Genomic DNA, 144,179 nt, shown 5'->3' with positions numbered 1-144,179 from the left:
GTAACAAAATAGGCTCTTTCCCCCTGGAGATGTTGCAGGTTTTATTTCTTGTGGTTCCCCAGGAGCGAAAGGAGAGAAAAAGGGAAAGAGAGAGAAAGAGGGAAAGAGAGGGAAAAAGAGAGGGAGAAAGAGGGAGAAAGAGAGCGAGGTCAGGGGGAACAGGTCTTTTCTAGGGTCTGAAATGGGGGCAGGAAGAAATTGGATCTCGGCCAGCAAGGTATGGCCAGAGGGGAGAGGCAACAGACCACAGGACATTGCAGGGGTCACAGAATCTACCATTTCCAATACATCTAGGGAGTTGCAAGATCTCCCCGTTTTTTGTTTAACAAAGTTGAAAGAAGGATATTAGGTTCATCTTGATTCAAATTATGATTTTGCCCACCACTTCCAGTTGGTGGGAGAGTTAGATTGTTCTAGGTTTTTCATTTCTATGTGATTGACTACTGAGGTAGAAAGAATGAGACCATTAATAGCTTTGAAAACCTAGTGACATAGGATCCCGAAAGCCATTACTACAAGGAAAAGAATAATAAAAATTAACATAACTGTTTTAACTATAGATGTCCACCACCCTGTGAGTCCCCAGCCTTTGAACAGTTCATTGAACCAATCTTAGGATTCTTGATTCACTCGTCCGATCAAGTTGTTCATGTTTCGGAGGGTAGCATGGATGTTAGGAGCTCTCGAAGTAAGGCCCATACAGCAAAGTCCTTCAAATTCCTGGCACTCATGTCCGTGCAGTAGTAGGAGAAAATCTATAGCAGCATGATTCTGGAGTGTGGCCTGCCTGGTAATTTCCTCGTCTTCTAGGAGGGAGCTGATTGCGGTGGGTGTTAAGTTTGCCTGTTTGGCTACCCAACACTCTAGGTGGCCCAATTCGCCTAGAGCTTTAGCTGCTGCAACCCACGGAAGAAACAGGGACACAGCAATTCTTTTTGACTTGGCCCAATGGAAAATTTCAGAATCACAGTTTGGGTCCAAATTGTCTGCACTTCTCTTTTGGATTTTATTACCTGATTTGTTTTGTCGTTAATTAAGGTTTCGTTGGGTGCCAACAGGGACAACCGACCGAAGGTGCATGGCCCTCCTAAGAGCCGAGAAGTGATCGCTACCAGGCAGGTAGACATAGGGTTTGTTGTTGCTGCAGTGGACAGACATATGTTTTCCTGTTAGAGTGTCTGAGCCAGGGTCACCCAGATGTTCTGACGTGGCTGAGGGACGATCCATGCAGCTGCTAAACTGTTCAGTGTTAACAGGAAGACAACTTGGATGGGATTCATCACGGGACTAAGAGAAGGGAAGCTTTTCTCTAAAAGGAAAGACGAACATTATAAAACCTGTTAAAAGTCTCTATCTGCCGGAATGTCATCCTCTATGAGGATTTCCTTTTTTCTGGCTGCGTCTTCTTTTTGAAGCCACAGCTACCTGCTCCTCGTTTCCCTCAGTTGGAGCAGGATGTTTGGGGACATACGGTTTCACCCACTTTTGGGGAATCCACCGAGGGCCTGAGGGAGTGGATATGCACGCATAGCCACGTCCCCAGGTAACGAGCTCATAGGGACCTTTGATTTCCCAGGTTTCTGGGTCCCTAATCAAGACTGGAGGATGTTGGGATAACTTGAACTGTTTACCACTGTTAAAGTGACGTACCACAGGTGGACTCATGTTCTCAAATGAACAATTCAGGAAATGGATAGTAAACATGGCTTTGCAGAGCTTCTGCTGTGGAGACATCCAGGCAGTCGAACTGCTCTGTTTAGCCAAAACCTGCTTGAGTGTCTGATTGGCTCGCTCTACTACACCTTGGCCTGTGGGGGAGTGGGAGGTGCCAGTTTTATGTTCCACTCCCCACTGCTGGACGTATTCCAGGAACTCCTTGGACTTATACGCTGCGCCCTGATCAGTTTTGATTTCCTTAGGGATCCCCAATACTGAAAAAGCTTGCACTAGGTGTTGTTTGGCGTGCATTGCCCTTTCTCCCATGTGGGCAGAGGCATAGACTGCACCTGAACACGTGTCAATGCTAACATGCACATATTTGAGGCGACCAAAACTAGGAATGTGTGTGATGTCTGTCTGCCATACCTCACAACTGCCAAGACCTCGGGGGTTAACCCCCACGCCCACTGATGGCGTGGTCTGGAGCTGACAGCTGGGACAGGTGGTCACAATGGCTCGAGCCTGACTCCGTGTTAGCTGGAATTGACGCATTAGACATGGTGCATTTTGGTGATACTGCTGGTGGCTCAGCTTTGCCTGTTGGAAGATGTCAGGAAGGCATGCTTGTTCTGCTGGGGTTGCAAGGGAGTCTGCCTGACGGTTCCCTTCTGCAATTTCGCCTGGCAAATCTGTGTGTGACCTCACATGCATCACATAGAACGGGTGTTCTCTATGAGAAATCACATAAATTAGTTTGAAAAGCAACCTGAAAAGCTGCTCATTCTTGATGTCTCTGAGCACTGCCTGCTCCGCCCTGGACACTACCCCCGCTACATAGGCTGAGTCTGTTACCAAATTAATTTGCTCTGAGAACTTCTCAAAGGCTCTTACCACTGCTGCCAGTTCAGGTACCTGGGGTGATCCCTCCACAAACTCAACATCACCTTCCCAATGCTGAGTCTGGGGATTTCTCCAAGTCATCACCAACTTGTGTGAAGCCCCGGATGCATCTGTGAACACTGTGAGAGCTTTGAGTGGTCTCCGACTCCTCATGAAGAATGAGGTGGAATTCCTCATTAAACAGCTTGTGAGATGAGGCATGGACTGATATTTGTCCTCTATAGCTGTCCAGAGATAATTGGAGACTGGCATTGTACTGAAGCAAATGGTCAAACATCTCTTTAGTCAATCTCTCAGGAGAGTTCCTCCCCTCCTCAGACAGTTTAACTGGGAGGTGAATACATGTGAAGTCACAACCAGCTAGTTCATACAGTCTCATCCTTGCTTTCCCAATCAGCTGAGCTATTAACTCTTGTGGCTTAGTGATAGTTTTGGATCTTTGGTGGGAGAGGAAGACCCACTCTATGATTAAGAGTGACTCTCTCTGCCCCTCAACCCATTGGAATATCAACCCATGTAAGTGTGGCAGTTTTCCTAGGACAATGGATTTGAAGGGCAGCTCGGGCTGGTAACGATGAGCTTGTCTCTCTCCTAAAGTCTTTTGTACCTTTTCGATTGCCGTCTTTGCCTCTGGGGTCAGTTTTCTCAGAGAAAGCAGCTCTCTCTCTCCCTTCAATAAATTGAAGAGTGGTTCTAGGTCCTCATTAGTGAGGCCTAGCCAGGGCCTGACACAATTCAATGACCCACACAGGGAATGGACATCTGCTAAGGTTTTTGGATTACAATTAATTTCCAATTTCTGTGGAACAATGGTCCATACAGTAATTTCCAAGCCCAGGTACTTCCAAGGCGGCATCCTTTGGACTTTGTCCTCCTGCAATTCAAATCCAGCAGAGGTTAAAACGTTAACCACTAGGTCAAGTGTGTCTTGGAGTAGAGAGTTATCGGGGGCACACACTAGCACATCATCCATATAATGCAGGATGATGGCCTCCCCTCTCTGGGCACGCACCGGGGACAGCAATGAGGCCACATGCCACTGGAAGATGGAGGGACTACATTTTAATCCTGGGGCAAAACCTTCCAGTGGTAGCGCCTCATTGGGGCTTCTCGATTTATGGTAGGAACCGAGAAGGCAAACCATGGGGCATCCTCTGGGCGTAGGGGAATGTGGAAGAAGCAGTCCTTGATGTCTAGAACAGCCAATTGCCAATCTCTGGGAAGCATCATTGGAGAAGGCATCCCAGGTTGGAGAGACCCCATGTCCTCAATTACTTTGTTTATTTCCCGGAGGTCGTGGTGCAGCCTCCACTTGTCCTTTCCCGGCTTCTTTATCACAAAGACCGGAAAATTCCACGGACTTCTGGTCTCCTCTATGTGGCCTTGAGCCAATTGCTCCTCCACAAGCTCCTCAAGCGCCCTGAGCTTCTCCTTACTCATCGGCCACTGCGCTACCCACTTTGGAATATCATCTAGCCATTTCAATTTTTGGGTAGGGAGCTCTACAGTGGCCGCCTCTAAAAATCCCGAGGAGTCTTAGGAATAATCAATTTTACCCCCCACTGGGACGTGGTGTCTCTCCCCCATAGAGGGCATTTATAGTCTGTAACAAATGGACGGATGCTAGCCAATTTTCCATCCGGCCCCTCAATTTGTACGATGCTTTTAGACATTTTTGCCAATTTTACTCCTCCTACACCTTGGATTCTGCCTGCCACAGGCTGAAGAACCCAATGTGACGGCCACATCCTTTAGGGTATGATAGTCACATCAGCACCTGTGTCCAGTACCCCCTCCACATGGAGGTGATCTGATCCACAGGTTAGGTTGCATGCCAGAGAAGGTTTGTCCTCACCCACCACTTCTGCCCAGTAGACTTCAGGTGATTTTCCATCTACTGGGACCTCCGCTGGAACAGGAATGGCCTGGGCGAGGATTTGTCCCTCAACCAGGTAATATGGTGGTAGAGGAAATCGTGCCAGGAGAATGAGGCCAGTTATGCTTCCCTTGATGGTCATGGGAGGTACCTCAATCTCTAGGGGTGTGTGTGCTGTGTCCCCCACAACAAAGTACTCACTGTCCAGTTTCATGTAGTTTAACGTCACGTCCTGTGTACTGTTAGATAAGTCCACTGTAATGACTGTCCAATCAGGTGACCTGAAATGAAAACCTTTGGTAGTCACGAGCCTAAAACGGCCTAGTGGCTTCCAAACCTTGTTAATTGAACATTTAATAGTTTAATTGCCATGCATCCTCACACCCTCTATCCCATCCTCCCCCTTTTTGTTTTATTAAGAGAGAGTCTTTAGCAAGTGTGGAGCCCACCGTATTTATAGCCGAGCACGCTATTGTGTTAATGGCGGGTACGCGCTGTAAAGCTAGTTGTTTTTTTTTCTTGGTCTTCTGTTTCTGGTTGTGTGGACAGTCTCTGGCGAAGTGTCCTGGCTGCTTGCACTGGAAGCAGATGATGTGCTGCAGCTGCTCTGGTGACATTGGTTGCTTCTTGGCTTCTGGTGTTACAGCTGCCCTGGTCTTTGGGTGTGCCAGTCTTGGATTTCTCTCGTGTCCACTGAGCAGTTCTGCTTTCCTGGTGCAGGCTTCGATCATCTGTGCTAAGCTAGGTGCTGGCTCTAGGGGAAGGCTAAGAAAAACCCTACGGCAGGTATCATTAGCATTCCTCTGAGCCATCTCTTTAATTAATTCAGCTTGTACCACTGGATCAGACACCTGTCTTTCCACTTGCGCACAAAGGCGGTCCACAAAGTGCAAGAAATTCTCAGAAGCAAACTGTTTAATGTTAACATAACTGCCTTTAGTATTTACTGTTGCTAATTGATTAAAAGCCTTTTCTGCAACATTGCATATTTTATCCAGGGCAGACTTGGATAGTACTCTGGTTTGGCTATCGGGGCAATGCCAATCCTTTTCCCCAAATAGGTCTTCATATGTTATGTCATTATTATCAGCATCTTTTCCATCATCTGAGCTGTTTAAAAGCTCTAGTAAAAGCACTTTCAAAGATCTTTTCCACAGGCTTTCCCATAGATCATATTCTGAAGGAGTTAACAGACATCGGAAAAACTCTTTGATATCATATGGAACCAGTTCGTTTGAACTAAAGGTAGCTCTCATCATGCCTTTAAAGATTTCACTATTTCTACCAAATTCTCTCTGTACTTTACAAATTTCCTTTTTATCTTGGTAGGACAAAGGTTGATAACTTCTTCTACCATTTCTCCTACCGAGATAAACTACAGGAGCAACTGATGGTAAATACTCTTTTCCCTGGTGTTGATGTTCAGGGCTGGGCATCCCCCCCCCACCCGGCCCAAGAGGCCACCCACCCCCCCCACCCACCGGCACTGAAATTAGCAGGGACTCCACTGCCCTCCCCCACCCCGCCGCATCTTGGAGGGAAGGAATGTGAAACCGGAGCGGGGGAGGGGTGGTGGGATCCAGGGTTGCAACGCCTGTGGGCGGAGTAGCCGGGTGCCGAGCGGGGTAGTGTCTTGGAGGGGGGAGGGGGCAGTGGAGCCGAGGGCAGGGATGGGTTATGGGAGGGGACAAGGTTAGGGGCAGGAACTGGAGGGTGAAGGGGGTTGCGGGATGAAGGAGGAAACACGTGGCTGCCACCATATGGAACCCCTCCCACTCGGTCTACCGCATGGCCAGAGCTATCTAGGACCTTGTCGCCTTCAGGCGTAGGCACGTGGCCGTGGCCGAGAGGGGAAGGGTACAAGGAAGGAGGGCTGACAATTTTCGAAAAATCATCAGAACCGGGATACCAGGGAGGACCCGAATACTCAGAGCAGCCGTGGCTGTGCTGGGTGCCCTGCACCTCCCTGGGAGGCCCGTGGGTCCCCTCCAGGTCCGGGTTATAGGGTTTTAGGTAAAGGGAAGGTGAGTCTGAACTGTTTTGCTGCTGCTGCCTGTTCTTTTCTGTTTGAATTAAAAGTTTCCAAATTTGTAAGAATATTGAGAGGAATACAGAAGCTGTTTTATCTCCATTTTCCACTTTTAAAGTTAATAAATTTCCTATTTCATCCCAAAATGAAATCGAATTTATATCTTGCAATTCAAGGTCAGATTTTTCAACAGACAGACAGCTGGCAAAAACGGGCTAATCTTTTCTTAGATATTAAAACATTTCCTGAACTTAATATTTCCTTTAGTTGGTATTTTATACTCTTTTGTAAGGCAGATTGCTGTAAGCCCATGATGTTTAACAATTTGCCACTATATCTACCCCACTACAGTTAAAACACAGGAAAGGAGTTAGTTGTTAAAACGTGCCAGGTACACCACGGTTTTCAGGCTTTACTGGCTGCGGTGCTGATGTTAATTTTGCCGTTTTTGTCGGTAAAACCCATGTGGTGCCCGCGCCGCTGTAGGGACCGACCCGAGCCGCAAAAACCCACAAAAACCTCAAAAAAAACCTTCCGTGCCACCGCTTTGAAACCGATCAAAGCTGCCTGCCTGCTGTTTTCTGCGACTGGGGTGACGGCGTCCAGCCCCCCCCCCCAGCCCGTGCGCCGCACCACATGGCCGCGGGCACACCGAGCCTTGCACGCTGCACACATGCCGCCGCCACCTCTCTCCCCGAGAGCAGAGCCACGCCGGCCAAATGCTATGGTGAGACCTCCCCGCAGAGCTCCGGGAAACCACCCGCGGTGAAAGGAGGCTTCCACTCACCTTTTTTTTCTTGCAGGCAGAGGCGTCTGTGTAACTGTACTGGGTCTCCGTCCAGAACCTACCTGCCTGGGCTCCTGACAGGCTCCCGGTTCGTGCTTAAAAGTCTTCGAACTGCACAAAATGCAGCTAAAACAAATTTAAGCTAGTTGATCAGCTCCAAGGCTTCTTGAATCCCAAAAATAGGAGTCACAGCGGGTCGTGGGGTGCTCTGTAGAGACCATCCACGTTGGGGCTCCAACTGAGCGTTTTTCTGGCCCTTAATGGGGTCTTCACGCTTTCTTCCAGTCTAGCTCAGCTGTTAGGGTGAAGCCTCCCGGGCCCTTGCCACATGGACGTAAATAAGATAACAAAAGAGGCTCTTTCCCCTGATGAAGTTGCAGGGTTTATTTCTTGTGGGTAGCGAGGAAAAGAGAGAGAAAAGAGCAAGGGAAAGAGAGCGAGCTCAGAGGCCATAGGTCTTTTCTAGGGTCTGAAAGGGGGGCGGGGATATATTGGATCTCGGCCAGCCAGGTATGGCCAGGAGTGGAGAGGGACCAAGCTACAGGGCATAGCAGGGGTCACGGAATGTACCATTTACAATGCATCTCGGAAATGCAATACCGAACAAGGTTCTTTGCCATCTATTTATTCCCCAAGATCTTACATACAATACATATGCATAACCCCAGCACCTCCCATCCCATATTAAAATGAGCCTATTCGTCCTTCACGCATGCACAGTTCTTCTCTTGAATTGGGTCGGTGGTCTCGAAATGGGTCAGTGGTTTTGAAGGATGAAGTCAGGAGAGTCTTCATCAGGTCTCAGTGACCCTCTGGCACGATCCAAGGCCCCTTGCTTCATGGTTAACAGTTTACTTATTTTATGTTCTTCTGTACGTAAATTTATAATAGCAGATAATTATACCAATTAGCTCTAGCCTAAGCATCTAGTAATTATTAACCTACCATTTACCTACCTAACTTAGATCTTGGCCATGGAAACTACTTCTACTCTTAGCAAAAATTCTAACTTTTAAAAACCATGATTCAAAGCAATTTGCCTTTTGGTGTAGTTATGACCACAACCGGCAGGGGCGCTGGCAGGCTCCTGGTAGGCAAGGCGGGTGCCATGATTCCCCGCGGCTGCAGGGGGCGCTCTGGCATGAGCTCAAGAGACTGCGCAGTTAATGGCAGGTTGGCCAAGATGGGAGATCACGGGGGGCAGCTGGTCACTATTGTACTGTTCAGAGGTGGCCCGTACAGGGACACCCCACACATTTGCTCTGGACCCCCTAAATGGACGAGAAACAAACAAACGAAAAAATAAGCAGACTTGCAGTGCAGGAAAGCGCAGCAGACCAGGATCTCAGAGTCCAACACACAGGAGTAGTCGTGGCAACGCGCCGTGGGCAGAAGGTTCGGCAGGAGCCGGTCCCGATGTTTTGGTGCCATACATGCTAGTTCTGAGCTTCGAGCTCCTAGCAGTGGGGCAGGAGGGATACAGGCAAACAGTTCCTTCTTTCCCGAACCTGAAAACAGGACAAAGCGAACCCCAGCCAAGCCTCTGCTACCCCCCTCACTTTTTCTCGAGGTGTCAACCCACATCCAGCAAGGGCTATTTCAATGGAATGTTGGGACACCCAGCTACATCTTCTGTTTCCTAATTGCTCCATTTGTCTCTCAGGCAATGCCCTGCTCCAGCATTGTCCTTCTTCCAGATAGCAAATGGGAGAAAAATTAACTGAAAAAAAACCAATCCAGAACAGAGCGAATCAAGACCACCCAAGACTCCTGGAAACTCTCAGACCCATTTCCAGAAAGGCCTAGAAAAATGGACTGCACATGATAACTAATTCACATAGAAAGTGAGAAAGTTCTCTCCAAGGCAGGGAAAACTTATCTATAAAAAGGTAGCCCCACAAAGCCTGGGTGCATGCCCCAGGACCCTGGACATCCTATCAGCTGGATCGACACTGGAGACAGGACTGGTGACCTTCCCTTCCTTCCTTCCTTCCTTCCTTCCTTCCTTCCTTCCTTCCTTCCTTCCTTCCTTCCTTCCTTCCTTCCTTCCTTCCTTCCTTCCTTCCGTCCTTCCTTCCTTCCTTCCTTCCTTCCTCCCTCCCTCCCTCCCTCCCTCCCTCCCCTTCCCCTTTCTCCCCCTATTAAATTCATCTATCTAGTTCTCTCTGTCTTCCCTTTCACCCTATCCTTTTATCCTAAACCCACATCCGTGTGCTTATACTAGGAAATTGGGGACTAACAGATCAATTTCCTTGCCAAGTGTGTAATTTACTAATAAAACTTTGCAAGCTTTTGCAAATGCCCTAACTTTTGTCATTCCTTTCAATCACGAGCATCGACAAATCTTGGGTGCACCCTTCTGAATCATGATCTTAAAGAGTTAAGATTTTAGCTAAGAGTTAGAAGCAATTCATATTGATCAGAGTGTAAGTTAGATAAATAAACAATAGGTTAATGATTATTAAATGCTTAAGCTAGAGATAATAGAGATATTGTTTCCCATATATGGGCTTGTTTCAGTTTTGTTTAATAGAAAGAGATGGAGTAAGTGAACTGTTATAAGAACAGATTGAAACCAGTAGAATGGTGACTAGCACCTGGACTTCATACCAATCAATCATGAAGCAGGGGACATTGGATTGTGCCAGAGGGTCACGGAGACCTGATGAAGACATTCCTTACTTCATCCTTCAAGACCACTGACCCAATTCGAGACCACCGACCCAATTAAAGAGAAGGATTGCCCATGCGTAAAGGACTAATAGCCTCATTTTAATACAGAGCGGGGATGGGAGGTGCTGGAGTTATGCATATGTATAGAATGTAAGACTTTGGGAAATAAATAGAGGGCAAGGAACCTTGTACGGGGCTGCCACATCTCTAGGGGACTACCCCTGTGCAGCCAGCAGGCATCTTAATAAACATACCACTTTCTAACTTTAACTAGTTAGAGAGTCTTTGTCTGTGAACATATCAGTTTTAACGATTCACTTCCCCTTAATGATAGTAGATCACAGCAGGCCATATTTTGAAAAGTGTGCAGAAAGTGGCATGCCTTCAGCTGATGCTGCTGAGTCTCCTACGGAGTATGTTGCAGACCTTGAGAGGTTGCATCCCTTAATTAGGGGACTACCTGATGGTTTAAAGCTGTGTGCTGTGCAACTGCAAGACTGGTTATGAGTTCCCCAACCAAGACAAAGAGAAGGTCCCCTCTGATGCAACTTGGGGAGAAGTAATGCAGGAATTGATCAACTATGGCAGATGTATGGGATTTACTAGTCAGGGACAGACAAAATCCAAGAGGGACATTAGAGGGATCAAGGGAAATGGAGGGGCAAAAGAGGTAATTCTGCATAATCCACCACAACCCCACCCACAAGGGAAGATGGCATGCCCCCCCAATAATAGAAGATACACATTATGGATGGAAGAAATTTCAAAAGGAATTCCTGGGGAGGTTATGGATGGCTTGCCCAATACAAATCAATAAAAGCTAATAGCTAGTTGGGGCAAGATAAAAGGGGAATTCCTCCCTGAGTCATCCTCAGCTCCCAAGGCTCAGATGGTGTCTTGGGGATGGGTTTTTATCCCATATTCATTTTTGGTTTTGCTTTGTGTCCAGGGTGGTGACTGCTGCCCCCATGGCTCTGGGAGTATCATGATGGGTGAGACCCAGCCCGGGATCCCTGTGAGAGTTGGGGGCGAGAGGTGGTTGCTTCCTTCCAGTGGGACGATTCACCTCCATGGGCAAGCAGCACAGTGACTCTGACTCAAAATACTCTTTCCTTGTGGTTTTTGCCAGTTTGTTGTTTTTTCTTTTCTTTTCTTTGACACTGTGACTAAGGCTGGCTGGCTTGTGTTACGAAGCAGAGGGATGCAGACTCCCCAGGCAGGTGGAAGAGAGAGCTCCTTTATTGCAAAAACCAGGCCTTTTAAAGCAATTAGGCCTTTATCAGTTACATTCCATTTAAGCACAACAAATGTAATTCAACCAACCACCATAAACCACAATATGAACACGGAATATTTATATTGATGCCTTTAAGTTTTAGCTTTCATATTTTTCAGATTCTGTACTGTCTTAGTGTGTAACTCTGAACTTCATAAAAAGTGTAAGTTCTCTTCACAGCTTAGTTAGACAAAGCAATCCTTTGTCAGCCTGAGAACCAAGGACATCATTGCAGCTTTGGCCCAAAAAGTGTAAACAACGGTGAATTGAAGAGTGCAAACCGGGAGGATGGGACTTCATAACCTGAAGCTGTAATTCGACAATTGAACCCAATATGTAAATGGACCAAAGCTTATAAAAGTGTGAAAACTCTTGACCGGTGGTCCATCTTGCGTCCATCTTGGGTAGAGCCACAGCCAAGCTCTTGTACTGCCCAAGGTGTATCCTTTGAAGGCCTTTTAATAAATACCTACTTTATTCCTTTAATATTGTCTAACCTTTGTTCCAGGTAGCCTCTCACAGGCATCAGTTCAACTTGTTTTTCTACCTCTAATTCAGCTGAGTCACTTTCCCATAGTCCTTTTCTACTTAGCCAAAGTAACAGGCCTGAGCCATGATTTTACAGGGGTAACAAGGCACTTATTTTGTAAGGTTTTACCTATACGCAACAGGCTTGCTTCTCTGCTCCTCTGCTGTTTAGGAGCCCAGAGCTGGTGCTTGCTGTGCCAGGATCCAGGACCTGGGAGCATCCCGTCTCTCACTGAACCACTGCCTTGCCAGTGAGACGTGCAAAGGATCAATCCTCACCCAGCCCCACTGGTATTCTGATGCTGCTTCATGGTCTCTTGCTAGCCTGTCATCCAGCATCCACCAGGACCCCCTGCTATTTCTGCTTCTGCCACCACTTGGGGCTTAGTGCTACACTTTGATTTGCTGGCCTCGGGGGTCTGCTCACCTCTGCCATTCCAGTTTGCTTCTCAGGTTCCTGCTATAGCCCATTTCACCATCCAGAGGGGCATTGAGACCCTCTGCCCTTATGGATTTGTAAAGGAAAGCCCCTTTTTATCTCTCCTGCCACCTTGCCTGCCATTACCACATGGAATGAGGAGGCTGAGCTCAAGACACAGTGCCCCCTGCAGCTACAGGGGAATCATATGACCTGCTCTGCCTAGCCGAGAGCTGAGAGCGTCCCTGCCAGCTATGACAATAACTACACCAAAGGGGAAAGTGCTTGCTAGCTGAGAAGACTGTTGTTGGGTTTCTGGTTTTGTTTCTGGTTGCTGCCATTGTGGTTGTTTGTTTGCCTTGTTATACATATATATATATATACTAATAAGCAACTGTTATTCCTTTTCCCATGACTTTTCCTGAAAGCCCCTTAATTTCAGAGTTATAATAATTTGGAGGGAAGGGGGTCCTATTTTCCATTCCAAGGAAGGTTCCTGCCTTCCTTGGCAGACACCTGTCTTTAAAATCAAGACAGATGGTTATTCCATCTGCTCCTCCTGAAAAATTAATTACCCTGGGGCCAGGAAACCCATTCTGCTGTCTTCAGTAAGTGAACTGGAAGATGGAGAGTGGAAATATTTGAGAAGGCTCACAGGGAATAAGAATGGAGATTTACTGATTACCTTTCCCCTGGGTCCTTTTCGAAAACCTATTACTTCTTTAGTGGATACTGCTGCACAGATGTCAGTTCTGCGGGTAGATGAGGCCGATCACCATGGCATAATCACTGCCAAAATGAATTTGAGTTACAGATGTATTTCGAAATTCCAGAGCTCAGTCAACTGCTCAAGTAAAGCGTTGGCTGCCTGGGGACAAATTCCCAATAGAGGTTTTTGTGATATTGGGGAATTTACCAACAAACATTTTGAGGCTTGATTTGCTTAAAGGACGTGCTTGGGTAGATTTGAAAGGATGAGAGTGGGTGTTTGGTCTACCAACAGTCTTGGTGAGACTGCTACAATCCATGCCAAATTACCTCCCTCTGAGATTGTAAACATTAAGTCCTATTCTCTCCCTGTAAGGGCCAGAGAAGGGATTGCCCCAGTTATTTCAGATCTGAAAGAGAAGGGAATAATTGTCCCTGTGCATTCCTCCTATAATACTTCTGTTTGGCCTGTACACAAGCCAGATGGCAGATGGTGGCTAACAGTTTATTATTGGCATCTAAATGCCAATACGGGTCCCTTAGCTGCTATCCTGAACATAGCATTATTGATTGTGACCATTCAGGAACAAGCCCTCCAGATTTGCCAACCACTGATGTAAAAGGTATGTTCTTTATGTTCCCCTTGCAGGAAACAGAGAGTGTTTTGCTTTTACATGGGAAGGTGTGCAGTACATGTTTACACATCTTCCCCAGGGATACTGTCATTCACCAACTTTCACCCACTACACCTTAGCACAGGAGCTTGCCCAGATTATCCTCAGGGAGAGAGTTAAAGTGTATCAGTATATCAATGATGTGCTGATTGGTGGCTCTGATGTCTCCATGGTGGGACCAACCCAATAGGAAATTAATGTCCATTTGGAAAATTTAGGCCTCCAAATTCCAGCAGAAAAAATGCAGCCCTCATCCTCTGAGGTAAAACTTCTGGGCATCTGTGTGCATTCCCCTTGAAGCCTTAACTACCCTTGAACAGGTGAAAGTGCCCAGGAGCAAGAAGGAACTTCAACAGACCTTAGGTTTATTGGTGTTCTGCAGGAAACACATTCCAGGCTTTTCCATCATAGCTCGACCCCTTTATGATTTAATGAGAAAGAGGGCCTCTTGGGATTGGATCCCTGTCCATGAGGAAGCCCTGAAACTGCTGGTTTTTGAAGCCAATACACCCAACCGATCCCCTTAAGTTTTAGTGGGGCTTTGCCACCCATGGAAATTTAATTCATATGTGGCAGTGCAGGCCTGAGGGTCCCACTCACCCCACTGAATTTTACTCCCATAGTTTTAAAGATACCAAAAAACACTACTCCGCTTGGGAAAAGGGCCTCTTTGTGGTCAATTTGGCCTTGCAGGAGGCTGATAGGATTAAAGCGTACCAATCAATTATTTTGTGAGGGCCTTTCAGGGTCCTAAAATCAGTAACCACTGGCACTCCACCCCCTGCTGGAGTAGCACAAAGGGAGACTCCGAAAAAATGGCATGCATAAATAGATCACTGTTGTCATACCTACCAAATAGAGGAGGAAGCACCTAAGATTTTTCCCACACAGGAACCAGCAGGTGTTGAACCCAATGAGAAACCCCCTTACTCTCCCATTGGACTCTCTCCCCAGTTTGGGCACAATTTAAAAAGCATATGGTACACTGCGGCATCCTCTAAAAGGGAAGGAAAAGTGTAGAAATATAGAGCAGTAGCATTACATGTCAATTCAGGAGACCAAATTGTTACTGAGAAGGAAGGAACCGCATAGATGAGAGCTAATAGAGGTATAGAGTGTGATAAAGAAAGAAGCAGAGAATAAGGATCCATTATACATCTACATGGACTCTTATGCATTGTTTAAAGGGTGTACTGAATGTCTTTGCTTTTGGGAACAGAACCAGTGGGAAGTTAATTGAGTCCCAGCGTGGCAAAAAGAGAAATGGGAAGAGATTATGGACATCCCTAAGCATAAGCCTATCTTGGTGGGATGGGGTGCAGCACACCAGAAGGGAGGCAATCCAGCTCACCTCTTTAATAACCAGGTGGATTCCTTAACTTGCTTGGCATTGATAGAAGCAGCAGGAGAGGAGGAAGAAAAATGAGAACCTTTGCTAGAGTGGTTACATGTTAAACATGGCCACTGAGGAGTTAAAGATCTCTTTACAGAAGCCAGGATAACAAGGGTCTATGGGAGACATGGCAAATGGATTATATAGGTCCTTTCAAGAAACTGTAAAGAAAACAATATATGCTGGTCAGGGTGGAAGTAGTTTCATGTCTCGTTCAGGCTGAAGCAGTAGCACAGGCTACTGGAGAAAGCATGGTAAAAGTGCTGAAGTGATGGTTCAGTTACTTGCCTAAACCCAAGTCTGTCCAATCTGACATCTGTAGTCACTTTACTGCCAGAATGGTCTAAGAATGGGCAAAAGATGAGGAAATTCAATGGACATTTAATATCCCCTACTATCCCGAAGCTAATGGGATAGTAGAAATAACAAATGAGGTATTAAAACCTGTTCTGAAACTACACAATGCAGGATGGCCTGCATCACTTCCAGAGGCTGTGGCAAAGGTCAATAACAGATGGGGAAAGAATGGATGTCCCAAGTTCATTGCCTTCTGCCCTGAACTCCCTTCCTTGTTGTCAGGGAAAGGCAAGGATGTAATCAAGCCCTCTCACTATCTGGGACAGCCCTTGGGAAAGACCACTGTATTCATACTCAGTGGGTAATCCCATCCTTTTAATATTTTTTAAAAATTTATTCTGCATATATGTGTCCTGGTTTAGGGGAAATTTGGGAGGAAACCTCTGAATGGGGTCCCTCTAGGAAACAGACTCAAGTGGCTCGTCCCCCAACTGGTTCGGGAAAAACCCTCCTCCGAGAGAAGTGGAAAAAAACTGTTTATTTAACAGGCAAAGCAACCTTCAGCACAAAAATGAACAACACTAAACAACAAAACCTCTCGCCGCTCCAAAGAGATGACAAATTCAAAAGAGTCTCTTTCATGGGTTGCAGCTCGGCTCACTCAGTCTGTTATCAGTCCCTCCGACACTGGGAAATGCTGCGGCCCAGGCCAGGCACTGGTGGGCCACAGGTATGAGCTCCTGGTGCTCTTCTGGGCTTTTAGTCCAGAGCAGGTTCGAACAATTCCAAGAAAAAGAAAAAAAAACACAGTCCAGGGAACTTCTCTGCCTCAGCTAGCCAAAAACTAACTAAAAGCAAAGGAGAGCTCTCTCCTGCTATCCACTGCAGACAACACAGTCTGTATGAAGGATGCAGGGGAGTAAGTGCAGTCTCCGACAACAAACTCCACACTTCTTCTCTCCCCCCCTTTGCTCTCAGAACCAGTCTTAAAGGTGCAAAACTTATTTCTGGGCTAAACAGACGAATGGGGATATAAACATCACAAAGTCACCCCAGGACACCCCTGATATGTAAATGGACCAAACTTATATCTCTATTATAAACTCGTGACTGTCGTCCATTTTGGGTGTAGCCCCTGGAAGGCTTTTTACTGCCCAAGGTGTACCTATTGAAGGCCTTCAATAAATATCCGTTTTTATCCTCCTAATTTTGTCTAGCCTCTGTTTTAGGTAGCCACTCCAAGGCATCAGTAGTCCATTGTCAGTCTCCTCTCTCCATTGGACTTAGGCACTGGCCATATAGGGCTATTAAAGGGTGAGTGAGTCTTGCTGATCACTTTCTGGCTCTCCAGGTCACAAATCCTCTCATGGATGGGGATCACAGAGGTCTGGTTGGTGCAGTATTGACAATGATGCACTGTTGTGGTGGAGATCAGTACCTGTTGTTATTTGACCCTCAGCAGTCCCACAGCAGAAGGGTCCTCTGAGACCATGCAAGGTGTTCAGCTGTCTAATTATTCCCTCTGTCTCCACAGCAGCTATCCCAAAAGCCCAATGATGCCCTTTTGGGTCCTTTAAATAACCTCTCCTGAAATAATCTTTGCCAAGGATGCACAGGGCCTCTGGGTCAGTCACAATGGGGGGGGAGGTAGGGGGGGGGGTGGATGTTTGCCATTTGTTCCCTGTCAGGCTCACTTCAGCTTCTAGTACAGTCAGCTGTTGGGATCCCCCTGTCACTGCAGAAATAGAGATGGATTCTTCCCCTACATATCTCGATGGCATCAGGGTACATTGTGCACTGGTGTCAACTAAAGCGTTATATTCTTGTGGGTCTGTTGTGCCAGACCATCAGATCCACATGGTCCAATAGATCCAATTGTCCCTTTCCTCCACCTGGCTGGAAGTAGGGCCCCTCTACTCCTGGTCATAGCACTTGTTGCTCACTTCTTGGAAATATGAACTGGACATTTGTGCTAAAGTAAACAGATGTTAAAACAGCTGTAATCCCATAAGTTTGAATAAAAAGGAGAAAAGAAGTTAAAAGAAAAAAAAAGAAGAAAAAAGTTAAAAAGAGAGAAGTGCTCTGAAAATTTTATTCTGAATTTTTTTCCTTCTTGTAGTTTCTAATAATAAAAGTTTTCTTTATACCCTTTAAAAGTCTATTTTGCCTTCCTTCTAATCCTATCTCACAACAGAAAATAAGTAAATAACTCTAATAAGTGCACTGGCGATTTAGCCAATGCTAAATCTGTGACATAAATTAGTTCGTTAACCAAAAAATTTCAAATTGACAAACCAAAACCACCACACAAATTTAGTGTTTCCGCCCAATTTAACTGAAATCCCAACAAGTCCCTTCAAGAGGACTGGAAGTAACATCAGCCCTTCTATTATTTCTGAGGACTTGCCCACTGGAAACTGGAGTGGCATTTATCCTTGAATTTACTGCAGTGGTTGTTCTTTGTCTCAACTCACATACCTATGCTCCTAGGGCAGAGGTGGGTTTTCCATCCCACCTCCTCATGTCCTCTCCATGGTCACACAGGAAAAAACACAGGTGATCTCGTGGAATGTCCCCTCTCTCAAGCAGGGGAGCGCTTGCTCCTAATAGCAAAGATTCTGGTCTGTACTGGTGGGGCATGGGACATTTCCTCTTGAAATTGCTTGAGGCCCTCTTTAAATTTCTGGTGGTCCTTGGACAGTCTTTTCATAGCTGAGATGATGGTCTGTAGGGAGGAAGAGAGATGTCCTTCATATTGCTGAAGTTGGGCAGCCACATCATACACTGTTCTCCTTTCATTGACATCAATGCCAATGACTTGGTGTACCATGATGGTGCACTTTGGACAAACTTCTGCCACATGGATTGTGTACGCTGGACCTCATTTGGATCTACAGGGGACTTCTCATTATTTGAATCCCTATAGATTAGCTCCAGCATAGGTAATTCTCTCAGGTACTGGATACCTTGTTCCGTAGTGTTCCACTTGTCTTGGTGCATTGATAGATTGTCCTTGAAAAGATACCTTTCCCTCACACTTGATAGGAGTCACCTCCAGAAGGTGAGAGTTTCTGTCCTCTTCCCAATCCCCTTGTCAATGCCCACATCCCAGGACAGGGATCCCAGCTGCTATGCTTCACTATCCTCTAGTTCCATATTGTGGGCCGCTGTATCCCAGCATCAGAGCAGCAGCCAGGTCAAAATGGATAGCTGTTGAAATCTTTTTGCATATCTTGCAGCTCACCCTGGAATAGGGATTGGATGATTATCTCTGGTCCCACCTCTTCTTCCTGTTCTGAGGGCCCTGCTTCCTCTTCATCCCTCACTAAGCAAACTGATTTTATCTTGGATTTCTTCTTCTGTATAGGGATGACTGCTACTGGCAAGGGTTGTTCCTCTGGCTCAGCTGCAGTTTGAGTGGCCACAGTGCCTGTTGGTCTCCTTTCCTCCTCCTCCCCCTGAGAGTGCTGTCTAGTGATGAGCAGTGTCCCATAAATAGTAGCCAGGGCCCAACACATTGCACAACTTTGCACTTCTCTGGAACTGTCACAGCATTCTCCTTGGAAATATTCTGTCACTTTATCAGGGACCTGTAGTTGTTCAGGGATGAACTTCCAAACCATTGGAGCAAAATAGTCCTTCAAAGGCTGGCCCGTTTTCTCCCACATTCCATGCCACTCATGACTATCCACCCTCTGGGCAGATCTCTGAATGACCTCCCAATAAATCTCTTTCTTGACTCTTAACATGGTGTAGACCATACTAAGGAGACCTGGCAGACTTAGCAACAAGAACATGCTTTCTTTAACATCCATAGGGAATTCAGAATTCTCAAAAGCTGTTGTAACAAGCCTGAAAAAAAGCAGAGAAAATCATCCTCCCCTATTCCCCCCACAGGCTGGGTGCAATTATTAATGAATTCCCAGAGGTAGTGCCCAAGGCAAGGACAGGAGAACAACGCTGAATACACATCCCAAATGACCCTCATTGCCCTTGATGCTATCATGTCATAAGTTACTATCACACAGTACAGCAACAAAGCAATCTTGATCCCTGCTCTGAAAAAGAGCACTTCGATGGGCATATAGTGCATATACAGGAATATATACAGGGTTAGGGACCACAGAGAAGACAACATTGTGACCACTGGGTCTATACCTAATACATTAAATGCTTATATCCAATTTTTTTCCAACCTGGTCTGGTCAGATCTATTGTTATCTCAACACTTCGAACCTCACTTGGGTGCTGAAGAAGGCTGTCATGGCTTAAGGAATAGTATTCCCCAATTTAGTGTTCCCACTGAAACACTCCAAACCATGCACCGCTTGCTAATTCCCCCTCCCCCTCCTCCTGCAGTGAGACAGAGAGAAGGATTGGAGGCACGAAAGGTAAAGATCACAGGGTGAGATAAGAACAATTTACTAGAAACAGCAATGAAGTAAGAAATGAACCGTAACAACAACAATATTAATAACAGACTACAAAGAGAGGTGAACGATTCACATGCAAGTGCTCATCACGAAAAACCTGGTGCTACCCTGACGGCTCACCCTGCCACCAGCCTGACTGGAAGGGATCCATCCGCCTCTGCCCCCGGAATATGGCATGAGGTGGTATAGAATAACCCCAGGGTCCTGGCCATGGATCTCTGAGCTGCTGCAAAAATTAACCCTGTCCTGGCTAGAACCAGGACATAGGCTGACCTTGGCTAGCTTCCAGGTACACACCAACCTTTTAAAACTTTCTGGCAAAAGTATCAGAATAGGTAGGATAAGTAGAAGCTGAACTTTCAAGAATCAAGAGTAATTACACTGGATAATTTCTTTGAGAAGTTGATGGATTTTCAGAACACTGGCTCTCCGAAAAACTGTTTGGGTTTTTTAATACATGTGCTTGAATTCAGGTTCTGTGAGAAAGTCTGAAAGCTGTGGGTGTCATTGGTTAAGATGGATTGAGCTGAGGGTATTTTCTGAGTTTAGACTCTGAGAACCTGTTACCAGATTGTCCTGGTTTAGGGCAAATTTTGGGGGAAAACCTCTGGAAGGAGCCCCCAGAAAGCAAACCCCATGACTCCTCCCCCCACCACCGGGTTCGGGAAGAATTTCCTCAGAGAGGAGTGGAAAAAAAACTGTTTATTTAACAAGCGAAACCACTCCCCAGCACAAAAAAACAACACCAGCTGACAAAAAACTCTTTAACCATTCTGAATAGATGACAAACTCAGAAAGTCTCTCCGGCGAGTGGTCGCCCAGTTATCAGTCTCCAGCGCTGGGAGATGACTGCTGCAGGTCACAGAATGCAGACTCCCAGTGTTTCTAGGTGTTTCCCAGGTCCCCGTCCGGAACAGGTTCAGATGGTATTCAGTTTCAAGCAAAGCAAAGCGAGCAAAACAAGCAAAGCTAAGCGAGCAGCAATCAAAGCTAAGCTAGCAGCAAGCAAAGCTAAGCCTCTCCTAAACACAGACCACGGGGGAGGTGAGCTGGCTGATAACAAGACTAAACAAACCTTCACTTTCAGATTCAGTCCTGAAAGCACAGAACATAATACCAAGCATAAACAAAACACACGATTGGAGATACAAGCACCATAATGTCACATTAGAGCATTCCACCCCTTATCTCCATATAGTGAACATACTACTAAATACCATGTAAAAACTTCATCAAGTAAAAACTTCCATCTTTCACTTACTCAAACACATTTCCTTCTATCTCACTTGCTCAGACCTTTGACACTTACACATTTCCTTCTGTCTCGTGTCTGTGTGACCTAATGTACAGACAACAGTAGTAACATCCAGCAAACAATGATATTTGCATATGAGCCTCACCCCACAATCAGATCTCCCTGAGGTACACATCGTGTTGTTCCATCTCTCTGCATTATCCACCATGTACAACCTGGTCCTTGAGCAAAGACAATCCCACGAATGGGTTTGTCTGTACTCAAGGCAGAATTGATCCACAGTCTTCCCTAACAAACCTCTGACATGTGCTGCTGGGACGTTGTCTCCATCTACTATATTCAGGGACTCAGACTGGGCAGGACCTGCTCGATTGGTGGAACCTCGGGTGTTAACTAAGCAGGTGGCCTTTGCTAAATGCTGCTCCCAGTTTTTGAAAGATCCCCCACCCAATGCTTTCAAGGTGGTTTTTAACAGTCCATTGTACCTCTCCACTTTCCCGGCAGCTGGTGCATGGTAGGGGATAGGGTACACCCACTCAATGCTGTGTTCCCTAGCCCAGGTGTTTATAAGGGTGTTCTTGAAATGAGTCCCATTGTCTGACTCAATCCTCTCAGAGGTACCATGCCTCCAAAGGACCTGCTTTTCAAGGGCCAGGATGGTGTTCCGAGCAGTGGCATGAGACACAGGGGAAGTTTCCAACCATCCCGTGGTGGCTTCTACCATGGTGAGCACGTAGTTCTCGCCTTGGCGTGTCTGGAGCAGTGTGATGTGATCAATCTGCCAGGCCTCCCCATACTTGTACTTGGACCACCGCCCACCATACCATAGGGGCTTCACCCACTTGGCCTGCTTGATGGCAGCGCACGTCTCACAGTCATGGATAACTTGAGAAATACTGTCCATGGTTAGATCCACCCCTCAGTCTCGTGCCCACTTATAGGTGGCATCTCTACCCTGGTGGCCTGAGGCATCATGGGCCCATCGTGCTAGGAACAACTCTCCCTTGTGTTCCCAATCAAGGTCTATCTTCGACACCCCTATCTTTGCAGCCTGATCTACCTGCTGATTGTTTTGTTGCTCTTCATTAACTCTGCTTCTGGGAACATGGGCATCTACATGGCAAACCTTCACAGGTAGTTTCTCTAACCGGGTAGTGATGTCTTTCCACTCATGAGCAGCCCAAATTGGTTTTCCCCTATGGTGCCAGTTAGCCTCTTTCCATCTCTCCAGCCATCCCCACAAAGCATTGGCTACCATCCATGAAACAGTGTAGAGATAAATCTTTGGCGACTTCTCTCTTTCTGCAATGTCTAGGGCCAGTTGAACCGATTTGAGTTCAGCAAGTTGACTGGATCCACCCTCTCCTTCAGTGGCCTCTGCGACCTGTCGTGTGGGGCTCCATACAGCTGCTTTCCACCTCAGATTCATCCCTAGGATGCGACAGGAACTGTCGGAGAATAGAGCGTAACGTGTCTCCTCGGCAGGCCGTTGGTTGTATGGCGGAGCTTCTTCAGCCTGTGTCACTGGTTCTTGTTCCTCATCTGTGATACCAAAACTTTCACCTTGGGGCCAATTTTTAATTACTTCCAAAATCCCAGAGTGATTCAGTTTTCCAGTCCGGGCACAATGTGTGATGAGGGCAATCCACTTGCTCCATGTAGCACTGGCGGCATGGTGGGTGGAGGGAACCTTTCCTCTGAACATCCACCCCAGCACTGGTAGCCTGGGTGCCAGGGGGAGTTGTGCTTCTGTGCCAATCACCTCTGAGGCGGCTTGGACTCCTTCGTAGGCGGCCAAGATCTCCTTCTCTGTTGGGGTGTAGTTAGCTTCAGACCCTCTGTAGATCCGACTCCAAAATCCTAATGGTCGGCCTCGAGTCTCATCAGGCACCTTCTGCCACAGGCTCCAGGACAAACCATGGCTCCCGGCTGCAGCGTAGAGCACGTTCTTCACATCTGGTCCTGTCCTGACTGGGCCAAGGGCTACTGCATGAGCAATTTCTTGCTTTATCTGGGCAAAAGCTTGTTGCTGCTCAGGGCCCCAATGGAAATCATTCTTCTTGTGGGTATCCAGGTAAAGAGGGCTTACGATTTGACTGTACTCAGGAATGTGCATTCTCCAAAAACCTATGGCGCCTAAGAAAGCTTGGGTCTCCTTCTTGTTGGTTGGTGGGGACATAGCTGTGATTTTGTTGATGACATCAGTAGGAATCTGACGCTGTCCATCTTGCCACTTCACTCCCAGGAACTGGATCTCTCGAGCAGGTCCCTTAACTTTAATCTTGATAGCGAAGCCGGCTTCCAGGAGGATTCGGATGATTCTCTCTCCTTTCTCAAACACTTCTGCTGCTGTGTTCCCCCACACAATGATATCATCAATATATTGTAAATGTTCTGGAGCCTCACCCTTTGCTAGTGTAGTCTGGATCAGTCCATAGCAGATGGTAGTACTGTGCTTCCACCCCTGGGGCAGTCGATTCCAGGTGTACTGCACTCCCCTCCAGGTGAAAACAAACTGAGGCCTGCATTCTGCTGCCAGAGGAATGGAGAAAAATGCATTGGCGATATCGATAGTGGCGTACCACTTGGCTGCCTTGGACTCCAGCTCGTACTGCAGTTCCAGCATGTCCAGCACAGCAGCACTCAGTGGTGGAGTCACTTCATTCAATGCCCGATAATCCACTGTTAATCTCCATTCTCCTTCAGATTTGCGCACAGGCCAGTTGGGGTGTTGAAGGGTGAGTGGGTTTTGCTGACCACCCCTTGGCTCTCCAGCTCTCGAATCATCTTATGGATGGGAACCACAGCATCTCGAGTTGTTCTGTATTGTCGGCGATGCACTGTGGAAGTGGCAATTGGTACCTTTTGCTCTTCTCCCTTCAGAAGTCCTACTGCACTTGGATTCTCGGACAGTCCAGGCAAGGTGTTCAATTGCTGGATGCCCTCTGTCACCACAGCTGCTATCCCAAATGCCCACTTGAATCCTTTTGGGTCTTTAAAATACCCCCTTTGGAGGTAATCTATGCCCAAAATGCAAGGGGCCTCTGGGCCAGTCACAATAGGATGTTTTTTCCATTCATGTCCAGTCAAGCTCTCATCAGCTTCCACCAAGGTAAGGTCCTGTGATCCACCTGTCACACCAGCAACAGAGACAGATTCTGCCCCCACATATCTTGATGGGAGTAATGAGCATTGTGCACCAGTATCAACCAAAGCTTTATACTTTTGTGGTTCAGATGTGCCAGGCCAACTAATCCACACAGTCCAGAAAACAGGATTTTCCCTCACCTCTCCCTGGCTAGAGGCAGGGCCCCTCTAAGCATGTTTATCCTTCTTTCCTTGGGCATATGTCTTAGAGGTTCCTTCAAGGGGATCATACATATCATCATCATCATCATCATCATCATCATCATCATACTTGGCAGCTTGGCTACGGGCAACTGGAGCTGCTCTCCTTTTGGTGGAACTTCCTCTTTGACTCTTGCCTACCTTCAATTCACGCACCCGTTGGGCCAGAGCAGCAGTAGATTTTCCATCCCATCTCCTCATGTTTTCTCCGCAATCACGTAGGAAGAACCACAGCTCAGCTCGTGGGGTGTACCTCCTCTCCCCATCTGGGGAACATCTGCGTTGGATACCAGGGCCTCTAATTTGTACTGCTGAGATTTGGAGGTGGTCCTCTTTAATCTCCTCCCTGAGTCTTTTATGATTCTCCTCTATCTTGTCTTCTAATTTCTGCAGACGTGTTTCCACAGCTGCAATTCTGGCATGTGTTGGGCCATGCACGGCATCTGCATATGCTCGGAGCTTCTTCACCATATGGAGCACGGTCTCCTCCCTGTCATCCCACTTCATTATTGCTAAAGCAGAAGCATATTCATGGGGCCCAAGCCATACAAGTTTTTCGCCACATCACAGATGTACACGGTACCAAGTCCAGATTCCTAGTTGTTATGTCATCTGAGAAGATAATCTCTGCCACTGCCATTTCTCTCAGGTGTTGAATCCTTTGTTTTATAGTCTTCCACTGGGTCTGCTGCATATAAAGATCGTCTGCACACAGGTATCTTTGTGCTACACTGTCCAGGACCCGTGCCCAGAGGCTGTGAGGGTTAGGCCCTCTCATCATTCCTTGGTCAATGACAGGATCATGTGACAGGGATCCCAAATGCCTGGCTTCAGTGCCGTCCAGAATTGTAGCCTCGCCTGCAGCATCCCAAAGATGGACCAACCAACTAATTATAGACTCATCAGGTTGTCAGGTGTAATCCTTTCTTAGGCCACGGAGGTCCTTTAGGGAAAAGGACTCAATATTGGCCTCTGATCTTGTACCAGTTGCTTTGACTCCTGGTTTTATGTCAGGAGGCGTTGAGGGTCCTTCTCCTGCATCATCATCATCATCATCATCGTCGTCCGCTGGTCGATCGGTCTAGTCTGTGCACTTTCCACTTCTCATGCTAGTAGCAACAGCCATTGGTTGAGGCTTACTGACTGGTTTAGCTGCTGGCTTAGGCTCACTGTCTCGTTTAGCTGCTGGCCTCGAGCCTGGGGTGTTGGCTGCAGCCTGAGTGACTGGGATAGTGGCTGATTTATCTCCCTGTCCCCCTTCCTCTGTCTGCTGCCCTACAGTATCTAGCAGGGTACGATAAGCATATGCCAGGGCCCAGCTCACTGCAATGATCTTTTTCTCCCTAGAATTATCATGGCACTTCTCTTTCAGGTACTTTGCCACCTCAGCTGGGTTCTGAATTTGTTCACATGGAAAATCCCAGGATGTAGAGTCAGAAAATTCCCTTAAGATTTGGCCCATATCCTCCCATTTCCCACACCACTCAGGATTTCTCACGCCTGGCTCTACTCTGGGGTCAGGGGTCTCAGCCCCTCTAGAAATCTCAGCTCTTATTCTAGAGAAACTGCAAGCTGTCTAGAGAAAGCTTACCATATTAAACACCAGAAAGATGGTCTCTTTAACATTCAGGGGAAACTGAACATTCTCTAATAAGGATGTAACAGATTCAGAGGAGAAGAAGGAATACAAAGGCTGGAAAGCCTCATCCCCTGCTTCTCCTCTAACAAACTGGGTGCATAACCATAACCATGAACCATACATTCCTGGAACAGACTCCAGCACTTTTATAAACCTCCTGCAAGCCATTACAACCAAGCACAGCCAGAGGAGACTCCACCTTTGTATCTTGGGACAGCCAATATGCTGTATCCATCTCCTCCTCCATAGGGATGCTTATTGGGTAAGCTTTATTCCACAGTAATGCTATTGCCTATGCTTTCTGATACCAGTGTATTTATCAATGGCAGTTTGTGAACCTTATTCTGTCACAACAATCAATAAATTGCACTATTTGTGATCTGAAATCTTATTGAATGCACCCAGACTTAGAGTGTAAACCATACCATTTGTGAATCTGTGATCATGAAAGTTATAATGCAACCAGACTTATAGCGTCAAATTGCTTACCCTAAAATTTTATCTGTTAATCTCTCTTGTGACTCACAGACAAATATCCTGACTAAGAAGGGGAAGATCTAGATGCCCTCAGGCACACTGTCTGCAGATCACCTGGAAGGCAAGGGAGTCTCCCTTTCCTAAATTTTTACATGGCATAAGCCAATTGTATTTCCTTGGTATTTTGTTTGCGATCCTCTTAATTTTTAAATCAAAGTCTCCTGGATCATGTTTGTTTTCTCTTTAAAGTGGAATTAATAAGAAGAATTTAAAAATTAACTGGTTAAGTATTTCTGCCTTCTTACAGCAGCAACATTAGAAGTTGACATCTTTTGCAAAATATTCAGTACTTCCTTGTTCTATATAAATCATATGGTATGTTTTATTGTCCAGTATACTGCATTGCTTAAGGGCTTAATACTGCACCTGTTCATAAGAAAAAAACCCCTATCTATTCTGTAGTTATTGGTTATTGTGTGGAGACTTGTTTTTCAGCACTTCCTTTAATACTTTTTTAATGTGGTATGTCTTTGACTTCAAAGTTCTCTTATTTTACAATATTTTATTGGGTTTACACAGCAATATTTTGGCAGCTGAGGGCTGCAGGGATGGCTTATAGAATCATAGAATGTTAAGGGTTGGAAGGGACCTTAAAGATCATCTAGTCCCAACCTCCCCTAGCAGTGGCAGACACCTTCCACTAGACCAGGTTTCTCAGGGCCCCATCCAACCTGGTCTTCAACACTGCCAGGGTTGGGGCAACCACAACTTCTCTGGGCTACCTGTTCCAGTATCTCACCACCCTCACAGTAAAGAATTTCTTCCAAATATCTCACCTAAATGTCCCCTCCTTCAATTTGTACCCATTATTCCTTGTCTTGAGACTACAGTTCCTGATGAAGAGTCCCTCTCCAGCTTCCCTGTAGTCTCCTTCAGATACTGGAAAGCTTCTGTGAGAAGAAACTAGATGTCTCCATATCAGACAGAGCCAATTTCAGCCAGCTCCAAGACAGATTCAACACAGGCCCAAGCTGAGATAACCAGCAATGTTGGTAGCACCTCTGTGATAACATATTGAAGAAAGGGTAAAAACTGCTGTGCAGTAGCAGCTGGGAGAGAGGAGTGAGAAAAACAACTCTGCAGATACCAAGGTCAGTGAAAAAAGGAGCAGGTGCTCCAGGTGCCAGAGCAGAGATTCCCCTGCAGCCCATGGTAAAACCCATGATGACACAGGTTGTCCCCCTTCAGCCCATGGAGTGCAGATATCCACTCTGCAGCCTGTGAAGAAGCCCATGACAGAGCAGGGAGATGTGCCTGAAGAAAGACTTGTGACCCTGTGGAGAACTTGTGCTGGAGTAGGCTCCTGGCAGAAACTATGGCCCATGGAGAAGAGCCCATACCAGAGCACATTTGTTGGCAGGACCTGTGGCCCCATAGGGGACCCATGCTGGAGCAGTGTTCCTGAAGGACTGTACCCCATGGAAAGGACTCAAGCTGGAGCAGTTTGTGAAGAATTGCATCCTCTGAGAATGACCCACATTGGAGAAGTTTGTGAAGGACTGCCTCCCATGGGAGGGATCCCACACTGGAGCAGGGGAAGAGCATGAAGAGGAAGGAGCAGCTGAGACAAAGCATTATGTACTGACCGCAACCTGCATTCCTCATCCCCCTGGGCCCCTTGAGGAAGGAGCTAGAACAGTAGGGAGTAAAGTTGACCCTGAGAAGAAGGGAGGGATGTGGGGAAGCAGTTTTTTTATTTGCTCTTATTTCTCATTATCCTACTCTGATTTTATTGGTTATAAATTAAATTAATTTCCCCCAGTCGAGTCTGTTTTGTCCATGATGGTATTTCCTGAGTGAGCTCCCTGTCCTTATCTTAACCCACAAGCCTTTTCTTGTATTTTCTCCCCGTCTAGTTGAGGAATGGGAGTGATAGAGCAGCTTGGTGGGCACCTGGTGGCCAGCCAAGGTCAACTCACCACACCTATCCATTCACCTTCTTTTATAAAAGCTAGGAGAAGAAGGAGGATGGGGGTGAGAGGAATGTCGGATTTGTCTTTACAAACAAGCTGTGGATCTGCTGGTAGATAAGACTGGCACTGAGATAAAAGAAACAATGGGATGGATTCCACTGATTGATGAATGGAAAAAGATATTTGCCTTTACAAACAAACTGTAAGGCTGCTGATAAATGAAATTGGATATTGAAAGATGAAAGAAGCAATGGGGAAAACCTATGAATTCTATAAGAACTAAAAATTAAAAGGGAGAGTTATACATTAGAGGGGAATCTTAGGTATCAGGTGTTCCAGGAAGTCTGTGCCTCTCAAGTACCTCAGCCAATGGGGAAAGAGAGAGGGAAATGCGGCCGGGAAATCAGGACAAAAAGGGACAAAAATTTGACAGATTCCAGGGAAATGTCCCATGGCCTCTCCCTTTATTCGAATAAAGCAAAAAGGACTCCTCTGTCTCCTTTTTGGACATAAACCTCTGGTGTTTGTGGATTAATTTTCCTGACAGGGGGGACATTTGGAGTTATGGTATTTGTCTTCTCAAGTAAATGTTACATTTGATGAAGCCCTGGTTTCCTGGATATGGCTAACCATCTGACTGCTGATGGAAAATAGTGAATGAATTCCTGAATTTACTTTGCTTGGACATGAAGTTTTTGCTTTACCTACTAAACTGTCTTGATCTCAATCCATGTGTTTTCTCACTTTTACTCTTTCAATTCTCTCCCCCATCCTACTGTGGGGAGAGTGAGCACATGGCTTGTGTGGGGCTTAGCTGCCTACTGGGGTTAAACCACAATATTTCTGGCCTACAGAATTGTAACATATACCTTCTGCATACTTTTATTTTCTTATGTTTAATTTAAAAATAAAAAGGTGTTAAATTTAGTTTTTGCTCCATATGAATGTTACCTCATGCAATGCAACAATTTAAAATTTTCTCTATTTGCTTTTTTTGTGTCTTAGAATAGCCTGGCATCTGTCTCAAGTAATAGCAGGAGTTGGCAAGGAATGTCTACAATTCCTTAGTACCTCAGCTTTATCTCTAGTTTTAGTCTTGCTGTGACTTTCTCCCTCTTTTCCTTCTGTACAAGCATGGTATCCATCTGTATGTGACTATTCTAGGGGACCTTCAAGAGCATAGTGAAGTAACATTTTTTAAAGACCCTTCAGCTTACAAAATTTCCATATGGTTACAAACAACCATGTAGAAAATGGAGTGGGTAAATCTGGGTGCAAGTCGGTGGGAGACAACTCACCACTGTGTTTGTAATCTGGGGTTGGCAGTGCATACAGCAAGATCACCAGCTTGCACTAGAAGAGTCTGTTAGCTGCAGAGGCTAAAGTCTACAGGCTAATTGCCCCGCTCTAGATAGTGTACTGTGACAACTTTGTAGATACCCTTACATAGCTCAGTTTAAACCTGACTTTTCCCTTTCAACTAAATATTTTTTGTTGTATATTTGAAATAAATATTTCCCAAAACCTTTGCTCTATAAGTACATAACTTCGACAGCATGTTTTCATAACAGCAAAAGAAAATGGAATTTCCAAGTATAAATAATATATGTATGCGTGTAGCACAGGGACAAGTTTTAGCCAAGATAAGAAGTGACAAGTGCCCCACCCCCAGCTTCTGGTAAAATAACTGCCCCTGCAGATACCCAGTTGTACCATTTGCTCCGGATGTCATGCCCCTCTTTCGGTCACGTGGTCTGTTGTGATTGGCTGGAAACGTCCATTACCCCACGGTCTGCAAGCGTAGGGGAAGGGGGTTTATTTTCATCCTTTAGCTTCAGTGAGCGTAATAGACTGCACCATAGTCAGAGCCTTGTCTTTCCTCGCTGTGTTGGAGTTCCGCCGCACTGGACCGCAGGCAGGAGGTGGGAGTCGTGTATGTTCGCTGGGCCGTCGAAGTTGCAGTTCAGGCTCCGTGGCGGGCCCTGCTTGTGCCTGCTGGAGTGCGGGGAGGCCCTCCCCTGCCTGGGGAGGAGCCGTGGGAAACCGGGCAGACTTTAGCGCACCGTGCGCCTGGCCAAGGTGCTACAGAGGCCGGCGAAGGGCTGGTAGGAGAGATGCTGTGCGATGGAGACGAAGGGTGGTGGGCGGTGTTGTGGAGTGGTGGCAGCGGGGCGACCTGTATTTTTCGCGAAGGTCGTGTGAAGGCTCTGTTCCCCATGGGCCCCGCTGTAGCCGTATGATTAAATAACAGATGTGCCGCTCGGAGTTTGTAAGTTTGTGTGGGTGCGGCCTTGGCCTTAACTGCGGCTTATCTTATCGTGTCAGAATACTGAGTGCAGGGAGCTAGCGATCCGGTTAGTGCAGCGTTACGATTCCGCGTGCGGAGGCAGTAGAGGTGGGGTATGATCGCGCTTGGCGCTTCAGTGGGAGCCGGTAACGCAGCTGCCCGCTTTAATGCATCTGAGTTCCACGGCAGGGCTGGCAGCTTCTGCCAGCTACTCTCTGTCTTTAAAGTCACTTCTCGAGTAGACCTCAATCGTTCTGTGGTCGCGCCGTGAGACCAGGCAGTAGCAGACAAGAGGTGCCTGTAATACGGTTATGTGGGGCAGAGGGTGTAGGGTAGGTAGCAAACACATTATTTATATGGCTGAGCAGCCATCCTCTCATAGCTGCATGGTACTTCTCGAGCCTTTGCCAGCACCCGGTGCTCTTAGGTAGACAGAATTTTCCCCTGCAGCACAGAGATCCTGATATATGTTTTCACTTTCCTTTTCGCTGAGTTCCTATCTCTGTACTAACTCTTGTAGTGTCGTCAGCAAGGCAGGAATGAATATGTGCAAGTCTTTTCCTGCCACAGTGGTAGGGTCTGCAGGCCTATTTTGCCCTGTTTTCTCTCTCAGACCCAAATTTTCTTATCCTATAAATGCTTTACAATATAATGGAAATAAGAATTATACGATGAAGAGCAGAGCAGTTAAACTACTCTGGCAAATTATGGAGGAAAACAAGGTATTAATTCTGATGCCTTTGTGTACAAATCTTGGGAATTTTAATGTAAATCCTTAAGCTTGTAGTTAGATTGAGCAAGTGTATTTTTTCACCAAGTATCATTAAGAGTCTAAACTGGTTCGAAAGCCAGAATTAACATGTATTAACACCTCTATCTGTTCATAACTGCTTAATTCTTTGAAGTTGCAACTTACAGCCAACAGCTGTCCCAATTATACCATTCTTAATTCTTGTACAAGTGCTAAACCTGACTATAACCTTTATATTCAGTCTAACAGTAACAAAGTATACTAGTGCCTAGCTTTCAGCTTTCTATGAATAATTTTATATTGCATTGTAATAAAAGGTGGTGGTCTTTGATGATGTGGGGGTTTTTTAGGGTGAGGGAGTGTTGTTAGTTTGGTTTTTGTCTTGTTTTTTTTTTGTTTTGTTTTGGTTCTTACCACTTTGTTCTTTATCTTGTTATTTTGAACTTTGCTCCTAGTATTCATCAATACCCACATATTCTCAGAACTTCCTCTGATTGGCAGCATATAAAAACATATAGTAGATGGAATATTTGCACACTCATTTTCTATATATTTTAATAGATATTTATATGTAATTGCACTATCTTAATATGCTTATGTCTGAATATGTATATATACAATTATAAAAATATAGAAATTATATCTGTAAAAGTATAGGTATAAAATGTCTAAAAATTCTTAAATAATAGCTAATGGCATGAGTAATTCAAGTTTCCATGTGAATAGAAAGTAAATAAACAAAGGTAAAAGGCAGGTTTGGGGTCCCCCACTTTAAAAGGCTACAGAACAAGCCCTAACATGTCTGGGGTAGGGACTTCGTGAAGGTGGAGGGTTGCCAAAAAGATGGAGGCAACATGGACAAGTCTGGATATGCTCAAGGCCTACAAACCCCTCCTAGGAGACCCATCAAGGGACCCTCTGTGAGAACCCTGTTGTATGCAAAGAAGACACCAATCCTTTGAGCTGGATTGAGAGGCCTCTGCATCAGAGCTCAGCCTAACAGGATGATTATGCAGTGTTACTGGACCAAACTTTAGGCTTTGTGTGTTCCTGTAAGGCACAAGCATTGTTCGTTGAAATAGCTAGCCAGAACAAAATGTGCACTTTAGAGGAACACGTGCATGGGGACAGTAAGGAAAAGAGCGTAAACGATTCGTTAAAAAGACCATGTGAACCAGAAGAACTAAATAGAGGAGTACTGGTTATGTTTTGTGGGTGATAAGAAGTTTGATTTCTGAGATCCTCTCTCAGCTCCTTTAGTGGTTAAAGGCTCTATTTGTGATCAATCTCTGTTTTGTTTTTAGGAGAATAGCACATTGCTTAAAATGGACATAAATGGAAAGTCCAGAACTACCATATCTACCCTCTCTGTACCTCTTGCAGAGATCAGTTCTGCAAGCAAAACAGAAGCAGAGAAACCACGATGCTCCAGCACCCCCTGTTCACCAATGCGACAGACATTTTCAGGCTATCAGATCCTTTGTATGGATTCTAACTACCTAGTTGGATTCACAACTGGAGAGGAGCTGCTAAAATTAGCTCAAAAGTATACAGGAAATGAAGATAATAAAGGGAAATCTGGGCTTAACTTGCACTCTAACCAGATTGATTTAGGACTTGCATGTTCTTCCCGTTTTTATAAAACTAAAAGTAGGTGCTATCAGCCATATGAGATCCCAGCAGTAAATGGAAGGAGGAGGAGACGTATGCCCAGCTCAGGGGATAAATGCACTAAGGCTTTACCATATGAACTTTACAAGGCACTTCATGGTCCCCTGCCTCTTTGCCTTTTAAAGGGCAAAAAGGCTCATTCTAAATCCCTGGACTACCTCAATTTAGACAAAATGAGCACTCAGGAACCTGCTGACACAGATATGTTACAATACCAGCTCCAACACCTTACCCTTAGAGGGGACCGTATGTTTTCAAGAAATAATACATGAACCATGAAGTATATAATCAAGAATTTAGAACCAGTTTCTGGTTATTTCTCTGCTGCAAAAATCTGCTGTCATTCTGTACATGACTGTCCATATTGTATGTGGTATAAGCAAAATGTTATCAGAAAGTAATTTATTTGAATAGAATTTTGACAATGTATTGTGTTACAAATGCAGGGAAAAAATTTTCCACAGCAAGTAGCTTCTAATGCAAATTTGACTGTAGCTGGTAGATATTTCTTTGAATATCTTTTAACAAAGAAAATACTTTTGGTTTTTGGATTTGGGTTTGGGGTGTTAGGGGTTTTTTGTAGTTATCTAGCATTTATGGCAATTTAATACTGAGATTGATGGTCTACTTGGTTGTTGCTAATTTTGGGTTGATGTTAGAAATTGCTCTTGGATAAGTACTCAAGTTATCTTTTTGTTTCTTGATGTATTCTACAATAAAATGTATGTATGATTTTTTACATCATGGGAAAGAATGTGAGCATGGCTAAATTGGATCACCTGTTATTTTAAACCATCCTATTCAAACATTTTATAACTGGGTTTGCACTGGTGGTGACAAGGAAATTCACTCATAAAATAAACATTTGTTAGTTTTCTACTTCAAGCGTATTACATATTTTTGTTTCTGTACAGAAGTAATTGTTTTACCTCCTTTATTTTTTAATAAAACTAGTTTGGAATAAGTATTTAGAATATCAGTAGATTGAATACCCTGGCTTAATTTGTTGCTGAAGAAATTTTTTGTCCAAATATGACATCAAATGCAGTTTTCACAACTGTATTCTTAGATATATTTAAAACATGTTAGTAACTTATGTATAAAATGTAAATTTTTTAATACATTTTTAGGTGCGCTCTAATACTGAAGCAGTTTGCAACTTCATTTTAGTTTACATATTTAGAAATTAAAATTAAGATCATATTTGGAAACATTTTATTTGATCAGTTGTTTCTAGTACCGTTTAGGGATTTTTTTGATTCTTCAGGATGAGTAGCAAGCGCTACTCAGTACATGTGTTATGGAAAAGGAAGAGTTGTTTTCATTCTGTCACTTACTGCACAATTGTAACTGAAGGCAGTGAAGAGGAGCCCAGTAGATGGTTTTGCTGGTTTGGTTAATGTTTTCTGGCTTATTAGAATATGTACAACTGATGTGTATTTCAAAGAGTTAACTGCACCTCTGTAAATTTAATTTATTGAACAATGATCTCTTGAATGAACTTTTCCTGTATAGTCTTTAGTTTCAAAAATTGAATATGGTCACATGCCAAAGAGAGGTTTTGTCTAAGGAATAAACACCACTATTTATTGAAATGTTCTATGAAAATGTATTTCTGGCTGAAAAATAAAAAGAGTGATAGCAATACCTATTTTTGTGGACTCTCTTGCTGTGTAGAATGAGGACATTTAAAAATACAACTTTAGACCTGGGATCATTAAAATCTGAAAGCAAGAATCTTATACTTCTGTGAAAGATTAGATATAAGGAAGAAATTCTTTAGGGTGGTGAGACAGTAGAACAGGTTCCCTGAAGAAGCTGAGGATGCCTCTCATGGTTTAACTGGGCAGGTAGCTAAACACCACACAGCTACTTGCTCACTCTCTCCTCCTCAGTGGGAGAGTGGAGGAAAAAAAGGAAAATTCACAGGTTGGGATAAAAACAATATAATAGGACAAAATAGTAGGTGAGAAATGGAAAAGAAAATAATAAAACAATGAGAGTATATGGAACAAGTGATGCACAATGCAATTGCTCACCTCCTGTTTAGTGATGCCCAGCCAGTTCTTGAGCAGTGGTCCCTGCCCAGCTTTACCCCTAGTTTATATGCAGAGTAGGATGTCATATGGTATGGAATATCCCTTTGGCCACTTTGGGTCAGCTGTCCTGGCTGTGTCTCTTTCCATCTTCTTGTGCCTCCTGTGGGAATGTTTTTAGAGGAAGATGGACATGTAGTGAACGAGCCAGGAAAGAGATATGAATGCTTTTATGAGCCTGAGATAGGCCTGTAGCTTTGCCCTTGAAGTCACCTTGAAAGAGAGATAAGAAGGACAGCTGTTGCTTAACAAGAAAACAAGGGGTGAGACAAGAAGAGCTGAAAGTGATAGGTGAATGCCAAGAAACTGAAGCCAATGAAAAATAGAAAAACCTGCATGTTTGCCTCATGCAAGAAGGCTTTTACCAACGATAAGTTGCGTGATTGTGTGTAGGGGTAGAGAAATTGTATATTAGGGTTAGAAGAGAGCAATAAAGCGGCATTTGCTTGATTCATATTGAAATGTGCAGCATCCAGTTCTTTATCTTCTCAGCCTCCCAGCCTACTTGCTGGTGGGGTGGTGCAAGAAGCTGAAAGGTTTTTGACTTAGTGCAAACACTGCTTAGCGACAACTACAACATCAGTGTTACCAATATTATTCTCATATGAAATCCAAAATAAAGCACTATACCAACTACTAGGAAGAAAATTAACTCTATCCTTGTGGAGGTGCATCCTTTCTCCACCAGACTGCATTAAGATTTGAGAAATGCTTTTTTGTTGAGAAAGGCTTCTGCCTTGTTGAACAGCCCCTGAGCTGAGCTCCTCTTGAGCTTATCAGAAATAATGTCTGTTCCCAGGAACTAATGCTGGCTAACAAGCTCCTGCTTTGCTTTTTTTTTTGTTTTTTTTTTTTTTAACAGCCTTGGAAATGTTTTTTGCCTGAATGGCATAACAGTCTTGTTCTCACACTTTCAAAGAAAGTTGCCAATCTGAAGTGTGTCCAGGATGAAACATTGTTATGACTAAAGCCCACTCTCTTGTGACCCTACAAGCAGTGGTCCAAAATTAGATCCTTTGATCTCTCCTGGTCCACAGCAGCTGCAACCAGTTAACTTCTTCTGAGTGGGGCCTCTCAGAGCCAGAGAACTCTCAAGTTTGCTATACTTGGAGGATTGCCAAATGATGATGGATCCTGGCCTGATACCTCCATTTCTTGAGGCTCAACCCTTCACCCATTGAGAAGATGCAAAGGCATCTGACATATTTCACTGCCTCAAGGGGAATTTTTCACAGGTACACTGTAGAGTCTCTTTGTGTCTGTGTGCATGCAAGTGTGAATACGCTATAGAAAATGTGGGAGAAATGCTGCTCTCCTGGATTCTTAACTACTTTAGATTTGTAAATAAGCTAGACCTGTAAGTTACTGTTGCGATATATTAAATCCTATATGAATCCTTTGCTAAAGTGTTAAGTTATAAGTTAAATGTTGTTAAGTGCTATTGAGCCTTTAAGCCGTATTCCTTTTTATCCTTACCCTTTCTATCCTTTTGTCACACACACCTAAACACACACACACACATACACACACACACACACATAGATAGATAGATAGTTTTGTGGTTTATTTCAGTTTAGATTGATTGGATTTTTGTTTGTTGCTTTTCCTCTGTGTGCCTTAACCATCTAGTAAGTAGTAGAGTGAACCTTGCCAATGACCTTTGTCATGCTATCACTTTTATATTAAATCTGTTTTTACTGATAACATTGCTGGTGATTCTGTAAGCGATCTCAAAACACTGGTTCATAATAGTCCTAGCTGAAACCAGGACAATTCCCCATCCCATCAGTGAGGTGGCAGCAGCGGTGACTGAGTTAAGTCTGGAGGTGAGGGTTAGATCAGGCTGTACAGGGAAGTTCCCCAGCTCAGGGACACAAGAGCAACAGCCCTGAGCCTCGTGTAGACCTGTAAGCCCCTGGCAGTCAATCAGATGAGGAGGGGACGTTGCCAGAAGCATCTGAGGGAGATTAAAATGGCTCAAGGGAGCGCAACAAACAGGAGTGGGCAAACAGGATGTGGCATGGCAGTTTGTGCATGAAGGGTGTGTAAGAGGGCACAGCCACCCTCCCAGCTCCTGCGGTGAGCTCACCTGGTGGGTTTGCCTGCCCAGCTAGAACAGACCTAGCAATGGTTTCCACACAGTCAAAAGCCATTGCTAGCAGGAGCATGGCAACCCAGACAGAGCTCCCTCAGAAACACACAGCTGTCCAGGTCTCTGGCTGCAGGGAGTGTTTGAGCCTGGCATCAGTACTGGAGGGTGGCAGAGATGACACCTGTGTGTGGTGTGACTAGCTGAATGATCTGCTCTGCCTGGTGGCAGAGCTTAAACTGGAGAGGCTGAGGACTATCAGGGAGTGTGAGAGTAGACTGGTGGAGTCACACTCTTCCATCCCTGAGAGAAATGCAGCAGATGGAAGCTCGGCAAGAGTCAGAGGAGCCCTGACCCTCATGCCATCAGGCAGAAGGAGGAAACCTGAAAGACAGGGGGAATGGAAACAGGTCCATGCTTGGGGAGGTAGGAGAATCCCCTCCTGGCCTCCCTCACATTCCCAAGTGCCCTTACAGAATAGGTACAAGGCTCTGGAACTTGAGGGTCAGGCAGATGACAGTGGAGAAGAAGGTCTATCTGGGGGGGGGATCTCCCAGATCAGCACAGTCAACTAGACAGATCACAACTACATGTATTAGGAAAGAAAGAAGGGTAATTATAGTGGGCAACTCCCTCTTGAGGGGAAACAAGGGCCCTATATGCCAATGGGACCCACTCCACAGGAAAGTCTGCTGCCTCCCTGTGGCCTGGGTAAGACATATTACTAGGAGACTTCCTGGACTAATTTGTCTCTCTGATTATTAGCCACTTCTGGTTGTCTGGGTCAGCAGCAACAAGATTGAGAAGTCTTAGAGCAATCAAAAAGGATTTCAGAACACTGAGTCAACTGGTTGAAGGGACAGGAGCACAGGTGGCGTTCTCCTCAATCCCTTTGGTAGCAGGGAAGAATGCCAAAAGGAACAGGACAACCCACATGATTGTGTGGCTTAAAGACTGATGCCCTCAGTGGAAATTTGGCGTTTTTGATCATGAGGCGGTTTATACAGCACCAGGTGTGCTGGAGACATGGGGTTTGCCTATCTCAAAGGAGGAAGGGATTCCAGCCTGTGAGTTGGTAGGGCTGATTAAGAGGACTTTAAACTAGGCTTGAAGGAGGAAAAGGATAAGACCAGACTCACTAGAGATGAGCCTGGGGGCAGCAGGCCAGTGTTGGGGGTTAAATGGATAGCCCAGTTGAAGTGCATCTACACTAATGCAGCAGTGTGGGTAACAAACAGGAGGAGATAGGAGATCTTAAAGGTTCAAGAGGAGGCTGTCTCTGTGCTGAAAGACAAGCTGGCAGGGCATAAGACTGGCCTGGCTGAACAGGGAACTTTCACTGGAACTCAGGGGAAAAAAAGAGGGTTCATGAACTTTGGAAGAAGGGGGAGGACACTCAGGAAGAGTACAAGTATTTTTTTTTTAGAAAAACATCAACAACAAAAGGAGGGCCAAGGAAAATCTCCATCCTTTATCAGATGCAGGGGGGGACAGTCACCAAGGATGATGAAAAGGCTGAGGTACTTAATATCTTCTTTGCCTCAGTCTTCAACAGAAAGACCGGTTATCCTCAGGGCAACCAGCCCCCTGAGCTGGTAGACAAGGACAGGGAGCACAATAAACCCCCTGCAATTCAAGAGGAGATAGTTAAGTGACCTGTTGAGACACTCAGACAATCACAAGTCTATGGAACCAGGTGGGATTCATCCTAGAGTGATGAGGGAGCTGGTGGAAGAGCTCACTAAGCCACTTTCCATCATTTATCATCAGTCCTTGTCATCATTGTTATTATTTCAGTGGTAAGTTACATTTGACTCCTAATCTATACTATTTCTTTTGCTAGCTTTAATAAAGGTACCTTGATATCATACACTGTTTTATATAATCTACTAGTAGTTCTTTTAGTTTTATAGTGTGTAGTAACTCTGATTAAGCTCTTTTGTCTGTTATTTCCTGTCTGTTCAATAAATAATAAATATTAAATAAAGAATTCGTTTTACATAGACCTCCTCTGCCATCCTTAGAACTTGTGGGCCAGAGTGATTTCCTAAATTTAGGCTGTTGCCAAAAATCTGAGGCTAAGGCAGGGCTTGTCTGAAGCTCTCACTCGTCTCGTGACAGTCCTGGCTAACTGGGGAGGACCCAGATGACTGGGGATTGGCCAGTGTGATGCCCATCCACAAGAAGGGTGGAAAGGAGGATCTGGAGAACTATAGGCCTGTTAGTCTGAACTCAGTGCCCAGCAAGGTTATTAAAAAAATTATCTTGAGTGCAATCACATGGCACATACAGGACAACCAAGGGCTCAAGCCCAGCCGGCAGGGTTTAGGAAAGGCAAGTCCTGCCTGAGCAACCCGACCTCCTTCTACGACCAGGTGACTGTCACAATCCGCCAACACAGGCGGGGGTTGTGATGGTTTGTTTGATCTTAGGGGTGCAAAAGATACAGCAGGGGACAAAATCAGTTTATTCACAGCAATGCATTTTTATGGAATGCTAACAATTTGTAAGAGTCGGTCCGGAGTTTCCCTCATATGCCTCACGACCATCGTGAGGATAGAGGCTACCCCGAGGACCCCCATCTGCTTCTGGACAGGAGTTCTGGCCTGGTCGAGGTGGATGCTGGCCAAGTGACTGCTGGTGTGCTGTGCTCGCTGTGCTGTCCACGGTACAATGCCTTCGAACAGGTACTACGCCTACATCTGGTTCTCGGAGCACCACTGCATGTTCTGTCTCGGAGCACCTTATAATGGCCCATAAATCTTCCCACCTCTTGGCTGGACGCCACTCGTTTTGGAAAAGGACTATAAAAGGTGACTCTCTGAAGAAGATTTTGAGATCTCCCCACAGAAGACACATCTATTGGCTGGGACCACAAGGATGCCAGAGTCTATTGGCTAGACCACGAGGACGACCATCTCGTCTGTTGGTAGCTATTCCCCATTTCCCCCCTATTTCTCTCTCTCTCTCTCTTTACTTTGTTTCCTTTAACTCTCCCTGTATCGTAAAACTGAGTTGTTGGCACTCAATAAAGTGCATTTTGCTGTGAGCAAACTGATTTGTCCCCTGTTGTGTCTTTTGCACCACTGAGATCAAATGAACCATCACGACTCCCGCCTGTATTAACAGCAGATCGTGACACAACTCAGTTGCAATAGAGGGAAAGATAAAGAAAAACAAAGTAAAGAGAGAGAGAAAGAGGGGGTGGGGGAATAGGTACCAATGGATGAGATGAGTCCTCGTGGTCCTCTGCCAATAGACGGGTCTTCCATCCATGGGGAGATCTCAAAGGCTTCTCCAGAGAGTCACAATTTTATATACCTTTTCCAAAGCGAGTGGCTTCTGGCCAAGAGGTGGGGAGATTTATGGACTATTGTGAGGTTGTCACGATCTGCTGCTAATACAGAGCGGGGATCGTGATGGTTCGTTTGATCTCAGAGGTGCAAACAGGCAAATAGCGGGGGACAAATCAGTTTATTCAACAATAGCAATGCATTTTTATTAAATGCCAACAACTCAGTTGCGATAGAGGGGAGAGATATAGGAAACAAAGTATATAGAGAAAAAGAGGGGGATGGGAAAATAGCTACCAATGAGACGAGACGGACGTCGTCATGGGCCAGCCGATAGACGAGTCTTCATCCATGGGGAGATCTCAAGGGTCTTCTCCAGAGGGTCACTCTTTTATAGTCCTTCTCCAAAGCAAGTGGCTTCTGGCCAAAAAGTGGGAAGATTTATGGACCATTGTGAGGTGCTCCAGGAGACAAGTGTGGTCGTGCAGTACATGCAGTCTCCAGTTGGTGCAGCACAATCTCCGGTTAGTGCCATAACAGCACAGTCCAGTGAACACAACACACCTGCACACAGTCACTTGGCAGGCATCCATCTTGGCCAGTCCAGAAAACCATTGTTCGTAGTCAACCTGAGCGGGGGTCCTTGAGGTCTTCTTGCAACGGTCGGGAGGCAAAGACGAGGGAAACTTCGGACCGACCCTTACACCACCCCGTGACTCACGATCATTGTCAAGAGCGCTCCTTTGTAGAGTTGTTGCAAAGTCTTCAGGACTCGTCTCGGTAGCTTATCCTGGAAAATAGAGACAGAATCAGACAGAATAGAAAAGTAGGAAAAAGATAAGGGAAAGGAAAAGGAAAAGGAGAGAGAATAATAAAACAAAACAAGTAATCAATTCTCAATTAAAATACACATTCAATTTTGATTACAAAGAAATAAGCAATTTTTTCAATTTTTTTATTACAAAAGAATAAATAAATTTTCAAATTTTTTTTTACACAAAAAAAAATTATTTTAATTCCAAAAAATACCACACAATTAAAAATAAGCAATTTCAGCCAATACCACAGTTTATCCTATCTTTAAATACCTGGGTAATTCATCTTGTGTCAATAACCGTAGGGATGTTATCAGTGACCAATTTGGGTACGTCTATTACAGATGCCAATTTTGTTAACCATTTCATCATTTTCCAATTCATAATGTATAGGATTGCTGATAGAACAAAACAAATCAAAACCAAAATCAAGAGAACAATGATGGGATGACACAATTTGTTCAGGACTCCTGTAGCAGTAGGTGACCATCCAAAGAGAGTATCCCACCACCTGTGTTCGGCATCTTTCTTTTCTCTTTCCAAAACACGATGTATGTCTTTCACATTGTGATGAAGAGTTATTAAGGTTTTTTTATTCATTTTTCTTAATCCATTCCAACATTTCAATTAGATCTTGGTGAAGCAACAATTGCTTTAACAGAGAGAGGTTCATTCCAATGGGAGAGGTCAATAGATGGTGGATCAGTGTGTAATTGGACTTCAAAAGGTGATAAGTAACTGGAGCTACATAGGAAAAATCACACCCTGCAATTCTGGTAAAGTTACAAACACAAAAATTTGAATGATTTTTAGTATCCACTACCAAATTTTCTATAAAATCATTATCACAAGCAGTTCTAAAGCATGCACATCCATTGCCTATATATACCAGTACAGTTTCAGGGATCTCGTTTGGATGAATTTCAAAGTTACAAACATTCTGTTCTGTGTCTGAACAAATATCTTGAGCTCTAATCGCATTACTTTCACAAATAAACCCTTGTTGTTCCCGGACAATACAGGCTTCCAAATTGACAGGTTGCCATTTCTCACCAATTTGACGGGCCCATTCCCTATGCTCGAAAGGATAGAGAATAGCTCCGTCATGATTCAACCCTAATGCAATGATGGGGAATATTGGATGCACTGAAGCATTGCATATCGTCAGTACAAAGGCTGTGGCTGTGTTTGTGCTGGGGTTATAGGTAAAATTTACTAAGTACCACCAGGAATGGAATTCTCTTTCAAAATCGGTGGCACTGTCCCAAATTATTTTCCAAATTTCAGTGGGAAAAGTGCCTTCCTCACCTTCTCTTATAATTGAAGCAGCAACACACTGCATCCACACCTGGGCCTGGTTACAGCTGAGAGCCAGAGAGGTGTTATTTTGTGTAGCACCAAGTGCATCGATTATCAATTTGTGGTCATTTGCATTTACCTTTTCCCAATTTGGCAATATGTTTGATAACAACCACTGTTGGGTTCCCAAAGCTGTTAAGGATGATTGCAGGGGCTGTTGTAATTTGGTTACATCTCCAGCTGTGATAGCCAATTTATTCATTAGTACTTCTGAATCGATGCTATTCAAAATTCCCAATCCTGTTCCCACAACACCGGTTATGTCTCTTGTCATTCGTTTCTTAGAAGGATTCTGCTTTCACAACCAGGTTGTCCACCCCTCAAAAAAAGTTTACAAAAAAGATGAACAAGCTGGCTGAGCTTCTGAGACATTATTTTGCATTGATAATTTGACTTGTTTAAGAGACCATGCCGGGTTAAACAATATTTGTTTTTGGCCAGTTTTCCTGATTACATATGGTCCAATTTCCAAAATTTTCAGGCTCAGCATGACTGGTGGTTGGGTGGTAGGTGTTACAACATTACATCAAGTTCCCCCTAGTATTTTGTATTGTTTTTACTACACATGATTTTCTAGGAAAATTGTACAGCAGTTAAATTTAGCCAACAATTCTAATTTTGAATTTCACAATATAAAACACGGTTCGATGAGGGATTCAGCAATTAATTCACATGTTATCGTGACATCTTCATCTTGTGTTACCATGAAGGGAGGGAAATCCTTGTTTTTGTCTTCCAACACTAAGGGAGTGCTTCTTCATGTCCCTCGTCGTTCTTCTGTGAAAAGTAAACACAACAGAGTCTGCCTCCAGGAGACAGGAGATTAAAATGATGGAACCATCCAGTGTGTAGCGTGGACTGGAATTCTGTTAACTTCCCAATCATTTTGCTGCCGAAAAGGAAGCCACTCTGTACCGCCTTTAAACAGCATAAGAGTGTAGATTTAAACAAGAGAAGTATTCTGTACCTCAAGTTGGAAAAAACTCCAAACAACTCCAAACAACAAAAGCTCCCCAACTGCCCTGTATTTCCCCACTTTTCCCTCTCGTTTGGCAGAAACATCAGTGAACCAAGAATTTGGTGATTGTTGAGGGGAGAAAGGAGGGGCTACTTTAATTACCAAGGCAGGTTTGTCATGGCTATTAGCCAAGCTCTCAGTTTCTATGAGAGCCAGATTTTTTACAGCTCCTTGTGTTACTGAGAAAGTGTTACAGTAATGGTCAATCTGGGCATACCACTTCCTAACTGGATCTTTGGGCCACCCTGTGAGGTGGAGGGGTCTCAATAGTGACTGTGATGTGTTTTCTCCAGAAGACTAATAGTCCTGGAGCTTGTTGGATATCTTTCCTGGATTCGGGCATTTTAATCTAATCTAAAGAGGTTAGGGTACCTCCCACTACTTTTATTTCGTCTCCTCCCACCATGATATCATTAATATATTGACAAACAGCAACATTGTCAGGTTTGGGTATCTTTTCTAATTCCTGGGCTAAAACGTGGTGGGCCAAAGTGGGGGAGTGTTTATACCCTTGGGAAAGCCTAGTGCAGGTGCACTGCTTAGGCTCAACTTCCAGAGCCTGTGGAGGAGATTGCTTTGGTACATTGTTCAGAACTTGCGGAGAAGTTTGCTCTGGTACACTGCCCAGAACCTGTGGAGAAGGTTGCTCAGGGGGTGCATCACTGATATAATCATATTCTATTTTAATCACAGGTTTCAAGTTGGGGCAGCAGTATTCCCCACAATTTTTTGACGCGGCCCGCCTTCTCCACCCTGCACCGACTCACCCAGCTAGCTCCTGAAGGCAAGAGCAGCGCCGAGAGTGGCCCACTTCCAGGATTCAGGGGAACCCGGAATGTGGGTAGGGCTCTGAACCCTAACGGCCGTACACGCGTCCAGGAAGGAGCAAAGGATCGAGAGAGAGTCCTTCTGAGGTTCCGGAGTGTCACGATCCGCTATTAATGCAGAGCGGGGGTCATGATGGTTCTTTTGATCTCAAAGGTGCAAACAGGCAAAATGCAGGGGACAAAATCAGTTTATTCAACAACAGAAAATCAGTTTAATCAACAACAGCAATGCATTTCATCAAATGCCAACAATTCAGTTACGGTAAAGGGGAGAGGTATAGGATAGGGAAAGGGAAAGGAAAGGAAGGGATGGGAGAATAGCTACCAACAGACGAGACAGGCGTCCTCGCGGGTCATCCGATAGACGAGTCCTCATCCATGGGGAGATCTCAGGGGTCTTCATCAGTGGAGAGCTCTCAAAGGGTTCTTTCCAGAGGGTCGCTCTTTTATAGTCCTTCTCCAAAGCGAGTGGCCTCTAGCCAAAAGGTGGGAAGATTTATGGACCATTGTGTGGTGCTGCAGGAGACAGGTGCGGACAAGCAGTCCTCAGTTGGTGGTACAACACAAACTCTGGTTTGTGCCATGACAGCACAGTCCAGTGAACACAATACACCAGCACACAGTCACGAGCATCCAACTTGGCCGGGCCAGGAAACCATTGTTCAGAGTCAGCCTGGGTGGGGGTCCTCGAGGTCTCCTTGCGATGGTCGGAAGGCAAAATCGAGGGGAACTTCGGACCGACCCTTACACGGGGAAGCAGGAATTATTGAGGGAGGAAGGACAACTAGGATCAAGGGATGGGGACCACAAAAGGCAGGGAACACAGGTGTGCAGCAACTTAAATAGGGGCCCTCCCCCAAGGGAGGGTACAATACAGCAACCAATCGCTACAGTTTGGGGGTGTAACATAAGGCGGGGCTGATTATACATACAACCAATAGGGGAAAACAGAGGCGGGGAAATACATGTAACATCAAATCATATGCTAAGAAGGGGATGACTGATACAGAAGATACTAGAAGGATAGGAGGGGCTAGGAGGGATTGACAATCTCCGGGGCAGGGACTAGAGTGAGGGACAGGGAAGGTTCTGGAAGGTGGGTTGGGACTTGGGTTGATTGATCAAGGGAAGGCTGGAATTAGGGCAACTGAATTATAACGGGGGGGAGGGTACAAACAATAGAACAAACCATCTAATAACAATAAAATAACGCAATACAACAATTTTTCATCAAAGTTAGGTCTTTTTGAGGGTATATTTGATTAATGTGAACAGCTTCCTTCTCCTGTGTTTCTTTTGGTGAGTCAGCATGCTTTGAATTTTTGGCCCGTTCTTCTCTTAGGGCAGCTCGTAACAAATGGTTCTCATTCCTTTCTTCATCTAATTGTTTTTGCAAAATTTCGACTAAGTTTTGTAAAAAATCTCTAATTTTGCTTTCCTCACTTCCGTGCTTAAAGCGAGCTTCTATAGCTGCTGCTGTAAAACAAGCTCCCAAAACTGAGCAGAGTAGTTTTATTTTTGCCCAGTTTGAATTTTGTTTCATGTTGCAAAAAACATATTCTATCAATCACATTTTCTAAATTAAACCAGTTATTGTTCACTCATTCCTCCCCTCCTTGGGAAGGTCTGGCGCTATACTTAGCTAATAGAGCATAAAATTCAGCTTTATCTGTTACACTGGAATTCTCAGTCATTTTATGAAGGGATAAGTGAAAAACACTACAGGGAGATATATTACTTAAGTTACATACACAAACAGCTTTTGCTGTGCCCCCCTTCACTTCCCTGTGTGGTTGAAGAGACCAAAGCTGCTTGGGAGGTACACCTTCAGTATAAATCTCGGGTTGTCTCTTCGCTACACCAAGCAGTCAAAATTCACACAAACAAAACACAAAAAACAACACAGTCCCACCCTTTGCACCAAGAGATCTTTTGAGAACAAGAAACATGTTCATGTGAAACAATTATGACACCATGTTTTTTCAAAAACACTGGAAGAACTGAAGCTCTGTTAAACAGCATGTTAATTCTTAAAACTAAAAGCTTCCCTTTTTGGTCTTGAGTGCTCAAGACAACTGACTACAATAGAGAATATTAGAGGAAAATATATCATGCTGGACACAACAGCCTGAGAGAGGCAAGGCTGCTGCCACTCCATGTCCCTAGGTTCAAACATGCTCAGAGCACTCAGGAAGAGAGACAGCACCAAAAGCCTCATTCTACTGATATGCGGAAAAGACTCTATAACTCGTGAGAAATGAGAGTTATAAAGTAGGTATGCATTTATTCAGCGCTGAGGTGCACGGGGATAATTCTTCCCAAAGCATTCACACCGAAACTTCAAACTACTGTTCTATTTATTCCCTAAAAGTCTAGGATTACACAATACGCCTAATACATATTCATGTACTAGCCCCGCCTACCCTCGCTTCGTATTAAAATTAACTAAAAGTCCTCTTGCACCTGCGTCTCCCCAATTCAGGGGTCGTCGGGGGTCTCTGATGAAGGCTTCCAAACTCTTCATCGCACTTGAACTTTTCAACTTTGTCTCTGGAGCATGCGTCTTAGCCCTTTAGGCACATTCCAGACCTTGAGATTAGTTCTTGCTGGTTTAGGGTTTTGGATTTATAACTTATCACTGGTAGCCTTGCACCCCTCACCCTGTTTGCAAGTTCTGGCTCCGTTTATCACAAAGCAGTCTGCCTCTCCTCCCGATTTTTGCAAGCATAGTAAATGTCAGGCATTCCTCATTGTCTTGGTTTCTGATGAACTATTCCTTACTCCTCAATTCCCTGTCTCACTACTCATAGCTGGCCCCTGGATCCCAGTCTCCCCAGACGCTGTTGAATCATGGTTTTAAAAAGTTAAGATTTTTGCTAAGAGTAGAAGTAGTTTCCATGACCAAGATGTAAGTTAGGTAGGTAAATGGTAGGTTGATAATTACTAGATGCTTAGGCTAGAGCTAATTGGTATAATTATCTACTATTATTAATTTACATACAGAAGAACGTAAAATAAGTAAACCGTTAATCATGAAGCACGGGGCCTTGGATCGTGCCAGAGGGTCACAGAGACCTGATGAAGACTCTCCTGACTTCATCCTTCGAGACCACTGACCCATTTCGACACCACCGACCCAAATTCAAGAGAAGAACTGCGCACGCATGAAGGACTAATGGGCTCATTTTAATATGGGATGGGGATGGGAGGTGCTGGGGTTATGCATATGTATTGTATGTAAGATCTTGGGGAATAAATAGATGGCAAAGAACCTTGTTCAGGGCGGTCACGCCTTTCGGAGGTGACTCCCGTGCCGCCTGCCAGTGAATAAACATACCACTTTCTAACTTTAATTAGTTAGAGGGTCTTTGTCCGTGATTATACCGGGTTTTTTTTAACGATTCACTGTCACCTGGATATATGAACCCCCGAGGCCCCAGCCCTGCTCCAATTGCTGGTACAGACCATTGTGTGCATGTGCACACACACACACACACACATAACTGGCCAGGACTTACCAGGTCCCTGTAGCTGACCCCTCCCAATGCTCTCACCCTGAGGGATACACAGGCACCCCTGCACCCAGACCTGGACCTTAGGGACTCGCTCACCCACTTGCTCTCAGTCCACTTCACCTACTCTCTCATCTAGTCCAACTTGATCTTCACTAGTGATCACATTCACTCACACACCTACCTGCACTTGTTCCACTTGCTGGCACCATGGATACACAGGCCTTCCGACTCACGGTCTGATTCCAGTTGCTGCACTCAGCCCCCCATGCACACACATACAGAGAATAGAGAGCCCTCTGCCAGAAAAGAGTTAGAAAGGAATTTAATAAGAAGATAGACTGTACTGATCAGGCACAGGGCATAGCCAGACAAGTGTACTGACCAGCAAACTATTTACACGCGACTGGCCCTTTTTATCCCCTTACCTTTGTATTTGTCCATACTTGTTCCTCCCCAAATCACCTAAACCACTCCCTTGTCCTGCCTTTGGTTCCTCCCCTAAACATGCCATAGTAAGTTCTGTGTAATCCCATCCCAAACTGCTTTTCCCCTGTATCTCATAAAAAGTCCCACTCCTAGGCAGCAACCTCCCTTAAGTCTGGTGATATCTGGTGATTTGGAGAGCCGCTCCCAATGACTCATATTTCTCGGTGCTTCTTCTAAAATAATCTATGGTGTATAAACATACTCAGAGATGTTAATATTTTGGTCACTCAGAATAATCTACCTATATTTTAGAACCATGATGGTTACTACATTAGTGAGGGTTATTGGACTGCATATGTTCAATATGTGCTTGCTCTAAAAGGGACACTTTGGTTAAAAATTAACTAAATTAAATTTTCTAGCAGAGCATATTAAAAAACTTTGCTATTCACAGTACTTCATCCAAATTGCTTAAAATGCAAGCCATTCAAGTATGCAGACTTTCAAAGGAAACTGAACTAACTGCTATGCAAGTTCCAGAAATTATACAGATGTAGGTTTTTATCCTAGAAAGGCCTAGCAATTTTTTCTTCAATATCTGAAAGAAGTTAAAGTTGTAAAGAGACTTTCCATGCTATTAAAGTGCAATATTAGATCTGAATTTTCAATCTGCACAGACAGTGCCTCCTGACTGAAAAAAAACCCTTCTCTTATAATCTCAGATAGTTAACAAGAATGACATAGCTATAAAGTGAATAACTTTTTTTCAAAGCTCTTTCCTTAAGGAATCTTTCCATAAATAAATGCAGAAAAAAGACTTTATCTGGTTTGGACATTGCTCTAAGGGAGTTGCCATAATGAATTATTCAGTGACAATTTGAGAAAGAAAGGAAGGCGAAGACACAAAATGGTAGCAGGGTGACAAACAAAGATTGCTGTAGAACGGAGTTTCAGGAAAATGGATCCAGACAAAAACTCAATTACATAATGAAAACGATCTTGTTTCACTGTTAAAGCTTCTGATAACCCATTAGAGTAAGTCCCTAACCTATAAATCACCTTGTATTGCATTCTCAGGTGATGACCTAAAACCCTATGAAACTTTCAGTGACTAGTTTCTTCCTTTTTTTTATCTAAGGAGTGACCAAAAGAAATCATCCCCTTTGTTATAGGTCTGAAAAAATATCGGAAATTATTATATGTAACCAAATACCTCGGTGGCCTCCGAGCGATTAGCTAATTGCTGCCACCGCGGGCCCTGCGGGCCCTGGAAGCCAGTGGACCCTGGGCTCTCCCAAATTTCAGGAGAGGAGAGATCTATGACCTCTCTGATGGCCTGTGGGCACGGCCTGAGGCCGCACTCCGGCCCAGCTCTTCTCCGTCCTGGCTATCGGCCGCGCCAGACCCCGAGAACTGCCTCCTTCCGGGGGCCGCGGCGAGGGCCTCGGAGTGAGGACACTGCTGTTTTGCACGTCTCCGGAAAGCGACGAGGCGTCGCTGGACAGCTCCGGAGCGCAGAGTAGTGCCTACGTTCTAAAGACGGCGCGGATGTGTGCGGCCGCGGCGGGGCCAGGGAGTCCCGCCGCGACTGCCTTTCCTCCTAGAGGGCGATCCCGGAAGCGAGCTCAGCGAGCGCTCTCCCCGCCCACCTCGGGATCCCTCGACTTTCTGTGGCGTGGGACACACTGGCGGCAGGGCGGGGAGTGAGGGTAACCCTTACCTGCGGGAGGGGTAGCAGACGGGATCACCGCGCGGGAGGGGGAAGGGCGGATGGGGGAATCTGTCTGCCGTCTCACGCCGCAGCCGATCTCCCCCGACGAGATGCACCTTGTTTTGGTTCGTCCGACCAATCGGCTGAATTCTACGGAAGCCGGGATGGGCCCTTCGTGGAGGCAGCAGGCCTCTCCCATGTCGACCATAACGCATTGCGCAGGGTGTACCACCACCGCCTGGTGCTCCTGCGGCTTTAAGGCCTCTGACATGGAAACACCATTGCAGTTCCAGACGGGCTGCTGCTCTCAGCAGTAGCAGCAGTAGCAGTAGCAGCAGCAGCAGCAGCAGCAGGGCAGAGTCTTCTTCAGCAGCCACAGCAGCAGCAGACCCCATGCCTCCAGTGTGTGACAATTGATAGAAGATTCGTGTTAATCACAAAAGCACTGAGGTTTGCATAAACCAGAATGCTAAGCTCTGAAGTGAAGCATGGACACTAGATAAAAGAAATTATATGATTGAATAATTCTGTTTAAAAACACCTTGTTATGTTATGTTGTATTATGTTACATTACATTATGTTATGTTTTTCAAATAAGTTGTATCGGCTACCAGCTTGCGAAATCGAACTTCCCAAAAAGCCCTTCCTGCCTTTGTCTGATCAATGCTGCCTATCTCAAGGACCAGACTTCCAGAACTTCTCTGGTGGTTATCTACAAGGACCAGATGGCTATCTGTGACTGATTATCACCCAAAGGCTTTGTGAATTTGTGTAAGGATGTTTATTCGACCACCACTGCTTACCTAGCAAAATTATGACAGCAAAAAAAACTCCCAAAAATTATTGATTACAACGAGAAACCACAGTATAAGAAGGGACTGCAAACCAAGGTTCGGTGGAGCGTGGAGTGGGCGGTGACCCCTCGCGTTCCCCAGCGCGCTGCTTGCTCTTTCTATATCAAATAAAGCAATCCAAAATTTTGCTGAATATCGAGACTTTTGTCTCTCATTTATAACAATTTGGTGCCGAAACCCGGGACGTCCTTGGAGCCCTGAGAGGCACTGCGATTTCGGGGAGGCGCCCCACTGCTGTGGCCCCGGTTCGTCAGTGATTCTCGGGACCCATCGACGTACCGCACCATATAGACTGAGCAAGGAAAATCTCCCCGGAAGACCGCGGCAAAATCACCTGTAATTCTCGTGCACGAAGACACAGACAGGAGCATCGGACTGTGAGTATCTGTCTGGTTTGGTGGAGATGACTGTGTGTTTGTCTGAATGAGACGTGGCCTTTGCTGCAAAGCGAGAGCGGAGTCCTTCTATCCGCGTTTCCAGCATCCCGCGAGGGACTTGGCCGGTGACCGGACAAAGCGAGTGAGCACAAAGGGAGAGACTGATTTTCTTGTCCTAGCCCAGGTAGAGGCTAGGTCCTTCCCATCCTAGTCCAGGAAAAGGCAGGACCCGGGAAGGGGGGGGGGGGGGGGGGGGAAGGGGGAGGAAAAGAAAAGCAGATTGCAACACACCAGTCACGGAGAGAGAAGGGAAAAGCTGCTTTTCCCATCCCAGCCCAGGTAGAAGCGGGTTCCAGTCCATCCTGACCCAAGGAGAGGCAGGGGTTCGGGCGGAACACATCGGGGAGTACAAACACCTCAAGACAGTCCCTTGAGGTAAAAATGGGACAAAGAGGGAGTAAGATTCTGAGTCCCAAGGACCCACGAAGAGGTTCAAGTTCATTTGGTCCACAAGGAGACTGGGAAAATAAGGACAAGACAAGTAGGTTGCCAGAAATACCACCAGGCAGCCCATTGGGAGTAATATTAAAATGTTGGGACACAGGGGTGGTATACAGAGGAAAAAGTAAAGAAAAATTGATTCAATATTGCATGGTGGAATGGACCAGAGAAATGATCCGTAAAGATAACCTATACTGGCCCATGTTCGGATCATTTGAGGGTTGGATTTGTCGGGCATTAGACACATATGTGGCTCATAAAGAACCATTTAACAGAAAGGAATGTGAGTATGCTGCCCTGTGGGCAAAACAGTCCAAGCCATCCTTGATATATACTTTAAAAGAAAAAGAGGATGAAAATAAAAAAAAAAGTTACCTGGGAACCCCTCGATAATCTCCCACCTCCGTATAATACAGAAAATACAAGAGACCCCACGAACCCACTTCTCCTCCTGGTACTCCCATAGCTCTAAGAACTCGCTCCAGTCAAAGGAATACCAGGAGAGATAGTATCACCAGAGAGGAGGGAGATAAGAATACAAAGGCTCGCCTTTACCCCCGGAGGGAAGTGCCATTAGCAGGACAACAGGCTGGCTTAATTGGATTTGTAAATGTTCCCTTGAACACAGGGGAAGTGAGAAACTTTAAAAAAGAAATGGGAAAACTATTAGAAGATCCTATAGGGGTATCGGAGAGACTAGATCAATTCCTCGGACCAAGTATATATACTTGGATGGAATTACAATCTATATTAAGTATCCTATTCACCACGGAAGAACGGGAAATGATCAGACAGGCTGGAATGAGGGTATGGGACCGGGAGCATCAGATTGGACCTAGGGGAGACCAGAAATGGGCATTAAATAATCCTAACTGGGATAATCAAAATGATGTCCATCGCCAGAATATGATGGACTTAAGATGGATACTCGTTAAAAGTATCCGAGAATCAGTTCCTAAAGGACAAAATATTAATAAAGCCTTTAGTGAACAACAAAAAAAGGATGAATCCCCGACTGACTAGTTGGAGCGGCTGAGAAAAGATCTCCAAATGTACTCCGGGATAGACCCTGATACACAAGTGGGTCAGGCACTCCTCAAAACCCAGTTTGTTGCTCGATCATGGGGAGATATTAGAAAGAAATTTAAAAAGTTAAATGATTGGCAAGATCGGGGGTTACAAGAATTGCTAAGAGAAGCACAAAAAGTTTATGTAAGGAGGGATGAAGAGAAGCAGAAAGCAAAAGCAAAAATATTTATAGCTGCAGTTCATGAAACACAAAAAGAAACCCAGCAGAAAGGGGGAGGGAAACCACGAAAACCCCCACCAAAACAAGGAAATGAAGCAGGAAATAATTCACCAAGGCGAACCTGCTTTTACTGTAACAAGAAAGGTCATATAAAGAAAAACTGTAAAGAATGGATATGGGATGAAAAAATGTTCCAGGAAGATGAATAGGGGTGTCAGGGGCTGTATGTATTAAGGACCATACCATCCAAAGAGCCCTTGATAAATTTAAAGATTGGTCCCCAGGGGGAGGAGGTGGACTTTTTAGTAGATACAGGAGCTGAAAAATCCACAATTAAACACCTACCAAAAGGGTGTAAACCTAGCAGAGAAACAGCACTCGTGGTTGGAGCAAAAGGTGAACCATTTCAGGTCCCTATTATTAAAAATGTGCAAATTGAGACCCAAACCAAAATTGAATTAAAAGATCTGCTGTTACTGCCAGAGGCAGAAAATAATTTATTGGGGAAGGATTTAATAATAGCATTGAATTTGAAAATTGAAGTATCCCAAGGTCAGCTTAAAATTTTTGCTTTAACTCAAAAGGACGAGGAGCAAATATGTCCTGAGGTGTAGTACACCCCTGGAGAAATAGGGAAGTTAAAAATGAAACCTATCAAAGTGAAAATCACTGATCCCGATTTGCCTATCCGAGTTCGTCAATATCCAATATCACTAGAAGGGAGACGGGGCCTTAAGCCTCTCATAGAAAACCTTTTGCAACAAGGGGCTTTGGAACCATGTATGCCCCACATAATACTCCTATTCTGCCTGTCAAAAAGACAGACGGGAATTACAGATTGGGACAGGATTTGAGAGCTATAAATCAGCGAAGTGTTACCAAATTTCCTGTAGTAGCAAACCCTTACACACTCTTAAACCAGTTGTCTCCTGACTACACTTGGTATAGTGTAATAAATCTAAAAGATGCCTTCTGGGCATGCCCATTAGAGGAAAGTAGTAGAGATTACTTTGCCTTTGAGTGGGAAGATCCTGATAAGGGCAGGAAACAACAACTGCGTTGGACAGTATTGCCTCAGGGCTTTACAGAATCCCCTAATCTCTTTAGACAAGCCCTAGAAGAATTAATGCAATCTTTTGAGTCACCAGACGGGGTGAAATTGTTACAATATGTAGATGATCTATTAATAGCAGGAAAAGACGAGAAATCTACTAGAAATGGGACTATAAAACTTTTAAACTTTTTGGGACAACAGGGATTGAAGGTATCCAACGCCACATTACAGTTCACAGAACCAGAAGTAAAATATTTGGGACATTGGCTAAGTAAAGGGAAAAAGAAATTAGATCCTAATAGAATCTCTGGAATATTAAGTCTGGGACCTCCAAAAACCAAAAAAGAAGTGAGGAAAATTTTGGGATTGCTGGGATATTGTCGTCAATGGATAGAGGGATTTAGTGAGAAAGTAAAATTGCTATATGAAAAACTTACCACTAATCGCCTAAAATGGACAGAAGAGAATGATAAAAGTTTTGAAAAGGTCAAACATGCTTTAATTCAAGCCCCTGTACTCAGTCTCCCAGACTTGGAGAGACCATTTCAGTTATTTGTAAATACCTCTGATCAAACAGCATATGGGGTACTCACCCAGGAATGGGCAGGCAGTCGAAAGCCAGTGGGATTTTATTCTAAACTGCTCGACCCTGTCAGTCGTGGTTGGCCCACATGCCTCCAGGCCCTAGTGGCCACAGCACTTTTAATTGAAGAAGCCCGAAAAATTACCTTTGGGGCACCCCTAGTGGTCCACATCCCTCATAACGTAAGGGGAATTCTGAATCAAAAAGCTGAGAAATGGTAAACTGATGCCCGAATATTAAAATATGAAGCTATTCTAATCACTTCCCCAGATTTGGAACTAAAAGCAACAACTGCTCAAAGTCCTGCACAATTCCTATATGGGGAACCAAGAGAAAATTTAGAACATGATTGTGTGGATATTATAGAATTACAAACAAAAATTAGACCCGACTTGGGAGAAGTTGGATTTAAGGATGGAGTAAAATTGTTTATAGATGGATCTTCTCGAGTGGTGGAAGGAAAACGAAAATCGGGATATGCCATAGTAGGAGGAGAAGAATTGAAATTAGTAGAATCCGGACCCTTAAACGCAGCATGGTCCGCTCAGGCTTGTGAACTATTTGCTCTTTATAGGGCATTGTCTTATTTAGAAGGTAAAAAAGGAACGATATATGCGGATTCTAAGTATGCCTATGGCATAGTCCACACATTTGGTAAAATTTGGGAAGAAAGGGGGTTAATTAACACTCAAGGATGGGGGTTGATACATCAAGAATTAATTGTTAGAATACTAGAGGCTCTTAGGGGCCCCACTGAAATTGCTGTGGTCCATATAAGAGGGCACCAAAAAGGAACAAGCTACCATACAAGGGGGAATAATCTGGCTGACAAAGAAGCAAAAAAAGCAGCATTGGAGCAAAAACCGGTTTCTGTATTAAGTACTACAGTTAGAGATCTCAGCCCCAACCAGGAATTACAGAAGCTATTTACTCCTCAGGAAAAAGAAGCGATAAAAAAATTAAAGGCAGAACAGCATGAGAATAAGAGGGTTTTACCAGATGGCAGGGAAATTTTACCTAAGACCCAGGCCAGACAAATTATTAAACAGTTACACCAACAAACACATTGGGGAACCAGAGCACTAGCAGACCAATTTTTAAAATTTTTTGGATGCATCGGCATTTTTAATATTGCAAAGCAGAGCATACAGGGTTGTTTAACTTGTCAGAAAATTAATAAAAAAGTGTCCTGGGATACAATGCAAAAACGTGTATTCTATCACCATCTGTTAAAACGTGGGAGGGGTGGTGATCCTTATCTCTGTGGGAGATATCCTCTGCTGATGTGCCATCTGATAAGATTGGGGGATGATCATCATTATCTATTCACAACCCATCCTTCCTCCAGAAGATATATTCCGTTAATGGGCCATTAAGTCCTATTGTGTGACTGATAAGATTACATCATCCCATTGGGAGATGCCCCAACCAGGGGCAGGAGCCAAGCCTTTCCTACCTAGATAAAAAACTGGGGTTTGGGACCCGAGGGGAGACCTTTCTACTGGATCCCAGAGGAAAGTCGGACCTTTTCCACATCATCGCTGGATCTTTGGAGGAAAACTGCACCTTCTACAGGAGCACTGCTTCAACAGAACCGCATCCGTCATCCAGGAGGACTGCAGCCACCATTTATATGGACTGCTACCAACACCCTGACTGACAGGGTGTCAGGTTGTATTTCTGACTGTGTTGGTGGTTGTTTCTTTTATATTATTGCATGTATTTTATTTTTTTCTCATTTCTCCTATTAAATTGTATTACTGACTTGGAGTCTCGCACTGGTTTTCCTTTCAAACCAACACATTAATTGGCACCCAACGTGGGGCACGAAGGGTACTGAGAAAAGTCAGTATTACAATTTTGTTTTCACCATGATTCTCAACATGCTTACATGGGTTTTATATCTTGCTCTCTATATTTTTCCACACATGGGGAACTATCTGCCAGCCATAATGCTCCTGTGTAGACCAGGATATGGTATAAAAATTGCTTTACTGGCCTATTATGTCTACTGCATGATAACCTCTGAGGCAATGAACATAATCCGGAATATATACTGGACTTTGTTTGCTTGTCCTAGTCTAGGTTGCTACATCCGGGGTTTTAACAATCACACCCAGCCCTTGGGGGGAGGGGTAAAGGATGATTTTTTCCAATCTTTCCGGCCTGATACAGTAGTTTTTGAAAATGATGAGTTCCCGCTGGATGCTAAGGACAGCATAATATTGTTGTTAGTTCTGCTTTGTCTCCTCTGCACAGCCTTTACAGCCTCCAACATGCTTAGAAACAAAACACTACATGGCGTATGGATGCGTATTCTTGAGGAAGAGGAAAAAAGAAAGAAATCAACTTCGTCCACATCTGCACAGAATGTCACAAAGAGGAGAAGAACCAAACAAAAAGCGACAGTGTCCGTGGCTACGCAGACTGCCACAGAGGAGAAAAAAGCCAGAAGCACCATCAGCATCTCCACACAAACCATCACTGAGCCAGAACAGCCTAGACCAGTAGCAGTTGCCCCCGTTCAGAAGAAGAAATCCAAGAGCAAATCAGTTCGCATAGTGACTGACGAGGACGTGGCAGGACCTTCACACCTGTCCTGGTTTTGGGCAAATTTGGGGGGAAAACCTCCAGAAGGAGCCCCCAGACAGCAAACCCCACGACTCCTCCCCCCCCCACCCCACCGGGTTCGGGAAGAATTTCCTCGGAGAAGAGTGGGAGAAAAAACCTGTTTATTTAACAAGCAAGACACTCCCCAGCACAGGGAAAAAAGACAACACCAGCTGACAAAAAAAAAACTCTTTCACCGTTCTGAAGGGATGACAAACTCAGTCTCTCTGGCGAGTGGTCGCTCAGTTATCAGTCTCTGGCGCTGGGGATGACTGCTGCAGGTGACAAAGTGTAGCCTCCCGGTGTTTCTTGGGGTTTCCCAGGTCCCCGTCCGTTCAGATGGTATCCAGGAGAGGGAGGGGACGGGGTGGAAGAGAAAACAGTCCAGGGAAAAAGTTGGACTGCCTAGCTGAACTAACTAATAAGCAGAAAGCAAGGGCAAAGCGAAGGAAAGAAAAAGGCAGAAGCGAGCAAGCAGACAAGCAAGCAGGCAAGCAAGCAAGCAAGCAAGCAAGCAAGCAGGCAAGCCGAGCTAAAACCTCTCCTAAACATAGACCATGGGGGAGGTGAGCCGGCTGATAATAAGACAAAACAAAGCTTCACTCTCAGACTCAGTCCTGGAAGCACAGGACATAATACCAAACATAATCAGGACACACGATTGGAGATAGAAACACCATAACATCACCCTAGGATATTCCACCCCTTATCTCCATATCGTGAACATACTAAACAGCATGTAAAAACTTCAGCAAGTAGAAATTTCCATCTTTCACTTATTCGGACACATTTTCTTCCATCTCACTTGCTCAAACCTTCGACACTTACACATTTCCTTCTATCTCACTTGCTCAGACCTTTGACACTTACATATTTCCTTCTGTCTCATGCTGCCTCACCCCACAATCAGATCTCCCTGAGGCACACATCGTGTTGTTCCATCTCTCTGCATTACCCACCATGTACAACCTGGTCCTTGAGCAAAGACAATCCCACGAATGGGTTTGTCTGTACTCGGGGCAGAATTGATCCAAACTGCCTTCCCCAACAAACCTCTGATGTGTGCCACTGGGACTTTGTCTCCATCTACTATATTCAGGGACTTAGACTGGGCAGGGCCCGCTCGGTTGGTGGAACCCCGGGTGTTAACTAACCAAGTGGCCTTTGCTAAATGCTGCTCCCAGTTTTTGAATGATCCCCCACCCAATGCTCTCAAGGTGGTTTTTAACAGTCCATTGTACCTTTCCACCTTCCCTGCAGCTGGTGCATGGTAGGGGATATGGTACACCCACTCAATGCCATGTTCCCTAGCCCAAGTGTTGATAAGGCTATTCTTGAAATGAGTCCCATTGTCTGACTCAATCCTCTCAGGGGTGCCATGCCTCCAAAGGACCTGCTTTTCCAGGCCCAGGATGGTGTTACGGGCTGTAGCGTGAGACACAGGGTAGGTCTCCAACCATCCAGTGGTGGCTTCCACCATGGTCAGTACATAGCGCTTGCCCTGGCGGGTTTGAGGCAGTTTGATGTAGTCAATCTGCCAGGCCTCTCCATACTTGTACTTGGACCACCGCCCCCCATACCAGAGGGGCTTCACCCGCTTGGCTTGCTTGATGTCAGCGCACGTCTCACAGTCATGGATAACTTGAGAAATACTGTCCATGGTTAGATCCACCCCTCGGTCTCGTGCCCACTTATATGTGGCATCTCTGCCCTGATGACCTGAGGCATCATGGGCCCATCGAGCCAGGAACAACTCTCCCTTGTGTTCCCAATCAAGGTCTATCTTCGACACCCCTATCTTTGCAGCCTGATCTACCTGCTGATTGTTTTTCTGCTCTTCATTAGCCCTACTTCTGGGAACATGGGCATCTACATGGCGAACCTTCACAGGTAATTTCTCCAACCGGGTAGCGATATCTTTCCACTCTTCGGCAGCCCAAATTGGTTTTCCTCTACGCTGCCAGTTAGCCTCTTTCCATCTCTCCAACCATCCCCACAGAGCATTGGCTACCATCCATGAATCGGTATAAAGGTAAAGCTTTGGCCACTTCTCTCTTTCAGCAATGTCTAAGGCCAGTTGAACCGCTTTGAGTTCAGCAAGTTGACTGGATCCACCCTCTCCTTCAGTGGCCTCTGCTACCCGTCACGTGGGGCTCCATACGGCTGCTTTCCACCTCCGATTCATCCCCACAATGCGACAGGAACCGTCGGTGAATAGAGCATAGCGTGTTTCCTCTGCTGGCAGTTGGTTATATGGTGGAGCTTCTTCAGCCCGTGTCACTGGTTCTTGTTCCTCATCTGTGACACCAAAACTTTCACCTTCAGGCCAATTTGTAATTACTTCCAAAATCCCAGGGCGATTCAGTTTTCCAATCCGGGTGCGCTGTGTAATGAGGGCAATCCACTTGCTCCATGTAGCACTGGTGGCATGGTGGGTTGAGGGAACCTTTCCTCTGAACATCCACCCCAGCACTGGCAGTCGGGGTGCCAGGAGGAGTTGTGCTTCTGTGCCAACCACCTCTGAGGCTGCTTGGACCCCTTCGTAGGCAGCCAAGATCTCCTTCTCTGTTGGGGTGTAGTTAGCTTCAGACCCTCTGTAGCTCCGACTCCAAAATCCTAATGGTCGGCCTCGAGTCTCACCAGGCACCTTCTGCCACAGGCTCCAGGACAGACCATGGTTCCCGGCTGCAGAGTAGAGCACGTTCTTCACATCTGGTCCCGTCCTGACTGGGCCAAGGGCTACTGCATGAGCAATTTCCTGCTTTATCTGGGCAAAAGCTTGTTGCTGCTCAGGGCCCCAATGGAAATCGTTCTTCTTGCGGGTGACCAGGTAAAGAGGGCTCACTATCTGACTGTACTCAGGAATGTGCATCCTCCAAAAACCTATGGCGCCTAAGAAAGCTTGTGTCTCCTTCTTGTTGGTTGGTGGGGACATAGCTGTGATTTTGTTGATGACATCAGTAGGAATCTGACGCCGTCCATCTTGCCACTTCACTCCCAGGAACTGGATCTCTCGAGCAGGTCCCTTAACTTTACTCTTCTTGATGGCGAAGCCGGCTTCCAGGAGGATTTGGATGATTCTCTCTCCTTTCTTGAACACTTCTGCTGCTGTGTTCCCCCACACAATGATATCATCAATATATTGTAAATGTTCTGGAGCCTCACCTTTTTCTAGTGTAGTCTGGATCAGTCCATGGCAGATAGTAGGACTGTGCTTCCACCCCTGGGGCAGTCGATTCCAGGTGTACTGCACTCCCCTCCATGTGAAAGCGAACTGAGGCCTGCACTCTGCTGCCAGAGGAATGGAGAAAAATGCATTGGCGATATCGATAGTGGCGTACCACTTTGCTGCCTTGGACTCCAGCTCGTACTGCAGTTCCAGCATGTCCGGAACGGCAGCGCTCAGTGGTGGAGTCACCTCATTCAATGCACGATAGTCTACGGTCAGTCTCCATTCTCCTTCAGATTTACGTACAGGCCAGATGGGGCTGTTGAAGGGTGAGTGGGTTTTGCTGACCACCCCTTGGCTCTCCAGCTCACGGATCATTTTATGGATGGGAACCACAGCATCTCGAGTTGTTCTGTATTGTCGGCGATGCACTATGGAAGTGGCAATTGGTACCTTTTGCTCTTCTCCTTTCAGAAGTCCTACAGTACTTGGATTCTCAGACAGTCCAGACAAGGTGTTCAATTGCTGGATGCCTTCTGTCACCACAGCTGCTATCCCAAATGCCCACCTGAATCCTTTTGGATCTTTAAAATACCCCCTTCGGAGGTAATCTATGCCCAAAATGCATGGGGCCTCTGGGCCAGTCACAATAGGATGTTTTTTCCATTCATGTCCAGTCAAGCTCACATCAGCTTCCACCAAGGTAAAGTCCTGTGATCCACCTGTCACACCAGCAATAGAAACAGATTCTGCCCCCACATATCTTGATGGGACTAATGTGCATTGGGCACCAGTATCAACCAAAGCTTTATACTTTTGTGGTTCCGATGTGCCAGGCCAACGAATCCACACAGTCCAGAAGACACGATTTTCCCTCGCCTCTCCCTGGCTAGAGGCAGGGCCCCTCTAAGCCTGTTTATCCTTCTTTCCTTGGGCATATGTCTTAGAGGTTCCTTCAAGGGGATCAGATATATCATCATCATCATACTTGGCAGCTTGGCTACGGGCAACTGGAGCTGCTCTCCTTTTGGTGGAACTTCCTCTTTGGGTCTTGCCTTCCTTCAATTCAGGCACCCGTTGTGCCAGAGCAGCAGTAGATTTTCCATCCCATCTCCTCATGTTTTCTCCGCAATCACGTAGGAAGAACCACAGCTCAGCTCGTGGGGTGTACCTCCTCTCCCCATCAGGGGAACGTCTGCGTTGGATACCAGGGCCTCTAATTTGTACTGCTGAGATTTGGAGAAGGTCCTCTTTAATCTCCTCCCTGAGTCTTTTATGATTCTCCTCTATCTTGTCTTCTAATTTCTGCAGACGTGTTTCCACAGCTGCAATTCTGGCATGTGTTGGGCCATGCACAGCATCTGCATATGCTCGGAGCTTCTTTGCCATATCAAGCACGGTCTCATCCCTCTCGTCCCGCTTCATTATTGCTAAAGCAGAAGCATATTCATGGGGCCCAAGTCGTACAAGTTTTCGCCACATCACAGATGTACATGGTACCAAGTCCGGATTCCTAGTTGTTATGTCATCTGAGAAGATAATCTCTGCCACTGCCATTTCTCTCAGGCGTTGGATCCCTTGTTCTATCGTCTTCCAGTGGGTCTGCTGCATATAAAGATCATCTGCACACAGGTATCTTTGTGCTACACTGTCCAGGACCCGTGCCCAGAGGCTGTGAGGGTTAGGCCCTCTCATCATTCCTTGGTCGATGACAGGATCATGTGACAGGGATCCCAAATGCCTGGCTTCAGTGCCATCCAGAATTGTAGCCTCGCCTGCAGCATCCCAAAGATGGACCAACCAACTAATTATAGACTCATCAGGTCGTCGGGTGTAATCCTTTCTTAGGCCACGGAGGTCCTTTAGGGAAAAAGACTCAATATTGGCCTCTGATCTTTTACCAGTTGCTTTGACTCCTGGTTTTATGTCAGGAGGCGTCGAGGGTCCTTCTCCTGCATCATCATCATCATCATCCACTGGTCGATCAGTCTTGTCTGTGCACTTTCCACTTCTCGTGCTGGTAGCAACAGCCATTGGTTGAGGCTTACTGACAGGTTTAGCTGCTGGCTTAGGCTCACTGTCTGGTGTAGTTGTTGGCCTCGAGCCTGGGGTGTTGGCTGCAGCCTGAGTGACTGGGATAGTGGCTGATTTATCTGCCTGTCCCCCTTCCTCTGTCTGCTGCCCTACAGTATCTAGCAGGGTACGGTAAGCATATGCCAGGGCCCAGCTCACTGCAATGATCTTCTTCTCCTTAGAATTACCATGGCACTTCTCTTTCAGGTACTTTGCTACCTCAGCTGGGTTCTGAATTTGTTCACATGGAAAATCCCAGGATGTAGGGTCAGAAAATTCCTTTAAGATTTGGCCCATATCCTCCCATTTCCCACACCATTCAGGATTCCTCACGCCTGGCTCTACTCTGGGGTCAAGGGTCTCAGCCCCTCTAGAAATCTCAGCTCTCATTCTAGAGAAACTGCAGACTGTATAGAGAAAGCTTACTATATTAAACACCAGAAAGATGGTCTCTTTAACACTCAGGGGGAACTGAACATTCTCTAATAAGGATGTAACAAATTCAGAGGAGAAGAAGGAGAACAAAGGCTGAAAAGCCTCATCCCCTGCTTCTCCTCTAACAAACTGAGTGCACAACCACAACCAAGAACCATACATTCCTGGAACAGATTCCAGCACCTTTATAAATCTCCTGCAGGCCATTAAAACCAAGCCCAGCCCGATGGATATTTTGGTCAATGCCCCTCTGCTACAGAAACTACGCATTAGGGACAATACCGGAGCTATTTCTGGATAAGCAAATAAACCCAGGGACCACAAAGGTATTAAGACTTCAAAAAACCCTAGGGACCAAAATCCCATGCAGGCCTCCACCCCAAAAGACATGAATTCCAACAACATAGCCAATAACTGCTCTATACCAACACAAAAGAATTTGAACCAAATTATTATTATTAGAACAGGGTTTTTTCCCACTTTCTCGAGCCTCGAGTTGGGCGCCAATTTATTTGTCCTGGTTTTGGGCAAATTTGGGGGGAAAACCTCCAGAAGGAGCCCCCAGACAGCAAACCCCACGACTCCTCCCCCCCCACCCCACCGGGTTCGGGAAGAATTTCCTCGGAGAAGAGTGGGAGAAAAAACCTGTTTATTTAACAAGCAAGACACTCCCCAGCACAGGGAAAAAAGACAACACCAGCTGACAAAAAAAAACTCTTTCACCGTTCTGAAGGGATGACAAACTCAGTCTCTCTGGCGAGTGGTCGCTCAGTTATCAGTCTCTGGCGCTGGGGATGACTGCTGCAGGTGACAAAGTGTAGCCTCCCGGTGTTTCTTGGGGTTTCCCAGGTCCCCGTCCGTTCAGATGGTATCCAGGAGAGGGAGGGGACGGGGTGGAAGAGAAAACAGTCCAGGGAAAAAGTTGGACTGCCTAGCTGAACTAACTAATAAGCAGAAAGCAAGGGCAAAGCGAAGGAAAGAAAAAGGCAGAAGCGAGCAAGCAGACAAGCAAGCAGGCAAGCAAGCAAGCAAGCAGGCAAGCCGAGCTAAAACCTCTCCTAAACATAGACCATGGGGGAGGTGAGCCGGCTGATAATAAGACAAAACAAAGCTTCACTCTCAGACTCAGTCCTGGAAGCACAGGACATAATACCAAACATAATCAGGACACACGATTGGAGATAGAAACACCATAACATCACCCTAGGACAACACCCAACAGAAGTGACAGAGCCAGAAATCATCACTCGCTCTCTATCCCTGGGTGAGCTGTGTGACCTGCTGAGGGAATTCACCCGCCAGACAAATGAGTCCATCTTGACCTGGCTGCTCCGCATCTGGGAAGCTGCAGCCAATGACACCATTCTGGATGGAAGTGAGGCCAGGCAACTGGGATCTCTGTCCCGGGATGTGGTCATTGACCAGGGGATTGGGAGAACCCAAGAAACTCTCAGCTTCTGGCGGCGACTGCTGACAAGTGTAAAGGACAGATACCTTTGTAAAGAAGATCTTCAGGTGCACCAAGGAAAATGGAGCACAATAGAACAAGGTATCCGATGCCTGAGGGAATTGGCCGTGCTGGAGATCATTTTCTCAGAAGATGAGAGATTTCCTAAGAGCCCAGACTGTGTCCAGTGCACGTCACAGATGTGGTTGAGATTCGCACGGCTTGGACCAGAGATGTATTCCCGTTACCTGGCAATGCTGCAGTGGAGGGAAGGTGAGGACATGGTAGGCATCTTGGCCAATAAACTAAGAATTTATGCGGACACTGTCACAGCCCCATTTCGTACCCATGTCTCATCCATGGAAACACGGCTGGTGGAGCAAGTCTGAAGCCTGATTGAAGAGGGCCATCAGAAGCTAAAAAAAGAACTTAAGGAAAACAACTACCAGATCTCTCCTGAACCAACAAGAGTTTCTGCCATTAGGAGCCGGCGTTCCTCAGACAGGGAGAGAGCAAAGTGTACCAAGATCAGGAATAGAGTATCCCTGCCTCTAGCCAGGTAGAGGAGAGGGATAATCGGATCTATTGGAATGTGTGGATCTGATGGCCTGGCACATCCGACCCACAAAAACATAAGGCTTTGGTTGACACCGGCGCCCAGTGTACTCTGATGCCATCAAAGTATGTAGGAGAAGAATCCATCTCTATTTCTGGGGTAACAGGAGGATCCCAGCAGCTGACTGTAGTGGAGGCCGAAGTGAGTTTAACTGGGAACAGGTGGCAGAAACACCCCATCGTGACTGGCCCAGAGGCCCCATGCATCCTTGGCATAGACTATCTTAGAAATGGATACTTCAAAGACCCAAAAGGATATCGCTGGGCTTTCGGGATAGCTGCTGTAGAGACAGATGGCATTAGAAAACTGAGCACCTTGCCTGGTCTTGCAGATGACCCCTCTGCTGTGGGACTACTGAAAGTTGAAGAGCAACAGGTACCAATCGCCAGAACAACAGTACACCGCCGGCAATACCGTACTGACAGAGACTCAGTGATTCCCATCCATGAAATGATCCGTAAACTGGAGAACCATGGGGTGGTCAGCAAAACCCACTCACCCTTCAACAGCCCCATCTGGCCTGTGCGTAAATCTGAAGGAGAATGGAGATTGACCGTAGACTATCGTGCATTGAATGAGGTGACTCCACCGCTGAGCGCTGCTGTGCCAGACATGCTGGAACTCCAGTACGAGCTGGAGTCCAAGGCAGCAAAGTGGTATGCCACTATCGATATCGCCAATGCATTTTTCTCCATTCCTCTGGCAGCAGAATGCAGGCCTCAGTTTGCTTTCACCTGGAGGGGCGTGCAGTACACCTGGAATCGTCTGCCCCAGGGGTGGAAGCACAGTCCCACCATCTGTCATGGACTGATCCAGGCTGCACTGGAGAAGGGTGAGGCCCCCGAACATCTACAGTATATCGATGACATCATTGTATGGGGCAGCACAGCAGGGGAAGTCTTCGAGAAAGGAGAGAAGATTATCCAGATTCTGCTGAAAGATGGTTTTGCCATTAAGCGAAGTAAAGTTAAGGGACCAGCTCAGGAAATTCAGTTTCTAGGAGTCAAGTGGCAAGATGGACGTCGTCAGATCGCAACAGAGGTAATTAATAAGATCACCGCTATGTCTCCACCTACCAACAAGAAGGCAACACAAGCCTTCCTAGGTGCCATAGACTTTTGGAGAATGCACATTCCTGAGTACAGTCAGATTGTGAGCCCTCTCTACCTGGTTACCTGCAAGAAGAACGATTTCCACTGGGGCCCTGAGCAGCAGCAAGCCTTCGCCCAGATCAAGCAAGAGATTGCTCATGCAGTAGCCCTTGGCCCAGTCAGGACGGGACCAGATGTGAAGAACGTGCTCTACTCTGCAGCCGGGAACCATGGTTTGTCTTGGAGCCTGTGGAAGAAGGTGCCTGGTGAGACTCGGGGTCGACCACTGGGATTCTGGAGCAGAAGCTACAAAGGATCTGAAGCCAACTACACTCCCACAGAGAAGGAGATCTTGGCCGCCTATGAAGGAGTTCAAGCTGCCTCAGAGGTGATTGGCACAGAAACACAACTCCTCCATGCACCCCGACTACCAGTGCTGGGCTGGATGTTCAAGGGAAATGTGCCTTCCACACATCACGCCACTGACACCACATGGAGCAAGTGGATTGCTCTCATCACTCAGCGCGCCCGTATTGGGAATCCAAATCGCCCTGGGAGTCTGGAAATAATTACAAACTGGCCTGAAGGTGAGACTTTTGGATTGTCTTCTGAAGAAGAAGAGGAGCAAGTGGCACGTGCTGAGGAAGCCCCACCATATAATGAGCTACCGGAAACTGAAAGACGATATGCCCTCTTCACTGATGGTTCCTGCCGAATTGTAGGCACTAACCGGAAATGGAAAGCTGCAGTATGGAGCCCCACACGACAAGTTGCACAAGCTACCAAGGGACAAGGTGGATCGAGTCAGGTCGCAGAGCTAAAAGCCATCCAGTTGGCTTTGGATATTGCTGAACTAGAGAAGTGGCCAAGGCTCTATCTCTGCACTAACTCATGGATGGTAGCTAATGCTCTGTGGGGATGGCTGGATCGCTGGAAAAAGGCCAACTGGCAACGCAGAGGGAAACCCATCTGGGCAGCTGAGATTTGGCAGGACATTGCTGCCCGAGTAGAGAAATTGACCATAAAGGTTCGACACGTGGATGCACATGTACCCAAAAGCCGGGCTAATGAAGAACATCACAACAAAGAGCAGGTGGACCGAGCTGCCAAAGTGAAAGTATCACAGGTGGATCTAGACTGGCAGCACAAGGTAGAATCATTCCTAGCTCGTTGGGCCCATGATGCCTCTGGTCATCAGGGGAGAGATGCAACGTACCGATGGGCCCGTGACCGAGGGGTGGACCTTACCATGGACAGTATCTCACAAGTCATCCACGACTGCGAGACCTGTGCCGCAATCAAACAGGCCAAGCGGGTGAACCCTCTGTGGTATGGTGGATGATGGTCGAAGTACAAGTATGGGGAATCCTGGCAAATTGACTACATCACCCTTCCCCAAACCCGCCAGGGCAAATGCTACGTACTGACCATGGTGGAAGCAACTACAGGATGGTTAGAGACCTACCCTGTGCCTCATGCCACTGCCCGGAACACCATCTTGGGCCTAGAAAAACAAGTCCTTTGGAGGCATGGTACCCCTGAGAAAATTGAATCAGAAAATGGGACCCATTTCAAGAACGGCCTTATCAACACCTGGGCCAAAGAACATTGTATTGAATGGATATATCATATTCCTCACCATGCGCCAGCTGCCGGGAAAGTTGAACGGTGTAATGGACTCCTTAAGACTACTTTAAAAGCACTTGGTGGTGGAACCTTCAGAAACTGGGAAATGAACTTGGCCAAAGCCACCTGGATGGTTAACACCCGAGGGTCCATCAATCGAGCTGGTCCTGCCCACTCTGAACCCCTGCAGAGAGTGGATGGGGACAAGGTCCCTGTGGTACACATGAAAGGTATTTCAGGAAAGACTGTTTGGATTAATCCCACCACAGGCAAAGGCAAACCAATCCGTGGGATTGTTTTTGCTCAAGGACCTGGTTGCACTTGGTGGGTAATGCAGAAAGATGGGGAAACCCGTTGTGTACCGCAAGGAGACCTAATTTTTAGTGAGAACTGTATGTAAGGTTTCATTTTGTATTATATATCTGTAAGAGGGTATTGGTTTGGGTGTGATGTAGATGGTAATAGAATAAGGGGTGGATTATGTCCTGGGGTACAATGCAAAAATGTGTATTCTATCACCATCTGTTAAAATGTGGGAGGGGTGGTGATCCTTATCTCTGTGGGAGATATCCTCTGCTGATGTGCCATCTGATAAAATCAGGGGGATGATCATCGTTATCTATTCACAACCCATCCTTCCTCCAGAAGATGTATTCCGTTGATGGGCCATTAAGTCCTATTGTGTGACTGATAAAATTACATCATCCCATTGGGAGATGCCCCAACCAGGGGCAGGAGCCAAGCCTTTCCTACCTAGATAAAAAACTGGGGTTTGGGACCCGAGGGGAGACCTTTCTACTGGATCCCAGAGGAAAGTCGGACCTTTTCCACATCATCGCTGGATCTTTGGAGGAAAACTGCGCCTTCTACAGGAGCACTGCTTCAACGGAACCACATCTGTCATCCAGGAGGACTGCAGCCACCATTTATATGGACTGCTACCAACACCCTGACTGACAGGGTGTCAGGTTGTATTTCTGACTGTGTTGGTGGTTGTTTCTTTTATATTATTGCATGTATTTTATTTTTTCTCTTTTCTCCTATTAAATTGTATTACTGACTTGGAGTCTCGCACTGGTTTTACTTTTAAACCAACACAAAAAGGTATGCGACAAGGTCCATCAGGAGGACGGAGAACTGCTTACAGACCCTTTGAAAGAATACAAGTAGATTTTACAGAATTACCAAAAATAGGAAGGTGGAAATACTTACCAGTGATAGTAGACCAATTAACCCACTGGGTAGAGGCATACCCTGCAACTAGAGCCACATCACAAGTGGTAGCCAAAATATTGTTGGAACACATAATACCAAGGTATGGCCTGGTTCGAGCAATAGACTCAGACCAGGGGACGCACTTTACATCAAAGATGCTTAAGTTACTGACCTCAGCGCTGGGCATCAGCTGGGAGTATCACACACCTTGGCACCCTCAGAGTTCTGGGAGGGTTGAAAGGATGAATCAAACATTAAAACAACAGCTGTCAAAATTAATGATTGAGTCTAAAATGCCATGGACAAAGTGCCTCCCACTAGCCCTGTCTAATATACGAACAATGCCAAATTCAAAAACAGGGATTTCACCATATGAAATGCTGTATGGTATGCCTTACCCTAAAGGAGTACGCCTTGATCCGACCTTAGTTCAGGACCCTTCTCTTCAGAATTACATAATAACAATCAGCAAAAACTTGGACGAATTAAGAGAGAAGGGGCTTTTAGCTCAAACTGTCCCTCTAGGATTTGCCATACATAAAATTAAGCCAGGACAACATGTGTTAATTAAAGTATGGAAAGAAGAAAATCTAGCTCCAAAATGGGAAGGACCGTATTTAGTTCTGTTAATGACTGAAACAGCTGTGAGGACAGCTGAAAAGGGATGGACACATGTGAGTAGCGTCAAGGGTCCTGTAACCCCTCCTACTACAAGTTGGACAGTGACATCTGAGCCTGGAGACCTCAAAGTGCGAATTCAGAAGACTTAATGTCAATATCGGATCAATTTGTCTCAAAGGTCTCCTAATCAGGACTGAAAGTCACCTGTCCCAAACCCGGGTGTAGCCCGTTCATCAAGAAAAGTTGTCCATATAGTACTGAGTTGTTGTGGTGTTATTCCTATGGTGGGTATCCCCCATTCGCATTATGTGTCCAGTGTAGAAGAAATGAATGTAAGGAAACTATTAAAGTATTAATACCCTATCAGCACAAGGAGAAATCGAAATTGATGATCATAACTGGTGGGAGGAATAAGGGAAAAAAAAAAAAAAAAAGCCAGGAAAACCAGAACAGAGGTATTGACAAGAAAGTGTCAGAAGGGTTGTGTATACCCTGCTGTTACTGCTGTACCTCGTACTGGAATGTTAAAGCTAAAAACTGGGACAAAATTAAGAAACACTACCAAAAGAGAAAGACGATGTGGGAGACCCCAGGACATATTCCCTGCTGCCGAGAAGATTAAACAAACCTCGGCTACTGGCAGCAACCCCGTAGGCCTTGAGGGAGGCAGAGGGGTGAAAATGGTCATGGGAGTCATCCTATTGCTAATGATGATAAAAGGAAATAGTGCTGATGCTTGTTCCAAGTGTTACCAGACAATTAAGTATGGCAGACACACAGTATCCACCCTTGCCTTCCATACACATATCAATTCGGCCTGCTATAATAAACACAACTTAGAAACTTGCACTATTATGGGAAGAAGTTACTGGGTAGCCACCAATTTGGGAAAAGGAGGGTGGGCTCCATCAGCATACCAAAGTTGTCCAGTAGGAGAGACACACCTCTGCTTCACAAAAGAAGGTATGTGGGGATATTCAGATCAGGGAGGAGTGCAAGATCACTACAAGGAAGAATTGATAAAAAATATAACTAAGGTGTTCAAAGGAACAAAAACAAACCATGGGGGAAATTTTAACTTGTATGAGAAAATAAAACAACAACTCAGCAAATAGGACTTACCCACCTCGGGAACAAATTTATTTGTAGAATTAATTAAAGAAATCACTACTGAACTAAACTTAACTCACTGTTCGATCTGTGGAGGAATGCAAATGACTGAACAATGGCCATGGAGGGGGGAGGGATTGGGCCCAGAGCAGTTGTTACAGTGGAATCAAACGGAAATATTGAGGGGAGTCAATAGACCTGAAGGGTGGATTCTAAATCATGAGGTAATAGGAGAGGTATGTATAACACGTCAGGGAACTAACTTTACCCAATATGTGGGGCACACCCCCTGTAAGACTATCCTGATTACAAATGCAAGCAATCAGTCTTGGTGGCCCAAAGCTCCAGAAGGATATTGGGGAAAGTTAAGTAAAGGTAATTGTATAAAGAACAATTTTACAGGACTATGCTGGTATAATAAAAATAGAGCCAACCCATATGAAGAAGTAAAAAGTGTAAGGACCTATTGGTAACAACCTGAATCAGTTAAACTAAGCTGGAAAGCCCCAGATTGAATATTTTGGATCTGTGGGAAAAAAGCTTATAATACCCTATCAAAAAGATGGAGAGGGACATGTACTCTAGGGATTATCCAGCCTGCGCTTTTTACATTACCAAAGGAAAAGGGTAATAGAGTGTTAGGAGTTCCCTTGTATGAAACTCTGTATCGAAATAAAAGGAGCACAGACATAGGGGGAACACAAGTCTAGAAGGATGATGAATGGCCCCCAGAACGAATTATTGAATATTATGGACCAGCTACCTGGGCTCAAGATGGGAGCTGGGGCTATCGCACTCCAATTTATATGTTAAATATAATTATCAGACTACAAGCCGTGGTAGAAATTACTTCAAACCGGACAGCCCGAGCAATGGAATTGATAGCTAAACAACTTACCCAAACTAGAGCAGCAGTATATCAAAACCGACTGGCTCTAAACTATCTGTTAGCTGAAGAAGGGGGAGTGTGTGGGAAGTTTAATAATTCTGAATGCTGCTTAGAAATTGATGATAATGGTGAAGTAATTATTAAAATTGCAGAAGAAATAAAACGAATAGCCCATGTACCTGTACAAACCTGGAACTCTATGCTTAATGATAATTGGTGGAATAACCTGTTGGGGGGAGCTTGGTGGAAGAAATTAGGATTTATGTTAACATGTGCATTATTAGGACTACTGTTCATCCCTTGTCTTGTTCCATGCTTCATTCGACTAATCCAGTCGGTGGTTCAAGGAATGCAAGTTGCTACAATACCAATAGACCCTGAGAAGGCAACAAAATTAATGGCAGTACAAGAAGTACTGACAAAATTTGAAACCAGAACACGAATCAATAGGATAAAAAAAGAAAAGTGGGGAAATTGTGACAATTGATAGAAGATTCGTGTTAATCACAAAAGCATTGAGGTTTGCATAAACCAGAATGCTAAGCTCTGAAGTGAAGCATGGACACTAGATAAAAGAAATTATATGATTGAATAATTCTGTTTAAAAACACCTTGTTATGTTATGTTGTGTTATGTTACATTACATTATGTTATGTTTTTCAAATAAGTTGTATCGGCTACCAGTTTGCGAAATCGAACTTCCCAAAAAGCCCTTCCTGCCTTTGTCTGATCAATGTTGCCTATCTCAAGGACCAGACTTCCAGAACTTCTCTGGTGGTTATCTACAAGGACCAGATGGCTATCTGTGACTGATTATCACCCAAAGGCTTTGTGAATTTGTGTAAGGATGTTTATTCGACCACCACTGCTTACCTAGCAAAATTATGACAGCAAAAAAAAACCCCAAAAATTATTGATTACAATGAGAAACCACAGTATAAGAAGGGACTGCAAACCAAGGTTCGGTGGAGCGTGGAGTGGGCGGTGACCCCTCGCGTTCCCCAGCGCGCTGCTTGCTCTTTCTATATCAAATAAAGCAATCCAAAATTTTGCTGAATATCGAGACTTTTGTCTCTCATTTATAACAAGTGCAACAACTTCACCTACTATGGAGCCGCTGTGGCAGCAGCGAGGGATAACCTGCCTTCGCTGCTCTGCCCTTCTTCGCTTCTCTCGGGTGCCCTGAGGACTCACTCCTCGACTCTCTCCACTTCTGCCTCCTCCCAGCAGAGTAGCCAGTTGAACGTCAGCGAGCTCACCCCCTCCAGCCATGCCGGCTCGTCCAGGCAGCACCACCAGTACCCCCAGTACTAGCAATGCCGTAGCCTGCAGCAGCAGCAAGCAGCTAGTCCCAGCAGCAGTATCAGCAGCAGCAGCAGCACCCACCATCATCACTACCAGCAGCGTCGGGAGAGCAATCCCTTCGCCGAAATAACCATGAGCAGCTGCAGGTACAACGGCGGCATCATGCGACCGCTCAGCAACCTGAGTTCATCCCGCAGGAACCTGCACGAGCTTGACTCCTAGTCTCAGCCGCTCCAGCCGCCGCTCGCCGCTGCTCCGGAGACCGTGGTCTCCAAGCCCAAGCACAACAACTCCCAACAACCTGGCGCCCTACGGCTCCGGCGGCACGAACAACGACGGGGGCAAGTCCAACAAGAAGAACCAGAACATCGGCTACAAGCTGGGGCACCGCCGGGCGCTCTTCGAGAAGCGCAAGCGCCTCAGCGACTACGCTCTCATCTTCGGCATGTTCGGCATTGTAGTCATGGTGATCGAGACGGAGCTGTCCTGGGGCGCCTACACGAAGGTACCTGCCACGCTGTCGGACCGCCTTCCTCTCGCTCTTGGCGCGGTCGACGCAGCCCAACCCCCGGCCCTCCCGCCCCTTCTGTGGGCTCCATGTCGGTTCCCGCTTACGGGAAGGCGGCTCCGCAGGCAGCTGCACTCTCCTGTCAGCCGTTCAGATCCTTGCGCGGCGGGACCGTTCAGCCCTCGCCCGGTCCTGCCCTGAAGCGTTCCTCGCCCCGAGGAGAGGTGACAGGTGCCCGACCCCCCCGGCACCGCCGTGTGGGGCCTGCTGGTCCTCCGCCCTGAGACGAGATGCTCACCCCGCGGCTCTGCAACCTTCAGGAGAGGCGTCCCCTTTCCCTGGCCCCGCCGTGAGGCACCCTCCGGCCCCGACACTGAGGCGAAGCGATCCTCCCTCCCCTCCCAGTTCGGGCTCCGCTGCTGGCACTGGGGCTAGGGAGCCCGGCGGGTCGGGAACGATTCCGCGTGTGTGGGTCTCTGATGGACAGTGGTGTCTTTCTGTTGCAGGAGTCTCTGTATTCCCTCGCTCTAAAATGCCTTATTAGCCTCTCCACGATTATCTTGCTTGGGCTCATTATTGGATACCATGCAAGGGAAATTCAGGTAATTAATTAACTTTATGAATTGCTGAGTGTTTACATATTTGTGATTACAGAGTCAGTTTTTCTAAAGGCTTTATTGTGGTAAGTACTTTTTGTTTCCTGCTGATTCAGAAACCGAAAAGAATCACTTAATGCTTCCTGAAGTTCATTGAACGTATTTCATCCCTGGAGAGAAATAAGATTGCATTGCTTGATAGGGACTATTACCTGTGATTATGCTAGTGGGATCACTTCATTCTGAGGTTATAGCACACTTTACGACATACCTGCAGTTTTCTGTAGCAGATGTAGGGCAACAGCCTTATTTCCAAGTGACTAAATGTCATGCTGTGAATTTTCTCTGGATAGCAGGGCTAGTTATTAGGAAAGAGGCATCAGTAACTTCTAGGTATGTTATCTTCACTGTGCTGTTTCAGATGCTAGCATACACTAGAATATTTAAAAAGAGGGGGAAACCTTATGTCGGATTTGTTTTATTTAATGCCATAGAAATTACAGTCACCAGGAAATGTGACAGAGGAAAGCTGTCAAGACAGGTAGGGCTAAAGGTAAAGGGAGGTAAATGATCAAAGCTGTAGAGCAAGTCTAAAAATACTGTCACATGTCCTGTCCCAGTATTTTGCCTGTGGGTAGGGTCACAGACACAGACACCAACTTAAGGAATAGTGTAATTTGCTATAATGCAAAATTGCAAAGAATCACAAAAGGGTAAACTAAGCAACGCACATAATAATTGCTACAAAAGATTGCCTATAGTGATTAAGAAAGATACATCACCAGTTACCCTAATACTTTACCATCGTCCAAATCCGCAAATAATCAACTGTGGGGGAAGCTGTCACACCGGAGGACTGGAGAACCACGCCCAGTAACTGGGAAATTCTGCAGTGCATCCACCTTGCAGGCCATGAGGCTCCCCCACTTTGCTGTGACAGTAGCCCAGCTTTTATACCGTTAAACAAACAAGCTGACAGAACTTCTAATTTCATTCTCCTGTTGGCTTTCTCCCAAAGCCTGGCCAGGGCTCAGGAGGAACCAAGGGAGTTGTCTTTGATCCTGTACCCCCCCTAATTAGGCCAGATGTGGTCTTGTCTGGTTTCTAGATATGGAAAAGTAAATACACGCTTTATCAATAAATGGACACATATAACAATACTTCATTTGCGAGCATATATATATATATATATAAAACATTTGGTTGGAAGGTTCATCTAGAGGTCGACTTTGGCTCAGAGCCTGCCTGTTGTTCAGGCCTTAGTACTTCACCCAGTGTCCTGGTTTAGGGCAAATTTGGGAGGAAACCTCTGAATGGGGTCTCTCTAGGAAACAGGTTCAACCAGTACCTCCCACAACTGGTTTGGGGAAATATTTCCTTGGAGAGAAGTGGAAAAAAACTGTTTATTTAACAGGAAAAGCACTTCCCAGCACAAAAATGAACAATACTAAACAGCAAAACCTCTCGCTGCTCCGAAGAGATGACAAATTAAGAAGAGTCAATTTCGTGGATTGCAGCCTGGCTCTGTTCTCAGTCCCTCTGGCACTGGGAAATGCTGCAGCACAGGCCAGGCCTGGTGACCCACAGGTGTGAGCTCCCGGTTCTCCTCTGGGTTTTCAGTCCAGAGCAGGTTCTAACAATTCCAAGAAAAAAAAAAAACCAACAAAAAAGCACAGTCCAGGGAGCTTCTTTGCCTCAGCTAGCCAGAAAAACTAACCAAAAGCAGAGGAGAGCTCTCTCCTGATGTCCACTGCAGACAACACAGTCTGTGTGAAGCATGCTGGGGAGCAAGTGCTGTCTGATAACAAACTCTGAACCTCTTCTCTCCCCCTTCACTCCTGGAACCAGTCTTAAAGCTGCAGAACTCACTATTCAACACCAACAGAACAGACGATTGGGGATAGAAGCATCATAAAGTCACCCCAAGACACCCAGGTACTTAGTTCCAATTTCAGTGGTATTTTTTTAATTAAGAAATTACGATTTGACGTTTCAGTTAAATAGAAACGTGTAAGAGAGAGTTTTCAAAGTTTTGAGGTGAAAAATACCTTATTTGTAGATACATTGGCGTTTTTGCTATGTCTAATTAGAGATACCTTGGGTTACAGGCAGAAATGACCGTTTTCAAGGGCAAGAATGTTTTTTTCAGCAGTAGCAATTAGCAAAAAAGAGAAATTGAGAATTGTATAGTACCCTTCTTCTATGCTATAGTTCTAATATGAAAGGACACCATAGTCTCCTCCTTAGACTACTGTTAGAGAAGTATTGCACTACTGAAGACTCTTTGCCAAATGGGATCCTGTTCTGCAGTCCATACATATATGAAAAATACTATTTCTGTCTCAGAACCCAGTTTCTTTGCATTGATAGTAAAGATGGACAGCTGTTTAATATTATTGTACTCAATAAGTAAATGTCTGGTGACAGAGTATCACTACAAACTATTGGAATACTGATGAAGAGGTTCCTTTTATTTGTGTAAAAATAAATAAATGTGCCTGCTGCAATGTGGGAGCCTTGTTTTCCAGTGTACCTTGCTATAAGTGGTGCTCGAGGCACTAAGAACAAAGTTGAAAAAACCCAACTTCTGTAAGTATTTGAATTATTCTATGTGTTTTCAAGAAACTTTAAATAGAAAACAAAACACAACATAACCAAATAGTCATAGGTTTCTGTATGCATAAGCTTACAGTAGATAGTTACTTCAACATTTGCATATTTTTTCCAGCTAATTGGATACACATTTTCATTCTTTCAGAGGTTTGTTATGGATCAGAAAAATCAATCTTTTAAAAAACTTCAGTTGTATTTCTAATTTTTTTAATTGATCATTGAAAAGAACTCCTTTATGTATGAGACTATATAGAAGGAGTTGTGCAATTACGTAACTTAATCAAGACTAATGTAGTTTTCAACGCTGCCTGACAGTATAGAATACAAGCATATCTTTTTGTTAAACAGTGCTACTCTATGGTTTTGTCTGAGAGCTACTGTAGCCTGCAGTACTCATGTCAGGGCTTGGAGTAATCTGCAGCTCCAAAGGGCTCTGTCATTCATCTTGAAAATGAAGGAAAGTTTTGTTTTCAAGGACACTATTGGAAGGAAAGGCCATTGCGCCACCCTTAATATGTTAGATATCTGATAGATTTTTAATTTCAGCACAGTATGTTTATATATGCACACTTGACTTTCTAAAAAATAAGATGAAAAACACACTGAGAAATATCGATATCCATCTATGGTGCTAAATTTGTTACACCTTAAATCTGAAAACAAAACCTATGTTTAAAATATTTTAGCTTAGAAATGCACAGAACCTACTGGTCCTGGTTTAGGACAAATTTGGGAGGAAACCTTTGGAAAAAAGAAAAAAAATTGGAGAGAAGTAGAAAAAAAGAAAACTGTTTATTCAACAGGCAACACACTTCCCAGCACAACAATGAACAATACCAAACAGCAAAACCTCTCGTCGTTCCGAAGAGATGACAGATTTAGAAGAGTTCTTTCCGTGGGCTGCCCGGCTCACTCAGTCTGTTCTTAGTCCCTCCTGTGCTGGGGAATGCTGCAGCCCAGGCCAGGCCCGGTGGGCCACAGGTGTGAGCTCCCGGTGTTCTTCTGGGTTTTCAGTCCAGAGCAGGTTCAAACAGTTCCAGGAAAACAGAAAAAGGAAAAAAAAAAAAAACAATCCAGGGGGCTTCTCTGCTTCAGCTAGCCAGGAAAACTAACTAAGAGCAAAGGAGAGCTCTCTCTCGCTGTCTACCGCAGACAACACAGTCCGAGTGCAGGAATGCGGGGGAGCCAGTGCAGTCTCTGATAACAAACTCTGCACTTCTTCTTCCCCCCCCCTTCACTCCTGGAACCAGTCTTAAAGTTGCAGAATTTAATATTCAACACCAACAGAACAGACGATTTAGGGGATATAGGCATCATACAGTCACCTCAAGACACTACTCCAAGTGAAAGAAAATACTGCATAAGCCCAATAATGTAATGGTCTTTGAATAATCTTTAAAACTGTTTTCTGAAGGGATACTTGCCTTTAATTTGGGAAAATATCATGCTCCGTGCAGTGGAATATTTTTTGAATTGCGTCTGTAGAATCATGCCCATAGATGGGTGATTGTGTCCTGGAGTACCCGCTGTTTGCTGACCTTGTTCAAATTTAATCCTTCCTTTCTTATTCTTCTCTGAAAGGTACTTAGACTTTATCTGTAAGTATAGTGTAAATGTTCAAGAATTCATCAAGACAATAAATTTTGTTGTACAGAACAGAATGGCAATGTATTTTGCTTGTAGTGTCGTATGTTTCATAGTCTGATAGAAGCAAACCTACCTGAATGAAAAGTAGATTTTCCTGCAAAAAGTGAGCTAAAATATGCTGAGAAATAAGACGAAAGTAGTAGTACTTGCAGATTTTATATGTAGAAGCACCTGGTGATATAAAATGTCTGTTGACCAAAATCAGCTTTTTTTGTTTTTTTCTCACTAGTGTCTTCTCTCTTCTCTTCTCTTCTCTTCTCTTCTCTTCTCTTCTCTTCTCTTCTCTTCTCTTCTCTTCTCTTCTCTTCTCTTCTCTTCTCTTCTCTTCTCTTCTCTTCTCTTCTCTTCTCTTCTCTTCTTTTTTCGTTTATAAGCAGTAGAGGAACAGAAGCACTTTCAGTATATAAGGGGTGAGGTTGGAGTGTGTGTCCTCCGCCTCCTTTTCAGCACCGCAGACAGCACCACACGTTGCATATTATCCGGGGCACCCTTTCCTGGGCTGGACCTGGCTCAGAGCAACCTGTGCTGCAGGGAGGGCGGCCGCCAGCCTCCCCTGCTTCCCTGCCGCAGTATCGCCAAGTGAGTTCTCCTGCTGTGTGACGGCACATGCATAATTTTGAACATACTTTTACCCTTGCATTCTAAAGCTATTAGCAAAACAGATTCATTTTTATATTCTATGAAACAGCTCTGCATTTGACAGACAAAAGTCTCCAGAATGGCATAGCTGCAGTATTTGGACAAAAAAATAACTGGCTGCTGTGCAGCTTTGTGAAAAATTGAAAATGTTAAAATACTTTCTTCAAATAGATTTTAAGTGATTGCTGTTAGTTATTCTGTATTATTAGCTATTAGTGTTATTATTAGTATAATAATAAGGACAATTAGGGTTTTTATTAATTATTCTGTATTATTAGTTAGCATATTAGTTATCCTGTTATTCAGGAGCTATTATATTTATTGTGACTTAATATTATAATAACAACCAAATTAAGCCAGGTATTTTCAAATCATGATTCTTAGCCTACATTATCATTCCAAGAAAAGAGGATAAAAACACAAACAATGCTTCCTTCACCTCTCTCCTTTTCCCAGGAGAAAAGCCAGATGAAGAACAGTAATGATGTTGGAGCCAAGTATGGTGACTGCTCCAAATCTGTGTATTCTCATTTTGGTTCATTGTTGTCGTGCTTGTAATGTTGTTAAAAACATCACACTTGGGAGATTATGAAATATTCATTACTGACTCCCTAAGCTTGTGTAATGCTGATTCAGTTTGGAAGACTGGTAAGAAAAATGTAACTCCTTGTTATCTCAGTCTAGAACAGGTATTTCTCTGACTACTGTTCCAGTTGTGAAATACACTTTTGAAGAGGTAGAGGAGGGAAGAGCTTAAAAGATAGTATCACCCTATTATAATAATAATTTACAATGTATAAATTGCCCACTTTATGCATAAACAGTTTGTTACTTCATGGTTGTCCTGGTTTTGGCTGTGATAGAGTTAATTTCTTCTATATAATTAAAATAGAAGCATACAACATGATTAAATTTTTTGTTTCTAGACAACATAAGCGTTCCACATTTCCCTAATGCAATTTACTGTTAGATTAACAATCAGGTGACACTGAAGAGACTTTTTGATAACAGTTCACATGGTAAAGCTACATTTTTTTTTTTACTTTTATTGAGAAAATAGACCTCTCTGTCTCTCTCGTACTGCTACAGGCATAAATGCTTTTTAAATGTACAAATATCCAATTCCTGAAGTTTTACTGGCACTTCCTTATATTACTCAAACAATTACAACCAAAATTCTCCAAGGTTGCTAGTAAGATGTATTTAATTCCCTTTTGTTGGGTATTCTGTCACAGCCTGGTATTTCTTGAAAGATGCCTGTCACAAGGTAGGAGGGCTATGTCCACTAGGATACTTTTACTTTGGTGATGGAGTAATCAGGGTATCCCTTCTATTACCTTTCTTGAATAACGGTAGCCTGTGTTCTTCTGGACTGAATCTGAACCTGTTTCCCCTCTTCCCTTGATACAGATGCTCTCATTCACACAGAAAAATGAAAATTGTTGATATTTGGCAGAAATGAATAGAACTCTATTTTTTGTGTATGTGTGTGAATTGAGATTTCTAAACGTTTATAAATTGGACTGTTAGATCATGCTCAAGTAGAACTCCTATGGAAAGTCATGCAGACTTCAAAGTTAAGGTTAAGCTGTTGTTGTCACAGCAGAGTTCATTTTTAGAATTCAGTCCATCACTTTCCAGGTCTCCAGGGAGAAAGCACCCTCAGTCTCTAGATTGTTCTGAAGTGCTGGGAAAAATCATGTGATACCGATGGATTTGGAAAGAAGCATTTTGTCGTGGTTTGACACCGGCTAAATGCCAGGCACTCAGGAAAGTCGTTACTTCACTCTCTTGCTCTCAGCTGGGCAGAGGAGAGGGGGAAAAAAATTAACAAAGGGCTCATGAATTGAGATAAGGACTGGGAGAAAAACACTCTAAGAGGCAAAACAGGTTCAAATTTAAAGGTATAAAGTAAATTTATTATTAACAGAGTCAGAGGAGGATAATGAGAAGTAAAATAAGCCTTTAAAACACCTTTCTCCTCTCCCCCAGCCCCTCCCTCTTTCCCACCAACTACGCGGAGAGACGGCATAGGGGTTTTTGTCAGTTTGTCACTTGAGATTTTCTGTTTGCTCAGGGAGAGGAGTCTTTTTTCTGCTATGCCGTGGGGTCCCTCTCACAGGCAAACAGTCTTTCCAAAACTGTTGTGGCGTGGGTCACTCGTCCACAGGGTGTAATATTTTAAAGATAAGTTGTTCTACTTTGGAAGCAAGGGGTTTCTCTCCCTGTCTCTGGAAGTGGGGGCCCTCTCTCTCTATTCGGGTCTCCTACTGGATCACAGCCCCTTCTGGCATCCACTTGCTCTGACGTGAGTACTTTTCCCACGGGCTGCAAGTGGATCTCTGCATCCCCCGTGGACTTCACGGATTACAGGGGGTCAGTTTGTTTCACCATGGTCCTCACCACGGCTTGCAGAAGAATTTCAGCTCCAATGCCTGGAGCACCTCCTCCCCCTCCTTCTCCACTGACCTTCGTGCCGCCATCTTGTTCTCTCTTACATGTCTTCACTTCCTCCTCTTCCCTATTTAGAAGAAAAACTGCTGCCCGTAGGTACCGTTGTCAATAAACTCTACTAATTCAAAGATTTTTGCAGCATCCCACAGCACCGAGACATTGATTTCATCTAGGTTCCACGTCGGGGAATCGCTCACCATGTATTCCGCTGCTGGCCATGTGGACCTGCAACCATCACATGGGCAGTGGCAGCTGCCACGGCACTGGCGCTATTTAACACCTCTTTTCATGTGGGGCGTTGCGAAGGAGAAGCCACCACCCCTGCCCTTCTGCCCGCAGCACGGCTGGCTACGGGCGGCCAGGCAGGCAAGGCTTGCCATGGGCTGCACAGAGATGGTGGCAGCACCACTCCACCCATGGAAAAAACTGCACGTGCACTGTTTTGATTTTCTTCTTAAATATGTCGTCACAGAGAGGTTACCAACCTTTCTAATTGGGCCAGTTGCATGTCCATCTTCAGAGCCACCAGAGATTGGCTCTGTCAGACACGGTGGAAGCTGCTAGCAGCTTCTCACAGAAGCCACATCTGTGGCCCTCTCCCGCTACCAAAAATTCAGGCCGTGCCAAATCAACACACATTTTCAATCTTCATTAACATTATGGAAAATTATCACACGTGTGAGCCCAAATATCTTGCTGAAGACTCAAGAGTTTTCTCCTTTTCCCTGTCTCCTGAAAACTTGAAGAAATGGAGCAGGCAGTACTAGTGTCAGGAAAATTAATCCACAAACACCAGAGGTTTATGTCCAAAAAGGAGACAGAGGAGTCCTGTAACTTTATTCAAATAAAGGGAGAGGCCATGGGGCATTCCCCATGGTGAATAGGGTCTCTCAAAATGTTTAGGGGACACAGCCTCCTTTTTATCCTAATTTCCCGGCCGCATTTTCCCTCTCTCTTTCCCCATTGGCTGAGGTATGTGAGAGGTGCAGATTCCACAAAATGCCTAATATCTAAAACCCCCTTCTAATACACACTCCCATCCCCCCTTTTTCTTTTTCCTTGTATCTCTGTTCTTTTTTCTCTAAATCCAGAGATTTAGCACAGTCTTGAGTGAGTAACAGTCTGTGTCAATTAGTGGAATTCCTATGGAATTTATGGTTCCCCCCATTGCTTCTTTCACCTCTCCGTATCTGGCCTTATCTACCATCAGGCCCACAGTTTATTTGTAAAGACACCTCCTTCTCATTCCTTTCAATCCCTTCAATCCCTCCTCTTTTTATTTTCTCAATAATTGTCTTTACAAACCTTAGTTTTCATTGACTTAACTTTCTGTTCCTGGGTCCTTTTTAGTTTTGCAATTATTTGCAGTGACATTATTTTCTGTCCTTTTGTAGCCATTTCTGGATCTGTAGGCATGGCTACTACCTGCATCCCCTTGATCACGTTGAAGAAGTTGCACTAAGCAAGGGATCATACATGGTAAAAAGATGGGAGTTGCTACAGCATATAAGAGGGGAAAAAAGCATTCATTTAACCCATAGTTCACCAGGTAACCACAAAAACATTTCCCATTCTCATCTTTTACACCTTTGGACTGGTACATGAGATAACTTTCTTATTCCCATTGTTAATTGTTTCACCACTTTTCCATTGTCATCTATTTGCAAACAGCAGTTTGAGTAATTTAATTTGCCACACACTCGCCCTTCTTTTGCTAATAGATGATCTAATACCATCCGATATTGAAATATTGCATTCCTCATCTGAGTGGATTGGTCAGCAAGAAGGTCAAGGGCTGTAGCTGTCTGGTTGGTTATTATTTCAAAGACAGCTTGTAACCTAATTGTCACAGTATAGGCTGGCCTGTACTGGGCAGTTAATCTGACTACTGATTGGATGAATAGCCTGGCTGAAAAGGCCAGCCCCCAAAGAACAGAGATAGGACAGGATTAGAGACAGAAAAGGATTTAATCCAATGAGTTCCGGCCCTAGCTGCAGAGAGCTATTGGTCAGAGGGCTGGGCACCCCGGCCTGGGAACCAATCACAGACGCTTGCCCGGGAACATTGAAAGGGGTATAAAAAACGAGGTCAGAACTCAATAAAGGCTTTTTGTCACATAGATCACAGAGTGTGGGGTTTTCTGTCTTGGATCCCACGGCGCTCAAACTCAACATCTGGTGACCCCGACGTGATCTGGCATAGCCATACCACCGCGAGCGGGGGAGACAGACCGTCCTTGAGACGGTGGACACTGGCTGAGAGCCAGGGCCGTCCTTGAAACGGGGGATACTGGCCGAGAGCCAGGGGAAGTCTGGCCTAGAGTCAGAAAATCTGTCCATAGAGGCAGGGGGAACACTGGCCAGAGTCAGGAATACGTCCGAGAGACGAGAAAGACGCCCAAAAAGAGAGGCGACAGGATTGGACCACAGCCAGAGCGTCCTAGAGATGGAGGAAAACTTCAGCCGAAAAGCTACAAGAAAACAATGGGGAGCTTCTTTTCTACAAACACGCATCCATTTATAGAGGTATGGACAGAGTTTTTGGAGGAGTGGGAAATTGAATATGAAAAAGAATTGCTTTTTGATTTAATACTATGGACAAAAGAAAAGGGGGTAGAACCGACTGTAGAAACTGCATTAAATATAGACTATTGGACTAAAACTGGAGAAGAAATACTAAATGCTGCCTTAAAAAATGATAAAAATGCAATTAGCGCTTTAAAGCCTTGGAAAACTATCTTAAAGCTGATAAAAGAGATAAAAGCTGATTTATCCAGCGAAAGCATGGAAGAAAAAGTACTTACTCCATGCAGAGAGACTTTGCTGGCCAATAATTCCTCAGTTGCCAGCCCAGAGACTCTAAAAACGCCCCAAACTGCCGCGGGAGACATCAGAGAACTATCCCAAAATGGCGGCAGCCGCATGGCTGGGGGAGGGAGAAAGGAAACACAGCCTCCCTCGTGGGATGTACTTTTGCCTCAAGCTCCGCCCTGGTGGGTCACGCCTCCCGTTCCAACCACGCCTTGGTGGGTGGCACCTCCAGCTTCGGTCCAGCCTCCGGCAGGCGGGGCCCCGGCCCCAGCCCAGTCTCCAGAGGGCGTGGCGCCGCCCCAAGTCGCCATGGAAACCCCCACCGACCCCCGAGCCGAAGCACGCCGCGATGACGTCACACCAGGAGCAACACAAGAAAAACCCGGAAGTGCATCGGAACCAACAAGTGCCAGCACCAAACCCCCGAAAACTACTCCAGAACCGAGAATCAGCCCCGATCCTGCTGGAGATACAGCACCTACAGTTTCTCCACACCAGGAGCCAAGCACAGAACAGCTCAAAGAGGTCTCTGCACAAAGAAACAGCCAACACATCCCGTAAAAGAACACAAGCTGCACCTCGACAGCCAACCCTCAGACACCAGCTCCAGCCCCATTAATGTTTAAATCAGATGTCGTCTCCTCCAGAGACCCAGTAATCTTCTGGTCAGAGGTAAAACAAAAAGCGATAGAATGTGGGGATATAGAAACTGCTGTATTAATTTCTGTGCCAGTGAGTTCAACAACACCAGGCAGCCAGCAATGGGGGGATGGCACAGTTGAGGCTTTCCCAGTTAGTAATGGGACAACACCTAATCAACATGTACCTTTCAATTAGCAAATCATTTTAGAGCTACGCCAGTTAGCTGCTAAGCATGGGTTGGGATCCCCTGCTGTGATAAATATGCTTAAACTCGTAACTGATAGTGAGTTAACACCTTATGATATGAAGCAAATTGCAAAGTTACTCTGTACTCCACTACAGTATATGATATTTGAATCGACCTGGAGAATATATGCAGAGGAACAAGAGTTGCAAAACTCGAGATTATCACAGCAAGATCCATGCTTTGGGGTGGGAGTTCCCCAGTTGTTGGGAGTGTGTCCCATGGAAGATCCTCAAACACAAGCATGCTTAAATTCTGTGGTATTAAACCAGGCAAAAGAATTAGGAATGAGAGCCCTAAATAAAGTTACAAACATGTCCGAGACAACCCTAGGATACAGAAACATAAAACAAAACCCAAATGAACCATATACACAGTTCATAGAGCAATTGCAAGATACCATAGAAAAGGAAGTAGATAATAATGATGCAAAAAATCTAGTATTGTTACAATTAGCAAGAGATAATGCAAATGAAGACTGCAAAAAACTCATAAATGCAATACCCAAAGAAAATCCATCCTTGGAAGAAATAATTAATGCATGTGCTAAACTTGAGACAACATCAACTAACATACAGAGGTTAGCTGATTCTATTGCAGCAGCAGTGAGGCTGAGAGCAGAAAGCCTCAATCACAGACAACAAAGCCACCGGAAGGCAAGCTGTCCCAAGAGACCTGCCTTACAGAAGAAGGCTAGAAGACCAGGTAATCTCAAATCATCCTATAATAGAGGTGGGAAAACCAGAACAGTAAAAATGAAAATTAAAAAACCTAGCCACACCAATCGTGGCAGTGTAACCAGCAATGTTCACCTTCAACAAAACTCAACAGCTGCTTTATCCACCTTCAACTTAATTTTAGCAAAGCCTGCATATCTTGCAAGTTTTACTAAGTTGATATTTGCCTTGTTAACCTGTTTTCTTACAGTTGCTAAAGGAATATTTTTTCAAAGTTGCAAATATAGTCTACAAATTTTAAAGTGTGTATTAAAGTTCACAGTTGAATGTTTGCTAACTTTATTCATATACATTGCAATAGCATCATACTCAATCAGCTATCTTAAGAATTAAAAATCTTGCTTACTCTAAGTTCTACAAAACAAATTTCTATGGATCAGTTTAGTAAAAGGTGTTTCATTGGCAAATCACAGTTGCAAAATTTCTAAAATATATCCCTCTTATCACTTCAGTTTACAATGTTTAAAATTTATTAAAGGTTTGTTTTAAAATATAATAAAGAATTTTGCCTAGTGTAAGGTCTCAACTCCGGCCATGTTGGGATTTTAACTAAGCAAAAGGAAATGTGTATCATCAAAGTCTTCTCAGTCTCTTTCAATTGTGGCCAAATTGGAATTTGACTGACAAGGAGAGAAAATTATAAAATCCAGATATTTCTGAGTTTAAAAGAGAAAGAAATCATCTTGATTATAGAATTTAGCCTTGCTAAAGCTAAAATTCCTTCCTTTGGGATAAACATGAAGAACCTTATCCAGAAAAGATTCTTCTAAGTTATAATTTAAAGGAAAACTCTTCAACAGTATTAAACACTAAAATTAGATTACAACATATCAGTAATTATTACTCTCACCACATAGAAATAATTTAAGAGTGTATGTTTTTCTTCTTGTTTTGAATTCTAAAAACAAAAAGGGGGAGAAAGGATAGAAAATACACGTGTTCCTAATTGAAACAGTTTCAAGTTATCTAGTGTATTGTTTTTTAAATAAAACAAAGAAAGGGGAGTAAGGAATAAAGGAAGAACATATGTTTTTATTTGAAATGGTTTTAAGTTAAATGGTTTCTTGTTTTCAAAAAATGTTAATGATTTAGAACTAAGTGGTTTTTGTTTAATGTTGAATTGTAACTCTGTAGTTATTAAGCATTGAGCCTGTAACATGTCAAGCTGAAAATCATGTTAACAGTTTTCTAAATAAAAACAACACAACTCCAATGATACATCAAGCACATCAATAATTTGGAATACTAAGCTTATAAAATTCAATAACAAAAATTTAAATTTAAAGGATTGATGGCAGTAAATATTGCAACTTTTCTAAAAGATACAAGTTAAAACCCAGCCAGCCTGTTAAGCAGGCAAAGTGCCTGAGTGAGAATCCCAGTTCATCTATTAGACCTTAAAAGCTCATGTATCATTGGCTGAGAAATTAAATGATAGAAATTGCACCTACCTCACAGACTTATGGGACACTGAAATAACAGAGTTGTTTGTTTACAAAATGTTTTAATGTTTACAAATTGTTTTATCAAGTTGGAGTTTTGCACAGTTCTAAAACTGAATGTTAAGTTATAATTTCAAAAGAAAAGTTCTTTAAAGTTTTATGGTTATAGAGTTAAGTTATATTTCTATGTTAAACAGTTACATTGTTATATGTGAAACCAAAAGTGTTTAATTCGCCTGACTGCCCCTGAACAAAAGCCCTGCAGCTTCTGCTATGTGGAACTCATCACTATCCTAAAAGCCAAATTTATTAAGCTAGGTAAAACCCCATTCCAATCGAATAGATGCTGTTAATGTAATTTTGCATGCAAAGGGCCCTTGCAGGCAAGATTACAGAGAACAAGCTGCACATTTGTGTTTCAAAATTTTTCTTCAAATTAATAAAAAAGAAACGGGGAATTGTCACAGTATAGGCTGGCCTGTACTGGGCAGTTAATCTGACTACTGATTGGATGAGTAGCCTGGCTGAAAAGGCCAGCCCCCAAAGAACAGAGATAGGACAGGATTAGAGACAGAAAAGGATTTAATCCAATGAGTTCCAGCCCTGGCTGCAGACAGCTATTGGTCAGAGGGCTGGGCAGCCCGGCCTGGGAACCAATCACAGACACTTGCCCGGGAACATTGAAAGGGGTATAAAAAACGAGGTCAGAACTCAATAAAGGCTTTTTGTCACATGGATCACAGAGTGTGGGGTTTTCTGTTTCGGATCCCACGCCGCTCAAACTCAACCCCTAATTATCCGATTTAAATTATAAATGGGTTCTCTGGCACCTGATCGTAATTCATTAAGATTCCATGTGGCTGGTCCATAGTGTTGTTTGATTTGCTCAGGTGGCCATTCATCTTTTACCCACTTTTGGGTGCTCCCTCCAGCCAGGGCTGCATCAATTTACCGCTTTTCTCTAATTGGATCATCATATATCTTGATCCCTAACTGATTTCCCTGAACTTGTGGTAGCAGAAAGAACAATGGTCTAATATACCCTACATAACATATCCCTGACCAGTATGGAGGTAGCCTGCCATAGGCATGTTGGTCACAAATCCAATGCCCTTTCAAAGCCCAGGTCCTGTTGGCAAAGGGGCCTTCCCACTTTTCACCATCAATTGGTGGGTTGAAACACAGCTCGCTTCCTGGGCCTAATGGTTCTCCAACAATAGGTGCCTCACCACAAGAATCACAATATTTGCATTTCCAGCTCCCACATGAGGTTTCCACCTGCAGTTAAATCCCAGATCTGTTTTGTTGGATGTGGACCAGAACTTATTAAAAAGAGTTCGAGTTCCATTCCGATGTTGCCACGTCCTCTGATAGTCACGGAAAACATGTGTCTTACTTGTGGAATTATCTCGGGGGCATCTTAAAAATAAGTGTTCAAAAAACCTGTCCTTCCCCATTACTTTACAGCTTTCAAAATCCCTTTGGTAATTATGGTAGGAACACGTTACCCAGCTACCATTAGTGAGGTTAACATGTGTTTGATTCCATCTGCCTCGATATTTAGAACAATTGTAAGGAGGGCAGTTGGGGGTCCAACAGTTTAAACCCAAAGATAAAGTCCAGTCACAAACGCTTTTTCCCATGTATACACCTCCGGTCCTATTTAGACAATAAATGCCTCTTCCAGAAGAATGAAGCCACCATGGACTTCCTTCCTCATCCCAAAATCCTGTTCCATTATGGACTTCACTCAGGGTGCTGACCCACCATTTAGGCTTGACTGGGCTGGCCACCCATGGCCAGTCTTCATATCCTCCTGGCCCTCCACAGACCCAATAATTGCTAAGGTTAAAGGTTTTTGCTACTGTCACGGTTTCGGTTCAACCAGGCAGAAACATTAATTTAGTGTAGTGGTTTTAATTTGCTAATTTGAGGTTTCTCAGCTAATGCATCAATTTATTGTGGTGGGTTTTAGCGCTGGCCAAATTTCCAGTGCATCCACTAGAATTATTTACTCATTTCCTGCTGTGCAATAGGATTAGGAGAAAGGCAAAACAGACTCAAACTTTGAAGGGTATAAAGAAGAACTTTGTTAACAGAAACTAAATGAGAAAATAATAAGAATAAAAATAAAACTTTCAGAACACTTCTCCTCCTCCCACTCTCTTTTCTTTCACACCGACAACGTACAGAAACAAATCAGTCAGTTTACCATCTCCAAAAAAATCTTTCTCCAATTTACTTAGGGAGAGGAGTATCTCTCTTCAGTCTATGGAGACTTCTCCACAAGAAACAGTTTTCTCGTAGCTTCAATGTCACAGCGATCAGCCGCCTGGGAGACTGGAAATCTGATCCCTGTGTAAGTCCCTCCCCTCGAGAAGCAGCTTTCCACACAACTGTTTTCAAGGGCCATATCAACCTATGGGGTGCACTTTAAGGATTTAAGCAGTCCAAAAGCAGAGGGTCTCTTCATATATTACTGAGATCATGTCTGGGAACAGAGATTTCTTCTTCCCTGGGGGCAAAGGGCATTACACTCTTCTGTCTGTTCAGACTTCTCATGGGATCACATCTACTTCAATGTCTGCTTACTTCAGCACAAATGCCTCTGCTCATGTCTACAGTTAGAACATTTCATCCACCCCATATGCAATTCTATGAGTTACAGGGAAAAAAGAGAGTCTGATTTATCAATCATATCTTCCTCATAGCTTACAAGAGAATTTCAGTCCAAAACATCTCCTCTTCCCTTCCCTCAACTGGGACCTGACTTTTCCTTCTGGTCTCACTTCGATGTCTCCCTGTTGTTTTCTGTGCGTGTCTTCATCTCTGTCCTTTTCTTTTAATGAAGAGAGAGAACGAAAGGTCTGCAAGTCTCATCTGTGCAGTGAAAGAGTTAATATCTTGCCTGGGCCTGAAGATGGTCATGTGATCCCTGCCAGGTGGTGGCCCAGAGCTATTTACAATAGAGAGTCTTGCGTGGGCCGAGGTGAGGCGGTCCGAGTTGCCCGGAGCTGATCCCGGGGCCCAGCGGACCCCATAGCTCGGCTTGGGGTGGCAGCAGGGCACGGCTTATGTCGGCTAGATGTTAGCAGCAGCAGCAGCAGCATTTCAGCCGAGCTGCTTTGGGCCGTCTGGCCTTGCTGGGGGGAGGCTAGGATCTTAGCAGCCGAGCAGGCCTCCCCTTCCTAGCAAACGCCGAAAGCCCTGGCTGGAACGGGGCCCGGTGGGCTTTTTGACCCCTGCGTCAGAGCCCACCCGGCCCGGCCCGCCCAACCACGCAGAAGGGCCGGGCCAAGCTGTTATCTGAATCGAAATAGGAAGGGAAAGAGACCTTTCCCAGGCTTTGTTAGTTTTTAAAATGCGTGTTTACAGAGGCATGTTCAGCCTTCTCAGTGACTTAACAGGTTGTCAGTTCTAAAAATTAATCACTGACTGGTTTTAGTCAGACATAAAGGAAGCTCTCAGCAGCTTGTTAAAAAAAATTATTTCCATGGGTCTCTCCTTCCTTCCTCACTAAATGTCTTATATGCAAAACCAGCTCAGCTACTTCTCCTAGGACTAAAAAACGATTCTCCCATCTCTGTCTCAAGCCTAACTGTCAATATAAAGGTAAGATCATTAAGAAAAACATTCTAATGGTGTAATCTAATCTCCTAATCTAATTTTCACGTTGTCTTCCGTACCACCTGTGGCTAGTGAAGGCACAGAAACAACTCAACATAGAGAAAACAGTGACAGCAAGGATTAGCTCCCAAATGATTGGAGATGCGAAAGAAGGGATGCACATACAGGCTGTTTCAGCAGGCAGTCTGTGGGTAGGCACATGGGGCTTCCCCCAATGTCGACGCTCTGGCTACTGCTCCAGTCCACTTTTACAGAGTGTCAGTCGCGGCCTCTCGTCCTTCTCCTCCAGCTGAGATGTCCAAATCTCCGGGGCTTTAGAGACCTTGACTTGAGTGTGATGGGTCGACCCGTGTTCAGCTGTCTTAATGGCTGTTTCTGTGCTCAGTAACACTTGAAAAGGCTCACGCCACTTTGCCACCAGGGGTGCTTCTTTCCACTCCTTTACTAGGATCCAGTCTCCTGGTTGGATGTTACGAACAGCAAAGTCCAAAGGCAGGGTCTGTGCCAGCTGAGTTTCCTGACGAAGAGATTTCACAAGAGACAGTATCCTGGCCACATATTGTTTTAAATATACATCACTTATTTCCACTCCTCCCCCACTAGATTGAGAATTACAAGGGTAAGGAATTCCAAACATCAATTCAAAGGGAGATAACTGAATATCTCCTCTGGGTCTGGCCCTTATTCTTGTTAAAGCCAATGGCAAAAGCCATACCCATGGTATCTTGGTTTCTATCACCAGCTTCAAAGGATGTTTCTTTATTTCTCCATTATTTCTTTCTACCTGGCCCGAGCTCTGGGGGTACCAGAGGGTATGGAGGTTTCATTTTATTCCTAAAGCAGTCATAACCTCTTGAAGGATCTTTCCTGTAAAATGAGTTCCCCTATCTGAGTCTATTGCTTCCACAATCCCATCTCTTGGAACTACTTGTTCCAAAGCTGCTTTAATAACTGATCCTGTATTTGCTGAAGTAGTTGGAAATGCTTCTGGCCACCCTGGTAGCTGACATACCATTACCAGAAGATATTTAAACCTTGCTGCTTGGGGCATTTTGGTAAAATCCACCTGGCATCTTTGGAAAGTGGCGTACAGCCCAAGGCCTCCTTCTTCTGGCAATTTTCTTTGTAACCCTATTATTGGTTTTAGCACTGTCCTGGGGTACAATGCAAAAATGTGTATTCTATCACCATCTGTTAAAACGTGGGAGGGGTGGTGATCCTTATCTCTGTGGGAGATATCCTCTGCTGATGTGCCATCGGATAAGATCGGGGGATGATCATCGTTATCTATTCACAACCCATCCTTCCTACAGAAGATATATTCTGTTAATGGGCCATTAAGTCCTATTGTGTGACTGATAAGATTACATCACCCCATTGGGAGATGCCCCAGCCAGGGGCAGGAGCCAAGCCTTTCTCACCTAGATAAAAAACTGGGGTTTGAGACCTGAGGGCAGACCTTTCTACTGGATCCCAGAGGTAAGTCGAACCTTTTCCACATCATCGCTGGATCTTCAGAGGAAAACTGCACCTTCTACAGGAGCACTGCTTCAACAGAACCACATCCGTCATCCAGGAGGACTGCAGCCACCATTTATAGGGACTGCTACCAACACCCTGACTGACAGGGTGTCAGGTTGTATTTCTGACTGTGTTGGTGGTTGTTTCTTTTATATTATTGCATGTATTTTATTTTTTCTCTTTTCTCCGATTAAATTGTATTACTGACTTGGAGTCTCGCACTGGTTTTACTTTCAAACCAACACATTAATTGGCACCCAACGTGGGGCACGAAGGGTACTGAGAAAAGTCAGTATTACAATTTTGTTTTCACCATGATTCTCAGCATGCTTACATGGGTTTTATATCTTGCTCTCTATATTTTTCCACACATGGGGAACTATCTGCCAGCCATAATGCTCCTGTGTAGACCAGGATATGGTATAAAAATTGCTTTACTGGCCTATTATGTCTACTGCATGATAACCTCTGAGGCAATGAACATAATCCGGAATATATACTGGACTTTGTTTGCTTGTCCTAGTCTAGGTTGCTACATCCGGGGTTTTAACAATCACACCCAGCCCTTGGGGGGAGGGGTAAAGGATGATTTTTTCCAATCTTTCCGGCCTGATACAGTAGTTTTTGGAAATGTTGAGTTCCCGCTGGATGCTAAGGACAGCATAATATTGTTGTTAGTTCTGCTTTGTCTCCTCTGCACAGCCTTTACAGCCTACAACATGCTTAGAAAAAGAACACTACATGGCGTATTGATGCGTATTCTTGAGGAAGAAGAAAAAAGAAACAAATCAACTTTGTCCACGACTGCACAGAATGTCACAAAGAGGAGAAGAACCAAACAAAAAGCAACAGTGTCCGTGTCTACGCAGACTGCCACAGAGGAGGAAAAAGCCAAAAGCAAAGCAACAGTGTCCGTGTCTACGCAGACTGCCACAGAGGAGAAAAAAGACAGAAGCACCATCAGCATCTCCACACAAACCATCACTGAGCCAGAACAGCCTAGATCAGTAGCAGTTACCCCCGTTCAGAAGAAGAAATCAAAGAGCAAATCAGTTCGCATAGTGACTGACGAGGACGTGGCAGGACCTTCGCACCCAGCAAAAGTAACAAAGCCAGAGATCATCACTCGCTCTCTATCCCTGGGTGAGCTGCGTGACCTGCGGAAGGAATTCACCCGCCAGACAAATGAGTCCATCTTGACCTGGCTGCTCCGCATCTGGGACGCTGCAGCCAATGACACCATTCTGGATGTGAGGCCAGGCAACTGGGATCTCTGTCCCGGGATGTGGTCATTGACCAGGGGATTGGGAGAACCCAAGAAACTCTCAGCTTCTGGCGGCGACTGCTGACAAGTGTAAAGGACAGATACCTTTGTAAAGAAGATCTTCAGGTGCACCAAGGAAAATGGAGCACAATAGAACAAGGTATCCGATGCCTGAGGGAATTGGCCGTGCTGGAGATCATTTTCTCAGAAGATGAGAGATTTCCTAAGAGCCCAGACTGTGTCCGGTGCACATCACAGATGTGGTTGAGATTTGCACGGCTTGGACCAGAAATGTATTCCCGTTACCTGGCAATGCTGCAGTGGAGGGAAGGTGAGGACATGGTAGGTGTCTTGGCCAATAAACTAAGAATTTATGAGGACACTGTCACAGCCCCATTTCGTACCCATGTCTCATCCGTGGAAACAAGGCTGGTGGAGCAAATCCGAAGCCTTATTGAAGAGGGCCATCAGAAGCTAAAAAAAGAACTTAAGGAAAACAACTACCAGATCTCTCCTGAACCAACAAGAGTTTCTGCCATTAGGAGCCGGCGTTCCTCAGACAGGGAGAGAGCAAAGTGTACCAAGATCAGGAACAGAGGAGCCCTGCCTCTAGCCAGGTAGAGGAGAGGGATAATCGGATCTATTGGAATGTGTGGATCCGATGGCCTGGCACATCCGACCCACAAAAACATAAGGCTTTGGTTGACACCGGCGCCCAGTGTACTCTGATGCCATCAAAGTATGTAGGAGAAGAATCCATCTCTATTTCTGGGGTAACAGGAGGATCCCAGCAGCTGACTGTAGTGGAGGCCGAAGTGAGTTTAACTGGGAACAGGTGGCAGAAACACCCCATCGTGATTGGCCCAGAGGCCCCATGCATCCTTGGCATAGACTATCTTAGAAATGGATACTTCAAAGACCCAAAGGATATCGCTGGGCTTTCGGGATAGCTGCTGTAGAGATAGACGGCATTAGAAAACTGAGCACCTTGCCTGGTCTTGCAGATGACCCCTCTGCTGTGGGACTACTGCAAGTTGAAGAGCAACAGGTACCAATCGCCAGAACAACAGTACACCGCCGGCAGTACCGTACTGACAGAGACTCAGTGATTCCCATCCATGAAATGATCCATAAACTGGAAAGCCAAGGGGTAGTCAACAAAACCCACTCACCCTTCAACAGCCCCATCTGGCCTGTGCGTAAATCTGAAGGAAAATGGAGACTGACCGTAGACTATCGTGCATTGAATGAAGTGACTCCACCGCTGAGCGCTGCTGTGCCAGACATGCTGGAACTCCAGTATGAGCTGGAGTCCAAGGCAGCAAAGTGGTATGCCACTATCGATATCGCCAATGCATTTTTCTCCATTCCTCTGGCAGCAGAATGCAGGCCTCAGTTTGCTTTCACCTGGAGGGGCGTGCAGTACACCTGGAATCGTCTGCCCCAGGGGTGGAAGCACAGTCCCACCATCTGTCATGGACTGATCCAGGCTGCACTGGAGAAGGGTGAGGCCCCCGAACATCTACAGTATATCGATGACATCATTGTATGGGGCAGCACAGCAGGGGAAGTCTTCGAGAAAGGAGAGAAGATTATCCAGATTCTGCTGAAAGATGGTTTTGCCATTAAGCGAAGTAAAGTTAAGGGACCAGCTCAGGAAATTCAGTTTCTAGGAGTCAAGTGGCAAGATGGACGTCGTCAGATCGCAACAGAGGTAATTAATAAGATCACCGCTATGTCTCCACCTACCAACAAGAAGGAAACACAAGCCTTCCTAGGTGTCATAGGCTTTTGGAGAATGCACATTCCTGAGTACAGTCAGATTGTGAGCCCTCTCTACCTGGTTACCCGCAAGAAGAACGATTTCCACTGGGGCCCTGAGCAGCAGCAAGCCTTCGCCCAGATCAAGCAAGAGATTGCTCATGCAGTAGCCCTTGGCCCAGTCAGGACGGGACCAGATGTGAAGAACGTGCTCTACTCTGCAGCCGGGAACCATGGTTTGTCTTGGAGCCTGTGGAAGAAGGTGCCTGGTGAGACTCGGGGTCGACCACTGGGATTCTGGAGCAGAAGCTACAAAGGATCTGAAGCCAACTACACTCCCACAGAAAAGGAGATCTTGGCCGCCTATGAAGGAGTTCAAGCTGCCTCAGAGGTGATTGGCACAGAAACACAACTCCTCCATGCACCCCGACTACCAGTCCTGGGCTGGATGTTCAAGGGAAAGGTGCCTTCCACACATCACGCCACTGACACCACATGGAGCAAGTGGATTGCTCTCATCACTCAGCGCGCCCGTATTGGGAATCCAAATCGCCCTGGGATTCTGGAAATAATTACAAACTGGCCTGAAGGTGAGACTTTTGGATTGTCTTCTGAAGAAGAAGAGGAGCAAGTGGCACGTGCTGAGGAAGCCCCACCATATAATGAGCTACGGGAGGCTGAAAGACGATATGCCCTCTTCACTGATGGTTCCTGCCGAATTGTAGGCACTAACCGGAAATGGAAAGCTGCAGTATGGAGCCCCACACGACAAGTTGCACAAGCTACCGAGGGACAAGGTGGATCGAGTCAGGTCGCAGAGCTAAAAGCCGTCAAGTTGGCTTTGGATATTGCTGAACTAGAGAAGTGGCCAAGGCTCTATCTCTACACTGACTCATGGATGGTAGCTAATGCTCTGTGGGGATGGCTGGATCGCTGGAAAAAGGCCAACTGGCAACGCAGAGGGAAACCCATCTGGGCAGCTGAGATTTGGCAGGACATTGCTGCCCGAATAAAGAAATTGACCATAAAGGTTCGACACGTAGATGCACATGTACCCAAAAGCTGGGCTAATGAAGAACATCACAACAACGAGCAGGTGGACCAAGCTGCCAAAGTGAAAGTATCACAGGTGGATCTAAACTGGCAGCACAAGGTAGAATCATTCCTAGCTCGTTGGGCCCATGATGCCTCTGGTCATCAGGGGAGAGATGCGACGTACCGATGGGCCCGTGACCGAGGGGTGGACCATACCATGGACAGTATCTCACAAGTCATCCACGACTGCAAGACCTGTGCCGCAATCAAACAGGCCAAGCGGGTGAAGCCTCTGTGGTATGGTGTGCCATCTGATAAGATCGGGGGATGATCATCGTTATCTTTTCACAACCCATCCTTCCTCCAGAAGATATATTCTGTTAATGGGCCATTAAGTCCTATTGTGTGACTGATAAGATTACATCACCCCATTGGGAGATGCCCCAGCCAGGGGCAGGAGCCAAGCCTTTCCCACCTAGATAAAAAACTGGGGTTTGAGACCCGAGGGCAGACCTTTCTACTGGATCCCAGAGGAAAGTCGGACCTTTTCCACATCATCGCTGGATCTTCGGAGGAAAACTGCACCTTCTACAGGGGCACTGCTTCAACAGAACCACATCCGTCATCCAGGAGGACTGCAGCCACCATTTATAGGGACTGCTACCAACACCCTGACTGACAGGGTGTCAGGTTGTATTTCTGACTGTGTTGGTGGTTGTTTCTTTTATATTATTGCATGTATTTTATTTTTTCTCTTTTCTCCTATTAAATTGTATTACTGACTTGGAGTCTCGCACTGGTTTTACTTTCAAACCAACACAAGCACAAATCAAACAACCTTCAATAGCTATTTTCCCTATTTCCCTGGAGCTGCCCACACTTCTGGGTTTGTTTCTGCATAAGCCTTCTCAGACATTTTACACAAAGTTACCACAGTGTTAGACTCTCTATCTTTTTTCACAATACTAATTTGCATTCCCACTTTTGCCATCAAATCCCTTCCTAGTAAATCACAATCACAATTAGGAACAAACAGGAATTCTTGAATTTCAAACCTGTCCCCCACATCTACTAATAGTGGTTGAATAAAATGCACTCGCTCATCCTTTCCAATCATGCCTTGAATAATCAATGATATTTTTGACAATTTACCCCCCTTAGGGATAAAATTCAAGGTGGATCGAGAGGCCCCTGTATCTACCAGGAAACACACCTCCTCCTGATTTGGACCCAGCTTAAAAGTTAGCAAGGACTCCAGTGTGGTGGGTCGCTGGTATAAGTGAGCCCCTGACACCCCTAACAATCCATCTCCATTATCCTCTAGACTTCCTTCTCCTGAGGATCCAACTGTCTCTGCAGACATTACTACTTCCAGCATCCCTCTGCCCTGCAGAGAGCACACTGATTCCTTCCCAACCACTGTTTGAGTTGGCTCTCCCCTGCTGGGGAGGTGTAAGGGTTGGTCCGAAGTTCCCCTCGATTTTGCCTCCCGACCGTCGCAAGGAGACCTCGAGGACCCCCACCCAGGCTGACTCTGAACAATGGTTTCCTGGCCGGGCCAGGTGGATGTTCATGACTGTGTGCTGGTGTATTGTGTTCACTGGACTGTGCTGTTGTGACACCAACCAGAGGTTGTGTTGTATCAACTGAGGACTGCTAGTCCGTACCTGTCTCCTGCAGCACCACACAATGGTCCATAAATCTTCCCACCTCTTGGCCAGAGGCCACTCGCTTTGGAGAAGGACTATAAAAGAGTGACCCTCTGGGAAACAGCCTTTGAGATCTCTCCACTGATGAAGACCCCCTGGAGAAGACCCCTGAGATCTCCCCACGGATGAAGACTTGTCTATCGGATGATCCGTGAGGACGCCCGTCTCGTCTGTTGGTAGCTATTTTCCCATCCCTTCCTTTCCTTCCCCTTTCCCTATACTTTGTTTCCTATACCTCTCCCCTTTACCGTAACTGAGTTGTTGGCATTTGATGAAATGCATTGCTGTTGTTGAATAAACTGATTTTTTGCTGTTGAATAAACTGATTTTGTCCCCTGCATTTTGCCTGTTTGCACCTTTGAGATCAAAAGTACCATCACGACCCCCGCTCTGCATTAATAGCGGATCGTGACAGGAGGGAATGCTTCTGCCACGTCCTTGTGGCCGACCCCGTCTCCTCTGTTCCGGGGGACCCCTTGGACCCTGCAGCTTATTCCTCCGGGGCTGTAAAAACTCCGCCATCATCTTTGCCTTTGCCTTTTCCTCATCCCTTCTTACATACATCTGCTGTCCTTTTCTAACCAATTCCTCCAGAGGCTTATTCTGCCACTCTTCATCTTTCTGTACTCCTTTCCTTATATCAGGCCAGGCTTTAGTAACAAATTGTAGCTTCAACAATGTGTTAAAGGCTGGCCCCTCAAGATCCATCCCCCCCGTGCTTCTGCAAGGCATCCCATATCCTCTCTAACCAATGAGAGGGGCTTTCCTGCTTTTCCTGTTCTAACGATATAGCCTTATCTATGTTGTTAGTTTTAGGAACTGCTGATTTGATTGCCCTAATCAAATAAGTACAATAATCGCGAAGGCGAGCCAGATCGGTCTGATTATTTGGGTCCCACTGGGGGTCCCCTTGGGGGATCACATCATCTACAGTAGGTGCATTGGGTCCAGCCCCTCACCCCCCCCCCCCCCCCCCCCCGGCTTGTGGATGTTCATCCACCCACAGATGCCAAGCTTTCTGCAAAATCATTAGTTTCTCTGGTGACCCAAACAAAATCCCCAAAAGAAAATCCCAATCCTTCCATGTATAATACACATTTCCCAAATATTCCTCTATCTTTTTCCCCACCCCTGTGGGATCATCTAAATATGGGGGTAATTACTTTTTCTATCTTCCTATATCCTGGGTAGTAAGCAGTACAATTACAAACTCAAACCCTCTCTCTTGACCCCCCAAGGGAACTTGGCATAGTGGCATCTGGTGTAGCCCTGATTCTTGGGTCCAGGGGGCTTCTGATGTCCTGTACTGAGTTCCTCTTCTGGTTCTAGGGGGTGATACGATATGCTGCCCTCCTCCCCCTGCACTATTATCCTCGAGTGGGGCCGTAGGAACAGCATTTCCCTGATCCCTTTGCTCCGGAGGCTGAGGATACAGGGGACCTACAGCTGACCCTGGGTCAGCTGGCAAAACTGGAGGACAAGAAGGGGAAAGATGGTGGAAAACGTCCCAATCCTCACTGTTTTCCTCCTGTTTTTCCTCTTCCTCCTTCTTTCTTAACACATAGACCTTTCCCGATGTTCGTTTCAACCATATCAATCCACATTCCCTTTCCATCACTCCTTTCCAATTCTCCTCTAAATACCACCACATACTTCGACACAAACAAAGTCTATTTGTTCCATAAGGTGACCACTTAAGCCCCTTTGGCAATTCATACTTTGACCACACAAAATAGCAATATTCTACCATTCTTTCCATAGTTACCTCTGGGGAAATGTACAATCTGTCCCAAGACCTCAGCATTCTCCCCAAGGGACTGTCTGGGGGTATTATGGGATTGTCATCCCTTTTGCCAGAACCACTTCCCAGCTTTACCTGTGCTACCCTCCATGGGTACCCTCCCAGGTTTGCTCCCCAAAGATCCCATTTTACTCACCAGTGATATTTTCAGTGGTCCTTCCCTGTGGACTCTTCATGAACCCCCCCGGCCCGCCGCTCATCTGCCTCCTGGACAGTCTCGGGACCCCAATCAACCTCCAGGCGCCGGCTGCCACCAAGGGAAGCTGATCACCGAAACTGAGTCGGGCGCACCTTCAGCTCTGCTAGCTGCGCGCCGCCCCTGGCTAGTGAAAATATCCCGGACAAGAGCCCCCAAAATTGTCAGGAAAGTTAATCCACAAACATCAGAGGTTTCTGTCCAAAAAGGAAACAGAGGAGTCCTGCAACTTTATTCGAACAAAGGGAGAGGTCATGGGGTATTCCCCATGGTGAATGGGGTCTCTCAAAATGTTTAGGGGACACAGCCTCCTTTTTATCCTAATTTCCTGTCCACATTTTCCCTCTCTCTTTCCCCATTGGCTGAGGCACTTGAGAGGTGCAGATTCCACGAAATGCCTAATATCTAAACCCCCCTTCTAATGTATACTCCCATCCCCCCTTTTTCTTTTTCCTTGTATCTCTGTTCTTTTTCTCTAAATCCAGAGATTTAGCACAGTCTTGAGTGAGTATCAGTCTGTGTCAATTAGTGGAATTCCTATGGAATTTATGGTTCCCCCCATTGCTTCTTTCACCTCTCCGTATCTGGCCTTATCTACCATCAGGCCCAGAGTTTATTTGTAAAGACACCTCCTTCTCATTCCTTTCACTAGGAAAAATAAGTGGATGTAACTAAATACATTTATTGACTATTTACTGTGCAAATAAATTCCATAATGCATGATTCTAATAAACACTGCTTATGGGGCTTTATCTTATTGGGAAGTTCTTCAGAAAAAATGCTGCATTATCTAAGAAATATGAAGTTAAACTCCCTTACAGTTTCCTATCACAAGCACTAATGGGTATCCTGCAGGCAGAATTGTTTTTTATCTATGTAATTCTTTTGCCTTCATTGCGTTGTTGCTTGTTTATCTCATTATCTTTCTTCTTCTGTTGACTCCATGCCAGAAGAAACAAAAAGTCTAGCTTGCCTTTGCTTAGGCATGCTGAATCATCAGCTAAGACTGCTGCTGCTGCAAAAAAATGAAAATTAAGGGCACAGAAAGCAAGTCTGTTGAATAACAGGTGAAAATCAATAAATAAACTTTGAGCGATAATTTTTTCCTGATCTAAAACCTGTTGAAAAATACTGGAAAATGTCTGTTTATTTTAATAGGCTTTGGATCAATCAACAACAAATTTCATAATGTGCCAGTTTTGGTCCAAGATGCAGTAGCTTCATGTATAGCCTTGAAAATTACCTTGTACCAGTGAAGCTTAATACACATTCCATACAACAGAAAAGCATACTGATTATAAGAAAACTAGAGACATCATATCTGTTAAATTATCACTTTAGGTGTATTTATTTGCTAAATATTTATCTTTAGTTCCATTCAGTACATTTTTGAATAGATTATATCTGCAGAACATGTTGACCCAGGAAAAGTTACAAGTGCCTACTGTCCCTGAAAAACCGCACTGTAATGCATAAGACACGGAAGACAGGATAAACAATCCTTTAACGTTGGTCAAGCATCTAATGAACAGTGACTGAAAGGATCTGAGGCCTTTTACATTTAAATTAAATTTAGAAGATGCTTGTTTCCAACAGCCTCCCTTAGGAAATAGGAGGAGGTTGTATCTAATGCTCAGGCCACTGAATGGTTGGTCTGGCAATACCTAGCATTGTCCGTTCAAATGCATCCTTGTTCTGAGCATTTTTTAGTGAGGCTGTTAGAAGTTTATCAGGACATCCTGTTCCTCTTTCCTTAAAAATACATTCTTAAGTCTAGAGGCACAGGTGTACTCCTTTGGCAGAATGAATAAATCAGCTTGTTTTATCTAGCTTCAGATTCAGTATTTCTTCCTTTAACTTCTGTTTCCTCTAATCCCTTGCAAAAATATTGTCAATTTTTCAGTGAATATATCCTTTTTTAACTGTTTCTAGTTTTCCCAGTAGTAATGAAGCTGATCTTCCCTGAAGAGAGTAAGGCTTCTCCCAGATTGGGAACAGTGGCTGACGGCAGCCATGTTGGGAGATGGCAGTTCTTCATGCAGTGATCTGTAGAACAAATTCATTTTTGTAATGAATGAAGAAAACCAAATCCTAAATTAAGAACTGTAAGACGATCATTTAAAATTAACAGCATAAAAATACTGAAATGCAGATAGTTCTCCTCAGTGAGTTTTGCTTCCACAAGAATACCGTAGAATTAGAATCACTTTATTTCTGCAATACTTGAAATGGGGAAAAATATGACACAGGTTTCTTACAGGATGTATTCTAAAATTATTTCTGTGTAAAGGTACTGATATTTTCTGGGGACATGTGCTATGTATTTGTAAAGGTGCAAAGGGAACCTAAGCAATCCATTCAATATTTCTTTGCCACTTTCCCTTTCAGATGTAATAAAGCTAGCATAGCTAATATCCAGCTACACTCTCAGCAGTGAGAGGGAGCCAGAACGGGCCAGTAGAAATAGGGAGTAGTGTGGAGTGTCAGCAGATGGTAGTTGGGTTCTAAACAAGTTGCATTTAGGTTAACTTTGCTAATGGAATGTTTTGTAAAGATTTGCTTCAGGCAAATAATCTTCTCTGTCCTTAGATTCCTGGGAACAACAGAATGGTTTTAAAAGTATGTATGTTTTTCATTCCCTCTCTATCCATTGTATGGAGCAACTAGTCTGGATTGCTCTGGGTCACCCAGTCTATTTACTAGTAAGCATATCTGTTATGTAAAATCATACATTTCCTTTTCTTTTTTAGTCTTTCCTTTTTAAATAACACAACAATACATAGGATAAAGCAAAAAAAAATGCTACTTTGATGTGCTGTTCTCATTTTCCTGTTTTGTGCAAAGGAAAAGAATAGGGCTCCTACCTAAACTGTTCTTTCTGTATTACTCTTCCTCCACTTATGCTATATTCAGAACTTTACTAAGTCATACTCCTTCTGCATCTGCTTGGACAACATTTTTGACTGTCAACCCCAGTCACAGGAGCTTCTGGAAACTGTTGGTGCTGGAAACAAGTTTTCTAAATGTTGTAACTTAAGGACCTTATTCTTGTGTTTTACTCTGCTAGAGGAAGTGGGGATCTGAATATATTATATAATAGAATAAATATTAAAGGAGGATTATTATTTAAATGAATACCTTTAGTGGACATTGACTTTGAAAGAACTCCTTATTCAGTAACTTTAACTCAGTCACTTACTGATGGGTCTACTGAGTATCTCACATGAATATGGTAACCCCGAGTGTTGGACTTCTATTTCTGAACCTCTGATTTAAAGTAGGAGATTGCCTTATGAAATATCTTTTTAATAATGATGCTTTTCTCAGGAATTTCTTGTATTCTATAGCACTGGATAAGAAATATGGATATCTAGGAGCATAGGTTTTTTTCTTTTTTTTTTTTTTCTTTTCCCTTGGAGTGTTTGGGTTTCACTTGACACTATCACCGGCATAGAAGGTTATGGAGAAGAAAGAACAGCAGTTTTAGGAGCATCTCACCCTCTTTGGGTCCCTGAAGCACATACATACAGGGAGAACTACATGAAAAGAAATTTCGCATGTCCCAGCACTTGCTGAGTGTTGTAGTAGTCCCTTGACAGCACAGACTGTCAGAGATTAAGCCATTTCACAGTTGTTTAAGACAAATAATAGAGTTGAAAGTCTGGCTTGTAGCATTTAAAAATATTGAACAATGGCTCAGAATATCTTTGGAGAGAGAAATAAAAAAAATACTACATCTGATTTAGAACAGTAAGAAAATATGGGGAGGCAGAATTTAACCTTACGTAAATGTGATCATGCCCTTTGTTATCTCATAGAGTGTTTGGGCTAGTGTTTTCTGAGGGACAGAGGTTAAAAAAGGCACGGACAAACCCACTAAGTGTGTTGAGTAACACATATATGTTCATTGAAATGGTTGTGTCTATGCCCTTCTCTGCATGTGCCCTGTCATAGTAACTATGATGTATATTATTCAGATGTATTGTAATGTACAGGTTTTTATGCTGCACATTGGAAAATATGGTACACAAAGGCCATAAGTCTCAGTTACGCATCTCTTCCCAAGATGGTCAGATTTGATGCTATCTTTGAGGGAAGGATTTTGAGCCTACTTAGCCACCAGCACAGTGTAGCCATGGAAAGGGGTTTTAACCCTTTAACCGCGGCAGAAATAAAATGCACAGCTACATGGCCATCTTTCATGATAGAAAGAAAGAGACAAGTTTATTTAGAAACACACTTGGTTTTATAGCATGACTCACAACTCCAAGAGTAGAGAAAAGGTGATTGGTTCAGAGAGAAGGCACCCCATTCCCAGGGCCTGGTCACGCACCACAACAGGTGTTCTATCTTTGTTATTAATTCCTTTTTATTTTGACCAAATGTGTTGGTTTGAAAGTAAAACCAGTGCGAGACTCCAAGTCAGTAATACAATTTAATAGGAGAAAAGAGAAAAAATAAAATACATGAATAATATAAAAGAAACAACCACCGACACAGTCAGAAATACAACCTGACACCCTGTCAGTCAGGATGTTGGTAGCAGTCCGTATAAATGGTGGCTGCAGTCCTCCTGGATGACGGATGTGGTTCAGTTGAAGCAGTGCTCCTGTAGAAGGTGCAGTTTTCCTCCAAAGATCCAGCGATGATGTGGAAATGGTCCGACTTTCCTCTGGGATCTAGTGGAAAGGTCTGTCTTCGCATCCCAAACCCCAGTTTTTTATCTAGGCAGGAAAGGCTTGGCTCCTGCCCCTGGCTGGGGCATCTCCCAATGGGATGATGTAATCTTATCAGTCACACAATAGGACTTAATGGCCCATTAACAGAATATATCTTCTGGAGGAAGGATGGGTTGTGAAAAGATAACGATGATCATCCCCCTGATTTTATCAGATGGCACATCACATCAGCAGAGGATATCTCCCACAGAGATAAGGATCACCACCCCTCCTACATTTTAACAGATGGTGATAGAATACACATTTTTGCATTGTACCCCAGGACACCAAATTATCACGCTGAGAGAAATTCTCCCTAGTCTTGAGCTGGACCAGCTTATCGTCTGGGAACAGAGCTGAGAAGCTCCAGCCTGGAATATTTTTCAGGCTGTAATTTTCTTACTTTCTCAATATGTGTCCCTACAGCACGGATTAACACAAATTTTATTTTTTTGCATCCACTGACATATACAGTGTGTATAGCAAGACATCATTAACCATTTAAAAACTCATTTTGCATAGACATAACAAATTGAAATAAATATACTATGCAAATAATAATAATAATAATAATAATAATAATAATAATAATAATAATAATAATAATTATTATTATTATTATTATTATTATTATTATTATTATTATTATTATTATTAAACTAAGTACCAGACTTTTATAATAATTCTTTTAAATTGACATTTTTATAATTAGGGGTATTTGTGTATGTGCATATACATGTATGAACGATAGTCTAACTTCCTCCATTTGAACAAAGTAGGAGTATTTCATTTGTATAAATAGCTATATCGACAAGTTCTTGTGGATCAATTTCTAATGGTTTACTAGAAAATTTGGTCTTAACTCTGGATGTGGAAAGCATTCTCGAAAACATAAGATAACATGGTTTTCCTGTAGCTTTGTGTAAAACATTATTCTTTGCCTTCTGTGCTTTTCATGCATAAGGTATTTGTCCTTTTAAGGAAAGGCTTGAGATGTCCATCTCCAACGACCATACAATTGAAAATCATTTGTAGTTAATACCTTCTTCCTCTCTGAGGACTATAATGCTGGCTTTAGTTGCATAAATGATATTTTGAGGACTAGAAGCTATAGAAAAATGTTTAGTAAAAAAAGTGGTAGAACAGCAATCCTCAGAGGCTATATTTGGCTAGTCTGTCGTAGTTTCGTCAGTTCTTTTAAAAGGGTTAAATGACTCCAGTATGTAACCATTTAAAATTTGGATGTTTAAACTAAACAATTGCCTCAATGCCTTTGTGAGTACAGCTGATTCTCCTTCTGCAAGGAATATTTCAAGGAGTACAACTGATGCTACTTTACCGTTGTTTATCACTTCCTTTTTATTCCTTACAGCAGAGCAGTGATACTGTTTTCACATTTGTTCTTCTACTGGGATTGTAAAGAAACTGGACGATTTCCTTGTACTTTCCATTCACCAACATCCTCAGAGCCTGCTAGGAATTTCTTTTGATATACCAACGATTTACAAAATTTATCTACTTTTCTTTTAAGTAGCTTCAGGGAGTCTCTGGTCTAAGTTGTGTTTATGTGCAATCTGTCTACTCTGAATTTGTTTCTCTTTTTCTAATCTGGTGTTATATGAATTTAACACAAGTTGTTATGTAAATGTACAAACACATTAATATCTATGATGTGCTATCTATTTTTATATTTATACTGTGTGGTGTTAGTAACATCACGTTTATTTATAGTTTAATATTCATGTCTTATTTTTGTGTGCCGCATGTTGAAAATGCATTATATAATTTCAGATTAAAATAACTTTTTAAATTTGTCTTAGAGTGCAGTCTTAGTAAAGGTAGATGACGGTTCTGTATTTGAAGAAGCTTTACAGAACATTAATGAAGAACTTAAATTATATTTCAATGTTAGACTAATAATTAATAAGAATTTTGAAACCTATGAGCAGGCATAACATCTTTGACCTTGACTGGAGTATGGCCTTCTGCATAGGCTGCAGGAGTCAATTTTATGGGAAGAGTTTGTTCTCTTTTTATTACTAGCATCATTCTCCATTCAAATGGGGAGTAGTATCTTAAAATGAATGCATAGTTATTATAACAGAATTGACTGAAAGGAGCTGAGAGGGTGTATGCATATATAGATATATACTTTATATATATATATATATATATATATATATATTTAAAAATACGCACACATACACCCCCTTTAAATTGTGCTGCTCAGGTGTTCTTTCTCTCCTTTATTCATTTTCCTTCCTTGCTTTCCAAATAGTAAATGCACACAGTCAAGCAAGAAGGAACACGCAAATACCACTGCATTTTCCAAATTAAATGTTAACAATTGCATGAAGTAGGTTGCATAATTGCAAGCATATAAAATGTAGTAATTTCGAACTATTTTCAGTACATCCCAGTTGGCTTGTTATCCACAGCCTATTTTGTTCCAGAATGTTTGACATTCCTGTATTTCATGGACTGAATTTAGACACACAGATTTGTATGGAAATTTGCTTCATAAATATGTTTTTGAAATGTTACTATTCTTTTAAATAGGAATACTTGTACTGGATCTGTGTTCCTCTGTGGCTTCTGATGCTTTCTACCTTCTGTTACTGGTTTCTATTAATCTGTATTCTGGATGCTCTAAGTACCTGGACCTCTTTATAGCTGTTTTACCATTTCTGTGATCTGACTGACAGCATTTGCGGGCTAATCACAAGAATCAAATGCACTTAATCCTCACTGTATTTTGAAAGTTTGGCCTTTTATATAAAATAGTACATTTGCTAAGTGCAAACCAACCATCTTTTGTTAATAAATGAATAGATAGGTTTGCCTTCCTACCAGTAAGAATTTCATTTTTATATCTAGTATACAAAGTCTTCAGAAAGACCACAGCAAAAAAAAAGTGTATGCGCTCATGTTGCACACATTGAAATTACTGAGTGTGTTTCTTTAGTTTAATCCAACACTGTTTCTTTGGGTTTAATAGTATTGCAGTGGGGGTAAGAACCATACCAAAGATAAAGAGAAGGAACACGAAGGAGCAAAAAACAGGTCTAAAAATAAAAGAGTTTGAGTTGGGTTTTTTTTTCTGTTTTGTTTGTTTCTTACTGTGGTTAACATCTTTCTTTCAGTGTCACTCCAACTACAATAAAGTTAACTTGGTATCACTTTCTTAAACGAAGAACTTCTGGAATCTTCTGGAAGACAAACTGAATATGTTGGGGGGAGGATGTAGAATGGGGTTTGAGATCTCTGAAGGACATATACAGAGAGCTCAGGCTAGCATTTCTAAACTCTTGAAGGATGGAAAGGGGCAAAAAGCAATGCAGAAGAATTGCTTGTTTGGCTCTGTATGTGGTGTGTGGCATGCGGGAAATACTTTCTTACATTCAGGAGTACATTCTTTGTGTATTTCACCTTCTAACCGCTTAAATTACTTCTCACCCCTTAAATTACTTCTAAGTTTTTGAATAATGTAATTTTTAAAATCCTGAAAAAGTTTTTTATCTCCAATTACATCATTACTGAACAGCCTTGTCTAGATTCAGACTAGAAGTGGTATGAAAGTCTTCTCCTGCTGTTTGTTTTAGACATTATGCTGCATATCCCTACTCTCTACAAGTATTTAGTTAGTAAATCTTCATGAACAACATTTACTGAATAGTGTGAAGTGGTTTATTACTTTTAATCCTGGGTGGTAAACTGAAGGCTTTGGTTCTTCAGAGACCTACATACAGACGTGCATTTAATTTTCAACTACTAATAGACCTCACCAAGGCCACTCTGGATTTTGCAGGCATCTGCTTTTCATGTTTGTTTTTTTTTTAAGGTGTGATTACAGTTCATTTAAGCATGGTCAACCAAGCTTTAAAACAGCTAGTTCAGGTATTGCTAGCACTTGAGGTACAGTTGAACTGATTTTTCATTATCTTTTAGAGTCTTTATGTAGTTTCTTGGATGGTTTTGCAGCCTGCATTGGTCTATATTGGTACCTGAAGTTTGAAGAAAGCTTGAATAGTTCTACTGAAGCTATAATCTCTCCAGTCTGAAGCACTGATGTGCTCTAAAGAAGTCTTAACATCGTACTGCAGAAAGTATTTTCAATTTTTAATTTAGATTTCTATCCTGAAAAACATTTTAAAAGTTCCTCTTAATTCTAAGAAATTTGATTAAGAAATTGATTTTGAAGGGATGAGGTTTAAATTGGCAGAATTTTGTTTTGTCAAAAATTACGAATAAACAAAAATATGAAAAAAAACTTAGTAAATAATAATATCTTGAAACTCAGTTTCGTATAAAGTTTAAAAAATAGCACACAAAACCATTCTTTTTTGCTTACCTAAAATGGCATTCACTTAGTAGTGACTTAGTAATGTTATTTGCTGAAATGGCCTATTTATTTTGGTTTTAGTGGTCATTAGCAGCTCTGAAAACAATGGTATTTTAAAATGTAAACATAACAAGGTTTGTTAATGGCATACTAAAGTTAACCTTATATTTTATCATTTCAGTTATTCATGGTGGACAATGGAGCAGATGACTGGAGAATAGCCATGGCTTATGAGCGTATTTTCTTTATCTGCTTGGAAATACTTCTATGTGCTATACATCCCATACCTGGGAACTATACATTCACATGGACAGCCCGACTTGACTTTTCTTATGTTCCATCCACAACAACAGCTGATGTGGATATTATTTTATCTATACCAATGTTCTTAAGGCTGTATCTTATTGCCAGAGTTATGCTTTTGCATAGCAAACTTTTCACTGATGCATCATCTAGAAGCATTGGAGTGTTAAATAAGATAAACTTCAATACCCGTTTTGTTATGAAGACTTTAATGACAATATGTCCAGGAACTGTACTGTTGGTTTTTAGTATCTCATTATGGATAATTGCTGCGTGGACTGTCCGAGCTTGTGAAAGGTAAGTTTGTTCTGCTTGGTTGGTTTGTTTGTTCTGTCCATCTGTCTTGTTTTTCTTCTTTGGTTTTGTATTTGAAGGACCTAAATATTTAATGGAATGGAGCTTCCTGGTCTTTGATATATAGAGTGTTGTTTGGGTTTCACTCTCTCCCAGATTGTCAGGAATGCTTTGGTTTTTAATCTGAAGGACCTACGTAGAGAAGTTTTGCCACAACACATTGTAGTACTGTAGTCGATTTCAACATTTTAATTGGTAAAAGTTTACTAAAACACAGTGGGATGCCATAAATGTCTTTTAACAACAGTTACAGTTGTTGATATTCTGTTTGATAAGAGTTTTCATTTATTGTGTTTGTGAGTTAAATTTATTGAGAGTATTGTAGATAAAATAGCTATGGAAAATGTATTTTTTTCAGTTAGACTTTTATTGTCCTGTTGTTAAAAAAAAAAAAAGAAAAAGAAAAAATGTTGTTGGGGAATTGGCAAAATCAAGAAAAGGTGATGGACTGCTTTTGGCTGGGACAGAGTTAATTTTCTTCCTAGTAGCTCGTATGGTGCTATGTGATTTGTGACCAAAATAGTGTTGATAGCACACCAATGTTTTAGCTGTTGCTAAATAGTGCTTACAGAGCATCAAGACCTCTGTTTCTCACTCTGCCCACTCCCAGTGAGTAGGCTGGCAGTGCACAAGAGATTGGGAGGAGACACAGCTGGGACAGCTGACCCCAAATGACCAAGAGGATATTCGAGACCATATGACATCATGTTCAGCAATAAAAACTGGAGGAAAGAAGGAGAAAGGGGGAAAGTTTGGAAATATGGCATTTGTCTTCCCAAGTAACCGTTACACATGATGAGGCCCTGTTCTCCTGGAAAAGTAACATGGGAAGTTATGAATTAACTCCTTACATTTCTTTGGTTGTGCATACAGTTTTTGCTTTCCCTGTTCAACTATCTTTATCTCAACATATGCATTTTCGTACTTTTACCTCTTCCAATTCTCTTCCCCCTCCCACTGGGGAAGTGAGTAAGCGAGTGGCTGTGTAGGGTTTAGCTGCCTATACGGGTTAACCCATGACAGAGGCAAAGAAAAATGGTGAGAGGGAGGGAGAAGAAATAGGTGAGAAAGAGATGGAGAGATAGAATTGAAAAAAACGAGAAAGAACAGAATAGAGCCACAAAGAATGGGGAAGGAAGGAAGGAAGGAAGGAAGGAAGGAAGGAAGGAAGGAAGGAAGGAAGGAAGGAAGGAAGGAAGGAAGGAAGGAAGGAAGGAAGGAAGGAAGGAAGGAAGGAAGGAAGGAGAAGAATTAATGAAAGAATGAGAAAAAGAGAGAATGAGAGAACAAAAGAACAAGAAAAAGAAAGAATGAAAGAACAAGAAAAAGAAAGAAATAGTGAAAGAAAACAAAAGAAAGACAAAGCAAGAGAAAAAGAAAGAAAGAAAGAAAGAAAGAAAGAAAGAAAGAAAGAAAGAAAGAAAGAAAGAAAGAAAGAAAGAAAGAAAGAAAGAAAGAAAGAAAGAAAGAAAAATAGAGAGAGGAAAGAAGAGAGTGAAAGAATAAGAAAGTGAGAGAAAAAGAGAAAGAAAAAGAGAAAGAATTAAAGAATGAAAGAATGAAAGAAAAAGAGACGAAAAGTAGAGTGAAAGAGAGAAAGAAATAGAGTGAAAGAGAAAGAAAGAAGTAGAGTAAAAGAGAAAGGAATGGGAAAGCTGAATGGTTCAAGCGACAGAAAAAGGGGAGGGTGACATGGATGGGAAGAGAGAATGAGGAAGGGGAGGAGAAATGGTGAGAGGGGGGAGAAGAGAGACAGCAGACAGACAAACCAAGAGAGACAACAAAAGCAAGGGAGTGTAAGAGAGAAGAAAGTGTGAGGAAGCACACAAGGGACCAAGTGAGTTTAAGAGAGAATAAGTGGGAGAGATATAGATGCTGAGCAAGTGAGAGAGAGAAAGCAATAGGCAAGAGCAAGAGACTGAGTGAGAGAGAGAAAGCAAGAGAGGAAAAGAGAACGTTGTGGAGCAAAAGCAAGAAATGGTGTGAGAGCAAGAGCTAGATGAAGAGAGAGTGAGGAAGGAAGGGGCAGCGGAACAGAGGGAGAGAGCAAGAGTGAGAATGTGAGTGCTAGGAGATTGAGAGGGAATGAAAAGGCGAGATAGAGGAAAAAGCTAGAGAGAGAAAGGCTAGTGAAAGAGAAAGCAAGAAACAAGAATGTTGTTTTTCCTCTTTCTTTCCCTGTTTTCCCACTTTGAAAACTGTTTAGAAAAGTTTTTTGTGACAGCTACTTGATATAAATCAGCAGTTAAAATGCAAGCTGACTGCTATGGTCAGGTTATTTTTGGAAGTTATTCATTGTTTTACTTCTCAATTTGTTATGGAGGAAAATAGCTTATTTTACAAACTGAATATAGATATTATGTCGACATTGCTGCTTTTATTCTTAGCATTGCCAGAAGTGTGGAATGCAATTTGTTATAGTAGATCACTAGATGCTTAGTGTCCAATTATGTTATGGCAAGACTAATCACATTCTGAAGATGTTAACAGTGACATATTATAATTTCAAAATATTTCCCATACCTGGGGCAGAAGAAGCATTCTAGGGGGTGGGTTGACCTTGGCTAGCTGCCAGGTACCCATCCAGCTGCTCTCTCACTCCCACTTCTCAGCACGAGAGGGGGGAGAAAATACAATTTAAAACCTTGTGAGTCAACATAAGGGCAGGAAGATCCCTCAGCAATTACTGTCATGGGCAAAACAGACTTCACTTGGGGAAGATGAACTTAATTTATTTCCAGTTAAAAATACAGTAGGACAGCGAGAAACAAAGGCAAAGCTAAAAAACTGAGAGAAACAACTCTGCAGATACCATGTAGCCCATACTGGAGCAGATATCCACACTGCAACTCATGGAGTGCCCGTGCCGGAATAGGCTCCTGGCAGAAACTGCAAGCTATGGAGAGGACCCCACACCAGAGCAGGTTTTCTGGTAGGACCTATGGTCCTGCAGGGGACTCGTGCTGGAGCAGTCCATTTCTGAAGGACTGCACCCTATGGCAAGGACCCATACTGGTGCAGTTCCTAAAGGACTGTATCCTGTAACGGCGCTCGTTACTTTGTGGTGCTTGCCGCCGTGTGGTGGTGGAGGGGTCGGAGACAGACACGATACACTCCTTTGCTCGTTCAAGGGCAACAATTTCCGTTTATTCATGGAAGCTTTTATAGGGGGGTTCAAAATTCGAGTGCCTGACTATATCATTGGTCCCCCGCCCGGGACGGTGGCCTTTTGTATGTTTAGGACTGATTTAGAATCCAGCGTGGTTGCAGGTTTTCCCCTTCAGATCTCTGCGTCCCTCCCCCGCCGCTGCTTTGTGACAGGTATGTGGAGAGGAGGCCGGTCGCTGGAGAAATTTTTCCCGGCTCCCATCAACACCGTGTGGCATGGGACTGTATGGGCTTTACTGCAATTGAATTAGGGACCTGACGATCTCCCACTGCTCTAATAAACTTACAGTTTTCGGCTGGAGGTGTAGAAAGGCTCGGAGGTGTGGTCGAAGGCTTGGCTTTGGAGGTCACCTGCTCCCTCTCCAAAGGAGGCGGATCTGGTTTTTTCACCCTTTGCCAGACGTTCACAGGATCGGCTGCGGTGATATTGTGTTGCTCTGCAGGGGGATGATGGCTCTGGTTTTCCCTGCTGATATCCCTTGAGTGCCTTGTCGGTATATAAAACTCTGATCCCAGCAGGGATGGCGTTCTTGGGACAGGGGTGTTCCTTTCGTGTATTACGTCTGCAGGAGTTCCTGATTATTCATTTTCCAGACCCGCACATGAAGGCTAGGTCAGGGGTGGAGGCACGCCCTCCAGAGGCTGGATTGGGGGTGAAGGCATTCCCCCCAGAGGCTGGGCCGAGGGCAGAGCCACGCCCCCCAGAGGAGGCACCGCTTCTCTTTTCCCGCTGGTGGCCATGCGATTGCCGCCATCTTGGGGTGCTGGAGGCATCGTGTTGCCTGGAAAGGCTGACCTGGAAAAGAGACTAGACAGAGCAAAAGGAATAAAATAGGTATTTATTGAAAGGATACACTTCGGGCAGTACAAGAGCTCAGCTGGGGCTACACCCCAATCAAATCCAAGATGGATCCCGGTTACGAGTTTTTACACTTTTATAAGTTTTGGTTCATCTATATATTGGGGTCAATTATCCAACCATAGCCCCAGGCTATGAAGTCTCAGCCCCCTGGCTTGCCCCGTTTCCCTCACCATTGTTTATGCTTTTTGGGTACCAGTTGTTCTTGATTCTGTAGCTAGAAAGGAATTGTTTTTTCTAACTACCCTATGAAGAGACCTTACTAACACCTAATATGAAGTTTCAGAGTTACACACTAAGCAGCAGAGATTCTGAAAAATATAAAAGCTAAAATCCAAGGCATCAATTGCCACGCGGTCCCCTCCTGCGGAGCAGGGCGGCATGTCGTGCCGGGGCTATGCCAGCTATCGGTTTCACAGCAGTAGGGCCGCCCAGCTCCTTTGACCAATCATATATCTGCAGCTTAAGTGGAACCTGATTGGATGAATATCCACTCCTGGGCTGGCCCATGGAAATGAGCCGTGTTTCCAAGGCAACCATAGCACAAGCTAAACTTGCACTGCAACAGTATCCCATGGGAGGGACCCCATGCCGGATCAGAACAACAGCATGAGGAGGAAAGAGTGGCAGAGACAAAGCATTATGAACTGACTGCATCCCCTGTTCCCCAACCTCCCTGCGCCACTCAGTGAGGAGAGGTGGTAGAAGAGTCATGAGTGAAGTTTAGCCTGGGAAGAAGGGAGGGGTTCGGGGGAAAGTGTTTTTAGCTTTGTTCTTATTTCTCATTATCGTACTCAGTAATTAATTGGAACATAAATAAATTCGGTTAATCTTCCCCAAGTCGAGTCTGTTTTGCCCATGACAGTAATTGCTGAGTGATCTCCCTGTCCTCATCTTGACCTATGAGCTTTGCATCACATTTTCTCTCCTGTGTCCTGATGAGGAGTGGGAATGATAGAGCAGCTTAGTGGGCACCTGGTGACCAGCCAAATTCAACCCACCACATGTGTGCATAAAGACCAATTTATGATCATCTTGGTGTGTTTATTAGAGAGAGAGAGAGATTGATTGATATCGATTTCTGAGTTGCTATAAAATAAAACAGCTGTTTGATTTTTTAAATTTTCTTTTTAAAGACTTATTTTTCCATTAATACACTAAATGTTTACAAGTAACTTTGACTTGCAGAAGATTACAGAAGGTAGTCTGTGAACTTCAGAAGCTGAAAATGCCTGTAAAATACATAGGGTATGCTGTGGGTATGCTGTCTTTGAAACAATACAACATATTGCATAAACAAGAAAAGGCAGAATGATTAAAGATAGGGCATTAGGACAAAAGGTTTGCTGGTGTAAGTGTTCAACAAAATGATTTTATGTGAAAGAGAAGAAAAATTAGTCCCATTGCAACTTGATGCTGTTGGAAGGGAGAGGAGGATGTTGGCTGAACATTACTTTTCCTTGTTTAGGTTTGTTTACTGCTGCAACCTCTCTAGTAAGACTGGCATAGGACATGAGGTTTAAAGAGGAGAAGCTGCTGTCTCTTTCCACCTCTGGAGAAAGAACATGGAAGAACATGGAAAATATATTGGTTAATAATCCATTGTGTTGATGCCTTAAAGAACTCAGAAATGAAACAACACACTTTCGAGATAATATTAGTATACGAGATAATACAAAGGCTTGTCTTTATTGGAGGCCTCCAGGGCAGATATGGAAAATGTCCACAAAATGTCCACCCCCACATGGAGCGAATACAGTTTTATAAGTTTAGCAAATTAGCGTAATTGACAAAAATCGCCAGTTAGATACATAAAAGGTGATGCAATCTCCCCCAGTTCAACCCTCTCTGAATCCTGCGTCCCCTCCCCCCCTTAGATGGGAACTAAACTTTGTTTATAAAAATATGTCTCAAAGAGCTGGTCTCAACCTTGGTTCCTAGGGAGAGCCAAGATAGGATAGGGGCCTTGGATAGTATTAATCTGTCTCCCTTTTCTTTCGGTCAGACACATTTACTGTTGTCAATGAATAACCTAAACCTATCCGTTTTGTACTCACTTATTTCAATTGACTTGCCCTAAGAATTATCCAAAATATTTTCCTTGGTCAACCAGGGGCTAGGCTGCATATTTCTGAGTCTCCAGTAGCATATGTGGGAAATTACATTGGAAATTATTTACATGAAGTAATGGTCATTTAATAAAAAACAAGTTCCCTCTTTCCTGCGTTTCAGAAAGAGGTCACCTGTTCTTTGAATTCCTTGAGTTAAAGGTGATCTGTTATGTTAGCCTGTATTTTGAAGACTGCATTGGATAATGGCCTGAAAAATCTTCCCACAGTCCATAACTGTAGACATGCAACATTATCTGAAACAGAACAGTGAGATTTCAGATCAAATATTTGTACCTTTTTTTTTTTAATTACTTATTTTTATTCATTCATCTTTTCAGGAAATCATCATACACCTTCAGACTAATGAGCTTTTAAAATTGCCTGTTTGAACTTTGATGTGAAAGTGAAATCTTTTGCAGTTGATTCTTTCCAAGGCATTCAAAACATGATGCTAACATTTAGTTAATTTAACACCAAAGAGGCTTTTCAGCTCAGTAATACTTGCAGAATTTATTTTCTTCCTTTTCCAAACATACCCACATTTGACAAAAGTTTTGCTTGATAATTCTCAATAATACTGCATTTAGAGTGGTATATGCTCAAATGGTTACTCTCCTTGCAAGCAGATGGCGTTGATTGTTCTTTGTGCATTGGGAGGCAGAAGATATGCTGATGCAATTGGTGTACCTTTCAGTGACTGTATTTCTGAAAGCAAGGCGTGTGATTTCTCTTGATTTTTAAAAACTGAGATCTTGCATAGACAGACAGTCAAGAAGCAGATGCTATGGCATGATGTTTCCATGTCCATTGGAGAAATGACAATCTGCACCAGGAACTGCACAGTAGAGCAGATCATTTTCTTCAAAAGGAAAATATAAAAAATTTGATTCAAAGAATGATAGCATGATTTTCATAGGATCAACCCTAATGCTTTGTTCTCATCCAGGTAACAGGTTTATAGATAGTATAGAACATTTAAGTGATGGTGTTAGTATACTGAGCAGAGTATGCTAGATGTTTACAAATAATCTATGAACACATAAAAACATAGAAAATTAAAAGTGATAGAGAATACATCCTGTAGATAGATACATTGTGACCTTGAACAAAGTCACTTAAGCTCTGTTTGTCTGTTCCATGCATATAATAAATATTTATCTTTATAGTTTGATGTGGTATCCTTATACTGAATAATAAAATGGTTTGAATTTAACCAACTATTACCCAACACTAAGGGGGACAGACAGATTCTTTTAGGCATCCTTGGCAGAATGATAACAGCACAATGTTGTCGTTAAAATGAAAGCTTTATTTTTTATAACAGGATGTTATGATTAGCATAGCATAGATTTTATATTAAGAATAGCACAGGATTTCTACAAGCAGAATAAGTGTAGCACAATTTTATAAGTAGTGTAGTACAGAATTTTACAGCACTGTTTAGCTTATGGTTTCTAATCACCTGGACCCTCTCCAGATCAGGTCAAATATTAATACTTGGCTTGTTGTATCAAAATAACAATCATAATCTAGACTCAAAAAGACATGAAAGAATATAAGTCACTTTCTCAATCCTCGGAGGAAGCAGACAATGGTGGAGGTGGAGGTGTCCCTGGCCACCAGGAGGTCACTGGTCTCATTGTTGTTACGAACTGCCCCTGAGACGGGGTAACTGAGGTTCTTGTTAATAGATCCCTTGGGGTGGATTAGAGTGAAACGACACTGAATGACTGGTCTATATACAAATGACAGGTTTATTTTAGAACAATTTGGTTGCAGTGGAAAGGAGGGATGTAGCCCATTTGGTTATTAGGGGCAACAAAGCTGGTGAAAAGTCTGGATCACAAGTCTTATGAGGAGCGGCTGAGGCAGTTGAGGTTGTTCAGTCTGGATAAAATAAGGCTCAGAGGAGACCTTATTGCCCTCTGCAACTACTTGAAAGGAGATTGTGGCGAGGTGGGGGTCGGCCTCTTCTCTCAAGTAATAGCCAGCAATAGGACAAGGGGAAATGGATTCAAGTTGTGCCAGGGGAGGTTCAGGTAGGATATTAGGAAAAAATTTATTTACTGAAAGAGTGGTCAAGCATTGGAATAGGCTCCCTGGGGAAGTGGTGGAGTCACCATCCCTGGAAGTATTCAGAAAACAAATAGACATAGTCCTTTGCAATATGGTTTAGTGGGCATGGTCATATTTGTTCAAAGGTTGGACTTGATGATCTTGAAGGTCTTTTCCAATCTTTATGATTCTATGATTTTATAATCATGTTACCAGGGGTCAGGAGTAGAGGGTACTGGTCACAACAATATGAGAAATCGAGCAAGAAAGGGGTAAAGCATGAAAGAGAGTGCCAGAAACTAGGCAGAAGTGAGTGAGAGCACAAGAAAGTGATTAAGAGCAAGAGTATGAGAGTCAAGAGGGAGAACAAATATTTGAAAGGGAGAGAGCTAGAAAGCAAGAAATGCAAGAGCATGAGAGAAAGCTTGAACATGCTGTAAGACTGTGGCAGGGCTTCCCCCCTACCACAGAAGAGCTTATCTGTTCTGTCCATCAGCTGGTTCGATAGCTCCGGACATTCTTCCCCCTCACATGAATTGGTGAGGTAACCCAGGCCTGTCCAGTAAGGAGTTATCTCTGACACCAGAGAGACAATAAGCAACTTGCCTTGAGAGCAGGATGTAGGCAGATAAGCTGCTGGAATTTCTGACTGACAGACACTTCACAAACTATAAAAGCTACACAAACTTTCATGGAGGCAGAAGTCTCCTACACACACCTTGGAAACGCGAAGGACTTCTCCCCGGATTTTGGACACAAATTTCACTGATACTTTCCTGAGAATTGAGTGAAAGTATTCTATGTGAACTCCATTGCCAATTTGGTGGTAAATTACATTGACTCCTAATCTATACTATTTCTTCGCTAGCTGTGATATAGGTACCTTTTATTGTGCACTGTAGATTATCTTCTGGAAGTTCTTTTTGTTTTATCCTGTGTAGTAAGTAGTCTGTTTAAAGTCTAATGTCTGTTAAACTTGTGTCTATTCATTAAATAATTCATTTTGTAATAGACCTAATCGGCCATTCTTAAGAACTTGAGAACGAGAGACATTTGGGGTGCAGGCAGTCTCAGAACTACTGCCAGAAATCTGAGTCAAAGCAGGACATGTCTAAGCTCTCATCTCCATTCGTAACAAAAATGTGAGCAAGGGGACGCGACTAAGTGCAAGTGAGAGAAAGCACAAGCAAACACTTGTACAAGTACGTGTGTGAGAGCAAGCATAAGAGGGTGAAAAAGCAAATGATGGAGAGAGAAAGCAAGAGCAAGAGTAATTGATGGAAAGAAAGAGCCTGTGAGAAAGCTTGAGAGTGAGAAAGTGAGCACGAGCAAGAGTAGAGGTGAGAGAGAGAAGGTGAGGGAGAGTGCAAGAAAAGGAATGAGAAAGAGGGAGCAAGCTCAAGGTGAGGAAAGATAAGTGATAGCAAGAAAATAAGAGGTGAAGAGAGGGAGTGTGTGAGCAGAAGCAAACATGAGATGAGTGTGAGAAAGCGAGAAAAAGTGATCAAGCACAAGAGTGAGTCAGCAAGAGCACAAAAGCGCTACAATGAGAGAGTGTTAGAGTGCAAGTGAGAAAGTGAGAGCAAGAAAATGAGAATGAGCAACAGTGAGAGCAAGAGTAGGAAATCAAGCACGGGCATATGAGCAAGAAAGAGAGCACGAGAGAGAGCAAGTGACCGATGGCAAGGGAAAGGCTGAGAGGAAGTGAGAGAGAGGAGAATGGGAGCAAAAGAAAGATGAAGTGAGAGAGTGCCGGAGAAAAGGCATGAGATGGAGAGAAAGCAAGTGAGAAAGTGTCAGAGAAAATGAGAGAGCAAGAAAACTAGCATGAGAGTAGTATGGGAGCATGTGAAGGGGAGAGAGAGGCAGAATACAAGAGAGCATGAGAGAGAGGGAGATAGCAAGAGCAGAATGGAGTTAAGGACAAGGTTTGTGTCATAATATTGTCTCTTCCCTATAGTTCTCATGTCATAATGCTTTCCAGGTTCATGTCTCCAGGGAAGATAGCTTTATTTTTAAAAATATTTATTGAGTGAAATATTGTTTCATAGTTTATTATGTGTTAATATATATCTGGACTGAGACTATACACTACTTCAGTCTTCCTACTCTTGCCATACTGCCTCTCTCCGTCTGAGGCTTTCGCTTTTTATTTATCCTTTCTCCCTACATATTCTGGTGTATTCTCCTTTCTGCTCTCCCACTCACCCTCCACAGAAAAGGAACCTGTCCTGGTTTAGGGCAAATTTGGGGGAAAACCTCCAGAAGGAGCCCCCAGAAAGCAAACCCCCACGACTCCTCCCCCCACCACCGGATTCGGGAAGAATTTCCTCAGAGAGGAGTGGAAAAAAACCTGTTTATTTAACAAGCAAAACACTCCCCAGCACAAGAAAACCAACAGGAGATGACAAAAAACTCTTTCACCATTCTGAATGGACAACAAACTCAGAAAGTCTCTCCGGCGAGTGGTCACCCAGTTATCGGTCTACGGCCCTGGGGGATGACTGCTACAGATCACAAAATGCAGACTCCCGATATTTCTTGGTGTTTCCCAGGTCCCCGTCTGGAACAGGTTCAGATGGTATTCAGGAAAGGGAAAGGAAAAAAAAAAACAGTCCAGGGAAAAAATTGGACTACCTAGCTAAACTAACTAATAAGCAAAAGCAAGGGCAAAAGCAAAAAAAGTAGGAGTGAGAGCAAAGCGAAAGCAAGCAAGCCCGCAATTAAGCAAGCAAAGCCTAGCCTCTCCTAAACACAGACCATGGGGAAGGTGAGCTGGCTGATAACAAGACAAAACAAACCTTCACTTTCAGAGTCAGTCCTGAAAGCACAGAACGTAATACCAAGCATAAACAGAACACACAATTGGGGATACAAGCACCATAACATCACCCTAGGACAGAAGCACTGTGCAAAGCCCTCCATGTTTGTCCTCTCCCTCTTTTACTCTAGATGAATTCTTTGATAAGTAACATCAGGCATGTGTAAATTCAGACAACTGTCTCCTAAGGATGAAATGTGATCAATTAATTTACATTTGTTTTGTTTCCAAGTCAGCTGATTCTGGTGTATTTTTTTCCCCACAGACCTTTTCTCAGGTCTTCTAATGTAGCCTAGAAAATTTCTCTTTGCATTTTCTTTTATGCCGTTCTCTACCAGTCATGGTTTAACTCCAGCCAGTGACTAAGTACCACACATCCACTCACTCACTTCCCCACCCCCGGTGGGATGGAGAGGAGAATTGGAAAAAAAGTGAAATCCATGGGTTGAGATAAAAACAGTTTAATAATTGAAATAAAGATTTAAAAAAAGAAAGCAAAAAAAACCAAACAAACAAAAAAAAAACCCATCCAAAAACAAGAACAAAACCAAAAAAAAACCACCCCAAAAAACAAAAAAAACCCCACAAAGATAAAGAGGAATTAAACCCAAGAAAAAACAACTGCACAATTGCTTACCATGTACTGACTGAAGCCCAGCCCATCCCTGAACAGCGATCGGCCCCCTTCTGGGTAACTCCCCTAGTTTATATACTGAGCATGATGTTCTATGGTGTGGAATATCCCTTTGGCTAGTTTGGGTCAGCTCTCCTGGCTGTGCTCCTGTAGTGGTTTTGGTTCGCCAAATTGAAATTTCCTGGCCAACACACCCATTTATGTTGCAGATTTGGCATTGGCCAAATCGCCAGTATACCTACTAGAATTATTTACTCATTTCCTGGTGTGAGATAGAATTCGGAGGAAGGCAATACAGGCTCAAACTTTAAAGGGTACAAAGAAAAACTTTATTACTAGAAACTATAAGAAAAAAGAATAAAACTCAGAATAAAACTTTTAGAACATTCCTCCCCCCACCCCAATGTCTTTTCTTTCACCCTGACAATGTACAGAAACAAATCAGTCATTTTACCATCTTTAAAAAATAGTCTTTCACCATTCTACTTGGGATAGGAGACTTCTCTCTTCAGTCTATGGAGATTTTTACACAAGAAACAGTTTTCTCGTGCCCTCGGCGTGACAGTGATCAGATGCCTGGGAGAATGGGAATTCTGATCACTATGTAAAAATTCCTTCCTCAACTAACAGTTTTCCCACAATCATTATTGAGGACGATATCAACTTACGGGGCACACTTTAAGGATAATAACAGTTCAAACAAATGCTGTCTTCATCTTTGAAAACAGAGTTCTTTCTTCTTCTTCCCTGGGGGGCAGCAGGGATCTTCATCTCCTCTTTATTCTGTTATGAATGATGTTCTATTTTTCCCAATTTATCAAGCAACAAGATTAAATTTAATAGTAAGTTTTTAATAGTAACAAAATGAATACAATCAAAGTATTGGAGATGACAATTAAAGTATTGGAGATGAAACAATCAAAGTGCATATATTTAAGAATATACAAAATTTGGCAGTAAGTAATTTAGTATAATTGAGGTTCGTATAAAGCATAAGCAAAACTGACCCGGGAGGGGCCCCCCCTCCGACCGGGGATACGGGGAGTGGCTCGCCATTCCTCACGTATCAAAGCATCCAGGCTAACAATCCCACTTATATACTGTAAGTTACAGAAGTTTCTAGAAAGCTCCTCCTAGTTTCTATTCTTAAAATTTACGTAACTATACTGCACGGCGCATGCTCTACTAATGGGTTAGGGGGTCTCTCATCCTTTTGAGGGTCTTATTTCCGATGAAGGCTCATTATCTTCATCAGTGACCGAGGTGTGACCCGCAGGTAGCGCAGGCGCCCTGTGTGACTGAGCAGATGTTTTCCATAACATGACTCTAATTAAGTCCCATGCTTGGAATTATTCCATTTTTGCCCATTTCAAGGTTGAAGCTGTATTTCTAGATGCTGCTTATCAGACCTACGTCCTTCTTCTATTCTTATCTGACTTTCTTCCAACCTTCTTCTTCGACTCCCAACATCTGGAAGATGTCTTTTGTCCTGTCTCACCCATCTCCCCCCCTCACTCTGTAACAATTGTCTTCTATTGATCTAAATACAATTTTGTTAATATAGCTACAACTTAATTAGCACGAATCACATTTATCACAATTCCCCCATTTCTCTTTTCGATTATATTGATTCGTGCTCTAAAAAGTTGCTACTTGGTATTGTCTATGTTTCTTTATACTAGCTTCTAATTTTTTTAACATTTTTCATGTGGCATCTAGCTTTTCTCACTTTTTCTCAAATTTGGTTAGCATTTCTCATGCCAGGGTATTCTCTTTGCATTCAGTCACTATTTTCTCGATTTTTCTCCTTCGAGTGCAAGTGGATTGTTTTTTCAGTACCATCAAGGAATTTCTCTTTTGCTGTTGATTTTAGATCCATGGGCATGGCTGTAAGTTGCATTCCTTGAATTACTGAGTGGATTAGTTTGATTAGACAGGATATCATGCAAGGCAGAAACAATAGACCTAAAACAGAACACAATAGCATGAATCCTAATTTTTTCCACCACACACCCCCAAAAAGATTATCCCACCAGTCAGCTTTCAGGATAGAATTCCATTTTTGAACTGGTACATGTGCCACTCTTTTGTCAGCAAGTTTGGTGATGGCTTCCCCGTGGTCATTTATTTCCACACAGCACTCAGATTCATTAAACCTCCCACAAACTTCTCCTTTTTCTGCCAACAGATAGTCTAGGGCAATTCTATTTTGATATACAAATGCTCGCATTTGTGAATGCTGTTTGGCCAACAACTTTAAAGCATCTGCTGTGTGGTTTGAGACGACTTCCATTACGGCCTGGAGCCTTATTAACCGGTTTAATAGGTAAATTGGAGTTCTATATTCCCAAGACCCATCGTGAGCCCAAGTAGCAGGTTCATAGTATGCTATAATTCTTTCTGCAGGCCATTCTTTATTTTTCCATTTTTTGTTTCCTCCCACCATCAGAAAGTCGAGATTTAATTCTCTTTTTTTTTTTTCTTTTAAGGTTTCATAAAGTGGTGTTCCTAGTATATTGCCCTTAGACCTTGGTATGACAAAGAAGGAGGGTCGTATAATTTCTAAGGTACAAGTTCTCTCCCATTTTCGGGGTAGTTCACTGTATGCTCGTTGCCCACAAGTCCAATATATTCCATCAGGGGCTTTCCATCTTTCTTTTGTATTTTCTGGTTGTTCCTAATAAGATTTCAAGTCTTTTATGGATTGGTAGGGGTTAGCTCCAGAACTGTTATGCCAGCACAAATTAGTTTGATTATTCCACTTGCAATTCATTTCTTTTGCTATTCCCCAATATCCAGTAGGACTCTTGGGTCGCCAGGTCTTTGTGTTATTGTCTGAATTTACTACTAAAGTAGATAGGCAAGGAGTATATCCTACCACTTCAGTGTATTTTCTCCCTTCCCGAGTTATACAAACTGTTCTAATGACTTGATGACTCAGGACCCAGCTTTCAGGCCGTTTTAGGGTCTTAGAAATTTGTGTATGATTTCATTTTAAAAATTGTTCTGGAGCCAAACCCTCACCTCTCCATGGCTATCTTTTAGCCATTCTAAGTCCTCCACAAACAAAACATTTAGATAATCCCAATTCTGTGGCAATTTCTTGCATTAGATCTACAAACAAATTTTTGTTTGAAGTTGGCAAATCCAAGTCGCTATAGTGCTGTTTTAATTGTTTATACAGCTCATTCAATTTCCTTAACTCTTTCCTTTTGATCTTTTCCTATCTTTTTTTTTGTTTCTTTTTGTTTTTCAACTTCCATTATTATATTTTTCAAAACAAAAGAAAATTTTATATCTAGGACAAAGTTGATTATTGTTAGGATAAGGAGTTTACCCATTGAATCCTAAATTTCTTCTTACTTAATAGAATTTTGGACTTTTCACACAATTTTCTAAAAAGCTGGTACAGTCATAACAGGCAGCAGTAACATGTGAATGTGCCACAAAAACTGATTCCATCTTATCCTTGACCCACAGGGATCAGGAATAGTTTGTTTCTTTACTGCTGGCTCTTGCATTGCTTGTCTTCTTGTAATTTGTTCCTGTATGGTCGGTTCTTTTTTGCTCCATGCTGTGTTATAGTTTTAGCCAGTTGCCAGGGGTATTATAGTAAGCACAATGAAAATAATTCTCAGGAATTTTAACTTTCTACCTGTCTCAAGGCCCCTTGGGTTGCAGCCAAGGGCCGAGATGTCCATCTTCTCGGTAGCAAAGTTTTTATCCTGGAATTTTTCTTTTTGATACCCTTGGCCTCATAAGGTTCGTATGAACTATTTTAACTTTTTTTTTTTGTTGTTCCAAAGATGGCACAAAGTATTCGTAGTTCTGCAGCACTGCCTTATCTTTCTCCTTAGATTGATCAGCTATTTTTCTTAATCCACTAAAGCTCCGGAGATATGCCAACTACAAGATTTGTTTTCACATAACTTGTCCCAATAGCATTCCAAAAAAATTACTAAAAATTTTTTTTTAAAGTTAGCTGTTTACATACACAACTTAAACAAACCAATTATTTTTTTTTTCACTCTAGTTACTCTTTACTACAAATTAAAACAATAGGTACAAATAACACAAATTTATGGACAATACTTTAAGCCATGGTTAGTACCTTCCCAGTGTGTTAATTATGTTTTTGACCCTCTTAATAACAGGTGTTACCAGTCTTTTTTTCTGGAGTTGTAGTTCTTCAAATAAATCAGTTAATGTTGACTGTTGGAGGCTCTTGGAGAAATTTTTCAATCCTCCTGGGCTGTTTTCATTGATCAATGAGGTGTCTGATTCTTTCTCATCAGCGCTGTTCTGCCTTCAGGTTCAATGAGGTTGCAGCTGGCAGCTAATTCAGGATGTCCAGACTTTGATAATGCACCTTTTAAAACAACTTTAAACTGGTATTTCAAACAGCAGTAAAATAATATTTTTTTTCACTGCACATACAAAAATCACATTCTCCCTTGGTCCCAAAGTACAGTGGTTCTATGCTAACTCTATATGGACTGTAGCTTTTGGCACCCAGTACCCTCCTTAGCTTCATTCGATTTATTACAATTTGAGTAATTTGTTTTTTAATAAAATTTTACAAAAATGGTCACAAAGTGCTCTCGTGCCCCAGTGAATTCCCCCATGTGAGCTGTCTGGGATCTGTTGGGCCAAAAGTCCTGGCACCGCTCTTTTACTATTGGGCAGAAGAATTCATCCTTTTTTCAGGGTTACCCCCAGCTTCTTCACAGCTTCCACTTCTGCCAAGGAAAAGCATGTTGCCCCACCCTGTGCTTTTGCTTCCCGAAAAGCCACACTCACACTGCTGTTTTCTCCTAGGGCTCCTTCCCTGCTTCATTATCAGCCAAATTGTTTCTTTTTATTTTATGATGCTTGTATCCTTAAATAGTTTGTTCAGTTGGTGTTGAATATTGAATTCTGCAGCTTTAAGACTGATTCCAGGAGTGAAAGAGGAGAGAAAAAGTGCAGAATTAGTTATCAGAAACTACACTGACTTCCCCGCATTCCTGCTCACAGACCTAGTTGTCTGCAGTGGACAGCGGAAGAGAACTCTCTTTTGCTTTTTGGTTAGGTTTTTTTTTTTTTTGTTTGTTTTTTTTGTTTTTTTTTTTTTTCTTCTTAACCAATTAAAGTTAAAAATTCCCTGGAGTGTGTTTTTCTTCTTCTTTTTTTCTTCTTCTTTTTTTCTTGAATTATTCAATTTTACTCTGGACTGAAAACCCAAGAAAGCACTGGAAGCTCACACCGTAGCCCACCTAGCCTGGCCTGGGCCAAGGCATTTCCCAGCACTGAAAGAACTGATACTAGACTAAGTAAGTTAAGCTGCAACTCACAAAAAAAATCTTCTTTTGAATCTGTCATCTTTTTGAAACAATAAGAAGTTTTGTTGTTTAATAGTGTTCATTTTTATACTGAAAAGTGTTTTGCCTGTTAAATAAATAGTTATTTTTCCCACTTCTCTCTGAGGAAATATTTTTTTTCTCTAACTAATTGAAAAAAGATTGCTTAAATTTGTTTCCCAGAAAAATTCTATTCAAAAGTTTCTTTCTAAATTTACTTTAAACTAAAACAAAGTCCTTGTGTCTACTAAAAATATGATTTCTTCATTTTGAGAATCTACTTTCAGCTTTATCAAGGGGTCTTCTGGTATTTTGGTTCATATTAAATAAATGAGCCCCTGACCCCCCCTTAGTTTTCTTGAATTAATTTTTTTTTTTTTTTGCTGTTTTTTTTTTTTGTGTATGTCCTTTTTTTGTGACAAGAAAAGCACATAGGTCTTGTGTCTTCAGAAGCAGGACCTGATTTTTCTTTCTTCTTTTTATTCTTTCCTGATAAATTCTTCGTGTTTGTGGCTGCTTGTATTTCTTGGATTGCTGTCATTAGAATCCTGGCTTTAATTTTCTTTTCCTCATCCCTCCGAACATACGCTTCTTGTGCTTCCTTTAACAACTCCTGAAGCTCCTATTCTGCTAATCTTCCAATTAACTTTTTCCTGATGTCCCCCCCTAAGACTTAGCTACAAATTGTGTTTTCAAAAGGACCTGCCCTGCTGGTGTATCGGGGTCTATGCTTGAGTATAACTGCAAATCCTTTTTTTAGTCTCTTTAACCATTCTGCCAGGCATTCATCTTTCCCTTGGTGCTCAGAGATTTCCCTATATTTTGTCCTCTGGGCATTGCTTCTTGAATACCTTGGATAATCATTTACCTGAAATCTCTCATATTTTGCTTATGTTCTACCTCCTGATTATTACAATTTGGATCTGCCATAGGCCATTTCTGATCTCTTTGGTTTGGCTTCTAATGATCTCTATTCTAAGCCTGTATTCCTGACTATCTAATCATTTCTCTCTTCCACTGTAAACAAGATTTCTAAAATAGACTGCAATTCCACTCAGGTGTAAATATTCAGTCCTAATAACTGATCTAGTTTCTTTGCTACCTCAATATGATCTTCTGGCATCCTGCCCATTTCTTTCTTAAATTTCCTAAAGTTCCTAGTATTCAGGGGAACACTTACGTAACTAATAGGTCCCTGTCCTGGGGCCAGATTTGCCATTGGAACTTCTCTAAGAGGGTATAATTTATCTTCCCTTCCTGCTTCCTCGCCCTCTTTGTCACTTTCTTCCTCTTGTTCCCTTCTGCCTCTAGTTCTGTGTGCTACTGGCTCGTTCTGAATAGGGGGTGCATCGGGGACCAAGGTCTGGACAGATTGGACAGGCTGTCTGTATGGGGGTGGGAGGTGATTTAACGAGTCCCATGGCTTTAGTCAGTCCCTTCTTGCTGCCCGTCCTTTAGTTTGCAAAGGGTATAACGAATAACCTTCTTTTTCTTGCCTTTGAACTATAAATTTACCCCCCACACACTTTTTGGAAGCCACAAAGCAGCATATTCACTTTCTTCTTAATTAAAACGTTGTTTTGAACTCATATATAGATTTAAAACCTGACAAATTTAATCCTCAAATGATTTAAACTCTGGCCAGTACAAATTATTTGCACAAATATTTTCTTTTGTCCACTCAAACATACAGTACTGTATAATTTTCTGCTTACTTTTTCTCTTTGGGATTCCCTTGTACTTTAGTATTGTAACACTATCCCCAGGGGGCTGTCCTGAGGAATCTCGCTCCCCTTTCTTGGAAACCTCCTCTCAGTTCCCAGGCACACTGGGTTCTTGTGAATTTTTTTCACACTTCACAACCCCTGGGTCGGAGATTTTACTTTTCCTCTGACCCATCTCTGGCGGCAACATTTCCCTTGCTCTCTCTCATTCGTTCTGCGGTTCAACTCCTTCGCTTAATATACACTATCTCACTTCTTTTGCCAACCACTTGTTTCCCACCTAATTCCTTCTTTTCCTTTTATTCTTTCCCCAACCTCTCTTTCTGGCCATTCTCCACAATCCTTTCTTAATCACGTACTGAAACTTCCATCTATTATCCTCCCAACAGATAGTTGAACCTGACTCATTCACTCCCTTCTTAAATCACTTCTTCCGAGCATCAGCACCCTTCTCAAAGACTTTTCTCGTGAGTTCTCGGGCTGGGACTTTCCCTCCCAGTCCCTCCCGGGGTATTCACTCGCTCTCCCCTTTCAGATATTCCTCACTCACACACAAGCACACAGCCGCCCTCTTTACCCAACCCCATGGTACTCACACAGCCCATTTTCGCACAGGGTTCTTGTGCACAAGACGTTTTACGGGCACCTTTCCCTTTCTGCCGGCGTTCTCACGGGAGCCTTCTTCTTCTGGTGCGCCTCCTTGTAGCTAGCTTCTTTTGCTTATGCTTTATTTTAATTTGGAACTCCTTTTCCAAGAGAGCCTGGTCTAGCCTAGGGACCACCTTAACAATTGGTGGGGAGCTCCTTCCCAAAACTAGCCACTCTTCACTTGGACTGGAGTTCCCGGGTTTCGGCACCAAATTGTTATGAATGATGTTCTATTTTTCCCAATTTATCAAGCAACAAGATTAAATTTAATAGTAAGTTTTTAATAGTAACAAAATGAATACAATCAAAGTATTGGAGATGACAATTAAAGTATTGGAGATGAAACAATCAAAGTGCATATATTTAAGAATATACAAAATTTGGCAGTAAGTAATTTAGTATAATTGAGGTTCGTATAAAGCATAAGCAAAACTGACCCGGGAGGGGCCCCCCTCCGACCGGGGATACGGGGAGTGGCTCGCCATTCCTCACGTATCAAAGCATCCAGGCTAACAATCCCACTTATATACTGTAAGTTACAGAAGTTTCTAGAAAGCTCCTCCTAGTTTCTATTCTTAAAATTTACGTAACTATACTGCACGGCGCATGCTCTACTAATGGGTTAGGGGGTCTCTCATCCTTTTGAGGGTCTTATTTCCGATGAAGGCTCATTATCTTCATCAGTGACCGAGGTGTGACCCGCAGGTAGCGCAGGCGCCCTGTGTGACTGAGCAGATGTTTTCCATAACATGACTCTAATTAAGTCCCATGCTTGGAATTATTCCATTTTTGCCCATTTCAAGGTTGAAGCTGTATTTCTAGATGCTGCTTATCAGACCTACGTCCTTCTTCTATTCTTATCTGACTTTCTTCCAACCTTCTTCTTCGACTCCCAACATCTGGAAGATGTCTTTTGTCCTGTCTCACCCATCTCCCCCCCTCACTCTGTAACAATTGTCTTCTATTGATCTAAATACAATTTTGTTAATATAGCTACAACTTAATTAGCACGAATCACATTTATCACATTCAAACTTATAGGATCATAGCCATTTCAACATCGGCTCACTTTAGCACAAGTGCCTCTGCTCATATTTACAATTAGAATATTCATCCACCCAATAATGCTTTTCTGAGTTATAGGAAAACAAGAGTCTCTTCTCCATAGCTTAAAAAAGAGAAATTTCAGTCCAAGACTCTATTCCTTTCCTCATCTGGGACCTGACCATTTTTTTTCGTCTGACCTCGGTGTTTTCATGCTGTTTCTGTGCGTATTTTTATCTTGGTCCTTTTCTTTTACTCCGAGAGAGAACAAAGTATCTGCAAGTCTCATTCTGGGCAGTGAAAGAGTTAATATCTGGCCCGGACCTCCACATAGTCATGTGATCTTTTCCGGTGGCGGCCCAGAGGTATTTATGATAAAGAGTTTTTCAAGGCTGTGCTGGGGCCCAGCCAGAAAGCAGTTGGGGTTTTTTTTCTGGCTGCATGGCTGTTTTCTGGCGTTTGCTACATTCAATTCCAGTCATGGGGTGATGGTCTTCCCTCCCCCCTGCCCGGCAGGCAAAGGGTGGGGGGACCTTGCCGGAACGGGGCCCAGCTGTCTCTCCCCCAGGCCACGTAGGCACCGCAGCAGAGTGGGCCAGCCACCTGGAGCTGCTGTCCTGGGGGGCCCCACGGACCCCCTGGCTCTGCCCGGGCCGGTGGCAGGGCAAAGTTTCAATGTCGGCTTGATATTCAGCCAAACCGCAGGCTGCCTTGCTGTGCTCGGGGAAGGGAGGGGACTAGGATCTTAGTAACTGAGCGGGCCTCCCCTCCCCCTTTCTATCGGGGGCCCTGGCCAAAAACAGGACCCGGCGGGCTTCCCGAGCCCTGCGTCAGAGCCCGCCCACTCCTGCCCGGCCTGGCCCGGCCCGGCCCGAGCCCGGCCAGGTCCGCGGGCCACACGGGGCCTGGCCCCATGTAGGCTAGTTACCTGTAATGAGGCTGGATGGGAAAGAGAGCTTTCCCGCGGTTTTTTCGTCTTTACATGAGTGTTTCACAAAGACGCATAAACTTTCTCATTGGTGTAACACTGTGTCAATATTAAAAATCAGACACTGATTTGTCCTTGTCAGGTCCAAAGGAGGCTGCCCAGGTCCTGGCAGAGAAAAATTTCAGGAAATTATTACAAACCACCACAGCTCCCTCCCAGCTTCTTGTGCACCTGCTTGCTGTCAGAGCATGAGACACTGCAAAGTCCTTGACTCAGGGTGAGCACTGCTGAGCAACAGCCAAAACATCAGTGTATTATAAACATTCTCATACTGAATCCAAAACACAACACTGTACCAGCTACTAAGAAGAAAATGAACCCTGTCCCAGCTGAAACCAGGACACAAGCACAAGATAATTTTTACGAATCTGTGATGGGGGTGACATCAGACTGGTGATCAGTCACTAGTGGGGTTCCACAGGGATCCATCTTAGGCCCTGTGCTCTTTGACATTTTCATAAATGACTTGGACACAGGACTGGAAGGAATAGAGAGATTTTTTTTCCCTTTGCTCATGTTCATGCAAACTTTTTCTTTTTTCTTGCTTTAGTAAACTGCCTTTATCTTAACCTATGAGTTGTTTTCCATCTTATTTTTCTCTCCCTTGTCCTGCTGGGAAGGAGAGTGATAGAGTGGCTTGGTGGGTACCTGGTGCCCAGCCAAGGTCAACCCACTACATGGTCCAAGTTCCACTTAGGATTTGTAACTGCTTGATTTTATAGACAGTGCTCTGTGTGCTGTTATCACTTCCCTCTTCTGTGACAGTCATTACCACCACCTGGTTGGCTGCGTGCCTGGGACCTTCAAGGTCAGTAAGGAGGGAAGTAGTCAGCCTGGTGCCCAGGAACCTTGAGGCCAACAGGGAGGAGAAGCAGAAATCTATTTGATTTGTCTACTTGGTTCACAGGACCTGATAATGAGGGGAAAGGGGACAAATACATCACAGAAAATGTCTGTCTTATAAATGGTGTTAGTTGCATGCTAATCATACTACCAAAAGTCAGGAGCAGGGGATACTGCTCACACCAACAGAGAGGGTCCAGAAGAGGCTTGAAGTGCAGGGAATGTGGTTGTTCCGTACACTTACATTATGCTTTCTTACTCGTTGGACAAGATATTCAGAAAATGCGGTCCATTCTTTGCAGAAGGCTTTCTGACTGTACTACAGCTCTGTTTCAACTTCTGTTTGATCACTGCTCCTAAACCTAAAGGAGAAATTGACTGGAACTGTTTGGAGTAGAAAAGTAAGACTTTGGATCCCTATAAATTTTAAAGGGATTTTTGATCAATGTAGTTGGAATTCTTTGTGTTCTTCTCCCTTGAGGGAATCATGACTCAGTTTCTTGAACTCAAAAGTTGCAGTCTAGAGAAACTTAAGACTATTTTCCAAGTCACTTGACCTTTACTCACATCTTTTCTTGAGTTCTATAAAAGGTAACATTCAAATGGAGTTCTACTATCCGAGGAAATATTTTCTTCTGTCTTAAATTTGTCTTGTCTATCCATTATTATAATGAATGTTTTGTAGCTCCAGAAATACTATGTCCATATAAAGTGGTCCCAACTCTACTAGAGGGACAAACATCTTCAGTTCTGTGTCTAATCCTTTTCTTCCTGCTGTGGCTCTGCAATCATATTTGTATGCGGAGCTTTACGTCTTTGTATTCAGTATATGTCAAGTCTTGCAGAAGGCCAGTTTTGTCAAGCTAGTGAAAAGTGGAGAATTAATAGGCCCCTAAGGGGTTATTCTTGCTAAATAATTGTCATAATATTTCTCATTAAAATGAGAATAATCCCTATAGGGTTGAATGATCCTTAAGAGTTATGCTATCCCAAAAGCAAACAGCAAATAAACTTGAAACTGAAAATAAAACCGTTTAATTTTATCCTCTTCTTTTTTTTTTTTTTAATGAGAATGTAAGGGAAAGAAAGTAGAAGAGTTGGATACTGTATAATCTCATACTCCCAATACTAGTTTGATGGTACTATGTCAAGACCTAAACCAGAGCATCTGGCTTAAGTATTTTTTTCCAGGTGTATTTGGCTGGGCAATACTTCTGTCTTCAAATATGATACTGCGGAGGTCCATGTAAGCTAATGAGAATACTCTTTCATTATTATGACCACAGTTAAGTGCTATGGCACTGATATGTTTCTGATAGTCTGACTGAAATTATGGTGTTCTCAGCTGGTATTGGCCATGAGAGACTTGGGACAGAGGTCTGTTACCATAGTTTAATCAGTATACCCATTCACTCCAGTATAAAGCATACAGCAATATGTTGGTTGTAGCAGAGAGAAACAAAACTTTGCCTTACGCATAGAGAACCTTTTTTGTTCTCTAGCAAATAAATGTCCTCTGGTTATTCATTATTTATTTAGTTAAGGTTGTTTGTGACAATTTTAATTTCTGAAATCTGTGAGTTTGGAACACTGAAATCTTCAATCTGAATGGGTCAAATGTGATTATCATCTGCTGTCTTTCAAGTGTAAATCCAAAGGGTATTGGCAGGCATGTAGGTGCTTATGAGGAAAGCAAACCCAGCTGTTTTATCTTTCTTAGCAAGATATACTGACTAGCAGGAGAAATTAATAGTTTGCCTATCTCAGCCATATCCTAAGCTAAATTCTTCTTTGGTATAAGTCAGGTAATTGTACCATATACAGTACTTCGAGAAGATTCTATATGTTAATGTGGCTGTAAAATGACTAATATTACTAGGTTTAGGTTGTTTGTTTTGTTGTGGGGTTTATTTTTTAGGGTTCATTTATTACAGAAACTAACCTTGAAGTATTTTTCTAGCCTTCTCATCAGAGTGCTGAAAAGAACAAAATTGAAAAAGGGAAAATGATTATTTTTAAAAAATATTGACAGCCTCATACTAATGTCTTCTGGCTATTTAGGCCCAGGAAAACCTCTTGTGAGAGTTTTTCCAGTCCAGTTTTCTCAGGCTCTGCTAGAGTTCTTTCCCAAAGCTAGCTGCCTGTGTTGGTTTGAAAGTAAAACCAGTGCGAGACTCCAAGTCAGTAATACGATTTAATAGGAGAAAAGAGAAAAAATAAAATACATGCAATAATATAAAAGAAACAACCACCAACACAGTCAGAAATACAACCTGACACCCTGTCAGTCAGGGTGTTGGTAGCAGTCCGTATAAATGGTGGCTGCAGTCCTCCTGGATGACAGATGTGGTTCCGTTGAAGCAGTGCTCCTGTAGAAGGTGCAGTTTTCCTCCAAAGATCCAGCGATGATGTGGAAAAGGTCCGACTTTCCTCTGGGATCCAGTAGAAAGGTCTCCCCTCGGGTCCCAAACCCCAGTTTTTTATCTAGGTAGGAAAGGCTTGGCTCCTGCCCCTGGTTGGGGCATCTCCCAATGGGATGATGTAATTTTATCAGTCACACAATAGGACTTAATGGCCCATCAACGGAATACATCTTCTGGAGGAAGGATGGGTTGTGAATAGATAACGATGATCATCCCCCTGATTTTATCAGATGGCACATCAGTAGAGGATATCTCCCACAGAGATAAGGATCACCACCCCTCCCACATTTTAACAGATGGTGATAGAATACACATTTTTGCATTGTACCCCAGGACATAATCTACCCCTTATTCTATTACCATCTACATCACACCCAAACCAATACCCTCTTACAGATATATAATACAAAATGAAACCTTACATACAGTTCTCACTAAAAATTAGGTCTCCTTGCGGTACACAACGGGTTTCCCCATCTTTCTGCATTACCCACCAAGTGCAACCAGGTCCTTGAGCAAAAACAATCCCACGGATTGGTTTGCCTTTGCCTGTGGTGGGATTAATCCAAACAGTCTTTCCTAAAATACCTTTCATGTGTACCACAGGGACCTTGTCCCCATCCACTCTCTGCAGGGGTTCAGAGTGGGCAGGACCAGCTCGATTGATGGACCCTCGGGTGTTAACCATCCAGGTGGCTTTGGCCAAGTTCATTTCCCAATTTCTGAAGGTTCCACCACCAAGTGCTTTTAAAGTAGTCTTAAGGAGTCCATTACACCGTTCAACTTTCCCAGCAGCTGGCGCGTGGTAAGGAATATGATATATCCATTTAATGCCATGTTCTTTGGCCCACGTGTTGATAAGGCCGTTCTTGAAATGGGTTCCGTTGTCTGATTCAATTCTCTCAGGGGTACCATGCCTCCAATGGACTTGTTTTTCTAGGCCCAAGATGGTGTTCCGGGCGGTGGCATGAGGCACAGGGTAGGTCTCTAACCATCTTGTAGTTGCTTCCACCATGGTCAGTACGTAGCGTTTGCCCTGGCGGGTTTGGGGAAGGGTGATGTAGTCAATTTGCCAGGCTTCCCCATACCTGTACTTTGACCATCGTCCACCATACCACAGAGGGTTCACCCGCTTGGCCTGTTTGATTGCGGCACAGGTCTCGCAGTCGTGGATGACTTGTGAGATGCTGTCCATGGTAAGGTCCACCCCTCGGTCACGGGCCCATCGGTACGTCGCATCTCTCCCCTGATGACCAGAGGCATCATGGGCCCAACGAGCTAGGAATGATTCTCCCTTGTGCTGCCAGTTTAGATCCACCTGTGATACTTTCACTTTGGCAGCTCGGTCCACCTGCTCGTTGTTGTGATGTTCTTCATTAGCCCAGCTTTTGGGTACATGTGCATCTACGTGTCGAACCTTTATGGTCAATTTCTTTATTCGGGCAGCAATGTCCTGCCAAATCTCAGCTGCCCAGATGGGTTTCCCTCTGCGTTGCCAGTTGGCCTTTTTCCAGCGATCCAGCCATCCCCACAGAGCATTAGCTACCATCCATGAGTCAGTGTAGAGATAGAGCCTTGGCCACTTCTCTCGTTCAGCAATATCCAAAGCCAACTGGACGGCTTTTAGCTCTGTGACCTGACTCGATCCACCTTGTCCCTCGGTAGCTTGTGCAACTTGTCGTGTGGGGCTCCATACTGCAGCTTTCCATTTCTGGTTAGTGCCTACAATTCGGCAGGAACCATCAGTGAAGAGGGCATATCGTCTTTCAGCCTCCCGTAGCTCATTATATGGTGGGGCTTCCTCAGCACGTGCCACTTGCTCCTCTTCTTCTTCAGAAGACAATCCAAAAGTCTCACCTTCAGGCCAGTTTGTAATTATTTCCAGACTCCCAGGGCGATTTGGATTCCCAATACGGGCGTGCTGAGTGATGAGAGCAATCCACTTGCTCCATGTGGTGTCAGTGGCGTGATGTGTGGAAGGCACCTTTCCCTTGAACAGCCAGCCCAGCACTGGTAGTCGGGGTGCCAGGAGGAGTTGTGTTTCTGTGCCGATCACCTCTGAGGCAGCTTGAACTCCTTCATAGGCGGCCAAGATCTCCTTCTCTGTGGGAGTGTAGTTGGCTTCAGATCCTTTGTAGCTTCTGCTCCAGAATCCCAGTGGTCGACCCCGAGTCTCACCAGGCACCTTCTTCCACAGGCTCCAAGACAAACCATGGTTCCCGGCTGCAGAGTAGAGCACGTTCTTCACATCTGGTCCCGTCCTGACTGGGCCAAGGGCTACTGCATGAGCAATCTCTTGCTTGATCTGGGCGAAGGCTTGCTGCTGCTCAGGGCCCCAGTGGAAATCGTTCTTCTTGCGGGTAACCAGGTAGAGAGGGCTCACAATCTGACTGTACTCAGGAATGTGCATTCTCCAAAAGCCTATGACACCTAGGAAAGCTTGTGTTTCCTTCTTGTTGGTAGGTGGAGACATAGCAGTGATCTTATTAATTACCTCTGTTGCGATCTGACGACGTCCATCTTGCCACTTGACTCCTAGAAACTGAATTTCCTGAGCTGGTCCCTTAACTTTACTTCGCTTAATGGCAAAACCATCTTTCAGCAGAATCTGGATAATCTTCTCTCCTTTCTCGAAGACTTCCCCTGCTGTGCTGCCCCATACAATGATGTCATCGATATACTGTAGATGTTCGGGGGCCTCACCCTTCTCCAGTGCAGCCTGGATCAGTCCATGACAGATGGTGGGACTGTGCTTCCACCCCTGGGGCAGACGATTCCAGGTGTACTGCACGCCCCACCAGGTGAAAGCAAACTGAGGCCTGCATTCTGCTGCCAGAGTGTCCTGGTTTTGGGCAAATTTGGGGGAAAACCTCCAGAAGGAGCCCCCAGACAGCAAACCCCACGACTCCTCCCCCCCACCCCACCGGGTTCGGGAAGAATGTCCTCGGAGAAGAGTGGGAGAAAAAACCTGTTTATTTAACAAGCAAGACACTCCCCAGCACAGGGAAAAAAGACAACACCAGCTGACAAAAAAAACTCTTTCACCGTTCTGAAGGGATGACAAGTTCAGTCTCTCTGGCGAGTGGTCGCTCAGTTATCAGTCTCTGGCGCTGGGGATGACTGCTGCAGGTGACAGAGTGTAGACTCCCGGTGTTTCTTGGGGTTTCCCAGGTCCCCGTCCGGAACAGGTTCAGATGGTATCCAGGAGAGGGAGGGGATGGGGTGGAAGAGAAAACAGTCCAGGGAAAAATTTGGACTGCCTAGCTGAACTAACTAATAAGAAAAAAGCAAGGGCAAAGCGAAGGAAAGAAAAAGAGGCAGAAGCGAGCAAGCAGGCAAGCAAGCAGGCAAGCAAGCAGGCAAGCAAGCAAGCAAGCAAGCAGGCAAGCAAGCAAACCGAGCTAAAACCTCTCCTAAACATAGACCATGGGGGAGGTGAGCCGGCTGATAACAAGACAAAACAAAGCTTCACTCTCAGACTCAGTCCTGGAAGCACAGGACATAATACCAAACATAATCAGGACACACGATTGGAGATAGAAACACCATAACATCACCCTAGGACATTCCACCCCTTATCTCCATATCGTGAACATACTAAACAGCATGTAAAAACTTCAGCAAGTAGAAATTTCCATCTTTCACTTACTCGGACACATTTTTTTCCATCTCACTTGCTCAGACCTTTGACACTTACATATTTCCTTCTGTCTCATGCTGCCTCACCCCACAATCAGATCTCCCTGAGGTACGCATCGTGTTGTTCCATCTCTCTGCATTACCCGCCATGTACAACCTGGTCCTTGAGCAAAGACAATCCCACCAATGGGTTTGTCTGTACTCGGGGCAGAATTGATCCAAACTGCCTTCCCTAACAAACCTCTGATATGTGCCACTGGGACTTTGTCTCCATCTACTATATTCAGGGACTCAGACTGGGCAGGGCCCGCTCGGTTGGTGGAACCCCGGGTGTTAACTAACCAAGTGGCCTTTGCTAAATGCTGCTCCCAGTTTTTGAAAGATCCCCCACCCAATGCTCTCAAGGTGGTTTTTAACAGTCCATTGTACCTTTCCACTTTCCCTGCAGCTGGTGCATGGTAGGGGATATGGTACACCCACTCAATGCCATGTTCCCTAGCCCAAGTGTTGATAAGGCTATTCTTGAAATGAGTCCCATTGTCTGACTCAATCCTCTCAGGGGTGCCATGCCTCCAAAGGACCTGCTTTTCAAGGCCCAGGATGGTGTTACGGGCTGTAGCATGAGACACAGGGTAGGTCTCCAACCATCCAGTGGTGGCTTCTACCATGGTCAGTACATAGCGCTTGCCCTGGCGGGTTTGAGGCAGTGTGATGTAATCAATCTGCCAGGCCTCCCCATACTTGTACTTGGACCACCGCCCCCCATACCAGAGGGGCTTCACCCGCTTGGCTTGCTTGATGGCAGCGCACGTCTCACAGTCATGGATAACTTGAGAAATACTGTCCATGGTTAGATCCACCCCTCGGTCTCGTGCCCACTTATAGGTGGCATCTCTGCCCTGATGACCTGAGGCATCATGGGCCCATCGTGCTAGGAATAACTCTCCCTTGTGTTCCCAATCAAGGTCTATCTTTGACACCCCTATCTTTGCAGCCTGATCTACCTGCTGATTGTTTTTCTGCTCTTCATTAGCCCTACTTCTGGGAACATGGGCATCTACATGGCGAACCTTCACAGGTAATTTCTCTAACCGGGTAGCGATATCTTTCCACTCTTCGGCAGCCCAAATTGGTTTTCCTCTACGCTGCCAGTTAGCCTCTTTCCATCTCTCCAACCATCCCCACAGAGCATTGGCTACCATCCATGAATCGGTATAAAGGTAAAGCTTTGGCCACTTCTCTCTTCCTGCAATGTCTAAGGCCAGTTGAACCGCTTTGAGTTCAGCAAGTTGACTGGATCCACTCTCTCCTTCAGTGGCCTCTGCTACCCGTCGTGTGGGGCTCCATACGGCTGCTTTCCACCTCCGATTCATCCCCACAATGCGACAGGAACCGTCGGTGAATAGAGCATAGCGTGTTTCCTCTGCTGGCAGTTGGTTATATGGTGGAGCTTCTTCAGCCCGTGTCACTGGTTCTTGTTCCTCATCTGTGACACCAAAACTTTCACCTTCAGGCCAATTTGTAATTACTTCCAAAATCCCAGGGCGATTCAGTTTTCCAATCCGGGTGCGCTGTGTAATGAGGGCAATCCACTTGCTCCATGTAGCACTGGTGGCATGGTGGGTTGAGGGAACCTTTCCTCTGAACATCCACCCCAGCACCGGTAGTCGGGGTGCCAGAAGGAGTTGTGCTTCTGTGCCAACCACCTCTGAGGCTGCTTGGACCCCTTCGTAGGCGGCCAAGATCTCCTTCTCTGTTGGGGTGTAGTTAGCTTCAGACCCTCTGTAGCTCCGACTCCAAAATCCTAATGGTCGGCCTCGAGTCTCACCAGGCACCTTCTGCCACAGGCTCCAGGACAGACCATGGTTCCCGGCTGCAGAGTAGAGCACGTTCTTCACATCTGGTCCCGTCCTGACTGGGCCAAGGGCTACTGCATGAGCAATTTCCTGCTTTATCTGGGCAAAAGCTTGTTGCTGCTCAGGGCCCCAATGGAAATCGTTCTTCTTGCGGGTAACCAGGTAAAGAGGGCTCACGATCTGACTGTACTCAGGAATGTGCATCCTCCAAAAACCTATGGCGCCTAAGAAAGCTTGTGTCTCCTTCTTGTTGGTTGGTGGGGACATAGCTGTGATTTTATTGATGACATCAGTAGGAATCTGACGCTGTCCATCTTGCCACTTCACTCCCAGGAACTGGATCTCTCGAGCAGGTCGCTTAACTTTACTCTTCTTGATGGCGAAGCCGGCTTCCAGGAGGATTTGGATGATTCTCTCTCCTTTCTTGAACACTTCTGCTGCTGTGTTCCCCCACACAATGATATCATCAATATATTGTAAATGTTCTGGAGCCTCACCCTTTTCTAGTGTAGTCTGGATCAGTCCATGGCAGATAGTAGGACTGTGCTTCCACCCCTGGGGCAGTCGGTTCCAGGTTTACTGCACACCCCTCCAGGTGAAAGCAAACTGAGGCCTGCACTCTGCTGCCAGAGGAATGGAGAAAATTGCATTGGCGATATCGATAGTGGCGTACCACTTGGCTGCCTTGGACTCCAGCTCGTACTGCAGTTCCAGCATGTCCAGCACAGCAGCACTCAGTGGTGGAGTCACTTCATTCAATGCACGATAGTCTACAGTCAGTCTCCATTCTCCTTCAGATTTACGCACAGGCCAGATGGGGCTGTTGAAGGGTGAGTGGGTTTTGCTGACCACCCCTTGGCTCTCCAGCTCTCGGATAATTTTATGGATGGGAACCACAGCATCTCGAGTTGTTCTGTATTGTCGGCGATGCACTATGGAAGTGGCAATTGGTACCTTTTGCTCTTCTCCTTTCAGAAGTCCTACAGTACTTGGATTCTCAGACAGTCCAGGCAAGGTGTTCAATTGCTGGATGCCCTCTGTCACCACAGCTGCTATCCCAAATGCCCACCTGAATCCTTTTGGATCTTTAAAATACCCCCTTCGGAGGTAATCTATGCCCAAAATGCATGGGGCCTCTGGGCCAGTCACAATAGGATGTTTTTTCCATTCATGTCCAGTCAAGCTCACATCAGCTTCCACCAAGGTAAAGTCCTGTGATCCACCTGTCACACCAGCAATAGAAACAGATTCTGCCCCCACATATCTTGATGGGACTAATGTGCATTGGGCACCAGTATCAACCAAAGCTTTATACTTTTGTGGTTCCGATGTGCCAGGCCAACGAATCCACACAGTCCAGAAGACACGATTTTCCCTCGCCTCTCCCTGGCTAGAGGCAGGGCCCCTCTAAGCCTGTTTATCCTTCTTTCCTTGGTCATATGTCTTAGAGGTTCCTTCAAGGGGATCATACATATCATCATCATCATACTTGGCAGCTTGGCCACGGGCAACTGGAGCTGCTCTCCTTTTGGTGGAACTTCCTCTTTGAGTCTTGCCTTCCTTCAATTCACGCACCCGTTGTGCCAGAGCAGCAGTAGATTTTCCATCCCATCTCCTCATGTTTTCTCCGCAATCACGTAGGAAGAACCACAGCTCAGCTCATGGGGTGTACCTCCTCTCCCCATCAGGGGAACGTCTGCGTTGGATACCAGGGCCTCTAATTTGTACTGCTGAGATTTGGAGAAGGTCCTCTTTAATCTCCTCCCTGAGTCTTTTATGATTCTCCTCTATCTTGTCTTCTAATTTCTGCAGACGTGTTTCCACAGCTGCAATTCTGGCATGTGTTGGGCCATGCACAGCATCTGCATATGCTCGGAGCTTCTTTGCCATATCAAGCACGGTCTCATCCCTCTCGTCCCGCTTCATTATTGCTAAAGCAGAAGCATATTCATGGGGCCCAAGTCGTACAAGTTTTCGCCACATCACAGATGTACACGGCACCAAGTCCGGATTCCTAGTTATGTCATCTGAGAAGATAATCTCTGCCACTGCCATTTCTCTCAGGCGTTGGATCCCTTGTTCTATCGTCTTCCAGTGGGTCTGCTGCATATAAAGATCATCTGCACACAGGTATCTTTGTGCTACACTGTCCAGGACCCGTGCCCAGAGGCTGTGAGGGTTAGGCCCTCTCATCATTCCTTGGTCGATGACAGGATCATGTGACAGGGATCCCAAATGCCTGGCTTCAGTGCCATCCAGAATTGTAGCCTCGCCTGCAGCATCCCAAAGATGGACCAACCAACTAATTATAGACTCATCAGGTCGTCAGGTGTAATCCTTTCTTAGGCCATGGAGGTCCTTTAGGGAGAAAGACTCAATATTGGCCTCTGATCTTTTACCAGTTGCTTTGACTCCTGGTTTTATGTCAGGAGGCATCGAGGGTCCTTCTCCTGCATCATCATCATCATCATCATCCACTGGTCGATCAGTCTTGTCTGTGCACTTTCCACTTCTCGTGCTGGTAGCAACAGCCATTGGTTGAGGCTTACTGACAGGTTTAGCTGCTGGCTTAGGCTCACTGTCTGGTGTAGTTGTTGGCCTCGAGCCTGGGGTGTTGGCTGCAGCCTGAGTGACTGGGATAGTGGCTGATTTATCTGCCTGTCCCCCTTCCTCTATCTGCTGCCCTACAGTATCTAGCAGGGTACGGTAAGCATATGCCAGGGCCCAGCTCACTGCAATGATCTTCTTCTCCTTAGAATTACCATGGCACTTCTCTTTCAGGTACTTTGCCACCTCAGCTGGGTTCTGAATTTGTTCACATGGAAAATCCCAGGATGTAGGGTCAGAAAATTCCCTTAAGATTTGGCCCATATCCTCCCATTTCCCACACCATTCAGGATTCCTCACGCCTGGCTCTACTCTGGGGTCAGGGGTCTCAGCCCCTCTAGAAATCTCAGCTCTCATTCTAGAGAAACTGCAGACTGTATAGAGAAAGCTTACTATATTAAACACCAGAAAGATGGTCTCTTTAACACTCAGGGGGAACTGAACATTCTCTAATAAGGATGTAACAAATTCAGAGGAGAAGAAGGAGAACAAAGGCTGAAAAGCCTCATCCCCTGCTTCTCCTCTAACAAACTGAGTGCACAACCACAACCAAGAACCATACATTCCTGGAACAGACTCCAGCACCTTTATAAATCTCCTGCAGGCCATTAAAACCAAGCCCAGCCCGATGGATATTTTGGTCAATGCCCCTCTGCTACAGAAACTACGCATTAGGGACAATACCGGAGCTATTTCTGGATAAGCAAATAAACCCAGGGACCACAGAGGTATCAAGACTTCAAAAAACCCTAGGGACCAAAAACCCATGCAGGCCTCCACCCCAAAAGACATGAATTCCAACAACATAGCCAGTAACTGCTCTATACCAACACAAAAGAATTTGAACCAAATTATTATTATTAGAACAGGGTTTTTTCCCACTTTCTCGAGCCCCGAGTTGGGCGCCAATATATTTGTCCTGGTTTTGGGCAAATTTGGGGGAAAACCTCCAGAAGGAGCCCCCAGACAGCAAACCCCACGACTCCTCCCCCCCACCCCACCGGGTTCGGGAAGAATGTCCTCGGAGCAGAGTGGGAGAAAAAACCTGTTTATTTAACAAGCAAGACACTCCCCAGCACAGGGAAAAAAGACAACACCAGCTGACAAAAAAAACTCTTTCACCGTTCTGAAGGGATGACAAGTTCAGTCTCTCTGGCGAGTGGTCGCTCAGTTATCAGTCTCTGGCGCTGGGGATGACTGCTGCAGGTGACGGAGTGTAGACTCCCGGTGTTTCTTGGGGTTTCCCAGGTCCCCGTCCGGAACAGGTTCAGATGGTATCCAGGAGAGGGAGGGGACGGGGTGGAAGAGAAAACAGTCCAGGTGTTGGAGGTTGAACTAAGCCCTTTTCTTTCAGTGGAATTTTCTCCCATTGTTATGCTAAGTAATTGTGGCTACACCTTAAAACGACAGATAATGTTCTCTCCTAGGGG

The 144,179-nt window shown here is 44.2% G+C and overlaps 1 protein-coding gene and 2 long non-coding RNA genes across 12 annotated transcripts; 2 read left to right on the top strand and 1 right to left on the bottom strand.

The window, feature by feature from the left end:
• Positions 1-30,101: 30,101 nt before the first annotated feature.
• On the top strand, positions 30,102-47,902 carry LOC148220127 (macrophage immunometabolism regulator-like). 6 transcript variants are annotated; one of them, XR_015799153.1, is made up of 3 exons: positions 30,127-30,265; positions 44,416-44,563; positions 47,553-47,902. XR_015799153.1 is itself a non-coding variant. In XM_088155726.1 (2 exons), the coding sequence occupies exon 2, from the start codon at positions 32,707-32,709 to the stop codon at positions 33,322-33,324; it is 618 nt and encodes a 205-aa protein (XP_088011852.1). In that variant the 5' UTR covers positions 30,305-30,448; positions 32,686-32,706; the 3' UTR covers positions 33,325-34,699. The 6 variants fall into 6 exon arrangements, 3 of the variants coding, with proteins under 3 accessions (XP_088011852.1, XP_088011851.1, XP_088011850.1); XR_015799152.1 differs by lacking the exons at positions 44,416-44,563; positions 47,553-47,902 and adding an exon at positions 32,686-32,824 and having other exon boundaries at positions 30,102-30,265; XM_088155726.1 differs by lacking the exons at positions 30,127-30,265; positions 44,416-44,563; positions 47,553-47,902 and adding exons at positions 30,305-30,448; positions 32,686-34,699.
• Positions 36,692-51,148, bottom strand: LOC148220126 (uncharacterized). Of its 5 annotated transcripts, XR_015799158.1 has the most exons (6): positions 50,211-51,148; positions 44,875-48,360; positions 44,490-44,696; positions 43,408-43,481; positions 41,252-41,320; positions 36,692-38,863 (listed from the first exon to the last, which is right to left on the bottom strand). It is a non-coding gene; the product is annotated as an uncharacterized LOC148220126 (long non-coding RNA). The 5 variants fall into 5 exon arrangements; XR_015799157.1 differs by lacking the exon at positions 36,692-38,863 and having other exon boundaries at positions 39,699-41,320; positions 50,211-51,147; XR_015799159.1 differs by lacking the exons at positions 36,692-38,863; positions 41,252-41,320 and having other exon boundaries at positions 41,465-43,481; positions 44,875-45,292; positions 48,246-48,360; positions 50,211-51,128.
• A 15,986-nt stretch (positions 51,149-67,134) lies between these two features.
• Positions 67,135-88,096, top strand: LOC148220125 (uncharacterized). Its single transcript, XR_015799160.1, has 2 exons — positions 67,135-73,531; positions 74,041-88,096. It is a non-coding gene; the product is annotated as an uncharacterized LOC148220125 (long non-coding RNA).
• The last annotated feature ends 56,083 nt before the right edge of the window (positions 88,097-144,179 follow it).

The sequence above is a fragment of the Sturnus vulgaris genome, chromosome W (genome assembly GCF_052056855.1).
Source record: "Sturnus vulgaris isolate bStuVul1 chromosome W, bStuVul1.hap1, whole genome shotgun sequence".
NCBI classification, from domain to species: domain Eukaryota; kingdom Metazoa; phylum Chordata; class Aves; order Passeriformes; family Sturnidae; genus Sturnus; species Sturnus vulgaris.
Note: the sequence above shows the minus strand (reverse complement) of the source record. Positions and strands in the feature narration are given on the sequence as shown.

Bases quoted from the DNA above. Each gene is read 5' to 3' on its own strand.
- LOC148220127 (XM_088155724.1), top strand. From the start codon at position 31,098: ATGTTTTCACTTTCCTTTTCGCTGAGTTCCTATCTCTGTACTAACTCT. The intron at 31,353-32,685 runs GTATTAATTCTG...TTTTGTTTTTAG, and splicing joins AAATTATGGAGGAAAACAAG to GAGAATAGCACATTGCTTAA.